The sequence below is a fragment of the Centrocercus urophasianus genome, unplaced genomic scaffold (genome assembly GCF_019232065.1).
Source record: "Centrocercus urophasianus isolate 14NV4802_14NV808 unplaced genomic scaffold, USGS_Curo_1.0 seq_15, whole genome shotgun sequence".
In the NCBI taxonomy this organism is placed as follows: Eukaryota; Metazoa; Chordata; class Aves; order Galliformes; family Phasianidae; genus Centrocercus; species Centrocercus urophasianus.
This window is the reverse complement of record NW_024884697.1, coordinates 47,326,347-47,462,530: the sequence shown is the minus strand read 5'-3', so window position 1 is coordinate 47,462,530 and position 136,184 is coordinate 47,326,347. Positions and strand designations below refer to the sequence as shown.

The 136,184-nt window shown below is 48.5% G+C and overlaps 11 protein-coding genes across 20 annotated transcripts in view; 6 read left to right on the top strand and 5 right to left on the bottom strand.

Moving 5' to 3' along the window:
- Positions 1–8,318, top strand: part of ACO2 (aconitase 2) — a 20,679-nt gene extending 12,361 nt beyond the window's left edge. Inside the window, exons 7-18 of the mRNA XM_042816357.1 lie at positions 182–286; positions 523–614; positions 870–975; positions 2,246–2,403; positions 3,157–3,230; positions 3,923–4,034; positions 4,229–4,351; positions 4,543–4,698; positions 5,807–5,998; positions 6,869–7,001; positions 7,292–7,413; positions 7,819–8,318. Coding sequence (XP_042672291.1) covers positions 182–286; positions 523–614; positions 870–975; positions 2,246–2,403; positions 3,157–3,230; positions 3,923–4,034; positions 4,229–4,351; positions 4,543–4,698; positions 5,807–5,998; positions 6,869–7,001; positions 7,292–7,413; positions 7,819–7,962 — 1,517 coding nt within the window. The 3' untranslated portion in view covers positions 7,963–8,318. The remainder of the gene's footprint in view (positions 1–181; positions 287–522; positions 615–869; positions 976–2,245; positions 2,404–3,156; positions 3,231–3,922; positions 4,035–4,228; positions 4,352–4,542; positions 4,699–5,806; positions 5,999–6,868; positions 7,002–7,291; positions 7,414–7,818) is intronic.
- Positions 8,319–9,329: 1,011 nt separating this feature from the next.
- Positions 9,330–15,816, bottom strand: POLR3H (RNA polymerase III subunit H). 4 transcript variants are annotated; one of them, XM_042816280.1, is made up of 7 exons: positions 15,759–15,816; positions 15,371–15,489; positions 14,197–14,293; positions 12,651–12,737; positions 11,651–11,714; positions 10,866–11,073; positions 9,330–10,200 (listed from the first exon to the last, which is right to left on the bottom strand). In XM_042816280.1, exons 2-7 carry the CDS (start codon positions 15,479–15,481, stop codon positions 10,147–10,149), a joined length of 621 nt encoding a protein of 206 aa, XP_042672214.1. In that variant the 5' UTR covers positions 15,482–15,489; positions 15,759–15,816; the 3' UTR covers positions 9,330–10,146. The 4 variants fall into 4 exon arrangements, with proteins under 4 accessions (XP_042672214.1, XP_042672216.1, XP_042672215.1 ...); XM_042816282.1 differs by lacking the exon at positions 15,759–15,816 and adding an exon at positions 15,690–15,756; XM_042816281.1 differs by lacking the exon at positions 15,759–15,816 and adding an exon at positions 15,630–15,712.
- A 4,531-nt stretch (positions 15,817–20,347) lies between these two features.
- Positions 20,348–23,195, top strand: CSDC2 (cold shock domain containing C2). The gene is given in 5 exon segments (XM_042816153.1): positions 20,348–20,404; positions 20,407–20,490; positions 22,310–22,557; positions 22,642–22,764; positions 22,991–23,195. Coding segments are annotated over 5 exon segments (675 nt in total). The 3' UTR covers positions 23,154–23,195.
- A 1,423-nt stretch (positions 23,196–24,618) lies between these two features.
- Positions 24,619–30,266, bottom strand: PMM1 (phosphomannomutase 1). The gene is made up of 8 exons (XM_042815772.1): positions 30,138–30,266; positions 29,926–30,043; positions 29,417–29,493; positions 29,090–29,181; positions 28,532–28,631; positions 28,220–28,295; positions 26,610–26,725; positions 24,619–26,400 (listed from the first exon to the last, which is right to left on the bottom strand). Exons 1-8 carry the CDS (start codon positions 30,264–30,266, stop codon positions 26,278–26,280), a joined length of 831 nt encoding a protein of 276 aa, XP_042671706.1. The 3' UTR covers positions 24,619–26,277.
- A 3,716-nt stretch (positions 30,267–33,982) lies between these two features.
- Positions 33,983–44,244, bottom strand: DESI1 (desumoylating isopeptidase 1). Its single transcript, XM_042815945.1, has 6 exons — positions 44,042–44,244; positions 37,744–37,765; positions 37,160–37,229; positions 36,448–36,557; positions 35,566–35,688; positions 33,983–34,427 (listed from the first exon to the last, which is right to left on the bottom strand). The coding sequence occupies exons 1-6, from the start codon at positions 44,130–44,132 to the stop codon at positions 34,334–34,336; spliced, it is 510 nt and encodes a 169-aa protein (XP_042671879.1). The 5' UTR covers positions 44,133–44,244; the 3' UTR covers positions 33,983–34,333.
- A 274-nt stretch (positions 44,245–44,518) lies between these two features.
- On the top strand, positions 44,519–57,761 carry XRCC6 (X-ray repair cross complementing 6). Its single transcript, XM_042816321.1, has 12 exons — positions 44,519–44,695; positions 44,792–44,907; positions 45,058–45,196; positions 47,740–47,994; positions 50,153–50,336; positions 51,690–51,876; positions 53,098–53,266; positions 53,838–53,999; positions 54,255–54,384; positions 55,594–55,694; positions 56,612–56,725; positions 57,286–57,761. Exons 1-12 carry the CDS (start codon positions 44,605–44,607, stop codon positions 57,480–57,482), a joined length of 1,845 nt encoding a protein of 614 aa, XP_042672255.1. The 5' UTR covers positions 44,519–44,604; the 3' UTR covers positions 57,483–57,761.
- A 2,344-nt stretch (positions 57,762–60,105) lies between these two features.
- Positions 60,106–62,775, bottom strand: SNU13 (small nuclear ribonucleoprotein 13). The gene is made up of 3 exons (XM_042815841.1): positions 62,693–62,775; positions 61,997–62,117; positions 60,106–61,049 (listed from the first exon to the last, which is right to left on the bottom strand). Exons 1-3 carry the CDS (start codon positions 62,693–62,695, stop codon positions 60,787–60,789), a joined length of 387 nt encoding a protein of 128 aa, XP_042671775.1. The 5' UTR covers positions 62,696–62,775; the 3' UTR covers positions 60,106–60,786.
- A 97-nt stretch (positions 62,776–62,872) lies between these two features.
- MEI1 (meiotic double-stranded break formation protein 1) lies at positions 62,873–99,661 on the top strand. 4 transcript variants are annotated; one of them, XM_042815619.1, is made up of 31 exons: positions 62,873–62,989; positions 63,139–63,262; positions 65,542–65,592; positions 67,118–67,191; positions 67,827–67,932; positions 68,634–68,837; positions 70,014–70,141; positions 70,681–70,795; positions 71,570–71,686; positions 72,253–72,352; positions 74,798–74,932; positions 75,476–75,590; positions 77,120–77,214; positions 77,536–77,677; positions 78,329–78,440; positions 79,483–79,543; positions 80,740–80,837; positions 81,573–81,747; positions 81,853–82,000; positions 82,557–82,829; positions 85,754–85,919; positions 87,686–87,790; positions 89,956–90,066; positions 91,123–91,304; positions 93,430–93,511; positions 93,941–94,143; positions 94,852–94,933; positions 96,750–96,856; positions 97,685–97,816; positions 98,139–98,248; positions 99,458–99,661. In XM_042815619.1, exons 1-31 carry the CDS (start codon positions 62,873–62,875, stop codon positions 99,492–99,494), a joined length of 3,807 nt encoding a protein of 1,268 aa, XP_042671553.1. In that variant the 3' UTR covers positions 99,495–99,661. The 4 variants fall into 4 exon arrangements, with proteins under 4 accessions (XP_042671553.1, XP_042671551.1, XP_042671554.1 ...); XM_042815617.1 differs by having other exon boundaries at positions 77,117–77,214; XM_042815620.1 differs by lacking the exon at positions 99,458–99,661 and adding an exon at positions 98,899–98,978 and having other exon boundaries at positions 77,117–77,214.
- On the top strand, positions 98,908–104,471 carry CCDC134 (coiled-coil domain containing 134). 4 transcript variants are annotated; one of them, XM_042815621.1, is made up of 8 exons: positions 98,908–99,008; positions 100,190–100,379; positions 102,039–102,156; positions 102,752–102,873; positions 103,050–103,134; positions 103,321–103,502; positions 103,646–103,717; positions 104,089–104,471. In XM_042815621.1, exons 1-8 carry the CDS (start codon positions 98,908–98,910, stop codon positions 104,212–104,214), a joined length of 996 nt encoding a protein of 331 aa, XP_042671555.1. In that variant the 3' UTR covers positions 104,215–104,471. The 4 variants fall into 4 exon arrangements, with proteins under 4 accessions (XP_042671555.1, XP_042671556.1, XP_042671557.1 ...); XM_042815622.1 differs by lacking the exons at positions 98,908–99,008; positions 100,190–100,379 and adding an exon at positions 100,443–100,506; XM_042815623.1 differs by lacking the exons at positions 98,908–99,008; positions 100,190–100,379 and adding an exon at positions 100,764–100,867.
- Positions 104,472–104,793: 322 nt separating this feature from the next.
- SREBF2 (sterol regulatory element binding transcription factor 2) lies at positions 104,794–123,630 on the top strand. Its single transcript, XM_042815697.1, has 19 exons — positions 104,794–104,916; positions 105,878–106,252; positions 106,339–106,520; positions 107,914–108,054; positions 110,009–110,230; positions 111,000–111,114; positions 111,285–111,466; positions 112,345–112,537; positions 113,031–113,212; positions 114,331–114,604; positions 115,904–116,073; positions 116,209–116,377; positions 116,889–117,009; positions 118,299–118,408; positions 119,261–119,393; positions 119,668–119,836; positions 120,555–120,740; positions 121,068–121,179; positions 122,248–123,630. Exons 1-19 carry the CDS (start codon positions 104,835–104,837, stop codon positions 122,466–122,468), a joined length of 3,339 nt encoding a protein of 1,112 aa, XP_042671631.1. The 5' UTR covers positions 104,794–104,834; the 3' UTR covers positions 122,469–123,630.
- Positions 123,631–123,727: 97 nt separating this feature from the next.
- SHISA8 (shisa family member 8) lies at positions 123,728–129,366 on the bottom strand. The gene is given in 5 exon segments (XM_042815698.1): positions 123,728–124,079; positions 124,081–124,127; positions 124,707–124,853; positions 124,997–125,121; positions 128,837–129,366. Coding segments are annotated over 5 exon segments (1,080 nt in total). The 3' UTR covers positions 123,728–123,848.
- Between the last annotated feature and the right edge of the window lie 6,818 nt (positions 129,367–136,184).

Below are 136,184 nucleotides of genomic sequence, written 5' to 3'. Positions count from 1 at the left end.
GGACTGAACCAGCCATTATGTAGACAGTGCATCCTGTCTGCGGTGGAGTTACGTTTTTATGCCTAATGAACCTGATCTCTCTTGGCTTTGCTATCTTTTCTGTGGTTTGACCTTTGAGGAATTGGATGGTCTTGGACTTGGATCATTGACCTCATGATCTTTTCTCCCGTTCTTCTTCTAGGAATGGCAACAATCTGTAATATGGGAGCTGAAATTGGAGCTACCACCTCAGTCTTCCCTTACAACGCACGGATGAAGAAATACCTGGGCAAGACTGGGCGAGCTGGTAAGAGCTTGAGGGTTGAAGTGGGTAGAAGTGTGGAGAGAAGGTGAATTCTGGGAGCAGCATCTTCCTGCAGTTTTGTCTGCTGTTAACTTCTGACCTGGCATGTAAAAGAATGGGGTCTATAGATGAAGTGCCTGGGGAGATATCTTGCAGACCCTGTGTTCAGTTGTTCCAGTCGTCTTCTTTTCCCTTGTATTTGTTGCACTTATTCAGATCTCCCTTCTTTCTTATTCCAGACATAGCTGCACTGGCAGATGAGTTCCAGCAATACTTGGTGCCAGATGCTGGTTGTCAGTACGACCAGGTGATAGAAATCAACCTCAGTGAGGTAAGGCTTTCTTCCTGCTTGCCATCATGGATGTGATGTGACTGTTTGTGTGAATGAGGACTGTACTGGGAGTTGGGTGCAACACCCCTGGCTATCCTAGAATGACACTCAGGTCTGCTCCACTGACAACTCAGTAGTTTGTATAGGTGAATCCTAAGCAGCTTCTGCATGAAGCTATGGAAGGAATTTATTTGCTGCTGACTGAGGTTTTTTCTTGGCTACTGTAATTTCTGACTTTGTCACTATTTCTTAAAGCTGAAGCCACATATCAATGGACCTTTCACACCAGACCTGGCGCACCCTGTGTCAGATGTTGGTACTGTGGCAGAAAAGGAGGGCTGGCCTGTTGATATCAGAGTTGGTGGGTAGTATTCGTTCTTTTGTCTACATCTGTGTGGCATGAATGTTGCTGTTTTGAAATAAGTGGTTCATCGTGCAGCTCGAGGTCCAGTCCCTTAATTACTGCTCCTTTGATTTTGGGTCAGTGTCATTTCTTCATAGGTATATGAACTTTCTGGGAAGTGTAGTCTCTTCTCATCCTGTACGTGTGGCCTAGATCTGGGATGGCTGGAGAGATTTTAATCTCAAGAAGCAGGCAAGTTCTTCCCCTTGTTGGGAACTTTGAAATACTTGGGTAGACAGTAGTGTTACTTGTTGAATAACACTTCTGGTCAAATTCATGCAATAGGGTTTGAACAAAGATCTGTCAGGAGCAGGATTGTGAGTTCTCCCTGCAGATGGCTGTTGAGCTCTCAGGACCTGGGAAAGTTAATACTTGTCCTAAAGAGCAGGCTTGGATACCTGCACGTTTGTAGGACTGTAGCCCATTGGCTGGCTTCTCTTGGGTTGTTCCAGGTGGGAATGAAAGGAATGCAGATACATTGTAAAGGCCACACTGCAGGTGGGAAACTTGTTATTCACTGCTGTTACAAATAACTTGAAGTGAAGAGTTACTCTTTATTGGTTAGCACTAGAGTGCTGTCATGCAGCGCAGTGTGTCCTCCTGTGGTGTTTGTACCCTAACAAAGGATGCTTTATCCAAGGACTACAGAATGTCTGTACCAAAACTGAATGGTACCTCAGGGTCTAGCCAAGAAAACAGGTGAGCTTGTTGGGTGTGTAAATTTCTCAGAAGGAAAAAATATGTCAGTGGGTTCTTTGGCTAGCAAAAAAAAAAAGTGTATGCTGAGACAGCTGGAAAACTTGAAATTCAGTTTGAATAGTGAGGCACCCACTTCTTTAATTATTTCTTCAGTTCCTTTTCATCTTGATTTGTAGCCCTTTTTGTATCTCTGGATGAATACATGAGTACTTCTCTGTAGTAATCTGCAAAGTGCAAGTAGGTGCCACTCTGTTCGTGTAAAACAATAACTAGACTAGTGGCCAGGTAGTGTGTTCTGACACAGCATCTCCACGACCTGACAAAAGGATTGCTTGTGACCACAGGATCTTGCTGGGAGGTTTGGCAGTGTTAGCACCTGAAATTGTCTCAGATTCCTTGTTGGTGGAATAGGTTGTCCCTTGTTTTCTGCTGAGAGGTGATCAGGGAGGAGCATTCTGGAACCATGGCTGCAGTAACCACCTTCCTGTCTCTCAACCACCTTCCTGTCTCTCTCTGTCAAACCCCATAGGCCTGATTGGCAGCTGCACCAACTCCAGCTATGAGGATATGGGACGCTCTGCAGCAGTGGCAAAGCAGGCACTGGCACACGGGTTGAAGTGCAAATCAAAGTTCACAATCACACCAGGCTCAGAGCAGATCCGTGCCACCATTGAAAGGGATGGTTATGTGAGTATGACCACTCTGTACACTTCCAAACAATACATGCTCAGCTTTTCCAGACAATGCTCAGGACTCTGCAGTGGCTAATGGAAGCCTCTGAAACTTTGTCTTTGCTTATCACTAGAGGTACAGTTACTAATCTAGTAACCAGCCTTGTGCTGCTATGCCCCCAGGTCCTGACGTTACCCAGACAGTGTTTTTACTGGATATGTTGATCTTTTTTCTCATTTAAGAACAGTTTGGCATGGGGAGAAAAATATAACAATTTGTTAATTGGTTCTTATAGTTAGTAAATGTTGGATGCTGTCACAGCTTGGGAACCAAATACATGAGTCCTTACATGGGCTTCTTCAAAAGCTGCCCTCTTGATTGAATCCTGTTCTGAATGCACTGAGTAGGCACATTCTTGCCTGCACTTTTACCTAATCAACCCTTATGCTGACAGGAATTGTGCAGAAAATTAATCAGACCAGCTGCTGTTCTCAGTCAAATATCTGAATAGCTGAATTGTTCCATTTAAAATAGGTAGAATTGGAAACTTGATGGTAAAATCTTCCTTTGCTTTTCTGAGTGTTAACTTAGAGTTTACTGGGATCAAACCCCACACATTGATAAAAGAGTCTCAAAACCTGGGGGTGAAACAAGGAGAGAAATGTTCTTTGGTAAGTGCTTTGTGAGTGTCCTCTTTTTTCTGAAAGAGCAACACTAGAAATGTATTCTGGGCTTCTTTCTAGTAATGAAATTGTTGTCTGTCCCCAGGCACAAATCCTGCGAGATGTTGGAGGTCTGATTCTTGCCAATGCCTGTGGGCCATGCATCGGCCAGTGGGACAGGTAAAGGGAAAGTGGGACCTCTCTCTAGTTTTGTATTTTGAAGCTCTTGGAGTGCTCTGTGAAGCCAAATTTGATTGTAAATTCCACACACTAGGAATTAAACACACCCTAGCCATTGGATGCAGCTGTGTGATGTGCTGTGGAGGTGGAGAAATGAAAGACTGCGGATTTAAGCTGAGCCTTTAGACGAATGAAGCTGCAAAAAGACCACATGTGTGGCCACATCTTTAGGTTTCTGGTAGCAGATAAAAAAGGAGAGAGAGATTAGTCATCTTTGAGAAGATGGGCTGGAGTTTGTTTGGTTCTTTTAAAATAGGATAAGCTACTGGTCTGGCTTCAATCATTGGAGTGGCAGGGAGGAAAATTCCTGATAAGACCAATGGGAGACACATGCTTTGTCCTTGCTAATGGTGAGGTGTCCAAAGGTACATACTCTAGTAGATAATTGTTCAGACAGTTCAACAGTGCACAACATGGTCTATGAAAACTACTCTGAGAATCAGTGTCTGACTTGGCTTTTCACTGTTCTTGGTTTTGAGTCTGTACTTAAGGGAGGAAAACATGTCTGGGCACTAATTAACATTTCCCAAAGTCAGTGACTGATACCAAAGTCAAGACGGGATTTTAACAGCAAGACATCTAGAAGTTATATTCCTTTTGGATCTGAGGAATGTGTTTCCTTCTTTTTACAGGAAGGACATAAAGAAGGGAGAGAAAAACACAATAGTTACATCTTACAACCGGAATTTCACAGGTCGCAATGATGCCAACCCAGAGACTCACGCGTTTGTGACCTCCCCAGAGGTAAGAGACAGCCACAGGCAGCCCGTGGGATAGTTCAGTGTCTTGGGAGCTCATTCTGCCCCCTTAAGAAGGAGACACAGTGTAGTTTGGTGTGTAGTTATAAAAGCTTTCTGACTGCTACCTTTTAGGCATAGGATTTTCAAGTGAAGAGATGAGAGGAAGACTATGTGTTTAAATTGTCATTTTTCTTTCAGATTGTCACAGCCCTGTCCATTGCTGGCACTCTGAAATTTAACCCTGAGACAGATTTCCTGACAGGAGCAGATGGGAAGAAGTTTAAACTAGAAGCACCTGATGCAGATGAGCTGCCTAGGCTGGTAACTGCTTGGTCTGGGGAGGGAAGCCCTGTCACTGTTTGTTCTTTATGTATAGTAGGGGAGCTTCCCTCTTTGCATTGCCCTCTTCTTAATGTTAAGGCTTAGTTGGTGCAGTTGCCATTATTGTCTTGTTCTCCCCAAGTGATGTTAGGATTGGCTGAGACTGATGTTTTTCCTTTTGTTTTTGGAAGGATTTTGACCCAGGCCAGGACACATATCAGTACCCTCCCAAGGACGGCAGTGGGCAACATGTGGATGTGAGCCCCACCAGCCAGCGCCTCCAGCTTCTTGAGCCCTTTGATAAGTGGGATGGCAAGGATCTAGAAGACATGCTGATCCTCATCAAGGTCAGGAGCAAAGAGGAGAACACCAGCTATGGCAGGGCTGCTGAGCAGGGATTTGTACATCAGTTACTACAGAAGCTTTTGGTGTGCCTTGAGTGTCTGAGATTCTTCCCTTACAGTTGCATTATTATGGGAAGTGAAACAAGGGTCTTCCTTCTCTTGGAAGGATTGATGTTGATGTTTCCTTCCAATACTACATGTAATGTAACTAAGAGACTTTTCTGCTTGGGGCCAGTTAGCTAATATTGTGAAAAACGTGATCCCATCCATGCCATGCAGTCTGGAGAATTTTTCCCAGTTATAACCATTCATCAGCATCTCTATAACCTGACAGTTTTTAGAGGTATTTTCTCTGAAACTAGGTTCTTAGAATCTTGTCATCCATCAGTAGTTGTGTTGTTTTACAGAAAGAGAAGCTCTTATTTTGTAATAATTAAACATTACATTTCAGTCTACTAAGGAAGACAAGAGTTTCTCCTCCCTCTCTGTGGTGAGTTCACAAAGTAAGAGTTTCAGTTAGCACAGTGTTAGGTGCAGAAATACAGCCCCTTAGGAATTGTCCTTCAGGAGCATTGTTGGTTCTCAGTAGCAGAGCTTCAGGTATTCCCAAGAGCCATGGTTCAATGCTGAGCTGGTGCTTGTTTGACACATACAATTCCTTTGGAAACACTGTGGGACTACCAGTAGGAAAGCTGTTCTCTCTGTTGGGAATTCTGTTGCAACAGGCTGAGAAGGCCTTATACAGACTGGAAACTCAGAGGGGAACACTTGGTGTCTTGCTGAGCTTTTCCAGCAGAGAGTCTGAGCTGTAACAGGAAGAGCTTAATTGTTTTTGCTATTTGAACACGCTGCTGAGGGAAGTGAGAACATGGCACAAGATGTTGTGGCTAACCTCATTTTTATACATTTTCCCCTTTGGGATGGAGATCTTGTATCTATTCAAAGCATGCAAAAGGACCACTGCATTCTGCCTTAGTGCGCCTTGATTGTATAACAGATGCAATTGTCTTGGGTTTGTGCTTCTAAAAAGAGATGTGAAGATTCTTCAGAATAAAAAGTGTGAGGAAGCATCAGTAATCCTAATACATCCATCTCTTCTACTACCCCTTAGGTCAAAGGGAAATGCACCACTGATCATATTTCTGCTGCTGGACCGTGGCTCAAATTCCGTGGCCATTTGGACAACATCTCCAACAACCTGCTCATCGGCGCTATCAACATTGAAAATGGCAAAGCCAACTCTGTGAGGAATGCACTGACACAGGAGTTTGGGCCTGTCCCAGACACAGCCCGTTACTATAAGGTGGGATTTCGTCTTGATGCATCTGTTTTAAGAGGATGTTTGCACTGTGTGTTCTGCCAACAGCAAGGACCTCGCCCTACTGCTCAAGTAACAGCAGTTGTGAATTGACTCAGTGTTCAAGATTTTTCTTGGGACTTTTTCTGATTGTGGCAGTTCTTGTAGGAGGTTCTTTCCCTGCCTCCTGCTGTGAGGCTGAGGGAGGAGGATCTTGTGATCCAGAAACCCTAGATGAAGGGGAGGATGAAAGGGGAAGAACGCTTCTAGGCACTTGCAATATACAGATGTTTGTGTCACCTGTAAAAAGTTGTGACTGCAACTAAATCCCACCTTCCTGTCTAAGCAGATGGACCTCAGTTATATGTAAAGCTAAAGAATTAACCCCTGACTAATCTAACAGTGAAATAAATATCTTGACCCCTTTGTTCTTTAAAACTTGGATTGGATCTTCAAGAAATGGCCTTTCACTCTCTGAACGGCTTGGCAGTGATCTCAAGTGGGATCCTCTGGTAGACTGAAGTTCAAGCTGGAAGTATGACTTACAAAAAAGTAGAGCAGGGATCACTGCCAGTGTGAGTGCTGCCACAGCACAAGACTGTAAAGAAACGTGGCGACAAGGATTTGCTCCGGATCCCAAAAGCAATCCTCTTCAGTCCATGTTAGCCAAGGACAGCAATGCCTAACTGCTCTGAAGCTCTTAAATCCTCTATTTCTGTCCTTCCTTAGAACCAAAGAGAGCCTTCTGGTAGAATGTATTATAGCACTGCAATGTTAGTAGTGTTGCACTGAAATTAGATGTTTTGGTGATGTACTTATTGTAAATTCCTCATTTGAGTGGGTGCAGAATTCTTAAATCTTTTTCTTGTATCACAGAAAATGGGTGTCAAATGGGCAGTTATTGGGGATGAAAACTACGGTGAGGGATCAAGCCGAGAGCACGCAGCCTTGGAGCCACGTCACTTAGGGGGCAGGGTCATCATCACCAAGAGCTTTGCCAGGATCCACGGTAAGCTGCACTTCCCCTGTCATGTATGTAAACAGGATGTTTGCTTTGGGTAGAAGAGATGTTTACCGTGCCTTAGGGCTCAATGCCTATGGAAAGGAACTCTTATCTGCTGACAAATTGCATGGTCTCATGTCAGGAATGCTGTTATGTATCTAGTTAGATAAGGCACAAACAGTGGATATGCTCATTTTTTCCTGGGTTAGTAATTACTGTTGAACTCCTACTTGGAGAAGCACTGAGCAGCCACTGATCTCCTGCCGTGAGTTGATTGAGTGGTTTGTTCTCTGCAGAAACCAACCTGAAGAAGCAAGGTCTGCTGCCTCTTACTTTTGCGGATCCAGCAGACTACAACAAGATTCATCCTGTGGACAAGCTGAGCATCGTGGGGCTGGCAGACTTTGCTCCTGGAAAGGTACCTGCTTATCCTGTCATTGCTCTTGGGGTCAGGGATGAGCCACTAGTGGAGAACTGTGGAGCTGGGTGCTAGGGCCTGAGGCAGCACAGGCAGCAATGGCCCCGCAACCTTCCAGTCAGAGGGAGTGCTGCACTCCAGCAGTGGGGCCTAGAGAGCTGGGGGGCATCAGATCACATTACCCTGACCTGTTATGAGAAACCCTCTAAGGTATTTTCAGTTCAGGCTTGTTGCCTTAGGCAGGAGAGCTCCCTAGAAGGAACTCCAGCCACACTTCTGTGTGCTGGTCAAGACCACCACTGTTTTGAGCTCCTTAGAAACATGCAGGGATTTTCCTGTGAGAAGCCTGAGCTAACCGACTCTTAGAAAAAGAAGGGGGAAAATAAGAACCGTCTTTTCCTTTAGCCTCTGAAATGCATCATCAAGCACCCCAATGGGAGCCAAGAAACAATCATGTTGAACCACACCTTCAACGAGTCGCAGATTGAGTGGTTCCAGGCTGGCAGTGCCCTGAACAGAATGAAGGAGCTGCAGCAGAAATCAAGCTAAGTGCACACAATGCCCCCAGTGCACTGGACTCGATTCAGCTCGGCATTTTCATGAAAGTGCAATTCCATGCCTACTGTTGGAATAAACGTCTGATCAAATGTAACCATAGCTTCCTTTTTGTTACGGCACTTCCTCTTCATTGACACTATGAAAAGGGAGTGCAGCTAGGCTTACTTTTGTCTTTTAAATTCCCCACTCCCTTTTTCTATTTTGGCTCAATTTCAGTTGTCCCACAGTTATTTATATTTGGAAATAACCAGCTAAAGTGGGTTTGTCTGTCAGTTGGTTGTTTTTTTTTGCCCATTCACTTTACTGATGGCTAAAGACTTAAAGTGGAAATAAAGACTGTGACCATCTCTTCTGCTTTGTGTTATTGTATTCATAATCCTGCTCTTCAGCCCCTCTCCCCTCACTGTTTCTGAGAGGGTGGGAAAGAACTTGGAGAAACGCAACCTGCCTGGTTGTTATGCAAAGACCACGTTTTGGTTTGGTTTTTACACTGTGATCAGAACAAACTTGTAAGAACTAAATCACGGGTGCATTTACTGGCATCGTGCAGTAATTTCCTCTGACACAGCTCACCCTCTCCACAGCAAGTGATGCTGAGGATGATTTCATGAGAACGCTCCATGAAGCAGTGAAGCTACTCTGGTGCACTGCTGGGAGCTCTGAGCTGGTGAAATGTGAGCTGAGCACAGCAGCTACCTGGGATGCTTCCTCTGGAGCAACCAGTGTGGAAGACTCTTTGGCTGCTGAGGTTCTAACCTGCATCGTCTGAATTCTGACCTCTTAAAAACTGACAGGGATTTTTCCTCATGTCTATAGCAGGCTGCATGTCTGAGTACTGCTGCTGCCCAGCCAGCATTCAGTAAGCTGCCTGACTGAGCAGATGGACCTCAGTTACTATGCGAACCTACACAATTCTAGGCTCCCTTTTAATTAGAGCAATGCACCAGGAATAACAGTTCAGAATTAAGGGGCTGTAACTACACTGCAGGGAGGGTGCTGGTGACTCAGGCTTTGTTTTCACAGTTGGAGGTTAGCAGCTCCACTATCCCAGGGAATTACAGCCCCTTCCTGCCAAACGAGGCAGCCTTTGTAATTATGTGCAACATCACTCTCTTGGCATTGTGCCCTGCATAGATTTTACTTGCTTTTTGTTCCCCTCTTTCCTTTCATTGCTGTCAGAGAGGGTGATGGCAATTGTTTGCTATTGGCTGTTAGAGCAGAGCAAAGCGTTAGTCTCGACACTCAACACTGTCTGCCTTGAAATACAAGTAGCTAGACTGCAGGAGGCAGGTTTTTTTCTTCCTGTGAGGCAGGAAGCTCATCATTTCTCCAGAAATTGTACAGGAAGGCAGGCTGTGTGGCTTTTACTGTTTATTCCAATTCTAGCATTAACACGCTCCCACAAACATAATTAACTTGCTCAAACACAGGTCCATTTCAGTTCTTAATTATGTATTTTCAGTCAAGCTCCAGCAAAGTTCAGCTCATTCTCAATAAATACAGCCCACCTAGTGCAGTATTTTTGTTCAGCACAATCAGCTGCCCTTCCTTTTCCACGGCCGTCATCTTCACAGAGCCCATTCCTTGCGAGTAAACAACTTTCGTTCCAGTTCTCTTTGGCTGTTCTCATCCACTCATTAAGTTTCCCTTCTCAGCAGAATGCTACCACTGCTTCCCTTGCCCTCCCAGCTGAAGGATTTTCCAGATCTCCGTACCACACCTCTCAGCTCCAGTTTTTTGCTGTTTCTTCTCCAGTTCCCCTCAAAACAGTAGGTTTCTGCCCCTCTTAAATCAAGCTGTCAGGCCAAGGAAACAATACATCTAGACAGGCATTCTCTCCCACTTTCACGCGCTTGAAGTCAACTCCCTTCTTAATTCAGGCGAGTGAAGACCTCCCCAGTTTTCCCTCTAGGGCAGGAGACAAAAGCTCCAGCTGGGTTTGTTGCTGCTGGGCTCAAGGCTTTTTGTCCCTGTAAATTCATTTCTACAGATCAGTGAAGACATTTCTTGAAAGCAACTGTCTTGATCTGGCAGGTTGGAAGCTGAAGGGGAAACAGAGAATGGCAGGTCTAATTTCTCATTCAGCTTCAAAAGAAGCAGTGAGCACCAGCAGGATCCCGTAATCCCCCAAACATCCACTGGAAAGACTCTCTGCGGAGCTGGCACTGATTGCAGCTAGCTGTTTGTCCACCATGACAGGAGTCCCAGGCCTGGTTCACTGATAGATCCCTGCTCACACAGAAAAGAGAGCGTGTGATTGTAAAATGCATAGAGAACATGGGAGTAAATGCTAAAAAAATACATAAAATCCCTTCCCCTTGTGTTACAGATGAGGCATTCCCTTTTTCCTACTGGATCCCAGCCCAAACTTCTTCAGATCTTGTCAGCACTACACCAAACCCTCAATACTTGAAAAATCAGCCACTTGCCCACCCCATTCCTGACTGTGCCGACTGCCCCAACCTTCTCCTGCTGTGAGAAAACTGCTCGTATTGGTTTGGATCCATCTTTCTATGGCACTGTACTCAGGGAGGTCTTGTGCCAAAACACGGCATGGGAAAGACCGCTGTGCTGCTGCACAAATCTTGGTGTGCTCTTCCCAGCTCTGTATTTCTTGTATGCTCATTCCTATCTGCAGGTCTTGCATCTCCAGTCTATTCTCATTCAGCCTGCCAGATGGGAACTCCACCAGCCACAAATGTGTTCTAGCAAAAATACAGCAAACACAGAGCAACCACAAGAACTATCTCATTCTTCCCCTTTTGCTCTCCTTTGATTTTGTGACTGTCTTTGTTTCAGCTTAAAGCAACCAATTCCTTGGGAAAGGGATGCTACTTTAAGAACAAAATTAACCACAGGCTTTGCAAGACTGTAGGAATTATGCACATGGTTACCACAAGAGTGTAGGGTGCTTCTTTCTTCTGGACTTCTTCTGTGGCATTTGAAGTGGAGGCCTCTGCAGAGCTTGGACCTGTTGGTGATGTGTCAACAAAAGTTTCGTCCACAACTCGGAAGCGGATCTCCTCCCCGATGTCCATGTAGAGGTCGTGGGCCCCTTCTTCTGTCTCATATTCCCAAACCCACACCTGCTCCGCTTCATCGCTGGCCACACCAAGGGCTAAGGAAGGAAACAGCATGTCACCTGGCAGATCACTTTCTTACAGTTCTAAGAACCCTCCTGATTCAAAGCCTTTTCACAATCATCTCTCAGACTCCAACATGCTGTCCTACATCACTGTCTGCACATTCCAGCCCCTTGGCCTTGTTTCTGATTTTCCTACTTCCAGGTGTATGCTGTTACTCCCCCCCCCACCTCCAAAACAAAGCAACCCCTCAGGCTCCCACAAGTAAGGACATTAGACACACCGTGTATCTACACATGTAGCAAACCCCGCATTCTGTCTCCAGCAGCACCGAAGTCTAGAGGCAGGGATTAATGGTGTGGCTGTTTGAGGGACATTGCTATTCATTTTCATCAGCTGGCACAATGATCCTGCAAAACCTAATAAGCGTGAGGCCTGCCTAGCTGTGATAACAGTCTGTGGGACTTGCCCGACACAACAGCTTAGCTTCTGCCACTGAGCACCTTCATTGTTGCAGCAGTAAATGCCTGCAGGGCCAGCACTGCACAATCTTTTGAAATGAAGTACTAAAGTTATCAAAGGTGATCAAAGGATACAACTTTGCTGGCTGCTGCAGGGATTCTGGTGGGATGACAATATCATCAAAGAATCCAATAGAAACTGCGGAGAAAAGAATTTGATTAAGACTGAAACCATTCTTCACAAATGATGTACCGCAGCAATTCCTAAAGTGCAATTCTGGATTCATTTTCCTTCCTCTTTCAGGAAGGACGTCCGAGATTATGCAGGAATTATTCTTTGAGTCACAATGCTCCGTTTCAGTTGGCAGCAAAGCAAACACCCAGCTGAAGTACATACAGCAACAGAGGGCACACTCTTTGTGGCCACAGGGAAAGGAAAAGGCTGCTTGGAGCAGGACTGGAAGTGTCGGCGTTCCAATAAATGAGTCAGATGCTACAGAGGTCTGCGACAGGAAAAAGCTTAGAAATCACAGACCTAAATGTACACTGCTCTCTATTTAACATGTTAGACCAATCCCCACCCAATAGATTCCATGATGTTGAGTTTTATGAGCCTAAATTCAGCAACAAATATATCCCTGGGATCCCCAGGAGCTCGCCTGCATGGCATACTCCTACAATACCAGAAGGCAACCCATAAGCTATGTACTTCATGAAGTACGTGGCTGATCATCTTTCTTATGAAAGATGTTTCCCTGCCCTGGCTTCAGATACAGGAATTAATCGCAAATATTCAAGAAACTACATTAATATATATCAGACCAACAGAATCTGATACTACCACCTTAAAAGAAATCATCAGAAGTTCTGTCAATTGAAGCGAGAAAATAAATTCAGTCTAACTCCAGATGGGCTTGCCTATTCTTCTTGGGCATGCACATGAGTGACAAAGGGAAAGGGGAGCGCAGACAAAACCATGAAGTGCAGGGGAAGCTGCCAGGCTCAAGCTACCAATCAGTCTCAGGCTGGAGCAGGGCTGGAGGCAGTAGCCTTCAAGCATGACAGTGCCTGAAACCACAGCATCCCCAAGTGCACTGCAGCTCTCGTGTCCCTAATGTTAGGAGATGCAGTTTACCATGAACGCCATCCTGACTGCAGCTTTTAATCTCTCCAACCAGAATCTCGTCCAGGAAGGGATGGAAGACCACGTAGCGGAAATGCACTTGAAAGAAAGCACATCCTTAAGGTTATGTCCGTGTGAGTGAACCATACTCCTTCCACAGGGTGGCAGCCACTAAAACAAAATCCCACATCCGATATGCCCTCTAAAATGTTGCATCCTGCATGCTTTACAGCTTCCTTACGAGTACTGGTGAGCTCAAGAAAACAGGAATCAGTTACGATTCCCGTTTTATATGAATTATAGCAGCAGCTGATCAGCACTTTCAGTTACAAAAACAAGCATTCCTTGGAGACCAAGAATGTCAGCTGAAACGTTGTTTTCCTGCCATATTTCTGCTCCATTTATCTTTGACAGCAATGATTTATTTTCTTCAAATGAAATTATACGGTAAACAATATTATCAAAGTAAGATACTCTGCCATAATCTTATTTAACCCAAATGAAAAAATCTAGCTATGTTGCTAACTAAGATTTTGCATTTATAATTATAAGGAAGCCATACTAAGACAACCCCAGCAAGATAACACGTAAAAGCTGTTTAACATAATTTTAACTGTCCATTCCCAGTGCTGCTCTTCCATATAAACCAAGCACCAAATTGGAGAGGAAGTAATAAATCCTGCTGCCTGCTAGCAAGTGCTATCCCAGCTTCTGAAAGCAGGAGGTTTCTCTGCAAACTCAGAGAACATATTCTCTTGTTTCAGTTCAAGGAGGTTCGAATTTAAGGAAGCAAATGGAGACTAAAGCAAGCAGCAAAGCCTGCCATCCTCCTCAGTATTAGAAAAGCTTTTATTTGTAGGGAATAAGCTCTATCGGCATTAAAAATTATGTCTGGGATGCCACATGTAGTCATCCAGTTCCCTTCTAACAGGGTTACTTCATTTGCTCAAGCATTTACGTATTTACTTACAGCTTTTGCTCAGATTTGCCAAAGCTCAAAAGTAACGAATCATTTCTTATTTCCTCCCCCCCAAAAAGTCAACTAAAATCCTAAAATGTATGCTGAACCAGATCTGTCTAAGTCTCAAAGACAGATGCTGCAAAGCTTCCAGCTAAGAAAACAGCATCAACTGTTGTGCAAATGTTATATTTAGAAACGTTTCAACATTCCAGGCAGGCAAAATTAGCTTCAAAAAGAAAAAAAATAATACTAATGGACAAACGCAGAACAATTAGTATAAATTATCTTCTATTTGGAGATTTCTGAGCTTTCTAAGTTAAATTAACCCCTTCCTTATCCAAGACCTATGGCTGTAATTGTAGGGCAGAGATGGACTGCTGGAGAAGGAACATGGGACTGCCTACTTAAAAATGTATTTCTAACCACAAAAGTGCAATACAAAGGGACTTCTACCATGATCCTCTCTCTCTTCTAAAGGGAACAGTGAAGGCTGCTAACTTCAGCAAGTCCTTTTAAACTTAATTTATCTAACAATGGGAACTTAATTGTCACTTGCAGACCACTAACCTTCTGCAACTGCCGTAACTCAGAACATACCTTTGGTATGCGACGCACCATCCCCAGGGAATATGTATGAATCTTCCAGTTTTGTAATATCATACAGACAGATGCAGAGACCAACGTTGTATACAACCTGCTCAAATTAAAAAGCAACAAAAAAAAAAGGCTGTAAAACAATTACCAGGTTAACTCCCTTGAAATTTATACAAAGTGCACAGCTTTTAGAAAGAAGGCAGCAGAAGGTGGCAAGATGGGAGAGAAGCTGCTTGCGTGCACTCCTCCAGCACTAAGCACACTGCATTTCAGAGGAAGCCTTGTCTTCTTCAAGTGCTACGAGAGTTTGTGTTCTTACTGGCACCAGAAGGAACATTGCTATAAACAGAAATCATTGGGATAATTGTCAATAATGAAAAATTTGACTTGCCACAATAGTAAAGTTGTGAAAGAACATCTATCAATTCAGCAGACCCACATCTCGTACAAAGGCCAAATGCACTTCCTGCCAGCATCCTCAGAAGTTTCTAAGCTTGTCTTTGTCTGAAATTATAATAGCTGTGGGCAGAGATAAGGAGAACTCCCAGTTTCCCTGCCACTTCACAGCCTACAAAATTTATGGCACCTACCCCTCGTCAGTGGATACAAGATTGTTGTTTTCTTTTCCTAACCTGCCTGTGTAATCTGCTTCCTCGATCACTTTGGGCTGCTCTCTGGAGCCCTCTTCACATTGCCAAGCTGCACTCTGAGCTCTGCACCCTCTGAAAGCTGTGTGCCCATCAGCCTCACGGGCTGCACAGGGACGGTGTGATACAACACTTTCATATACCCCACACTAAAGGGGAAGACTGTGCTACCATACTGTACTCAGCACAAAGCAAGGCAGGTATCACCACTTTCATTTCTCTTTCAGTATTTTTGTTGTATTTACACTGGCCTGGTTTGCATGTGTTTTTTTCAGATGGCACTTTGTACTGCCGCCCCACACAGAAGATGGCAATGACTCTCCCTCCTTCCATGCCCCTCAGCACCTTCTCTACAGCATGAACACAGGACCCCTATGGGATGGTACACAGCTCCCTCTTTTTTTTTTTTTTTCTCTTTGTTTGGGGTTGGCCTTCATATCTAAGCTGTTCTGATGCATGTATCATGCACAAACACAGAAACGCTCTGTTATATGATGATGCTATGACGCTTACTCCACTCTATACATTACCTTATTGGCCAATTTCTTGTTTAGCTCCTCAGCAATGGACTCATTCAGTTTCCTCTCAAACTGCCAGGGAGGAATCCTCACCGTGTCAGTCATCTCCACCAGGACAAACATGGCGAGCTCTGGGGAGACAGGGAGAGAGCACAGCAGCGCCGAGCCGCTTTAGTAACAAGCATTCAGCCCGGGCCTTGCCCGAAGCGCGGAGGGGCAGCACTCTGCGCCTTGTGAGGGGCAAAGTAAGGGGACGAGTGGGGTTAGAGACCAGTTAGGCAGCGCTCGGCCTCCCCACGAGCCCACAGCCACGCCAGAGCAGGCCCCTGACCTGTGAGCCCGGAGCAGACAGCAGCAGGCCCACAGAGACAGCAAAAACCCCGCACCGCCTCAAACCCACCTGACACACCGAACGCCGCCGCGCGCTGCCCGTCCTCACGGCGACTTCCGGTATAGGAGCCAATCGCCTTCGGGGGGCGGGGAGACGGATTCTGATTGACGTGTGTCCGGACCTACCGCACAGCTCTGTGCTGTGCGGAGGCCCCGCCCCTGGCTCCGCCTTCAGGCCCGCCTCAGGTGGGGGCGGCCATTTTGTCTTCCTGTGGGGGAGGTGGGCGCTGTGTATTACTGAGGCGCTCCGTTCAGTGGAGGGCTCAGTTTCTTTAAATAAAACGTGAATCCGTGAAAAATTTTCCGCAGCTGCCCGTCTCGTGATAGGGGTTGTGGAAAACGAGAGGTTGTGCCCGTGCCCGGGACGTGCCCCAAGACATGGAAGGAGCTGCGGGGTGCTCAAAAGAGGACTGAGGAAAACCCACGTGTCTGCGGCTGACAGGCATAACTGTGCTGTCAGCACCGCGGCTTTGATGCCGACACGACGGGTGTCACCCCCCGCACCCTGTGGCAGTGTGTAGCAGGCGGTAATGAGTGCTCGGGATGAGAAATAAGTTAAACGTTGAGCTGTCTTGGAGCGGGAAGGGGAAAATGAGGCCACAAATACCGCATCTCAGCCTCATTAACAAGAGATCTGTGGTGGCTGAGGAGTTTCTGATCTGTCTGAAATTATTCCTGCTCCACCAGGGTGTCTTTTTTTGTGATGATTAAATGGCCATTCTGCACATGTTTAGTGTGTTGGCATAGCAGGTGATGGAGGATCCAGTTTTCCTTCCCAGGTCCCTGGGAGGAGTAGTGTTAGTGTCAGCAATGAGCTCTGCATGCACTGCTGTTGAGACACCTCACCCCAAATCCACCTCAGCCTACTTCAGGAGCTGTACAGAGAGTCTTTCTCTTCTCCATGGCAGTGGCTGTGCTAATCAGGGTAAACAGCACAGTTCTGCTGGCATGCTCACTGCATCCCTCGCTGTTCTGTCCTGGCCCCATGCAGGTTGGATGATGCTGGGACTGACCTTTAGCTGCAGGTTTTGCAGGTCACTGTAGCTGCCTTTTCAGAAGGTGCTGTAGTTCTTCAGCACGTCCCTCTTCTGACAGCAGGGGAAGAAATAGCCTTGGTATCACACCAGAAGTTAGGTCATGTGTTGATACTAGCAAGGTGATCACTCTGGATGTGTATGTACACTCTTTTGTACATAAGAGCTGGAAGGTTAAGTAGGGGCAATACAAGGTGCATACCTGGAATAATACAGGAGACTGGGTGAACAAGTGGATTAGGATGGTCACACCACATTTGCATTTCTTGCCTGCCCTTGAGCTAACATTTTTCATGCTTCCAACAATCACGACCCAATGGGGGGCTGCTGGGTGTCCAAAACAAAACAAACACATCTCCTTCAACCTGTTGCGCAGCCCTGAGCCCCAGCTATGTGACTAGGAGGTCTGCAAGGCATTTTCTCCTTCTGGCCCATGTCTAATGGATGGTTCCTTGATGTTCTATGAAGTGCAATGGCAGTCAGATGAGCTGCACTGCCTTGAGATACCAGGCTACCAGCCCCACTAGCAGTTCATCAGCTTCTACCAGAAATGTCACATTCTGCCAGAAATGCTTTCCTGCAGATAACCCCTCCAACTCCAGCATGGTGCACACCTGGAGCTTCAGGGAGGTGATGGCTGTTGCACTGCTGCTGACTGGGTTTTCTCTGTGGAAGAATTCTATATTTCCATCAGCATTGGTCATAAGCGTTGTCTCTGATGTAAAAATATAAAGCCAAATCTTGCCTTGTAAAATGTTGCTGTCTCAACCCTGCTGTAGATAGCACCCAGCAGCACACTGTATTTCACACTGCAGCTAAAGTAGTCTGATGTTGGAAACTGTGGGAACAGCCCCATCTTGCTGAGCACTTTCTTTTTGTCCCTATAATACTGACATGTGAAATAGCCACAGATTCACAGAGGCCGTGCACACATTTTTGTAACCATGATGTCTCCAGAGTCTCTCAGTAGTGTTGAGAGCATTGAGGTTTTGCCAGCATATGGGGACATGGTTCTCTGCTGCTGTTTTCCTGCTGCTTAGAGAAAACCCTAGGCATGTCTCATCCTCACAACTGCAGAAAACTTGAAAACGCAATCTGAAGTTACGTGGAGGCTCAGGAAAATGAAAGAAACTCCCAAATTGTTTTGCTTATGATCTCCTCTGCCTCCACATTCCCAGGGCTTTTGGGGAAAACTGGCTCAGGGATGTTGTAGGCGGAGGTGAGGGATGATTTGCATCTAGGTTGCTGAGCCCTGCTTTGATTGACTCCAAAGGATTTACGTATCTTCTCACGTACAAAGTCCTCCACGCTCCTGTCTTTGCTTCTGTCTCCACAGGCATCTCTAGCACCCCCTCTCCCACTCTGATCAAAGCTTCTCCTCTTCTCCTTTTATCATTGCTACGCTTTGGACTCCCTGCCTTCTCCACTGCAACACATGCCCAGAGCTGTCTGCCTGTCTAATGCACCTCAAGTTCCCTTCAGAGCCCCCACTGACTATACAGGAGAGTCAGCCTGATGCTCTGTCTTGTTTACCACTTGCAGCTGGGCACACGGCTGACCCTGGTGAGGATGAACAGCTATTGATGATGTTCAATGTACAACAATTCAATGGACACCTGGGGAAGTAGAGGGTGTGCCCATGCTGCACATTCCCAGCATTCCTCCAGTTCTTCGCCCTCCTGGGCTGCCAGGGGTGAGCTGTCACCAGGAGAGGATGGGCTGGCTCAAGAGAGACTTGGACCAGAGACTGGAACAGGTGGCTGCGTTTCTCCTCTGCTTCTTTTGCAAGCTTCTGAAGGGTTGTTTGGGTGGATGAGCCTTGTGGCATCTGTAGGTGGCAAATGGGACTCGTGTTTGTTGCGGAAAACTTGAAAAGCCACAACTAGAGGGAGATAGGCACTGACAGAACCTCAAACATGCCAGCCTGGTCCATTCCCCTGCTGCAAAATGAGGCCAGTATCACCCAACTCCCCAGTGGATGCATGCCTGTTATGTTTTAAAAAATCTCCTGTGATGGAGACTGGTGCTTACCCAGGCAAAACACTGGAGTAATTAGCTATCTGTTCTGTTAGAAAGTGTTTCCTAATATCTAGCATCAGTCTTGCTCCTTGCAAGCCCCATTGCTCCTCACTCCAACAGACACAATAAACAGTTGATTCCTGTCCTCATTGCAGCAAGTGCTCCTATCACACCATGACCCCAGGAGAGGAACTCTGGGGGCGATTCATTATGTTGCCTCTCCCCACAGAGATAACTCTCAAGCACGGTCCTATTGGCACAGGGCAGAAGAAAAAGAAAGGATCTTTTGGGATGGGGACCTGCCATATGGCAACTCCAGGGAGGTGATGCTCAAAAAGCAGAATTCCCCCCCTGACCATACATGCCATACAGGGAGAAGAAGCAGGACCTGCGCCAGCACGGGATGCGGCATCACCATGTGAGGAATCATGTTGGGCTCGTGTCCCTCTCTTTGCTGCCCAAGCCCGAGCCCCTGATTGTGCCATGGAGTGACTGTGCACTGCGGGGTGCCAGGGGGCTGCAGGCAGCAGGAGCTGGGGAGAGCTGCAGGAACACCAGCAGGGTTTGGGAAGATGTGGGGAGAAGCTGGAACCCCTCGCTGGGTACACGTGTCCCCCACCACATTGTCCCCGCAGCCTGCAAGGCTGCCTCGTGCCGTGTCAGGCCGTGCCACCGACGTGGCCATGCGTCACGGTGCTCGAGCAGAACGATGCAGCCCCTACACACCCCCCCCCCCCCCCCCTTCGGAACGGCGATGACCAGCCTGATCCCTCCCACCTGCCTGCTCCCCCTGGCCTGGCCCTGACGTCAGGGAAGGCGTGCGGATGCGTGTGTGCAGGCTGCACATCATACACACATCAGGCACCGCACAGACATCGGGAGGCAGCCGGCAGCCGGCAGCGGAAAAGCCCCCGGAGCCGGGCTACATGCGAGAGCTCTGCTCCTCGCCGGGCAGCAAAGGAGCGCTTCCCCGTCCCCACCGTGCGCTGATGCTCTGCGATCCGCAGCTCCAGGGAGCCCCTCATTGCTAAGGAGGTAAGGGCAGGCACGACGGCCGTCGGCTATTGTAGCCAAAGGTTCAGCTTCATGCACGGTGTTTGCTTACAGGGCTGCTTTTTATTTTGGGAGAAGTGTGAGGGTGAAGTGTGGCATCCCTCCTGTTTTCCTCTCCTGATTCCCCAGCAGCTCCCAGACAATGCCTCCTCCGGGGCAGGCAGTGCTGCATGGCCACTGTTGCTGGGGGCACATCATGCTGCCAAACCGGGCTCAGCTGGCACCAGCTCTCCATCACCGACAGCAGGAGAAAGCGGCGGGTGAAAACCTGTCCTGGTAGAGGTGGGGGCTTGAATGGACGTTTCTTTGGGGCTGGCTGTGCTATTCATTCCTGCAGACAGTAAGTTAGATCACAAAGGAGAGAGAAAGGATGAAAGGATGTGGATGGGGACATTTGCGTGAGGTCTTTGAGCCGACAATACTCTGATTTAAAATCACAGCCAACCACAACCGGGCAAATCCCCCAAACCCGGTTGTCGGGCAGCGATGCTTTATGCATATATACTCCAAAGGTAAACCAAGCCTCCATGATGGCTTCTGCTCTGGCTTCCTTTGGCTTGTGGCAGCTCTCCCCACGGCCTCCCTGAGAATCCGGCAGTACCGACGGAGGGAGCTTTTTATAATCAATCCATAAAGGTGACATTCATATTTTAGCGCTAACGAGGCTGTATCGTAGGCGAGACGATCTCAGCAAAGATGCTTGGAGTTGTGAGTGTGATTGGCTTAGATGGGGAGGAGAAGCTTTAAGTGTGTGTTCCCAATGAAAGCTGGCTTATCTTTTGTATAGCGATTCATTTCAGCCAAGGGGTTTTTAGCATGCAGGATACGTGGAGGAAATTGTTCCACTCTTCTTTAGCTCTTAATGGCATGATCTAGTAACCAAAAAAAAAGAGGGAGGGGGGCTATGGGGCTTTCATTAGCATTGGACAGAGACGGCATTTAGAAAACCTGAGAGACGCCGGGGCTGCAAGGACAGAGGACGGCTGAACGTTTGCTTCCCGGCTGCCCCCTCCTGTTACAACAGCCCCTTTCTGGGTCCAAAAGATGAAACCCACAATTTCACACCCAGCTCCCGGGCCACGCTCCGATTCCCAAAGGGATGGCGCAGGGTTGCAGCCCCCTGGACTGGTGGGAGGCCCAGAACCCCAGGGCTGGGTGAAGGCAAAAGGATCCCAGTGGGGGGAAGGAACACAAAGAGGAGCTGTGTGGGAGGGCCGGGGGGCTGAGGGAGATGACACCAATTAAATATGGATTGCGGGTGACGCGTGAGGGCTTCGTGCTGCTGCTGCTGCTAACGACCGGGGAGTGACAGCGGCTGGAGCTTCTGGGCCACTGCCTCACTGTGGGGCTGTGGAGTTAAACCGGGTCACAGCAGCACCCACCCGAGGGTATGTGTTTATGAGGAGTGGGGCAGACAGCGACTTGTTTGATGAGCTGCATCGTGACGAGCGAGGCTCTTGGATCTGCAGATAAAAGCCGACGTGTCTCCTGCCTGTCTATCCTAATTGGTGCGGGGTTGGTGCACGCGCCCGCTGGCAGCTCTGCACGGAGGCCTTCTCTCAAAGAAACAGGGAGGCGAAACCGTGGCTGTGCCGAGGCAGCGAGTTCTCTGGTCCCCAGCCTGCAGCAGCCTTAGCTGCCCTGGATTTCATCCCCACAGTGTGGCTGAGTGCGGGGTGGGCGCAGGGAGGACATACCCACAGCTCCCCTCTGTGGTTTTCCCCTTCCCTTTGTTTGCTGCGGGGACTCAGAAGAGGTGGGAATCAGTGTCCCAAGGGATGTGGGCCCTGTGGGCCCCTTCTCTGATGTCAGTCTTGCCTCTAAGCATTCTCCTGTCTTGCTGCTTCTGTTTCTATGTGGGATCGTGGTGCTGAGACGGCCATGGGCGGTGGGTGATGAGAATGGGCGTGCTCCTTCCCCACCGTGCTGTCTGCTCCAGAAACCTTTTCCCATGTCCTTGGTGCTTGCTAATTTCGGAGCAGAGGTGACCCCTTTCTTCACGTTCCCCGAGGGCCCTCACCTCTCAGTGTGAGTCGGAAAGCAAATTAAAGGCTCTCTGGGTTTCCTGGCATGCAATCCCAAATACACCACATGGGTGTGGGGGGCTAAGGGAGGTGCATCGTGTTAGATGCAGCCACCGAGGGGGAAAGAAATCCACAGGGTGTGGGGTTTCTGAGCAACTCCAGAGCCAGGAGGCTTAAAAACACACAAAACCCTAAAAATGTCACCAATTAGGACAGCCTGCCCATGCCTGTGCCAGCTCCTGCTCTTTGGCATGTGACACCTAGCTCCATCCTCCCGCCAATCATCCTGCAGCTGAACGTTGGGGTTTTTCTGCTTTTGGGGGCCAAAACACATGGGCTTTAATTCAGGGCTCAAACAGTGTGATGCTGACCAAGAACCTGAGGTCGATGGCCTCAGCTGACCTGTAACTACTCCCCTGTTCTCCCTGCAGCTTGCTGAAGCAGACCCCTGCCTGCTGCTCCCCACACCCAGCCCCGAGACGGAGCACCCCGCCGACCCCACCATGTCATCAGAGCCCGGCGCCCCGCCGGCCGTGCCGCCTCTGCACTCTCCCAAGTCCCCGGTCTGGCCCACCTTCCCCTTCCAGCGTGAGGGCAGCCGTGTCTGGGAACGGGGCAACCTCCTACTGCGGGACCTGCCCAGCCCACTGCCCACTAAGAGGACCAGGACCTACTCTGCGTAAGTACCCAGCAGTCCGCAGGGGATTCTGGAAATGTCTCTCTGGCTGCATGTTCAGACTTCTCCATCCCTTTCCTCCTGCAGGACGGCACGTGCTTCTGCCGGGCCCATCTACAAGGGTGTCTGCAAGCAGTTCTCCCGCTCACAGGGCCATGGGTTCATCACTCCAGAGAACGGCACAGAAGACATTTTTGTCCATGTGTCTGAGTAAGTCCACACAGTGCTGGGTATATGGGGGATAGCCGGTGACCCGGGGCTGGGGTGATGCTGTGTCCGTGGGTGATGGTGCATCCATAGCTGATACTCTTATCTCCATATATCTAAGATCCCACTGCAGGTGGGTTTCTCCCATGTGCTGGGTGCCTTCCTTGGTGCTGGGGGGCTCCATCTCTCAGCCCCACGGCCCCATCGCCTCCCCTCTCCTCTCCCACAGCATCGAGGGGGAGTACGTCCCGGTAGAGGGGGATGAGGTGACGTACAAGGTCTGCCCCATCCCTCCCAAGAACCAGAAGTTCCAAGCAGTGGAGGTGGTGCTCACCAACCTGGCGCCCCATACGAAGCATGAGACGTGGTCTGGGCAGATCATCGGCTCCTAGGTGCCTGGGGGGCCTGATGGCCGCTCGCGGGGAGCTTGGGGAAGGCTGGGCTGGCGAAGAGGCTGGGGCCACTCCTCAGCACGCAGGTGTTCACGTTCGGTGTCTTTTCTAAGGTTACAGTTTCCTTTTTGTGTGTGTTTGTACCTGTCTTTGAGGGGGATGGGGAAAGCGGTGTCCTCCCCACTGACTCCCCAGCTCCTGGGGTAGCACTGAGTCCCACATCCTTGAGCCCAAGGGGAGCGGGAGGACTGATCCTGCCCCCATCCCACTGCAGCCTGGGGCTTGTGGGGGGCTTGTCCCCGCCTCCCCAGCCCTGCTCTGGCCAGATGGGCAAATCACTGTGCCGGGAGGGGACAGCTCAGCCCCTTCTGCCCCCACCACCCCAGCCCCCCTGGAACCCCGTCCTGTGCGTGCCTGTGTGTGTGTGTCCGTAGGTCACCGTGGGGCTGAAGGGTTTGGTGATCTCCCTCTGCTCATGTTCCACACCGACACCTCCCGCCCCCTCGGTGTAGACAGGGTCTCGTATATAAAGCACAAATTAGTTCTCAGTCCTCTCTGCCATAGCTTGGCTAGGTGGGCTCCTGCGGCCTTGGGAACGGGAAGGGGAACCTGGGAGTTGTGAGATGTGGACGTAGGGATGGCCCCATGCCATGCCCCAGGCAGTTAGCCTGGCCAAGACAAACTGTTGGATTTTTCTTTTTTCTTTTCTATTTTTTGGGGAAATAAACTAAAATCCTAGGATTGTTGGTGTTTTTACAACTCTGGTGTGGTTCCTGCCTGTCTGACCTTGTGTCAACCTTTGTAACATTGGCAATAAACCATTAAAAGTGACTTTCCCACGAGCCCTGCCCATCCTGCCTTTTTGTGTGTAAGTGCACCCTGCAGGGGACCCAGGAAACCCAAGGCTTGCCTCAGACACTCACCAATGCTGTGCACTGCACCTCAACTTCAGCAGAACTGCTAGAGAGGTTCCAGAGGAGGACCAGAAAGATGCTCAGAGGGCTGGAGCACCTCTCCTATGAAGACAGGCTGAAGGAGCTGGGCTTGTTTAGCTTGGAGAAGGCTGCAGGGAGACCTCACTGCAGCCTTCCAGTACTTAAACAGAGCTTATACAAAGGATAAAGTTTTTACACAATCTAATAGTGACAGGATGGAGGGAATGGCTTTAAAGTAAAAGACAGGAGATTTAGGTCAGATGTTAGGAAGAAATACATTATTCAGAAGGCAGTGAGGCAGTGGCACAGCTGCCCAGAGAGCTGTGGGTGCCCCATCCCTGGGGGCTCAAGGCCAGGTTGGATGGGGCCCTGGACAGCCTGAGCTGGTGGGTGACAGCCCTGTCCATGCTAAGGGGTGGGACTGGGTGGGCTTTGAGGTCCCTTCTGACCCAATCATTCTGTGATTCTGATTCCCTGGTCCTGCAGGGCCTGCACCCAACACTTGAGGGCAGAGCAGAGCTTGCACACACTGACAACTGCACACTGTGGCTTTAATAGGATTTGTATACATATATATTTATATATTTATTTCTTTAAATTTATTTCTAATCTAACAGTTGGAACCAGTCAGACAGGAGCTGCCCATCTCGCACAGATACAGCACCATATGGTCCCCACCACATCCACTCACTCACACACCCATGGGAAGAAACCCGTGGCCGTGCTTTGGGGCAAAGGGAAGCCTCTCTGCCTCTGAGATACTCCAGAGAACCCAGCCAGACTGCAGCCAGAGCTACGGCAGGACAGGTTGTCCCCTCATTCACAGCACAGGCAGCCCTACAGACAGCACAGGGAGCAAACAGATCACCTCAGCCCCCAGGGCCACCACGGTGCCTTGCAGCCTCACGGCCAAAAAAATACAGAAATCCTGCTGACTTGGAATAGACTCACAGGAAAAATAAACCACAGCCTGATCCTCAGTGAAAGAGGAGAACCACAAAACACAAGGTTCCTCCATGAGGGTTGAAGTGGAGGGTCAAAATGGCAGCCCGTGAAGAGGGCACTCCGCATTCAGGCTTCTCCAACATGTCCCCCTCTCCCACAGAGATTTTATCTGGGTAGAGAGGTATATGTGCATTTGTTGGAGATTTCTGGATGCCAAGCCACTGCACTCATGCAAATTGGACACGTTACAGACTGATGTGTTTAAGAGGTACCGTCACACGGAGAAGAAAGCACCCACCAGAGCTGGTCACACACCACTGTAGCGTGAGCAGGGCCAGGCAGCGGGACCAAAGTCCTCTCAGGGACTGTGAAAAGCTGCCCCAGGCACTGAAGCACCAGCTTCTGCTTTGGTCCCGTGATTAAAGGGTGGCAGCCTTTGGGAAACTTCTCTCTGAGCCCCAGCTCCAAGGTGGGGCCACAGAGACGGGCAATGACAGTGCGAGGACAGCAGGAGGAAGCAGGATGTACCAGGAGAGCCGAGCACTGGGAAGGAAAGCGACTTAGTCTGCTGTGAATGCCTTGGGTAAGGCTTTCTAGTAACATATCTGTGACACGTGATGGACACACGGATGGCAAGACTGAGCACTGGTAAAGTCTGCCAAGACAGGCTGCGGGGTCTCCTCCTTGGAGACCTCCAAATGCCATACACCCGGATGTAGGCCTGGGCACCCTGCTCCAGGTGTAGGGTTGGGCCAGATGGACCCAAAGGTGCCTCAGCCATGCTGCAATTGCGTGCAGGCTTCTGGGAAGCGCCCTGGCAAAGGGGGAGGGGAACATGAGAGGCAAATTCCCTTGTGCAGAGGTGTTGGAAGCGCAACACAGCTAAACAGAGAAGGGAGCAAGGGAAGGATGGACAGACATGCACATGGACAGACGTGGTTAAATTTGGCCCTGGCATTTGGATCCTGAAGGCAGGAATGTATTGCTGCCCACCGAGGCCCCAGCCGGCAAGAGAGAAGTTCTGCTGGAGGAAGGACTGCCTGGTCCCACAGACCTCAGCTGTGACAAATTGGGAGTGCCAAAGGGCTGACCAACAGCCCCCTTCTGCACACCCCCTGGACTCACACAACAGCTCCTGACCAGCACCGGCAAGTGTTTTTCAGTCTACCCTGAGCAGATTCCTCAAACGAAGGTGCTTTTCCTTGTGGGGGAGAGAAGGGAGAAGGGCTGCAGGGCCCTCACAGTCAGCACTCATTTGCTCTCTCTGGAAAGAAGATTTCACGGCATCGCTGGACCGTGTCCTGGGGGGACTGGACGCTGTGTCCCACCGTTCGGGGGTCGTCGTAGATTTCATAATCATTCCCTCCCTGCAGGGGAGCAGAGAACAGGGAAAGCATTAGCAGAGTCTCCTTGGAGAATCTGCATCCTGCAAGGAGCCTCCATTTGCTGCTGCAAACACGCGGAGAGCATCCCCCACTTGCACACCACTAAAGGGTTGTGGTAGCCGCTGGAGCACCACGGGCACCACCGAGTGAGGAGAAAGCAGCCATGTGAGGGGTGAGCAGGTTGTACTCACAGGGGTGGTCTCGTTTCCAAAGAAGTGGATGGTGTCAAACCTCTCATCGTCCAGCACGTTGAGGCAGTAGCGCTTGTCCCAGCCCTCCGGGAAGACGTCAAAGCTGATCATGCCACCTGCCAGCAGAATGGTGAGTGTTAGCAGAGCGGCCTTGAGGTGGTGGGATGTCCCCCTGCCCCAGACTTGGGGGTCAACCTGGAGCCCTCCCCATACAGCTGTGCCCAGTGGCTCTCTGGCATGTGATATTAGGAGGTCGCAGATGCTGTTTCTATGACAACAGGCTGAATGAAATCAGCAGGGCTGGGTGACAATAGCAGGACTCCATGCCACACGTGCAAGCAGGCAGCAGCAGGCTGCAGGGGGAGCTGGTAGGGAAGCACCAGACATCCGTGTGCTGCTAAGATTTGGAGCTACACCTTGCAGATAGTATCAGTGTGTGCTGTGTCGGGGCAGCAGGGGACAAAGCACATGTTGTCAGCTACTGGCACTGAGAACTCTCCCAGGCTCCTGCATGGACGTCACACTCTCCTGCTTTGGAAATAACTGAAATAAAATGCTGCACTGCATTATATTCTCCCCTTTCATGAGAGCTGGGCAGTGAGAAGAGCTCCTGGTGCCAGCTGGGAGGGGCAGGAAGCGAGTCAGAGTATGGAGAAGCAAGATACCAAGGACACCAAGCACTGCCCCTTGCCAGGGCACAGCACGGGGCTGCAGTGAGGTCTCCCATTGCTTCCCACCTTCCACAGCCTGGGATGAGGCTCTCACAGCCAGCTTGTCCCACCAGCCTCATTTCCATGTGTCCTTGCCCCTTTGCCCTCTGCCCAGATTTCCACCTTCTTATGTTACACAAAGCTCTGCAGAATGTCTCTTTTTGGCTTCAGCCCTGTCCCTTAGATAACCTCATTTCTCCCCCAGTGCTGGCCAGGTTCCCAGGATAGCTGAAGCCTCTCCTTAGCTCCCTGCCTTGTCTGTAAAGCACCTCTAGCCCCAGAAGCAGCCCTACAAAAGCTCATGACACACAGTGCCAGCTCTTCTTCCAAGGAGAAGGATGTTTCCCTAGCTGCCAGCCCTCCAAACAAAACTCTGAGCTGAGAACACGAGGCCCCTTCCTCTCACACCACTGCATTCCTGGAGGAGCCCTGCAGAGGACTGAATGTGCCCAGAGCTCTGCTGGCAGCCCTGCTGCTGTGCTTGAGCCAGAGCAGAGCTGCTGCACAGGGGTGGGCTTAGCAGAGCTATGAGGAATAAGGCACTGGTAGCGTCATGGGACAGAAAGCAGTCGGCTTGGCTGATGCTCAGAGGAAAAACCTACGGCACAGTTTATTCCTGGAATCATAGTCTCACTAAGGTTGGAAAAGACCTCTAAGATCATCTAATCCAACCGCTGAGCCATCACCACCTTGCCACTGACTTGCTGCAAATGCAAGCATGTTCCTCCCATGGCAGCTCTCCAGGAATTGCAGCTTGCTGAGCAGTCTCTGGGGTCTTACCAGAGAGCACAGCCTCTGGGATCCTGGATCCTCACAGGGATCAGCCTCATTCCCATTCTCCATCACACGATTTTAAGGGGAATGCAATGAAGAGGCCATGGCAAAACTCCCTCTGCTCACCTCGAGAGAAACGCAGTCCTTTGCCAGCAAACTCCCTCTGCAAGGCTGCCACAAACTTCTCCCGGATCCGCTCTTTCTATGGAGGAGAAAGGAAAAGGGTTTGAATCACAGACTCATTAAGATTGGAAAGGACATCTAAGGTCATCAAGTCCAACCATCAACCCATCACGTCCCGGAACCTCCAAGCTAAGACGCATAGCTTGGAGCTGGTCTCCTATCTCCTTGGGAAGTGGGGGAAGCAGACAAGACTCGAGATCTGTGACAGAGCGAGACCTGCAAAGGGAACAGTGAGCCCAAACCCAACCCAAGCACCTTATCAAGCTCTGAGAATTCGATCCGCTCCTCCAGTGTGCAGCTCCTCCCAATGGGGGAGATGTTCAGCATCCCATTGCGAAACTCAATGAAGGTTCCTCTGCGTGTGGGCAAGAGCACAAGGTTACTGGGGCCTTTACAAGGACAGGGAGAGAAAAACAGCCCTTCTGAGGTCAGTGCAACCACAGCTGATCTCAGACAGCAGTCTGGCCAAACGTGCCCTCAAAACCAAGGGCTGGGCCCAGAGCTGTCTGGGCTGTTTGACTGCTGCTTGGTTGCTCAACTCAGTGAGGTTCCAGCTCCTGAGTGCCTTTGTGGATTCAGGCCTGTGGGATTTCTCAAAGCTTCTGTGGACAGCCCATGCTGTCACACAGAGCAGAGCTCAGCACTGCCCCTCCGCTCCCTGTGAGGAGCTGCAGCCGCCATCATGCCTCCCCTCAACTCCTCTGCTCTTCACTGAGCAAACCAGCTCAGCTGCTCCTCATATGCCTTGCCCTCCAGACCCTTCTCCATTTGTAACCCTCCTCTAGACACCTCTAACAGCTTTATGTCCTTTACCGTTTCTTGGGCAGCTTCAGCAGGGCCATATAGTTGAGGCAGAAGTTGATGAGGTCCTGCAGCAGCTCCTCTCCCAGGTGGTCCTGAATGGCCTAGGGGAAGACAGGGGTTGAGGAGAAAGCAGTGAAGGGACCGTGGAGCAGCAATCCTCATAGAATCACAGTCGGTTGGGTTGGAGGGGACCTCAAAGCCCACTCAGTCCCACCCCGTGCCGTGGACAGGGCTGCCCCCCACCAGCTCAGGCTGCCCTGGGCCCCATCCAACCTGGCTGGGAACACCTCCAGGGATGGGGCACGCTGGGGCCACCTGCACCCAGTGCTGACCCACCTGCTTGGCCACAAGCCGCCCATTCTTGTACTGCACGGTGCCATTCTCGGCGAAGACGTAGTCAAACTTATCGACGACTGAAAGGAAGGAGGCGAAAGACCGCTCGGGTCATCAGCGAGGACAAGAGGTGCAATGGGGACACCCGGCAGGCCGCACGTCTCCCTGCCCGCGGGCCGCTATCTGCAGCGGGCAGGTGGGCGGCTGACGCAGACGGGCAGCGACCCGACGGTGTCACCGCCCCGGACAAGATAAGCGCACGGAACGTCATGCGCTCTGCCACGTGCACCCATCGCTCCATCCCCGCCGCGGTGCTCGGCGGCGCGGGGATGGGTTACCTAACGCAGCCCCCGTGCAAACACAGCGCCGCTGACTCAGCCCTCCGAGCTAACGAGGCGGAAGGGAGACCTTAGGACTCGCCGTGCACCGGGCACGGATCTCGGGAAGGAAAACGGGGCGGGGGACTGCCCTCCCGGCGCCGCGTCTCCCCGCGCCCCGTTCGCGCCGCGCACCTTCGTCGCCCTCTCCCAGCTGCTCGGCGATCTTGGAGTAGTCGGAGCCCCCAACCACGCCGATCTGCACCCTGCCGCGCAGCTCCTGCAGGAAGCGGTCCACCTCCGGTTCGATTTTCTGCGGGAGCGGGAGGACGGATGAGAGGGGCCGAGCCCGGCACGCAGCCCCCCGCTTCTCCTTCCTCCTGCCCCCCTCCGCCCGGCCGCGCTACCTGCCGAGCCGGCGTCAGCGTCCCGTCCACGTCGAAGAGGCACAGCACCCGGCCCCGCGCAGCCGCCATCCCGCAGTCTCTGCCGGAGCGCAGGGGCGGCCCGGGGGCGGGACTGCGCCGCGGCGCCATCGTGCGGCCGCCGCTCCGGGAGGTGCCCGGCAGCCGCGGGCAGGTGGCAGGTGGGGGCGCAGCGCCGGGACCCGGCACCACTCCGCGTGTCGGGAGCAGCCCTGCCGCCTCGGGGCACCTCGTCAGGTGGGGCTTCTAGTCAGGAAGAGCGGTGCTGCATTGGAAAGGGCTGCTCACTGAGGTGGTGCAGTCACCGTCCCTGCAGGTGTTCCAGAACCGTGTGCATGTGGCACTCAGGGACGTGGTCAGTGGGCAGGGTGGGGATGGGCTGGTGGTTGGACTTGAAGATCCTAGGCATCTTTTTCAGTTTTAACGATTCTGTGATTCTCAGCCCAACAGAGGTGTGATGAGCCCCTTGTCCAACAAACCCCTTCTGTCTGACCTCCATCCAGCTCATCCCAAGCTGCACCAGCCCTCAGAGAAAGGTTCTGGGGCTGTTGTCTGTGCTTAACTGACTATGAGCCAGCAGAGTGCCCAGGTGGCCAACGGCATCCTGGCCTGTATCAGCAATAGTGCAGCCAGCAGGAGCAGGGAGGTCACCATCCCTCTGTACTCAGCTCTGGTGAGGCTGCACGTCAAGTGCTGTGCTCAGTTCTGAGCCCCTCACTACCAGAAAGACATGGAGGTCCTGGAGTGTGTCCAGAGGAGGGCAGCAGAGCTGTGAGGAGTCTGGAGCACGAGTCTGATGGGGAGCAGCTGAGGGAACTGGGGTTGTTGAGTCTGGAGGAGGCTCATTGCACTCCATGACAACCAGAAAGGAGGTTGTAGTGAAGTGAGGCTGGCCTCTTCTCCCAGGTAACAGTGATAGGGTGAGAGGGAACGGCTTCAGTTTGTGCCAGGGGATGCTCACATTGGATATTAGAAAAAAAATCTGTAAGAGAGGTGCTGTGCTGGGACAGGCTGCCCAGAGAGGTGGCAGGATCACCATGCCTGCAGGTGCTTAAGAGTAGCAGTAGCCACACTGAGGGATGTGGTCTAGAGCAGTCACAGGCAGGGGCTAAGAACTGGACTCAACAACCTTAGCGATCTTTCCAACCCTAATGATTCTGTGGCCTCAATAACATACTGCAGTGCTGGCAGAAGTTCCCCAAACTTCACTAAGAACACTGCCCACCAGCAGCCCACACCCAGGGCAGCAGGCACTGCTCCTTTCCCAAGCAGAACGTGGCACAAGTTACTGGGATCATTTCTGAGCTTACAACTTCCAGGCAGAAACAGCATGAGGTAGATTAAGCAGATTCCTACCTGGGGTGGCTGTGCAGAAAGATGCATACAAACAGGATTACTTTTTTTAATTGTAATAGAAGAAAAAAAAAAAAAAAAAAAAAAAAAAAAAATCAAAACATCACTTTCTGTCTAAAGATGTAATTCATGAACATTTCTTAAATGACATGGAGGGAACCCCAGAGATACACAACAGATCAGGAAGCACAAGCAAAGGATTCTGCTCCCGTTCAGGAGTGCAGCTGCCCTACCCCTTTGTCAATGAGCTGGCTGAGGTTTGCCACCTCTATACACTTACATGTCTCATTCTAGTTTATATTCCTATGAGTACATAGGGCTGGGAGGAATGGCTTGTGCAAGTTACACTTAAACATCTTTGGAGAAAATGGGTTTCCTAAGAGGCCTACAGGGTACAAGGGTCTTGTTACCCAGTAAGATCAAATAAACAGGACCTCTTCCTACAGATCCTTTACACAAAACAGAGTAGTTCCGGAGACAAAGAGGCCATCTGGGAGCACCATCACTGCTGCAAACAGAGTATGTCTGAAAAGTGTAACCCATGATACGTTCTGAAATAGGCAGGCAAGCAGAAACTGGGCTTAGGACCTCTGAAGTGGACAGACTTGTCATGAAACAGAATGCATAGAGATCAAGGTGCCTGCACACCCTCTGCTGAACAGCTGTACCAGCAGATTGCTGTACCTGGATGGACAGTTTGCTGAAAGAAACAGCCACAGCTGTGCTGCTGGTGGGTACCAAGATAGCATACCCAGATGTTGTGCTGCATTGTATCAGCTTTGGTATACCTGATTGTCTGGGGAAGCTCCATGATGTCTAATGTGTTTCTGCATTTTGTGGTACAGTCATGTCTGCAGGAAGAGGCCAATTCCTCTTCACAAAATAGGCATCAAGAGAGTTCAGAGGTGATACACAGACAGCAGAAAAACTAAGCTATGGCTTCTATGGCTTAGCAGAAAGCAAACCTGAAAAATTGTTCCCCAGACCACCAGAAGGTGCTGTATGGTAAATGATTTACTACAGAATGCTTTCTGCAAACAGTAGATTTTGTTGGGGAGAGTCTGAAAGCTCTTGCATCTATACTAACTGCTACAGCCCTCTCCTAGTCCAGTCCAAATGAAACACTCCAGGAGAAGCTGATGGCACAAGCAGGGACTGAAAGATAAAACAAACAATCACCACCAAAAACCATTCTGTGGTGCAAAGGCCATCTGCACTGAGAGCAGTCACAGGTAACTGCAAAAGGGACAGACAGGAACTGATTTCCACCCATGTAGTGATTCCACAAGGTGCTGAGCAACAGTGCATTGGGCAGAGTGAGAGAACTGCATTTTCCTCCATTCCATCCCCACAAAAATATTAAGTGTTAGTCTGCTCTGACTAACAGCATGAGAAACACACTGATTAGTATTATTCTGAGAGAAAGAGCTCAGCAGGGGAAGGACACCTCCACCAGGTATGTGATTCCCAGCACAGGAAATTGGAGATGCGGCAGCTGTTGTCACAACAAAGCACTGCACACAGGACTACACATTTGCACAGACTTTTTTCCAGCAGTATCTGAGATGTGCAGTACCCATTTGCAGGGCAGTGTTCTGGGGTTTTTCTGATGTTGTTGTGTACCTTCCTAAGCATACTTGCTACAGAATTGTTCAGGAAATTAGTGTATATACATGCACAATAAGAAATCAGTGGGCCTGTTCTTTTCTTCCTGTGATCTTTTTCTGCTGCGAATAACTATAAGGCTGTAAGAATCTTAAATTAGAAGATGCAGCACTGACACAACCTAATGTCGATCTAAGGACAGGACTGCTTCTCCACATATCACAATCAACTCAATTGTTCCACAGGAAAGCTTAATTTTACTCTTCCTTGCTTTCTTTAAACGCAGGGGGATGTACCGCCTGCTTTTCCTCATGCAGCCCTCTGTGATGTAGTTGGCTGCTTTAGGAAGAACAGCAGCGTCAGAAACAGCTGGAAGCCTTACCATGTCTGCAGCAAAAGACTGAAGACAGAGCTGAGCTACATCATGTTACCAAGAGACTGCCGTGCTGTAACTCTCGCTTATTAGAAAAAACAGCTCCTGTGCAAAGGCGAACAGTTAACAAGGTTCTACCCATCACTTCCATCACTCACACAAGATTTTGTTCTTTCAGCTGCTGTCTCTCATAACACTTGGATCTCATGAGTATTTTTCAGATGCAGCCTCCCTCCAACACGCATACTGGAAGTTTCAGCCTTGAAAGTGACACTGCCTGGTTCAGCTGGGCCACCTTTCTCACTGCTGTGCCACTGCAAATACTCCTATCAAACGAGTTCAGCTTTTCCCCTGAGCAAATAACACAACGTTAATGAAATATGCACAAGACGAGTACTGGGACACCTTCATTTCCTCAGCTACAAGGATCTCCCTTGCTAGGGACTGGAGCAAATACCCCCGTAATATTGACAGGGACAAGAGAAAGACACACGAGTATGCAAGGGATGGCTAGGACACCCCCTTTACTTCAAAATGCATAATGGGCTTGAATGCTCATGGAATGAATTCCCACTTCCCAGCAGAGGAATTAGTTAGAAAGTACCAGCCTAACTTCAGGCAAGACAGCCGTTATAAATTAGCATAATACTATTAGAAATTATGGCAATCTTTTTGGTAGCCTTGTCTTGCATGCACCCTGATAAATCCTCTCCCTAAGAAATTTTAAAACTGGTCTTGTGATTTCCATAGAGTTAATTCAGATGGGAAATTATAAAATAGAAATCTGGAAGATTCGTGCTTAAAAAGGAAGAGGCCTGGTGAGGCTGGGCACAGCAGGGCACTCCTGTTAGCTCTGTCCATTATCCCTGTTAAAGGTATTTCCTCCAGGTGGTTGCAACTGGGTGGTGCTCAGGAAGGGCCGTAAAGCTTGTCCAAAAGGTCTGAAAAGGCAAAGAAACAAGTATTTGAAATAGTTTACTTGAACATTTCCCGTCCCCTCCCTTCCCACCCCCCTCCCCCCATTTACAACTCCAGTCTGTTCATCAGCTTTCTCCTACAATGTTGGTTTGATTCTAGACTCTTTTCACTACAAAAAAAAAAAAAATAGAATTTAACCTATTAAACAGAATTTACTGTTCCATAACTAAACAAAGCCAGATTTACGATTCTTAAAAGTAGTTCTGAGTCCTAACATGCCCACAATGATATTGTGGTAATAGCATGTCTGAAACTGGCTTCAGTAACTCACACTGCTTAAGCTTGTGATTGAAATCTGTATTATGCAACTGCAGTTCTCCATTAAGTATCACATCAATATTAAAGACTCTGCTAGAAGAACAGATCTAGTCCCTTTATAAAGACAGTGGTTCAACACACAGAATTTCTGTTGCAATCTGTAGTTTGCCTTTAGGTATGACTCACTCTGCTATAGACTATATGACAGATCTGAGGAAATAAGAGCCCAGAGTGGAAGATGTGTCTCCCAAATAATGCAGTATACCACTTACAAGACCTAAATAACGAAGCCCAAATCATCCCACTGGGATCCTTGCTTGCTCAGAGCACCACAGAAATGGTTGAACTGACCTACCTTTATTTCCTCTCCCCCCATTCTTCTTCATCACTCATTTCTAGTTCTAAAACTGCAGCTTTAACTTTAAAATTACATCTCCCCTTCTTCTTTGCAGGCAAAACTAACATCACCATGCACTTATGGTGCTTAGAGTATTACAAGTGATCTCTGAGAGGTACTGATTTCCCAAAGACAGACAAAGACAAGAAAAAAGATACACAAAAAACCCACCAAGAAACAAAAAACATATTGGCATCACTTTCTGAATGATCCTTTAACCTTCTTGTCACATTCACTAATTATTTTATGAAGATCTTTCAAGTTGAAGACCAAAGAACAGCTTTCCTTCCCCCCTTCTCAGTAATACCAGTGCCAGTCAGTACCTGTTGTAATCTCCCCCTGCTTCTCACAGAGAGACAGCACAAACTGGTACTGCTGCCTCTGTCAAATATTGAAGCATTAGCATGAAGCAATATGCTACAGAGAGAAGCAGAATGCATACTCACGTGGCAAGAACTTCAGATGGAAGGTCAGTGATGTAGGAAGGGATTTTTCTTCCTGTCAGGAACTGTGCCACTTCATTACTGAAGGTGTTGCAGTTACGTTCAAAGAAGTGGTAAGACTCACTCCTGTGCCACAGGAAAGGGATTGAAATAAGAGACTCAGCAATACATCTATCAAGCACTAAGACATAGATTGCTACTGAGGAGCATCTCCTTACATTAGCACTTTCCTCCTCTCCCCAACAAAGGGCTCTAAGGCAAATAGGTAAAACACAGCAGGTGAACTGATGTCTAATTTAACTGAATCAGGGTGGAAAATGACATCTCTCTGCATCACTGATTCTATACTATGGTTTTTTGAAGGTTAAGTGAAGTCAGGCTTCTTCATGTAAAATCACAGAAGGAATAAAGAGAAATCACAGGAACTGTTGGCTCTGAAATTCAGCCAGAATACTAAAGGCCACCATTTTCTGTTGTGAGAAGTAGATGTGATGTTTTAGCAGTCAAGACTTTGCTTTTACTCAGCTGAAAGTTGGCTTTACTACACCTCACCCATGATTCACAAGGCATTATTTTCTGAGATCTTTCATACAGTGCCTTCATTTTCCCTGGTGATCACCTCAAAGAGATTTCAAGCATTATTCCATTTAAAAAAAAGAAGTGAGAAAGACTTCCTGGCAGAATGCTTTCCCAGCCTAGCTCATGGCTGGCTGGCACACCACAGGGTTGTCTAGCTCTGCATCAGTTCCAGCCTCATCTCTGGAGACTACTAAGTAATAGAACAAGCAGACAAAGCTTATTCATAATACTTTCTTCATTTCTGCACCCCTCTCCTTAGAAGCCTTTTCTTGGTACTCAGATCATGCAGTACTAGCTGCTACTTACCGGAACATAGACTCCCCCAAGGAAGAAAGATATTCCAGAAAGATTTCTTCTGTAACTTCAGTGTTCCCCAAGTCAATAACTGAGTCTGGGGGGCCAAGAAGCGTCCCTCCCTGTAGGAATTAACACCCAGAAGACTATTCAGATCATCACACCAAATTATTTTTCGCTCCACTGAATTGAGCCTTCATGGCTTGTATAGGCACACAAGAAGAAACTTCTAGTGAGTTTATCAAGGAAAGGGCCCTACTGGCCTTCCATTTTCCACTCAGAGACTGAGAGGCAATGTACTGCACTCTAAGCTCTGACAAAATTCTGCTTTAAAAGAATCATGCATCAGTTTTGTGTCTCCAAGAACAGAAAAAGGTCTGTTGAAGCATCACGGATTTTTTTCTTTAACCTTGAAAAGGATGCTTTGAGTTGCCAAGCCTTCATGCAAAGACCATGCATATAAAAATCAGAGTATCACTGACAAAGTAGCAGCAGAAAGAGTTTGTCTATCCAGGGCACCATCAGTGGAAGTAACCCTCTAGCCTGTATTTGGCTGCGCTTGAACCCACTGCCCAGTTCCTTTCCTCAGATGGACAGGGCAACCACAGGAAGCAGCCATATCGGGCTGAACTCGGAGTTCTCTTCACTTTCTGCTTTTCTAAAGGACACGAGCAAATCTAATAATGAAATTCTATCACAAAGTTCACAGAAAAGTCTCACTTACAGGTGCACAGCTGGAGATTCCCCCAGCACCGTAGTAGAACTCATCCTTATGGACTATTATGGAGGTGTGCCTGCCACAGAGAACAGAAACAGGTAAGATAAAGGAGATACCCCACCTAGCACATAAAAATCAGTAGTAAATTCATGTGGTCAAGCACATCATGAAGTAAATAACCTAAAAAGACAATGTGCTTCTGTGACTAGGAACTGTACCTGCTGGGACATGAATAGAATGAAAGCAATAATTACCAAGCCTACTGTAACACATAGGTGGTTGGGAAAGGAGAGGCATAGCTAGGTGCCCAAGCACAACACAAAGACAGGAACTTCCACACCAGCACAAGATATCCAGCAGCCTTTCTGCTAAAGGGTTGAGGGTAAAGTTGCAGAGATAGTAGCTCTGTCTCTTCCTTTGATTCTTTGATTCTAAAACTATATTTAATCTTACTGGCAGTCTGTATTCAGAAACAGAAAGTGCATTGGTCCCTCTTCACCAAAGTGCTCTTAAGATCCAAAGCATATATGATCTCATACTGATAATGCTTCCTACACCACACATTATGCAATTCAAATCTAGTCACTTACCAGATGCCATCCAGCTGTTTCCCTGCATGCAGAAAAAAAGAAGATAGTTATTAGTAATGTATTTTCCAGCTTTCAGCCTTTCTGTCAGTCACAAGGGATCTTTACCTATCATTCCACTATGTCAGCAACCCTGAAGATAGGATTTTCACCCTAAAGTCGCTTCTAAAGCAACAGGATGCCCTTCTTTCAAATAAACTCCTTTGTCAACACAATGCTCGACTTTTTTTTCCTCCTGCACACAGATCTGTCAGTGCTCAGTGCTCCTCTCCTGTCAATGCTCAGCTTTCTTGGGCTTTTGTCTGAAGAGAAACTGAACCTTCTCAGAAGAACTCAGAGTTCTGCTCTGATGCCAGAATTGCAATTACAAAAAAGTTACAAAATTAAACTGTGTGTTTCGTAGAACACAGCAGCAGTAAAGATATGCTTCAGTCACAATGATACCATGTTCCTGTCTTAGAAAAAATCCCTTCTGAAATGCTTTAGTTCCCCGACACATCTTTTCCAAGTGGGAAATGCAAACCTCTCCCCATTCAGGGTAGGAGCTCAAGATGTAACCACTCTTCAAAGAGTTAGCAGCCGCTACTGCTCCTGCCTCAATCACTTCACCTATCAGAACCCAAGGGCTTGGTCCCTGGTACAGTTACCCCTTCATAAATCTGCATGCAGCAACAGCATGCTATGTTGGTGATCCACTTTTAAGTGGCAGAATGTGATGTGATCATCTACAGATGCTTACACGCACAAGGAACAAAAATATTGTGGGGCTGAGGTTTGATGATGGGAGCGTGAGGATACCACAGTCTTTGCAGCAGTAACTATGCCATCCCCTGGCTTTAACTCAGGATTTGGCTGCACCCCTCATTGCACTGTCTACTTTGCTTGTCTCTACAACGACACCACCACTTGCTGCAATTGCATTCCCACAGCTTACGTTGCTGAGAAGCGCACTGTGGCACTTTCAGAAGTCTGGAGTCAGATGCTTAGAATAACAATCAACTATTCCACTGCCAGGCACAGTAGCAGCAGTGAGATGCATTGTTCCAGTTCCCTGTCTTGCAGAAAGCCATTCCCTGCCTGTCCCTACTCAGATCAGTGGCCACAGGAGGCAGAGGCACTCGCCTGCTCCTCTGTCACATCTGCTGTGGTCTGCAAATCCCAGCAACGAGCACTTCTACCAGCTGCAGTTCTTCCTCTCAAGTAATAAGCAAGAAAATCTTTATTACCATCAGAACTGGGCAAAACAGAGGAAGGAAACAGAAGGTAGTCCTCCAGGAGTTTCAAGAAAGGGATGCTTGTGCATCCAAGTAAGAAAAAGTCACTGCTGTAATCTTCTCACTTATCTTTGGAGCAAAACAGATACAGAAATAGGTACCTGTTTCAGATGAGGGTCACATGAGAGAGGAGGCAGGGAAAAGGCTGCTGGGACGACAAAGACATCAATCAAAGTGAGCATACCCACTTCTAAAGTAGGTGGGCTCATCTGTCACTGCCATGCATCACAGCCAGGCAGCAAGCATGTTTCACCATTAACCTGCTGCAGAGAAACGTGGGCACAGAGCCGGCTTAAGGCCAAAAGACAGCAGCAGCAATGAGAAAAGTGGGGCAGTGTGTTGCAACACCTCAGTAGGATGTACTGCTTCTTTAGCATCCCACCCAGCTAAGCTGCATTCTCCAGCCTTTGTCCCACACCATCTCCATAACAGCTTTCGTCTTGCTCTCTGGAGCTGCCAGAAAGAAGTGATACCACCACCAGTTCATCAGTAATGTCATCTGCATAGGGTACACAGCACAGCTCTGCATTCAGCATCTGTCCTAGGACAGGCCCTACTGCAGCCTGTGTAGCTCACATTCTGTTAATAAATAATTACACAATTGTTCACAATAAATCACTGTTTTCCACTAAAACTTTGATCTTCACCCTCCAGGGCAGAGAAGCAAGCTGTTTCAAAGGCAGCACAAACCAGTACTGTATCTGTGCTTTTGTATGCTAGATGGAAAAGACTTCATATTTACTTTCAAGCACAAACACACACACACTTCCAGCAAACAATAACAAAAGGCTTTCTACAGAGCTGGCAGTTTGCACTGGGATTCTGCGTGTAGGTGGAAGTCCTGGCAGATTCTGCACATGGTGCTGCCTGCAGCCACATGGAAAAGGGAGCATCAGACCCAGAGATACTCAGAATTGAACTGCACGAGGCCCTGGGAAATCTGTTCTCCCCACATGCACCCTGGACATGACCTCTAGAGATCCCTTTTCATCAGCATGGATTTCTGACCGTGCAAAGAGAAACAAACAGGATTCAGGGAATGAACTTTGCACCAGGCTGTAATGCGCTGCTAGAGGCTCCTCTCTGGAGCTTACACACCAAATCCATGGTTGACAACAGGCAGCAGCTGCCAGGACAATAGCAGAACAGCTCTTGGCAGCTCTGCCCGAGGGTGTTATGTGAGGTCAGCCCGTGCCAAGGACTGGTTTAATGCTCTGAATGGACCTGCTGTCTTCCAGTTTGTGTGCAGCTCCTGTAAGACACTAACCAGGCTGGCACAGTGGAGAACACATGCCGGATGTGCAATGCTGCATCCATGGCAGCTGTGCAATCTGTTGCAGAGAACACAATCCCTTTCTGCCACCAGTGGACTGTGCTTGGCCAGACAGATCACTCGTGAACACCACACAAATCTCTCCAATGACAACACAGCAGGGCAGTCCCACACTTGAGAAACCTGCTGTTACTAACCATGTCTGCACCTCCCAGAGACCAAGGACTGTCAGCGTGCTGCTGCAGCTTTCCGTGCTGCACTGCTGGCTGTGGTCACCTTAACTGCAAACCAAGAGACAGAGGAATCAAAGGCCATCAACTTCTTGAGGGACTCCCTCTCATCATTGGGATTCTTGCTGAATGACATTTGTCTGTTGCATCATCCAAGAGGTTCTACACAGACCTCCATGAATACCATTATCCTCCTCCCGAAGCTTTGCCTCTGCTGGTGATCTTACTGTACCCTCTTCCCTCAAGCCCAGCCCTTGTACAGACCAGGTAACAGCTCTCAATCACTCCCACTCCTAAGAAATGGAAGCAAAGCAATCAGGACAGCCTGTATAATGAGTTATGCCTTGCATGCATATACAACATACATCGCTCACAGCCTCTGCAGGTTCAACACACACCTACTGCCCAGCCAGGTAAAAAATATGCATATAACTGCAAGCTGCTTAGGGAGATCCAATATTTCAGGGGACCTCTACCTGTTAAGCAGGAAAAGGTGTTGCAAATTTAGATGTAGGCACTCAATCACACAGCAATCAGTGTACATGGTCAAGTTACCAGGTATCAGCTCTCCAGCAGTCTGTGTGTAAGCTCAGCCAGCAGTAAATGTGAAGAAACTCAGTTTGATTTCATCTGCTGCCATTACTTTGGAAGTCACATTACTTTGCTCTGGTTGCAGATCAAGAACATGGGTGTGAAAGTTGCTGTGCTATAGCTGTGTTAGGATAAGAGCTCATTAGGCTTTAGAAACCTGATCAATACATGAACTCAAGCCTTCCTTGCTCAGGCGCTTTTACAGATCTTTTCTGAAGAACATGTCAATTATACAAAGAGCTGCTTGCTTAAGCATTCCAAATTGTCTGAATGAGACAAAGTATCACTTGGCGACTAAACACATTTGTGTTGTTTTATTTTTTATTTTTTTTTTTCCTTTTCCTAACACAGGTTTCTTATTTAAGCCCCATAAATACGAGAAAAACACAACATAAAATTCATTAAACAATTTCAAGGCTCCTCCCCGCCCCTCCCCAGCTTAGTTACAGGAATGGGGAGAACGAAGTAGTCAGACTTAGTTTTTGTGCTACTGACTTAGGAGATGGCACTCGTGAGGATAAAAGGGCATTATGAAAGAACACAAGCCTGAATAATTTTAGAATACAATCAAGTCAGATTACTTCCATGCTTGGGTTTATCTGTAAGGCCAAGCAAGAGGAAGATTAGACGCCTGCCAACCTATTTTACTGGCAGAGTTGATTTGTCAGCGTGGCCCATGTGACGTAGCATATTCCTGTGCATTTTAAACATCAAGTGAATGCAGAGTCTGCATATTAATCCCACTTATTAGACCTGAAGAGTTGAGACACCAAGGAATTATATAGAGATGGGTTCTTAGCTTATCTAACTTAGAGATTATTATGCATCCTTCAGCATAAGCATACTAGTTCCCAAGCTGTGAAGAAACAATGTGCCTGAAAGCCCAGTATTTAACACTCCTATGCCTGTAGACCCCAGAAGACAGAAAATTAGCAAATTGTTTTCCTACCAAGGCAGAACTATCTGGTCAGAAACTATTTGTAGCAGAACACTGCTTTGCATAGCACTGAGATTTCTTAAGCCACGCCATTGATTCCTGCCCTTTTAAAATGAAAAATAATTCTAATTAAATCAAACACTCTCTTCTAAGTGATACCAAACAGAAGAAAAAGACTAACAGACATGGAGGAGTCTGCATCACTTCCCTTCTTCTTGAGAGAGCAAGAAGTAGGGTAGACTGCAGGAAGGAAATGCACTTGATTTTCAATAAAGCCTAGCAAGTGTTCTGGAACAAAGCTGAAATGGAAGTCCAGTCACATTCAAATTAACATTAAATTATTACCAGATCACGTAGACGGACAGACAAACACAGTCTCAGACTGAATGAAGGAGAAGAACAGTACTTGCAAAGGAAGTAGAGCAACAGCACACAGAATGTGCCAGATGCGATATCAAAGCCGAGTGAATCCAGTGTTGGGTCATTTACACCTCAAAACAGAAACATTCATCAAAAAGCTATAGGAAATGTACAGAAAAACAGCAGGAACAAAAGGAGTCTGAGTAAAAATGAATAAACTTGCCAAGAAGTGAAGATGTGCCCAGAAGGCACAACCAAGTCACCCAAAGCATGTGATGAGCAACACTGTCTGGTTCTACTATTCAGGTTCATTCAGCCACAATGCAGAAAACTGATCCTGAATGAGTCAAGATAACTTTTAACAAAGAGAGCTGATCCTGGAATGCTGCACCAACATAACACATACTAATAGTAAATCCTATTAGCACAGCTGAAGACATGGTGTGGTGACGCTCTCACAACAGCTAGCCTCACGAGGAGCAATTAACTCACCTGAGTATGACTATTTCAATACTCATGGCAATGTTACAGAACTAGAAGCAAAAACACTGCTTCAAACTTCACATTCTTGGAAAGAACACCATGAGGAGAAATGACAAGTGTTTAGCACCAGGTCATCCAATAAACTCTTTTTGATTTCTGTGTCCTCCCAACATGATGACAGGGGAGGTTTAGGAGGCATTCAAGGCCAGGCTGGATGTGGCTCTGGGCGGCGTGGTCCGCTGGATGGCAGCCCTGCACATAGCAGGGGATTTGAAACTAGATGATCACTGTGGTCCTTTACAACCCAGGTCGTTCTGCGATTCTATGACGCACAGTTTATGAATGTCACTGATAGGTGAAAAAAAGAAGGAAAGTAGCTATTGGATCATCTGAAAGTTAAAGTAGCAGCAGTTTTTATTGTTAAGTAAAGCAAAAAATAGTAGTTGGGTGCATGAGACAAACCCATCATTCTCTCATTGGGAAAATAATCTGGAAGCTTGCTGCGCCTGTGTGGAGACAGTTAAATTGAAAGGGAGGCAAACAAAAACAGCCAACAGAACAAGCTACTGTTTGTGTCATAGAAAACCCAGTCACCGGATCCACGTAACCCCAAGGACCATGCACTCTGCCTTGTCACTGTGAGCAGGCAGGCCGTGCTGGCCCTGTTCCACTGGCAGGCCTTAAGTTCCTGGAGGAGCAGCACACAATACATTGCACCGATGAGAGACACGGGCAGGTTTTTAAGCTTTTCTTTTCATGACTTGACTCCTACATGTTTAGCATCAAGGCATCTCGAGCACAAAGTTACAAACTTAAAGCTGCTTGGACAGCATAAAAAACACCAGTGATAAAGTCATGCACTGTTAGCTTTCACGGGGAAATCAGAAAGCTACCAGACCCTGAAGACAGGTGAGGAGAGCTACAAAGCCATCACAACTCGATTTACAGGAAGGTTTCACACAATGACACTGGCAACCGATTTCTGCACAAGTCTATACCCGGACCAACACTCTGAAACGAGACCGGTCAGTATTAGTTCAAGCAATCGAACCACGGGCCAGACAATGAAGACACGGGCCTGGATGCAGGCGCAGCCGTTCCACCGACCCAGGTCCCGCAGCCCCGCCCCGCTCAGGCCCCGTTCGGTGCTTACCCAGCATGAGGGGGCTGAGGCGGCGGGCCATGCCCTTGGACAGGTCGTACACGTACAGCTTCACAGGGTGCAGCGCCGGCGGCTCCTCCATGGGGACGCGCGGCCACCCGCCGGGAGGCGGAGAGGAAGGGACAGAGGCGCGGCACTGAACGCCACTCCGGGTCGGCGGTACAAACGGAGAAAGCAACGTCACCTCTGCGCGTGCGCCTCCTCACTGCCCCATTTATGCGGCGCCGCGGTTCGGAGGGGCGGGGACGGAGACGAGAGGGCGGGACTTTAGGAACGTCAATCGGTCATTGGCTGAGGCTTGCCTCTTCTTCCGGGGCAGGCGCCGGAGCGGGCGGGGAGCTCCCGCCGTGTTTTCCTTCCCGCAACCAATCCTCGTCGAGATGAAGGCGTGGCTACCCGTGGGGGGGCGGGGTGAGGCGCCCTTCGCACCTCGTCATTGGCCAGAGTGGCGGAGGGAAGCGGGGATTTCAGATGAGTGACGGTCCGCGGCAAGCGGCGCGTGGCGACGGAGGTTGAGGAAGCTTTGAGCAGCGGTTCCTTCGGCGGCCGTGGCCATGGCCGACTGGGTGTCCTATTATCGTGGCGACGGGCCGGACGAGGAGGAGGACGGCGAGCAGCAGGAGGAGGAGGGGCAGGAGGCTGTCGGTAAGATACCTTCCCCTCGGCCGAGGGCAGCTCGGGGCTGTGGTCCCTCAGTGGATGCCCGGCCGTTGACGCAGCTGCCTTTTCCCCTCAACGTAGCGGACCACAGGTTCTCCGGGCGGGACAGCTTGATTTTCTTGGTCGATGCCTCCAAGGCCATGTTCGAACCCTACGAGGATGAGGAGGCAGCCACTCCCTTTGACATGACCATGCAGGTGAGGAACGCAGGGTGGTTGTGGCTCCGAGAGCGGTCTGCCTTCAGCACGCAGGCTGCTCGTAGGAACTGCTGATTGCCAAAGGCAGCATTTTGTACTGTTACTGCCACTCGTTTTCTTCACGTTTTGACCCCTGTGCTTTCTTTTCAGTGCATCCGGAATGTGTACACCAGCAAAATTATTAGTAGTGACAAGGATCTGTTGAGTGTTGTGTTCTATGGCACGGAGAACAACAAGAACTCTGCAGACTTCAAGCACGTCTATGTCCTTCAGGAGCTGGACAATCCAGGTAGAGGAGTAAAGGGTATGAAGATTTGCGTGAGGACATCTGTGTAGTGTTGCTAGTGACTGGCCTCTCTGAAAACAGCTGTCAAGTAAATGGAAAAGCTCTTGTTTCTGAGATGTGTTTTGAGAGGATGGGAAGCTGCACTGAGGAGAGTGACCTGGGGATGTTAGCTGACAGCCATCTGAACGTGAACCAGCAGTGTGCCCAGGTGGCCAAGAAGGCCAACGGCATCTCAGCTTGTATCAGCAATAGCACAGCCGGCAGGAGCAGGGAGGTGACTGTATCTCTGTACTCAGCTCTGGTGAGGCTGCACCTCAAGTGCTGTGTTCAGTTCTAGGCCCCTCACTACCAGAAAGACATGGAGGCCCTGGAGTGTGTCCAGAGAAGGGCAGCAGAGCTGTGAGGGGTCTGGAGAACAAGTCTGATGGGGAGCAGCTGAGGGAACTGGGGTTGTTGAGTCTGGAGGAGGCTCATTGCTCTCTATGACAACCAGAAAGGAGGTTGTAGTGAAGTGAGGCTGGCTTCTTCTTCCAGGTAACAGTGATAGGGTGAGAGGCAATGATCGTTCAAGTTGTCTATGAGGAAAAATCTGCTCTGAAAGAGCAGTGTTACAGTGGCACAGGCTGCCTGGGGAGGTGGTGAAGTCACTGTCCTTGGAGGTGTTCCAGAACTGTGAGGCTGTGGCACTGAGGACATGGTCAGTGGACATGGTGGGGATGGGCTTATGGATGGACTAGAGGATCTAGTGTTTTAAAACTTTAATGATTAAATGATTGAGTAATGTAGAGGAATTTTAAAAACATTGTGGGAGCTTAGCCTTTTCTGTTATACCTGGTTCTGATTCCCTTTCTATGTCTGTTTTGTTTTTTTTAATCTATTTTACTGTGGTCATCCTCTTGCTGTCTCTTAAAGAGGATCTCAGCAGAACTCTTGAAGACCCATCATGTGCTGGCCACACTTCAGAATAAGGCTCAGACTTGATAAGGCACCACAAATTACAACTAATGGAGAATATCAGAATCACAGAATGGCTGAGGTTAGAAGAGACCTCTGGAAGCCAACTTTATGGTGGGAAGCCCCTACCTTCAATCAGGGTCAGTTAGAACAGGTTGTATAATTCGTTAACTGGGTGTTCTTTCTCTTATTTTCATAACAAATTCTTGATATTTGCTCTTCCATTTTGTTAGGATTACACAGAATGTGCTTGTTAACAGGAGTGCCAGTTGATAAATTGGAGAAGATACCAGGGGGAGTGCAACAAAGACAAAGAGCTACAAATTCTGTGACAGCTGAGAGTCTTGTAGGGGAACTCTGTCAACTGGCTTTTAATAGCTGTCTGTATCTCTGGGGAGGTTTCATTTCATTTTCTTAATTAGGAGTTGCAAGCCAGTGTTCTTGCTCTCATTCTTTAGTAAGCCTGGGTTTCCTTGCAAGAACTGTGCCTTGTCCTGGTTTTGGAACTAATTGCAAGTGGGACTGACAAGACTGTCCTAGGTTCTTCTTCCTTCTTTGGCAGTATCTCAGGCTTCTCACTCATCCTTTTTCCTTCTCTTTCCCTGCTTGCCCTTTTTCTCTGCAATAGAGGTAGTAGCTTTGTCCTGCTTATAAAGATAGCTAATTTGAAAGGGAGATGTTGTGGAAAAGGAAATGTATTTGCTGTCATTGGAGAGATGTGTGCTCTGGAGAAGGGAGACATCATAGTTAGTTATTATGTAGTTATTATGAAAATTAATACTATTAATTAAAGGAAAGTTGAGCATGAAAATAGCAAATGCACAAACGACATTTTTGGGCGTGATTTCAAGATTGCTGTTGAATTTGAGTGAAGGATGAAGGATGCTGCTCTGCAGATTGCAGCAGCTGAAAAGTGAAAGCTTATCCTCTTTTGTAGAGTTGTAGAAGAAGGCAGGAGAATTACTTTCAGAGAAAAGTGGGTGGGAGAAGGAGTCATAGTTGGGCTGGAGTGATCCATAGGGGTTTCAAAAGGCCATTGGCACCTGCTCTGAACATTGCTGAAGCCCTCGTGGTTATCTGTGGGCTGAATCCAACGTCTGGAGTGATACTGCAGGCATGCAGTGCAAGGGAGCAGGAGAAATTCTCTCTCTCCCCAACCTGCCATGGAGATGCAGGATGTATTTCAGCCTTGTTGCTTTTTTGCTGGCGGCACAGCGTTCTGCCATTCCTCTGCAGTGGGTGCAACTGCTGTGTTCCCTGATGAGAACTTATTCTTTCAATGCAGAGGGTGCATGATACTTTGATTCTTGCATGTTTCCTGCAACAGAAGTGCCCCACATTTATGCTGGGGCACTTTGCATTCTCTTGGCCTTTGCAGGTGCTTTCAACTGATAACCAGCTTACAGTGTTGAAAATTAACACAGGGTATCTCAAACAGTTTTCTCAGACAGGCGGTAGAAAGGCACCACTGTAGAGCTGCAAAGGATGTTAATCAGATAACAGCTGCAGGAAACTCTCAGTGCTTCTTTAGAAGAGTTTGCAATACTTCTTTCAGAATTTCTGATGTTTGCAAATGCTATTATTTCCCATAGGTGCAAAGCGTATTCTAGAGCTGGACCAATACAGGGGAGATGAAGGACGAGTACTTTTCCATGAGTCCTTTGGCCACAATGCTGACTATTCACTGGGTGAAGCACTCTGGGCCTGCTCTAATCTCTTCAGCGATGTCCGAGTCAGACTGAGCCACAAAAGGATCATGCTTTTCACCAACGAGGATAACCCTCATGCCAATGATAGTGCTAAGGCCAAGCTGGCCAGGACCAGAGCTGGTGATCTGAGAGACACAGGTCAGTATTCTCCCCTTTAACTTAAGTTCTAATTACAGGCAGAATAGAAATGATGTGACTTTGCAGCAGGTATTAACTGCATTGCAAGGTTGTGCTGGAAAAAAAAAATTGTAAAGCATCAAAACTAAGGAAACTTTCTGATGCTTTCTATGAGGGCTGACTTCAAAAATAATGCCTTCTATTATGTTGGCCCACTATGTCAGAGGTGGATGTTGGTGCTGTGGTCTTAGAGGTTGAAGCTTCCCACAAATATTCTGTGGCATCTTGTTGCTGTGTGAGAGCAGAGGGGCAGTCTGACAAAATGGTGTGTGACATGGAGGTGCACGTGAAGAAAAGATGTGTCATTGAATTCCTCCATGTGGAAAAAAAGGCACCCATTGACATTTATCAACACTTGCAGAATGTTTATGGGGACCAAAGAGTGCATGTGAGCACAGTGTGGCAGTGGGTGGTGCGTTTTAGCAGTTGTGACAGCGACATGAAGGACAAGGCATGTTCCACACAGCCATGCACAGCTGTCACAGCACAAAATGAAGAGTGCCTCGATCATCTCACCCCTGTGAATCGTCAGATTACATCCGGGGAACTGTGGGCAGATCTGAGTATCAGCTTCAATGCATTGGAAACGGTGTTGCCAATGATGTTGGCAAAATCTGTGCCAGCTGGGTCCCATGAATGCTGACACAGGAGCAGAAGGAACATCATATGCAAGTATATCAAGGCCTGTTGAACCAATAGAGGCTGAACAGTTTCCTGTATTGCATCATTACTGGTGATGAGATGTGGTGTCACCACTACAAGCTGGAGTCAAAAAAGGCAGTCCATGGAGCAGCAACTTGTGGATTCACATAGAGGAAAAGGCTTAAGATATAGTCTTTAGCAGGTAAACTGTTGTGTGGTCTTTTGGGATGGGAAACTGGTGGTTCTTATGTATTTCTGGGAACTTGGACAATCAACTCTGATTGCTGCATCGTGTTGCTGACTAAGCTGAAAGCTCAAACTTCCAGAGTCAGACCAGAGGAGAAGACAGCCTTTCTCTTGCAACACAGTAATGCCAGGTCCCCTGGCAGTTTGAGGGCTGTGAAGCACATTTCAGTCTTGGCTTCAATACGAGTCAGTCTTGACTGAACTGTGCTACTACACCCACTGATTAGTCCAGATTTGGCACCTTCTGACTTCCATCTGTTCAGGCTGATGAAAGGTGGACTGTGTGGGCAACATTTTACTAGCAACAACCATCGTAGCAGCTGTGAAACAGTGGATTGTGCTGATGCAGATTTTTACGTGTGTGCATGCAGGCTCTTGTTCATTGCTGACAAAAATGCATAGTTTATGGTGGTGACTGTTGAAAAATAGTGTTTTATAGCTGAGAATTTGCTCTGTCAAATAGTGTAATTGTACTCTTTGTATCTGTTGTAACTTGCATGGAAATAAATGAGGCTTTACTTTTGGAGCAACCTTTGGAAACCAGGTTGGATGACTGGTTCCCAACTATGAACACTTATTTTCTAAGGCTGCTCTATTTTCACATCATAAATCAGAATTGGAGAAGTCCATGGGAAACAAACTGTACTTTATTTCATTGTTCCACCATTTTCCAGGTAGGGAATAATAACACTAGGAAGGGAAATAACAGCACCAAGTCAGTGCAAAAGGAAGATTGCTTTAATGATTGCACTTTGAATTAGCTGTAGAGCAACAGCCTGAGCTCGGAGACTGCAGAGCAAATGTTTCATTAGTTCAGCTGTGCAGCTGAGATACCCATTGTTTTTGGAATTTAGCATATGTTCTAGATGTAGAAACTGTAAGCATCCTTGATTCATTAGACCTTAACATTGGGAAAAGGGAATTGCTGCAGTTGTTTCTTCTCTCTCTGCCTGAAGTAGGGATATGTTTTATAGGAGCTGGTCAGAGCTGTTTCGTGCACAGTTGCCCAGATTCTCAATTAGGGAGGGAACATTTTCCATGCTGCATTACTTTGACTGAAGCTGAAGAAAGTCTTTTGCTTCTTTCCCTGGAAACTTCCCCATCTGGTGCAGATGGGGCAATTTGGAGCTTACTTTTGGTCAGACAAAGAGAACTGAGGAACATGCCAATGTAAAAACAAACAAACAAACAGCTTATGTGATCCTCCTCCTGTCTTTTGCTTTGTTTCTAGGTATTATCCTGGACTTGATGCACTTGAAGAAGCTCGGAGGGTTCGATATCTCTTTGTTCTACAGGGACATCATCAACGTAGCAGAGGATGAGGACCTTGGGATCCAGCCTGATGAGTCAGGGAAACTGGAGCATCTCATGAAGAAAGTACGAGCAAAGGAGACAAGGAAACGAGCTTTAGTCAGGTGTGTGCCTAGCTATTGTATGTCATTCAACAGAGGCCACTGATGTTATTTTTAGACTGCAGCTCACCACCTTCTTCTGGAATCATTGGCATCAGTGCTTAAATTTTTCAGTATTAATTCCTCACTTTGAGTTGGTGTTTCTTCTTAGCTTCCAAGGATATTTGGCCTTGGTGGATGACAAATTGAGAGTGAAGGTAGGCCTCTTTTTTTGCACTGTGTGAATCTCCTGTGTTAACCTTGGTCAGAAATTATCATCGTGAAAAATGACGCCGTTGCCAAAGTAAAACACTTGCGAAGAAGTCTGCAATGTATGGTATAAAATGTTCAGTTCATAGTGCAACCTGATTGAAATGAGGCTATGCTTACTCGTGTTAACTTAGGAAAAGTTGATCTCAGTGTGACTGGTAGGTATTTGTCCTATTATTTAACGGATTCATGTGGCCAGTATGTCTATGCACTTGGTATGGTTTCACACAGCCTTGATATTTCTGATCTCCTACTGAAAGATTAGAAGTGCTTACAGAGAGATTAAAGGGATCTTGACAAAGCGGATAGAAAGTATTTTTGGAACCACCCACTTCATAACAGTTGTTTTTTACCAATTGAATTCTGAACAGGTTGATGTGGGTTCACAGTAAATGAATGACCTTTGCAGCCTCATGTTTTTTAGAATATATGAAAAAAAGATCCAACTTAAGCTGTTGTCACTGGCATTGTCCTGTTTGCAACTTTATTTTCCTCTTCTGAGAACGTTCTGCAAGTTTTCTAATACCTGAGGAGGAAGAATCCTGTGCCAGTGATATCTTTGAGATGACAGCAAATAACATTCACTATAATCCACTATTCTGCACTCAGAACTTGAAGACTGCCTCCAATTTTAAACCTTTTCTTGTGAATTTTTCTCGAAGTTTGGATTTTTTATCATGGTATTGTTTGTCTTGATGGTGTTCTTTTGGGGAATTTTACTCTCTGCTGGAGCAGTTGTGTGAAATTAGAGGTCACGTTGTGTTAAGCAAAAGTGAGATAGATGCCCAACCATAAACTTGTGCTGTGCTCTACCTGGGTGTAGCTGCCCTTCCAAGTGAAAAATGTGGAAGAAATATGTTAAATTAACTGTGCTTAAATAGTCTTTATGACCAGAAATGATATAATTCCAAGAATGTTTATATGTGAGTGAAATGATGAAGCAAGTAATAACATGTTTCAGTTACGCCTATGATTTTTAGGAGGGGAAGAGAAAGGAGATTGGAGAAAATAAGTTATATGGGAAGATGATTTTTTTTTTTTTTTTTTTTTTTGGCAAAAGTGATCCTTCAGAAGTCTCAAGTCTGCATTCTGCTTCTTTTTACACAGGTTAAATCTGTATTTGAACAAAGATCTGTCTTTCTCTGTTGGTGTTTACAACCTTATTCAAAGAGCTTACAAGCCATATCCAGTGAAACTTTATCGGGAAACGAATGAACCTGTTAAAACAAAAACAAGGGTGTTTAATGGAAAAACGGGCAGCTTGCTTCTGCCTAGTGATACAAAAAGGGCTCAGGTAATGTACTGGTTGTGTGCCTTCTCACTCTGTGATTTTGGGGTGGTGGCGGTGGGGAGGAGCTCAGCCTTTTACTGCTTTTGTTTATCTTTCACTTTCGGGATGAGATAGGGGAGTATTTACATCTGTGTGCTCTTTGGGTTAGTGCAGTCTTTGGTAAGTTGTGCAGAGAGAGAGTGGGGTGTTTCTCTGGTGTGATACTCAAGGGAAAGCAGAGCTGCTGGTGGTAGCGTGTTCAGGAGCACAGGTGATTTCTTTGTGTAAGGCAGAATTGGTTGTCAGAGCCTAACCTTGTACTGCACAGCTGGTAGTATCTCTTGAGTCATTAGGAACACATTTTGACCACTTTATTAAACATGCAAATGTTTAGTAAAATCACAGAGGGGTTGCTCTTTACCACAGTAGCTTTATTCTTTGGTTTTTTTTATTCTTTGCTTTGTCTTCCTGCTTGATAGTTTGTCTGATGTAGATTGAATGCTTTTTCCTCTCTGCTCGGGCACAGCCTTACTTCAAAATAGAATAGTCAGTTGCTAAATGTATTGGCACAAGTACACTTTGTTTCCTTCCATGCAAAAGCCTCATGAAATTGTACTCTAAGATTGACTGTTATTTTTATTTATACTGAACAGTAATTTTTTGAAATAAAATACAGTTGAGCAGAGAGCTGTGCTGTAAGACCTCACATGTCTAACTTCTGGAGGTTGACTATAATATGTTTTCATTTTAATGATGCATGAATGATGCTTCAAAAGCATTGCTTTTTGGTCTCTGTTTCTGCCAGGAATGAGTAGCTGATGTTCATCTGCTAAAGCAAGTTTAGAGCCATGGTTTGGACAGGATCTCTGGAAGTATCTGCTCCAACAGTGCAGAGCAAAACTCACAGAACTGCATCAGGTCATTCAGGGCTTGTTTGGGCCAGCTCTGAGTAACTGCAAGGATGAGATGTGACAGTCTCTCTGTGCCAGGGCTCAACCACTGCCTTAGGAAATTGCATTTTCCTAATATTCAGTCCAAATTTCCCCTGGGACAGTGGTTGCAGACTATGACCAGCAATTTTAAGTGTGCCCTGATGAGGAGAATTCGCCCTGTCTTGCCTATAACCACCTTTCCGCCTTTCGTAGTGGAAGACAGCAACTGCCTCCCCTTCTTTACCTGCCTCATCCAGCTTTTCTTCTGCTGGCATCAGTACTACCTGTTCTTCTCTGTCTCCTTCTAATTTAGACATATGGAAATCGCCAGATTGTGATGGAGAAAGAGGAAACTGAAGAAGTGAAACGGTTTGATTCTCCGGGCTTGTTTCTGATTGGCTTCAAACCACTTTCGATGCTAAAACAGCACCACCATATCAGGCCCTCCCAGTTCATGTATCCTGAAGAGTCCCTAGTAACTGGTAAGCAAAGGTAGCAAGAGAAGATTCACACCTTGCATTAGGGTAACCACCTGTCCCATAAATTATTGGGGTGGTGACCACTGAGTGTAAAATCTTTGTCTAACTTAAGAACATGCTAATATTAAAATGTATAGAAATAAGCGTTACTGCCCCTCTCAGTTGCAGTTAATTTTTGTTTTCTTCAGCAGAGGAGAGCTGACTGGGCAGGGAAGAATATTGCAGTCTGAATTATTAATTTGTTGCTTTTGGAAAAGGTCCTACAGTGTGCTGCTATTCCTGTGTCCCACCATACCAGAGAGATGCTTTGGAGATACGTGTTTCCAGTTTTCAACCTTACTTCATTTCTCAAGCGTTAGTGATTTTAGTTCTTTGCCCAGAACTCACACAGTTCTGGTCAGGAAAGATAATAGCATTGTAGAGTTTTCCACCTTCTAATAGTTGTTTTTTTAACATCTGAAATAGTGCGAGTATTGCAAAGAAGTCACAGCATCAAATCTGTAATGTCTGGGGTTACATTCTAGAACAAAGGAGCAAATCTGTCAATCTGACCAGTGCAGTCTTTACTTTGCAGGCAGTACAACTCTGTTTAATGCCTTATTGATGAAATGCTTGGAGAAGGAGGTGATGGCACTGTGCAGATACATCGCCCGCCGGAATACTCCCCCTCGCTTTGTGGCCCTGGTTCCTCAGGAGGAAGAGGTGGATGAGCAGAAAGTGCAGATAGCTCCTCCAGGTATGAGAAGAGATGTTGCCTTTCCCTGCTTTGTTGGGTGCAGTCAGCATCACATTTGCTATGTTCAAGTACTTTGAACCTTTGTACCTTGTAGGTACTGGGAGGTATTATTGATTGCTGCTGCTTAGGCAAAATAGCAAGCTGGTCTGGGGAGTCATCAGACCTATCTGATAATCTTGCTTTTTCCCCTAAATTCTGATTTTGAGGCCGTGGTTCTGCGTAACTATTCTCTTGCTCTCTCTCTGTCCTGTGTAGGTTTCCACATCATTTTCCTACCATATGCAGACGATAAACGGAACGTTGATTTTACAGAAAAGGTACCAGCCAATCGAGAACAGGTGGACAAAATGAAGGAGATCGTTCAAAAACTCCGCTTCAAATACAGGTACATGCAGATCAACAGTGTGTGGGATGCACGTGGGGAAGAAAGCTCAACACTATTGCTTTCTCCACTGCACACATTTTTCAGACATATTGTCCACAAGATGAGATTTTGATGCATGCATTGACTAAATAGCTTTCATTGGGATGTTGCTTCTTAGCTACTAATTTAATAGGCTCTGGCATTCTTCAGCAGGTCTACAGTAAATGTTCTAGGAAGCCATAGTTATAAATACATTGATTGGAAAACAGTCAAGTGCTTAATGATCCATACTTGGCGACCAAGCTGAGTGCCGTAAAGGTTGTGGTTGCAATAGATGTAAGACTTTGAAGTGGTCTTTAGCTTTGATCTGGATTCTGTTCCATGATGTGGTCAGGCATCATTGTGTGAGTATTTTTGTTCTTTTTAAATATTAGGGATGTGTCAATTATAAGTTTAGGTAACTCATCAAGCCTTGCTCCTCCATTTCACATTGCAGTGTCCTGCATATTGGAGCTACATGTACTTTTTTACTCAAGGGCTTTTGATATACCTTGTCTCCCAAACACAAATGTGTCCCTTACCTCACAGTGTCATTGCTGCAGGCACACACATAAAATGCATTCAGTGAGGAAACTTTCAAGAGTCAATGATTTGCACAAGCGAATTGCTTCCCTCTGCATTAGCCTTGTGCAAATTTATTTCTCTATCATTCTGAAATGACCAGGCATCATGTGCTTTATGTAGCATGTTCTGGAATTTTTCATAGTATTGCTCTTGTTCTCTGGGTTGTTGTAATTTGTTGCAGATGTCACATTTTAATGGTCCAATCTATTGCAGATCAGGCCTGGATCTTTCAAATGAGTGTGTGCTAGAGAGAATAGCTGGGCCTTTTTTGTCATAACCAGGATAAATTTCAGGAGGGGGACTTTTATGGGACACTAAAATAAGTGGGACATAAAAAATCGTATATAAAAAGCACGGTAGTGCAGAATGCCAGTCTCTCTGTTTATCTCACATGGCTTTCTAAGTCTCCCACAGCTACCTAACACATTTGGTACATGACAGGATGGTGACTCAGCAGGTAAACTGAAAAGAGGATAAGTGATTCTTCTGGTGAGGTGGATTGATTTGTGGGAAAGAGGGAAGTTTGATTTTGAAATAGGCTGGTGGCAGATCTTATGTCTTAGCTTCCTGGCAGCACGCACTGAAAATCTGACGGATTCTTGACAGGACTGACAGCTTTGAGAACCCAGTTTTGCAGCAGCACTTCAGGAATCTGGAGGCGTTGGCGCTGGATATGCTGGAACCAGAACAAGCTGAGGATCTTACAAGTGAGAATTACTGGTAGATGTGGGGGGAGGTGGGTTTGAGGACTCCTGACTTTGTCTATTCTAAGTCAGAGTTTTGGTGCTACAAAACCAAATGCCTTTTAAAAGAATGTTTTAGTGGTGTCGTTTTCCAAGATGCAGAATTGTGGATGTTTCCGTAACGAAATGCAGAAACCTTTGTTTCTTATGCTGCTGGCAAAAAGGAGAAAGGAAAAATTTTCACTTTACACTCCAAAATTGAAATTTAATTCCCCTCCCTTTCCCCCACCTTTTTTTTTCTTTTTTGACGACAAACATTTTCTCTGCAATTCCTGTCTTCTAGAGTCTAATAGTATTCCAGGCAGAGCTTACAGAATTATTCTGCCAGGAGGCAGTGTTGCCACCTGGTGGCTGTGACAATTTCTCAGAACATCCATCAAAGGCCACAAACCTACTCCTGAGGGAAAGGTTTTATTTGGTTTGGTTTTAAATTTTGTTCTAATCTAATCTAGGAATAGTGTTAGAGAAGCTACTTGTTTCATATGAAGTGATATCTAACAAATGATCTGGGACCCTCTGCTAGATATTGTACAAATACATGACAGAAACAAGTTCTGCCTCAAACTGTAACCTTAGGTAATAAACTGTTGCATTTTAAACGTCTGAGATTAGACCTAGCTCACAGTGCCACCAACGAGGAGATCTTCTCTGTCACTCCTACCATCCCCGTGTATATATTTAACAGTTCAGGGATATGTGTGTATGTATAACACAAATCCTTGATGTTATCAAGAGCTGTGAATTTCTCATTTGTGATTATCGTAACAAAGCTCTTTGCATTCTGCATGCTTGCAAGATGCTGGCATGGTAGCTTTTACAGAAGCAAAGTTGTATCAGGCAATTTGCTTTTCTTGAGGGGACAAATCTTTCTCTTTTGCCAGTGCCAAAGACTGAAGAGATGAGCCGCAGGCTGGGCAACCTGGTGGAGGAGTTCAAGCAGCTGGTTTATCCTCCTGACTACAACCCTGAAGGGAAAGCTGCAAAGCGAAAACAAGGCAAGTAATGACAGTGCAGATGCACAGCACGGTGTCTGTGGTATTTTCAGTTGAGGCTTCTGCATTTTCGTTTTTCAGTGATTCACAGGGAGCAGAGAATACTGTGGTATCAAGCTGGAGAACTGCTAGAATGAGAAACTGCCTAGTGAAAACCCAGAGTGGTATAAAAGGAATTAATGCCTTCAGTCTGTATGTTGGGTGAGGAAGCAGACATTTATGCATGGACAATTTTGCAAGTCCAAAATGACCATTTTGGGGGATAAGTAATGCTCAGGTCTAACTGTGATTTGGGAATGTGCAAAATTGTGCATAAAGCAGGAGTGTCAGCTGAATTCCCTATGTGAACACAGAGTTTTGTACTTGAGTTTGAGATCACTGCTATAAGTGAAATACTGTATAGTTTACATATTGACACCTACTGTAGAAAAAACACTGAGTATGTAGATGGCCATTAAAATATCATTCTAATGGCTGTTAACTTGGTATGTATAAGAAATGCTGATGTCTTTCAATTGTGAAAATTTTAAAAAATCTTGGTGGTTTAAAATTTCTCTTTCCAGCTGGTGATGGTCAAGCAGAAAAGAGGCCCAAGACAGAAATCTCAGAAGATTCCCTGAGGAGTTACGTGCAGAATGGCACTCTGGGCAAGCTCACTGTCTCTGCTCTGAAGGATACATGCAGGCATTACAGGCTGAGGAGCGGGGGGAAGAAGCAGGAGCTCATAGATGCACTGACTGAATACTTCAGTGGGCGCTAAGCAGGAATGGAAGGCCATGGTTGACTTCCACTTGCTTAAAGTTGCGGTTGTTGTACTTGACTTCTGAGTTTGCTTAATCTTGCCACAGAGGAGGAGGCCAATGGTTGCTGAATCTAGCACTGGAGAAACTTCTGGCTTGTAGTTTCTAAGCATTTCTGCAAACTCAGATACTGTTCACAGTAGCAGAATTAAATGTCCTGCTAACTCAGGTTGCACACAGATCACGGTTGTGCCTTTCTGGTTTCTTAATAAAGTTATTTTGGACTTTTTTCTTTGCAACACCAACTGTACCATCTTTTCATCACAAAGACAGCAAAATTCACTTAAATAAGAAAGCAAATAATTTGTGTGACACCACATGAACACATGCAGCAGATCAAGTCTGTCTGCCAACAGAGCATGTAACCACAGTGGTTTACTTTGCTGCCAGCATCAGTGCTTGTAATCAAATTGTGTTCTTTTTCTCCCATCAGTGTTAAAAGATTACTAGCAGATCACAAAAGAGAGAACCATTACTAGTGATCAGGAGCCAATCCTTTGGGCAGAACAGCAGTACTTCATAGAGCTGCTCAGCCAGGTCTTCATTTTTTAAATGGTAAAGAAGAAAAAAGTCATGTGTTCTGTGGAAAACTGCAAGCACTTATCCAAGCTAAATTACTGAGATGGTATAGTGCTTTTCCGCCTCTGTAGTAAGTGTGAGTCAGAGTATTATACAAGTTCCTGTGCCAAAACCTGTGCCCAAAAGTAGCAGACTGTGGAGAGTAGCCCTTGTTTGTTACTCAGAGTGTTTTTAAAATCATACTGATGAAGCTGCATGTGGGGTTGTACATCTTGTTCTTTAAACTTTCACCCTTGGGATGTCCCACCTGCATTGCAGCGCAAGATGAGTTAAAATGATAACTTTGTGGCTAGTTGTTTAGCTGACCTGTAACTTAGCACTGAACGCAGCCGTGGAATACATGAGTTATTTTGGTCTGCATGGTGTTTGCATTCAGCAGATTCCTGTTTGGCACACTCCATTAGGAAACTTATTGAAGAGTTAAGTTGTAAATTAAGGTCATGGCTGTGCTGTGAGTGCAGAATATGTATTGGGAGCCAGCTGAAAGCAGCCTGAGAACTGCGACCACTCTAGCTGTACCACTACACTGCCCACTTCCACCCGCAGTGCTTCAAAAGAGCAGCTAACATACTGAGCCCTGCAGACTGAAACTCATGTCTTACTTTCAATCTGCTTACATTATGATAGGTATTAAAAATGTCTAAGCAATAAATTCCTTTTTGCCCCTAGGTGGAGAAGTTACTGTAAATGCTTGTCTTAGCAAGGCCTGAATTGAGTGCAATATAATAATGAGACTACCTTAATTTTGTGAGTTTTCCTATCCTGGATGCCCTTGTTAACTTCTGTCTTGGCTTGCTAACCCCCAGGCACATTATGTTCCAGGCTTTAGATAATTACGTTTCTTCTAGGTTATTACACCTCCCTTTCTTCTTTTTAAGGCAGGCTATTGCATTAAACATAAGTTTACCAGGGTTGGCGTTGGAAGGCTTCAAAGCAGAAAATTAGCTTTATTTACTCTGGAATCCTTTATTTCTGTTTCGTATGTGCGTTGTGTTACATTAGCTGTCTTGGCACGGTACAGATAGGGCAAGCTGTGGTTTTAAATGACTAGCTCAGTGATCAGAACTGGTAGATGGAACAGCAGGCTTTCCAAAATTTGTACAAACAATAGGGCTCTGAGATCTTTGTATACACGACAGTAATATTCTTGCTAAGATGAATTTATCAGCCCTTTACAAAAAGATACAATAAGTCTTGTGTGAGCTGCTTTCATCTGCTTGAGATGTACTTAACAAAAGGTATGCAGTTGGTACCACTGTGAGAATGTTAACACAACTTATTTTCCCTTCTGTTGCTGCTGCTGACCTATTGGTCTTTCCACTCTAGTTTTCCTTTCTGCCTCAGAAAGGTGGGAGGCACAGCTGAGCTGGGCAGCCACACAAGGAGACAAAATGCTGGGGATAAGCTTCCAGCTGTTAAGTCCAGGCATCCTGCAAAAGACAAATTTGGTATGATCCACTCCAACGCAGAGGTTTACATTTCTGCTCAAAACAGAAATGGAATTTATAACACAACATGCACTGAACTACAGCTAGCTCCATAAAACTACCCCAGATCCAGAATGCTGGTGGAGCATTCATGCTTTTCAAGATCATGAAATTATGTATCGCCTTCTTGAGTCACGGGTTGTTTTATCTGAGAAATCACTTTGTCCACTGTTGTCCTGGCCATGACTTAAAGGGCTGATCTTCAGGCACGTAACTATAGTGCAGCAGCTTCTCTAAAAGCGTGAGATCATTTTTACAGTCATTGGCCAGATGTGCAGTACTTATCAGACACAGCGAGCTGCTCTCTATCCAAGAGTGAGTTTTATATTTAAATGTCTTAAGAAGCCCAAACTTTGCAGATCACTGTTGCAATCCATGCAAAGAAAACGGAGGGAATATTCATCTACTACACAACGATGGCCTTAAGGCAATCTCTGAGCAGTTCAGCTTCACAAGTAGGAACACTTCAGTTAGCAAGTGCTTTCCCGAGGGAATGACAATTCTGGACGTTCCTGTGTTTAGATTTGTCAGTAATTTTATTTTCTTTAAAAAAAAATCAGCATTTAAAAATAAGTGAAATTAGAGATTTCCCCTTGCGCACTGCCATACAATTTCAGCTCCCCATAACCTCTTAGAGAAGTCTCCTGCCTGATCTGAAGGGAGGGTTGTGCTATGTGTACTGATCCTGGCTCTACCAGCTGCTACACAGTAGCCACAGTCCTACGCTTGGTCTTTGCTGCTTCACTTCAAAGCAACAACTCCCGCAGCCCAAATACACGTGATGTGCTGCAGAACCAACACACCTTATTCCCCCATAGAGTAAACCATTCTGAAACAGAGAGATACACCTGTTAGAGGCTGAAGTATTAGGAAGCTAGTGGGTAGGTTACAAAAGTCCTGAGCAGACAGACGTGGAGATAGGCAGGGATTTTTTTTCTTTTAAACGTCAAGCAGTAAATACAGTTGTACTATCACTTTTCAAGAAGTAATACAAGAATGGGTGTTGGAGTGGAATAATAGAAAAAGGGAGGGGAGAAGAGGCAGAGACACTTTAAGAATTAAGCCACTATTAAACAAAAACGTGATTTTTTAAATGGAACACTGATATCAAAACTATAACGTCATCAACTAAAGCTAGACATGAATCCCCCCTGACTTCACCATTACCCATTCCACACACACTCAAACTCCTAGGTGCTCAGACCAACAGTCTCTCTATAGCTTGCTGTACAGACTGGATCTGAGGCTTTAGCTGCGATCCCTCCTTGATAGTGATGGAGCAGGCGATGACAGGCCGGGAAACCCCACACGCCCGGCCCAAGGCCTGCTTGGAGCGCACGAACACATAAGGAACGTTCTTGTCCTCGCAGAGAAGAGGGAGGTGCAGGATGATCTCCAAGGGTTCAGCATCGGCAGCCATCACAATGAACTCTGCTATTCCTCGGTTCAGTGTTTTGGTGGCTGTAAAAAGAAACTAAAACTAAGTCCAGGTTCCGTGAAACACATCGCATGAACAACATTAAGAGATGCTGAAGTCAGCATGAACAAGAAGGCAGGCCAAAGAAAACTGTTAGCTACAGGGCCATGTAATAGCACAGCTCCGAGTCCAGAATGAACAATTTGCAGTCAGTAGCGCACCCATGAGAGGAAGAAGGCTGACTCTTGAGTGCCAACAGCAGGTCCCAAGGAGGGACTATTCATAGGGTCACATCTAGGCTACTGCACCCAGCTCCACACCTTGAGAGATTCACAAAGGAGTGAGGCCAGCACAGGGCTAGCAGCTGGAGCACTCCGCAGATGAGACCAAGGGAGCTGGATCTGTGCAGACTGGAGAAAAACCAGCCAAGGTGGGTATGGAGGAGAATAACTGCTGCCTTGTGCCACTCCAAGGAGACTGCAGAAAGGATGGAGCCAGGCTATCCCCATGAGCACACAGTATAAAGGACAAGTCGCAGACTGTGACTGTTGCCTTGAGGAAATTCTGGGAACACGAGGGGAAAAAAATTCTGGCACGAAAGCAGTTTAAGCCACAGGAGACACTGTGGAATTTCCACACTTAAGAATTTTTTTTTTTCCTCAAATAAAGCTTAACCAGATGAAGCCCTGAGTAGCCTTGATCCAGCTGTGAAAGGTGCCATTCTCTGACTGCGCTACAGAGCTCCCCTCAAACCCCAGTTATCTTATGATTTTAAGCTGGCAAGACACCTGGTCATCCCAGTGCCGCATCACAAATGATCACAGCACATGTACCAGGAACACACTCCAAGCAGCTAGGAGGAGGAAAGAGGGGGACACTCGTGACAGCCAGAGCTATGAAAAATAATATTCACGGCTCACAGCTGGAGAAAAAACTATAATCTCCAGCCACAGCTTCCCACAGCATTCCCAGCACGCCTTGCTTGTCCCACCTTCATTGGCTCCTTTGCGTAGCTGCTTGTAGTTGCAGGACTGTTGCACGAGGTCCAGCAGCGTCTTGGTGAGCTGCGCGTCAGCCAGTGGATAAGCTTTGGGGTTCACCTCTGCCTCACTCTAGAAACAGGAGAAAGGAAAAGATGGGAGAGCAGTACATCAGGGGCAAAGAAGTTTGTTCCGAGGGACATTAGAAACGCAGCAAGTCCACCACGTGTAGTGCATCACATGTGGTTGAAAAAGAGCTCCAGGATCACCCAGTCCAACCTTCAGCCCACCCCCATCATGCCCAATGACCACGTCCCTCAGTGCCACATCCACACGGTTCTGGAACACCTCCCTGGTCGGTGACCCCCACCACCTCTCTGGGCAGCCTGTGCCACTGCAGCACCGCTCCTTCTGAAAAATGCTTCCTGATACCCAACCCGAATGTCCCCTGGCGCAACTTGAGGCAATCACCTCTCATCCTACAGCTACTACCCAGAAGAGGAGGCTGCCCGCCCGTCGCCACAACCTCTTTCAGGCACCTATGCATACGTATACCACGTATATCAGCCCACAACCCGCCCCTGGATGCCCCTCGGCGCAGCCCCACGCAGCGCGGCCCCCACGTGCTCCCCGCCCGCCCGCCTCCTGCCTGGGCATGGAAGCGGACCCTTCCCCGGACATCCCGCATCTCCCCCGGCCGCTCTCACCATGGCGGCGGTGGCGGCGGCGCGGTGCAGCTCTCAGCGCAGCGCGAGAACACCCGGGGCCCAACGCTCCTGCGCGCAGCGGGCCGCACGCCGCCGGAACTGAGGGCACGGCGGAGGGAAGAGGCGGGCCGGGCTTCACCGAGGGCCCTGCCCACCGCGCTCCCTAGCGGCCGTGGGGCGATGTCGGCGGGCTGCGAGCGGCTGCGCGACCGGCACGGCCCGCGGTGGACCCTGCCGTTCCGGCCGCCGCTTTGCCTCGCGTGCGCCGTGGAGACCTTGGGCGATGGCGGAGCCTCGGTGGGGCTTCCCCTTCCGTCTAAGCCTCGGTACCCCCAGCAGCCCGCTCCCGCCTTGAGGCAGGGACTCGGAGCACGCGGGGTGACGCTTTTTCTGCCGCCATAAGCGTTGGGGCGGGCCTGGCGCTAACGGTTGTCTTCCACCCGCAGCTGGTGCGGAAGAAGCACGCGCTGTCCCGTTTGCGCGATGCCCTGGCGTGGCAGGCGCTGCCGGTCGTCCAGCTGCTGGCTCCAGACGAGAGGGGCTGCCTCTGTCTGATAGGAACGCTCTTCGGTAAGAGCTCCCACGCGGCCTAACGCAGCACCAAGGAGTGCCCTTTGCGTAGGCTTGGGTTGGAAGGGACCTCAAATCCCAGCCCGGCTCAGGCTGCCCGGGGCCCCATCCAACCTATCATTGAATCTCCAGGGATGGGGCACCCACAGCTCTCTGGGCAGCTGTGCCAGCCCATCTCTGCCTTCTGAGTGACAATTTTACCTGACGTTTAGTCTACATTTCTCCGCTTTTAATTGAAAACTGTTCCACCTTGTCTTATAGCTATCCACCCATGTGAAAAATCAGTGCCCCGTCTGCTTGTAAGCTTCTTTGAAGTACTGGAAGGCCGCAATGAGGTCTCCCTGCAGCCTTCTCTTCTCCATACTGAACGAGCCCATCTCCCTCAGCCTGTCTTCATAGGAAAGGTGCTCCAGCCCTCTGTGCATCTTTATGACCTCCTCTGGCCCCACTCCAACAGCCCCACATCTTTCTTATGCAGAGGTGCCAGGTGTAGATGTGATACTCCAAGTGGGGCCTTACAAAGGCAGAGCAGAGGGGGACAATCACCTCATTCATCTTGCTGGCCACCCTTCTTTTGGTGCAGCCCAGGATACTGCTGGCCTTAGGAGCACGCTGCTGGTTCATGTCCAGCTTTTCGTCTATCAGGATTCCCAGATCCTTCTCCACAGAGCTGCTCTCAATGAGTTATTCTCCCAGTCTGTAAACATATCTGGGATTTCTCTGATGCAGGCTTCTCCACATTCAACTCCCCCCAAAAATGGCAGTAGACCACTGAAATACCCAATTCCATACTTCCGCCAATGTTCTCCTTAACATGTTGCTATTCCCCATGGAAAAGGGTCTGTCATTGCAAATAGAATAGGGCAATTAATTTCCCTCTTCCCCAGGGAGCAGACCTGGCATGCTAATAAAGCTCCCACAGCTTTCCTAAGCGTCTTGACAGATCTTTAAAGTCTTTACAGGGAACTGAGTGCTCTGGCTTATGACTCTTCCCAGAACACCCTCTGTTCTGGTCTCATGCCTCAGTGCTTTCTCATCTTGTGGCACTACATGAAGATCCACACAGAAATGGAAGCGTGAACTTAAAAAGGGTGTTACAGAAGTTAATATCAAATGGTACAGTATTTCTTTCCCCCACTGTCATTTTATATTTGTTGAAATCCCTCTAGCTGTAGGATTACAACACCTGTTTCTTCCTGGTGGGTCAGCCTCCCAGCAGAACACAGCGTTCAGAGAGATGCCAGAAAGTGGCTTCAGTCCCTTAGATCTCGAACATCCCTCACTGTTTCTGTTTGCACAGCAATGCTGTGGGCAAGGTCTTTGAAATATCTAAAATCCTGTCAGAGGAGAAATGATAGTGTAAATGAGGGAACGGTCAGACAGGAAGAGAAAGGTGGAGGGTATGAATGCAAATGCTTTCAAGGAGCAATTATACTGTGTTCCTTGAAGTCCACAGTCTCATTTGCACATCACAGATATGTGCTTTGTGCGAGGTGACTTACAAGCCCCTTCCCTTGCCACAACACTGAATAATTCAAGCTGCGTTTCCCAGCTGGTTTCCCAGCACAAACTGTGCTTTGCGCATTGGAAACAGCTTTATTAGAATGTTGTGCAGGTTTCATTCTCTCGGTCACACAAATTTTTATTGAGCGCTGTCTGCACACAATCCTATACAGATGTGGAGGGAGTAGTGCTTACGTCCAGTTCACTCCTACACTGTAGGATCCTAAACCAAATACCCCAGAAGACAGAGGTGTACTTGCATTTCAGTGCTCTGTTTTTAAATAATCAGTCTGTGTGCCTCTCTGGAAAGGTACACAGTTAAATTTTCAGGGGACAGCTTTGCTGTAATTGATTGGCATTTTCAGTACTGTAGAGGGAGAAAACTTGGTGAGTAAGAATAAGGGTAAAATAAGAAGGACATCTCATAGCTGGGCTTTGATTCCTGTCATTCTGTAGTGTTGTAATTCAGACGTATGATGATGGACCATGCAATGGTGTTTGCAGTTTCATGTTTACCTACATAGGTGGAGCCACTGACTTCAACTACAAAGCACATAAAAAATTCTGAGAGAACAGTACACCTCGTGCCCCTTTTTCCTGGTTATGAGGGCGCCTTTTGCAGAATTCAGCCTCTTCTGACAGTCAGATTGGCCTCTTGTGAAGCAGGGGGAAACTGGTCCTGAAATAATGTGCAGCTATTTTTACAAGAAGGCTTTACAGCACCAATGATCACAGGCAAAAATGAGTTCTGCAATTGATTGTGCTTTATCTTTCAGGGATGTGTCATGCAGTAGAAGACAGCGATGCGCAGGACCAGTTTGGAGAAGGTGAGGTGCAGGTGCTGTGTGCCAGTCAGTGGCGGTCTGTGAGAGGCATCCATCTTGTCTGATAGCTCAGCTTCAGCACAGCTTGAATTGAGGAGAGCTTCTATTTTCTATCAGTTGCAAAAGTGATAAGCAGACCATTCCAGTATTTTGTGGTGCATCCATGTGAAGTATGTGTGCATTTAAACGTTAGCATTTCTCCCTTGGGTTCTGTGTGTGCCATCAGAAGGGTAGCACTTGTAAATAAAGCCCCATCTTTGAACCTGACCAAATGGAAATCTTCACATTGGCTTCACTGAGCTTTGGAACCTAGTGCTTTCTCCTCAGGACAAACAGTATTTGGGACGTAGCTGTACAGCTTCTAGATTCCTCTCTCTTAGCAGTCCTTCATTTGTAATCTGGAAACGCCTGCAGGGCTGAGAAGAGATGTCTGCAGTCCTATTAACCTTGGGCGTCTCTGCTGAGTCTTGTGATATTCACAGAGCAGCAATTTCCTCCTGTCCAGCCATGAGAGATGAAAGGAGATGTAACCAGCTCCTTTCAGGGAGGTATCAGTTTTCAGACACGTGCTTGAAAAGCGTTGCAAAGGTGAGAGATCTTTCTGTCAGGATGTGGTTCTGCTGATAGATGGATGATTTCAAACAGAGGAATTTTAACTTGATGATACCTAATTATTGAATGTTCTTAGAAATAGAACAGTTCTTAGGAATTCTGAGAGTTCCAGGCAGGAAAGGGCCATTAAAGCACCTATGTATCATCTGCCTCAAGATACCCCTCTGCTCAGAAAGTTGGCCCTTCTTCTAAAGTAGGTCTCCTAGATAAACTCACAGTATTGCCCTGGATATACCAAGAAGTGGTACATCTAGAAGTCTCTGTGGTTTTTTTTGTTTGTTTGTTTGTTTGTTTTTTTAATGCTTTCTTAGAATAAGAGTAAAAAGAATGTATTAGAGTACCGTGTGCCCTGTTTGAAATGAGTCATGCCATGACAAGAAGATATAGCCAAACTAGCTTTATGAAATTGTATGGAGTGATATTCTGTACTGTGCCTCAGTTAAGAGTCACAAAGATAAGTAGGGCCTCAATTTATGGAAAGGTGTAGTGGATACCTACATGTGTATGTCTGGTGGACTGTAATGTTACCTTCTCTGCAAGGCTGTTTTTAAAGGCCAGTTTTCATACTTTAGGATGCCTGCTCTATTCAAGTATCAGATTTTTTCATGGTTTCAAATTTGGGCTTTGTTTCCTTCCTTCCTTATGTTTACTTGATGTCCTGATAGACCCTTTATCATTTCTATGCATGGGTTGTGGTGCTGCTAGAACAGGATTGCTGCTGTAATGTTGCTGCAGAGAGCCTCAGCTGGGCTATCAGAACTAATAGCACTGGGGCTTTGCTGTTACCCTGTACTCTCAGCAGCCCCACGTTCATTTAATGGCTAAGCTCTTTGCTCACTGGCCTGCTAAAGCCCTGTGGAGGATGGATTGTGAGTGCTCTTCAATGTGAATTACTGATCCCATTTCTTCTGCCTAGTTCTTGTGCAGCTTATAGTGGAGCTGAAGTCAGAGCAGTACTTGCGCTGCATTCTGGACGAAAGCCAAAAAGAGGTCAGTGAAGATGAATTCTCTGCCCTTCCCTTCAGTTCTTCAGAAGTTGAAGAGATGAAAATGAGAGGCCCTGCGAGACTGCGGCTACTGCTTTGGGATGCAGCTTCTACTGTAGTGGGACGTCCTAATGCCAGTTCCCCTGCTGTGATTTTGGCATTGGTGTCTTCTCTGGAGTTTTCCTATTGCTCTCATGGCACGCTGTAGCTATATGGCTTCATAATGCTTTAATGGAACTGTGTGCCTTCCTCAGATTCTTCTTTTCCTCCTTTCCTGCGTCAGTGAAATGAGGAGCTTTCACAGCACTCTGCTGTCTTCATTCCTAAGTTTGTGGTGGTCCTGTGGGGTGCAAAAAATTGAGAAATAGCAAAAGCAGGGAGAAATTCAGCTGGTTCGTCTGCTCTTACAGGAGCTGGAAGAGAAAGGGGCAACAAGAAAGAGATTTCTTGGATAAATTAAAGAAGCACTGTTGTATTTTGGGGATTTTAGGTATGTTCAGAGTTTTCCTCTGATTTATCCTAAATGATGAAAAGGACCTGATTTAGGTGAAGATCCTGTTTTGGAGAGAGCATATTGGTTTTTGTGTCTTTCTAACTGTGTACTGTGTGAAACATTTCCTTCCTCTGTCTCCTCTACAGCTGTGCAAAGCAACTACCAGGAGAGGCAGCCTGCCCACATTCACTCTCTTGGGCAAGCTAGCAGATGCTGTCCCAGGCTTTGCTGACATACTGGTGGTGGAGCACAGTGAGTAGCCTTCACGCTCCACTGAAGGGTTGTAGTCACAGCTCTAACACACATAAGCATGCACGCACTGTCTTTCCACTCCTGTGTGCATTTACAAAGGTTGCACAAGAATCTTGTCCCTGAAGATGAAGTGGCACGCAGACCTCCTGGGTTGCTGGTCAGTACCTCAGTAGTAGGCTTGGTGTTGTGCTCTTAGCCATCCTGACAAAAACAGCCTCTGAGAATTGTGTTTGTAGGCATGCCTTGTGAGCGATACATGTTTTGTTTTCCTCTCCTTGGTTCAGCTTCTGGGGTCTGGTGAGCATACTTAGCTCTTTGTAGAGGTGGTGGTGGTGGAAATGCATATGGTGAACAGTTTTCTCCTTGGGCCATTTTTTACTGTACCTCTGCTCAGAGACTCTTAGAAGCATTCCCAATGTTCATGAATGTTTGACTGGATCAGAGGGAGAAACACTGGTGAGATAGCACAACATCCATTGGTATTTGTTAATCTATGCACACCAGCCTGTGCAGTGGGCTTGTGCCAGTTGTACTGGTTTTGACTGAGAGACGAGATAGTGAGTGGCTGTGTGGTGCTTGGCTGCCTACTGGATTTAAATCACAGCACAGGTTTTTGAGGGAAATAGGCTGATGCTTTAAAAAAGTCAGCTTACAATCAGCTCATTGATATGAATGTTTGCCATTTCTGTTCCTCACACTAGGTAATTTAGTGGATCATCTGCTGGTGGGCTTGATGTACCCAAATGAAGGTGTCAAGGCTGCTGTCTGTTACTTGTATGGCAAGTTGTACTCCTCTCCTGTTGGCACAGAAAAGCTCTCAGCACACTTTGAAGAAAGGCTGTGTGGCCTCTTCTTGAATACTTTTGGCCATGCGCAGACAAAGGAGCTGCAGGTTAATTGCTTAGGTAAGGCACTACTGAGAGAAACTGCAAAGTGCAAGGGAAGGTTTAGAGCAAAGCAGAAATCCTTGGATGGTTTAAGATACCCTGATATAGGTCGGGCTTTAGAGGAGCTGTTTTTATGCTCATTTGAACCAATTGATCCTTTCTGTTACTAGACAGCAGTGAAGTAACCCAGACCTGCTGTTGTGCTCCCCCAGCCTCTGTTGTCCCTAAAGCCTATGGTTGCCTAGCACTGATTAATCTTCAGAGTTTCCTCAGGGTTTGCCCTGTGATTTGACTTGTCTGAATATGATGCTATCAGACTCAAACTGCCTGAATGCAAGCACACTGCACAGACAGGTGGGTTTTGTATAGAACCAGAACAGAATAACATTTGGAAGGGTCAGTTTTGTGCATTTATTCTTCATATTGCACTTACCAGCTGTTGGTAGAGAGCACAATTTCAGCCTTCCTGGCACTGTTTGGTTGCAAACAATCCAAGGATTTCCTTTTCCTTGTAGGATGCAAGCAGGAATTGGCTTGGTCCTCAGATCTACTCAGCTGCTAGGAAAGAATGATGATTTCTTTGAAAATTGATCTCACGCCTTATCCCTTGTGAATTTGTGCCGATGCGTGCAGATGATTTGCACCACTATCTGTAGCAGTGCTCTATACTTTTATACTGAAGGGTTTTGTTTGTTTGTTTTTCTATGTATGGATGTCCTTTAACGAAATGCAGCCATTTCAGCAAGAGCCTGTGAAAGCAGGAAGGGAAGATAAATGCCACGGCTCTAGGAAGTATTCCAGGGAAAATATCTAGTTAACTGTTTGGTCCTTGGCTTTAGCATGGTGAAAAATGCAAATTAAGAGCTCTCTAAAGAAACAGTTTAAGGGGAAAGTACTGGAGCGCAGAAGACAAGTAGAAGGCTCGAGGGGTCATTTACTACTGCACATACAGATCTCTCAGGAATGGGGAGCAATCAGACCTGGCAAAAAGAACCAGTAACGAGGGGTTGCCAGATGCATAGCTCATGGCACTTTCTGTTTATGTAAGTCAGAAGAAGCTTGCTCTACTTGAAGTTAGGGTCTTTGCTCAGAGGGCTGGAAAGAGAAGGAAACTGACAAGTCTTTGGCTGTGAGTACTTCTGAATTAATCCCATGTCCACTTTGTGATGCTCACTTTTGCTCCCCTTTTTGCAGGTTTGCTGAAGGAGCTGCTGAAATCTGACCGTTTTGTATCCATTCTTATGAATAATTCAAAACCAGAAGAATCTGACAACTCTGATTTGTTAGAAGGGGAAAATCCACTTCCACTCATTCTCAAAAAGGTGATTGATGAAGTAGTCTTACAGCATGCAACCTATGACTTTTTAACACATTGTCCCTTGTTCTGATGTGAGCTGTTAGTAGATGTAGGAGTTTGATAGCCTGTATTGAATTTTTATTTGAGGCATTTGGGTGCTGTCGCCCCAACGCTGACCAGCAATAGAGACTGCAGTGGAAAATGTGGGCACTACCATAGGTCTCCTTATTGTTCATTCCTGTATCCTAGAGTTTTCCTTGTGGCCTCAGCTGGTTTTACTCACTGACGCTTAAGTTCTGATACAGCTCTGGCAGTGCTAACATGACTAAATATTGAGGTGGAGCTATTCCTATTCATAATACTATTTATTGTGGTTCTCACACTGTATTTTTGAGTGTGTTTAATCCAGTATTTTATCTTGCTTTGCCAAGTTTAACCAATGAAATGTGTGTTAAAAGAGAGACCTTCATTTATGTTTGAACTTTTTAAATTTAGAGGAAACTGTTTCTCCTCATACGTGCACAGTTGACTTCCTCTCTCCTTTTTGCTTTTGTTTCACGACAGCTTTTGTTGACCAGAGATGAGATGTTACAGGCAGCAAGCTCTCACTGTATGGCTGCAGTGCTGGTTCACTCTCCCAGCAGATACGCTCCTGCCTTTATCCATGCTGATGTCCCAGGTGAAGAAGTGCAATAACATTGTATTGTCCATCTCCCTGGCTTTTTGTTCTAAGAATCAGTCTGGCTCCATGCAATCCCCGGATGACACAATCTATGCAATGACCTTTTAGTATCAGTAGAAATGTCTAATGTGATTTTAGAAACAGTAGTGAAAAATGAGTTTTCAATTGAAAGTATAGAAGTAGTTGTCAACTGGCAAAATGGGATTTCCTCAGCAAGAATTTGGTCGAGGAACCTCTTGAAGCATAGGTGCAAAGTCTAACCTGGCTGGGTTTCCATCTTATCTTACTAAATATTGTGAATTTTCATAGAATTTGATCTGGTAGATCTGGCTTCGGAATATAGCTTTAGGAGATGGTTTGTTGTTCACTCTATTCCCAGAAGACAGAAGTGCTTTGATTTTGCAAATTCTTTGTGAGATGTGAAAGTTCTTAGGAAAAAAAAGATCACCACATCTGTGTTAAAGCTTGCTTTGTGACTTCATTTACGCCAGGGGCTAGAGCCACAATTCAGCTCCTGCCTGTTAAGTTTGTGCTGGGAAGAAGCCTGCCTGGGGGACTCTGCTCTCCAATCACCGTGGTTTGAAGGCTAGCATGCCTCTGAGTATTCACTCCATCCTCCATTCCTTCCATTTCATAATACATCCATTCTCCCTCTGGCTGTCAGTATGATTCCTGCTTTCTTCCTCCTTCCTCTGCTCTGTTCTAGGAGCAGCTTTGCCACGCTGTGAGCCTCTTACCGGGGCGACCTTATTTGTATGTGTGTTTTCACAGAATTCCTTTTTGAGTGCCTCATGTGCAGCAGTGAAATTCTCATCTGGTCAGTGTATTGCTCGCTGCTTCTCCTCACCGAAGAGCGCCTTTTCTTCTCCAAGTGTCACACAGTGTATGGTGAGTCATCGGCCTTTCTGACAGTGACCGCCAGTAATATTGCTGGCATTTGTTGTGCCTCTAGCTGAATTTCAGTGCTTTACACACAATCACAGTGTCTAGTCAGGATGGATGAAGGACTGAAAATGAGTACCTATCGGATGCGTTTGTGATGTCTACCGCGGCTTGAGTTTACAGTGTTGCTGTCCTAATGAGTTTCTGATGAGCATGCATCCACTGTAATAACCAGTTGTCGTGACTGTTACTATAACCTGACTGCTAGTAATAGCCAGTTATCAGGAGTTACTGCTAGGTATCTCTGTGGAGGTGTCAAAGGTGGTTTTAGGAAGAAAGGCCAAATTACTTCTCTTTTCTGGACTTCCTTTCAGCAGTGGGAGCTGATGCCCGTTATCAGGGAGCTGAGCGAAAATGATGGCTTGGGCAGTTGTTTCAGACAGTGGCTCAGAGGAATGATTGTTCAAATCTTCCTTCCTTTCAAATATTTGTTTTTCTCCCATCCTGGAATTTGGGGAGTTGGGGGGGGGGGGATTAAAATCCTCCTCTGTAACTTCTCTTGAATATTGCAGGCATAGAATCTCTGGTGAGAAGTCTCCAGGATGTCCTGCAGTTGAACAATATGGAGTTACACAAGCAAGGGCTCCTGCTCTTCACTGAAATAGTGAAACGGTAAGGGATTGCCCCTGTCAGGCTCACAGATGCAGAATTTGATGCCTAAAAATGGAAACTGTTGTGTTTTTGAGTTCTTTTTCCTAGGCCAAATGTCTGCATTTCTTGAGCCCTTGTGTTTAGTCCTGTGAAGAAGGGCCTGATAGCTGTTTCCAAATCTCCCAGCTTGCCTTCTTTGTGCACATTTCCACCAATACATCTGCCTCTCCCTGCTTCCTTGGCAGTCTGGGGAGTGAATTCTCCTTTCATCTGTAGGCATAAAAGGAGGCAAAGCCTAGGAAAGTCCAGGTATATGTGAGCCAGCTGGCTCCTGCTAAGTGACAAAACAGAGCATGTACATTCCATGGCTTCTAGTCCTCTGTCTTCATCTGAGCTAAATTCAAACAGCAAAAACAAATTCCAAGCCGAACTATTAATGCGTTCTGTCAGTTTCTCCCCTTGTTTTCTGCTAAGGAATAACATACTCTGGCTTGTTTTTCTTCTCTGCTTCCTGTTCCTGCCTGTATGATCTTGTTCATGTCGTGTTGTGCTAGTGACAGAATCTTGTTTTTGCCACTTAGGTCCCCCAAGAGAGCCCTAGAGCTGAATTTTGGAAATGTCAGTCAATTTTTGTAGCAAGTGCTAGGATAAAAAGGAGAAAGAACAGTGTGATGAGGCCAGTGTGGGATCTGTCAGAAAGAGAAACCAAAATGTGGGAAACACTAATTACAGCATTTACACTTGTAAAACAAAGAGAATGTTCTATGAAATTACTCTCATTTTCTAGCACACACGTCCTGTTTCTCAGAGGCTTACATTTAAAATGCCATTTTATTTTAAACTGTATCATATGGAGAAAATGGTCTCATGCTGGAACATCTCTTGGTTTTCCTTGCAGCTGGGTTCTCTTACTCTGTAATTGACCCCCACGCTCTGATGTTATCCAGACAAGATGTACTGCCTCTGTTGGCACTGTCAAAAGTGTCAGGAATGGTGGGTAGCTCTCTGTGGAGTGCTTTTCTCTCCCAGCACAACCAGAGTGGCGCGCAGAGTTTGGGATCCAAGGACATGGGGCTGCAGGAAGGTGCAGGAGTTCTGTATTTAATGCATTTGTTTCCCTGGCCCTGCAGACATCACAGTACACCATATTGCAAGTGGGTTTGTGCCTCTTGGGTGAGTCAGCAGTACTCCTCCATCCCTTCTTCTCTGCATGAGTCAGTGAAGACTTTTTTTCCTGATGTGTTTTACTTCAAAGGGTCAGTGATTAAAGGAAGGAAATAGAAAGGATTAATAAAAATAGAGTATAAGTAGAAACAACTTGAAGTTCAGCACATATGGCTTGGGCCAGAGGCTGGTCCTGGTGCCTGTGTTCCCTGGCCTTATCCCAGCCTTGCCCACCTCTCTGCCCTTTCTTGCAGCAGAATGTGAAGTGACTGCCAAGCTGGATTTGCTTCCACTGAGTGGCTGAAGAGTGGCTCTGCCTCTGTTCACTTTTTGCCTGCAGCTGAGCTACTAATTTAATTTCTACTGCAGTTGATTCTTCTCTCCCATTTGTGCATGGGAGCACGTGCTCCTGGCTTGCCTTAGTCTTGTCATGTCTATGAAAATGGAGTAACGGGGAATACTCTGGCTTCCAAGCCTGGCTGCTATCATGCTCTGCTTCTTTTCTTGCTTTGCTTTTGGAGATACTTTCTGGCAGACCATTAATGCCTCTTTTCCACATGTAGCTGCTTACCTTCTCCTCTCTTTCACGAGCGTACCTGACTTTCCAGGAGTCAGATGAGTCATTTATACACCTCTGCCCAGTAATGGGATTAATGGCTTGTCATCCCTCCGTGCTCTCATGCTGAGTGCTCAAAGTCATTGGGTCACAAAGTGATCAGATGACCAAAATGGTCACTATCAAGAAAAAATGTAGAAACAATTGAATTATGGTTGTTTCTGTTTTTTCCTGTTTACTTCTCAAGTTCTTGAAAGTCCCCGTCCCAGCAGCATCCAGCAGTAGAATCACTGCAGGACTGTTAGAGAAGCTATTCTCTTGGCATTGTTCTTCTTCTAGTATGGTAGTGTTTGCTTGTTTACTCAGAAATATGAATTGTTAGATGAACCTACAAATGCCAGAGCAGATGGCCTCAGCATAAAGTCCTATACAGGGACTGTGTTTTGCAGAGCCTCTTTTTTCATGTGTTTTTCATGTCAGTATGTGCAGGCACAGTACAAAGTCATCCAGACTGTAGGTTCTTTTCATCATGGTAGGACTCCAGACCTGCTGAAGTTCACTCTTTGTAGCAAACCCTCCACCTACTCAAGTTTGAGACTGCATCCTTGTGAGCAGCTGGCTCTGAATACTAAAAATCATGGCTGGAGCCACATGGCTCTTCACTCCGTTTGGGCAAATAAGGAGAGGACAATACAGTTACTTAACCTGACAATATTCTCCTTGCTTACTCTGTTTCCTCTTTGCAGGCAACCGGTGGAGATTAAATTATTCACGAACCGAGGTATATGTATAGATGCCATTGATGTTTTGATGAAGACAGTGGACTGCCCAGTGCTGGAGGTGGTAGTGGAGGCTGTGAAAGCTGTGGCAGCTTTTCTGAGGTAGGCAGGAAAGTATTTACAGGCTTTTCTTCAGATAGATCTGAAGAAATGTTGGTCTCTGCAGCTCCCCTGTGTCTGTGTGGGTGAGTGTGCTCTGCAGTGGGAATTCTGGCTGAGATAGGCATGGGTACAGCAGAGCTGGCTTCCCACCTACCTGCCAGGGCTGCCAGGGTGATGAAGCTGTGGTAGGCAGCAAGCTGCTGCAGCAAGGACCTAGCATCTCCATCAGGCTTGTTCTGCAGCTGCTATGACTTTGGCACACTGTGCCCCTTCCAGACAGATAAGAGCAAGTATTAGACTGTGCACAGTTATACTGTGCTTGATTGTAGTGGGAATCTGTGATGCTGAATGCAGTGAGGGTGTGTTTGGGCTCATGTCTGAGAAGGCACTATTCAGACCTCCTGACTTTTGTGTGCTGTACTGGAGAGAGATGGCAGTGGCATATTGCTTTCCAAAGAGGAGTTAATTCTGCTGGTGTTGCCTTCCCATGCAGAATGTCCCCAGCTGAGAACATGTTCATTGTCTTTCTTTCTGCTTGTTCAGGAAGGATCATCTGAGCTCCCCTCCAGTCCCATATGAAAATCTGCAGAAACTGCTGGAGGCAGTGCTGAAGCGATGTGTCGACCTTTCCCCACCACACAGTAGCAACCAGCATGAAGTAAGTCAAGAGATACTGTGCACTTTGCTAGTACCAAGCAGGACAGGACGATCCTCCTAGCACAGCTTGTGGAAGTTGCATGTTTTTTCCATCTCCTTACCTGTGACTGTTGTAGTCTCTGGTGTTTCTTTTGATCCTCATGGCTTGAGATGGTAACAATCTTTATCTATGAAAATGGGTGCTGGTGAGTGCTTTTTCTAAATCAGTGAAAATATATGGGGCACCATTTTAGTATACTGCTCTCTTTATATGTTCAGTGCTGCAAGGTAATTTGAACCTCTCCTTCTTTAGGCCCCTGCCTTGTAGGCTGTGTTAGTCAATCTATTTTTTGGCAATGAACATCTCTTACTGTGCCTTCAGACCAAGACAGTCACGTTGTATGCACAGTGATTCCTCAGCGAGGGAATTGGTAGCTGCTGCTTGAACTGCAAATTCTTTACTGTTCCTGGAATATGCAGTTAATGTGATGTGCTGCTGGGACCTGTGCATCTGTCAGGAGAGCTCTCATAACTGATGGCCAGTGACATGACAAGGGCTGAATCTTCTTGCTCTGTGCTTGGGGCCACTTAAGTTTAGATTGCATGTCTGAAGTGGCAAGAACATCTTGTGGGGGTACCAGAACTCCAAATGCTTGTTGAATTGTCCTTAGGTCCAAATTGTTTCTTATCTAATGCCTGTCTTCTCTGCCTGGAGAAAACAGGAGAGCTTTCTGCCCCTTGGTAGATGTTGGTCAGTCTGTTTGTGCACACAGAGCTTTGTGTCCCTTTCAGGATAAAAAGCTTTACAGAAAGAAAATTAGGCAAGGCAGTAGCGACATCCAGCCTGTGTTTAGTGAATGTAAAAGGGAAATGATTGTAGCTGTGATTAGGTGTTACAGTATCAAATGGGAACTATAAGGAGCTCTGAACTGTCAGGCTCCAATGCATTGCTGTGTTCTCCTCTGGTAGTATTTAGAGAAGACCACCACAGCCTGTTAAGGTTTAGAGGCAGATTTTGAGTTCCAAGTGGTTTGTTCACAGTTTGGGCAGATGACAAATTCTGACCTGGAACTTGGCTTCTGGCTGAACTCAGTAGGACACACTGTGTTAGAACAAAGGCCAGTATGTGCATAATTTTTTACAAATCTGAGCCTAAGGAGTGATTTCTGAGCAGGGAGTGGAACTGTTCAGTGTTGTGTGAAGAGTAAATGGAAGGAACAAAATTAAAAAAAAGACAACACCCAAGTTTTCCCAGAAGGGTTTGAAGCTGAGTGGCTTAAAACTCAGATTAGACCGAACCATGGCAATACAGGCTATACTGCCCAAGGGATAGAACTGGTGGATTTATAATTCTGTTTTCCATAGAAAGAGCTGTGTAAATCTTTTAACTCTGCCTTCCCTAGGGAGAGCGCAATAATAAAAAAGCATCCATGCAAAAGGAGTGATTGAAGTATGTTGTTCCTCCTACTGCTGGTATCAAAGAGGAAATCAGTTTTTCTTTTTTCTGACAACAGTGAATACAACATTTTGAAGACTTTTGTCCTTTAGCAGGGTGATCTCCTGTTATCGATGTCCCAGAGCAGAGTTTCTTGGAAATATGGACAGCTATTATTCAACACTCTGGAAAGTTTCAGAAATGCTTGCAGGTGAGGACAAGGAAGGAATAAGGATAGGTATCATGTGCATGTCTATCCATCTATCCTTGTGACGGAGTTCCTTTGTCAAACCCCACCACTGAAATTCTCAGGTGGGTTCAATGCATGGCACTTGTCAGTTAAACAATAGGAGAAATGTTTAGTGACAGTGAAAATTTTGTCACACCTGTTTGTGTCCCCTAAGAAATGTGATTCAGACCTATGAGGTTCTCTCATGTCTTCAGTCACTGAAGAACTCCTTGGAAATAAGACAAAACTGTTGGTGATGTATGAGTGTTTCTTTCTCCTCTGGTACCTGCTATGTGTTTGTAGGTTAGCAGTGGAATTACAGAGTGACCCCATGGCCCAGGAGAATGCTTTCACTGCTCCCTGCTCAGAGAGCAAGGAGACGCTGAACAACTTTTCTGAGTTCCTGTTGAGGATCTGTGACAGTCTCTGCATCCCCATGGTCATGGTAGAATTTCTTTTGGAATTGTTCTGTTCCTTGGGTACCTGGAAGGTGCCCTCAAGCACCAACAGTAGGTGGCATAGGTCTTTTTGGGAAGAGAGCTTGTAGAGTAAACCTAGAATAGCAGAGGCATTTGCCACCTCTCCAGAGCTGACTTTGGTATTTATTATACAGTTCATGCAAATGGGAGTATGTAGTCTCAGAGGGTGGAGAAATTCATAGTGCTGTTTCTTGCTCATTGAATTTGGGTAAAAATTAATGGACTGTGGTAAAATTGCTCAGTGACCTTCAGCAAAGGTGAGCTGAGTTGTTCTGCTCTGAACATTTTAGTGCTGGACTTAAATGCTTGTGTTTGCCACTGCCCAATAAAACTTTAAAGCACAGGAATTAAGCACTACTGAAGTCAGCTGCATTTCAGTGTATGTCTTGTGTTGCATGCTGTGCCAGAGTTAGCCCTCAGATCTGCAAGAGCAGTTATGTCCAGAGTTGTAGGGGCAGTAATGTTAGTTGCTGCCAGGCATTTTGGTGGAAGAATTGTTCCTCCATTTGTTTGGACTTACTAATCTTAACTTTCTGGGGAGGCAGGAGACAGGAGGCAAGCTGCAGCTTTCAGCGTGTATTGTGTATCGCTCATCTGTTCCTTTCTTCCTTCTGCAGAACTACCTGGAAACATCTGTCAGCTCCTCAGTGATGGAGGTTTTCATCTCGGCACTTAATACCCTCTTTGCAGTGGTGCCAAACATGCGAGATAAGTTCTCCAAAAAGCTGGGTATGGGGATGGAATCATGCTCTCTGTGCTGTTAACTGATGGAACTTCCTGCAGCAGCATGTTGCAGAGGCAGGGAGCTTAACCAGAGTGTTTGTGGAGGATTATGTGACATGATTGTAGGAGTAAGAATGGAGTGCACAGTCATGATCAGTAGGATGAGAGAGTTATTTGGCCTAGCAATAGTGATTGGATAGATTTTATTTTTGATAATTAAATTGTATCAGCTTCATCTTTTCCCCTGGAACATTCAGAACTGGCTGTTCCTGTGGATAGAGATTATGCTGGAATTGTTGGTGGGCATTCATTGTGTGGAATTCTTATTCACTCTGTGTATTTCTTGCTGTTTGTGCATCAGAGAGATGATGCAGATTTCCTCTCTTCTGAACATATAGATCTTCCTTTCTCTTTCTGAGAAGACAAACAAAACTCAGAGTCGTTTCCAAACCAAACTTGAAATAGTTTACTGTGGGAGAACCTATCGGGGAAGCCTAAAATGTATTCTTACTGAGATGGCCTGCTCTATTTGCTAGATTTGTGTGGAGATGATTAGGGGGCGTGTATAATCAATAGATATCAAGATGTTATAATCACAATATAATTGTATAATCAATAGATATCAAGATGTTATAATCACAATATAGTTGTATAATCAGTAGATATCAAGATGTTATAATCACAATATAATCAAGAGAGTTAGGCAAAGTAGACAACGATAACAAAAAGAAGATAAGTGGAAGAGCTTATCCTTCGGCTGGGCTCACCACAAAACACCAAGAGAGGGGATCTCCAGAAGAGATCCTTCCCCACTGGCAGCCAGCTCTTCAATAGGTCTAGGAGGAGTGCAGCCTGGCTCCACCCCTTCCGGCAGCACAGGTGAATTGCCTTCAGCTGTGCTCCTCTGGCTGACTCATGGCTCGCCTCAGGTGATCAATCAGAGGTTCAGGCTGTGACTCAGCAGTTCCCATACAGGGCCAATCTTCTGTTTTGCCTTGTGGTACATATTCTGTGCTCCTTTGATGTTTGTGTCTTGCTTTCTCTATAGCATCCTCCTGCTTCATCCGACTGACACTGGAGCTGAAAGCCAGATTTTGCTCTATACAAAGGTATTGTTGTATGTGTATTGTGAGCAAGTCAAAAAGACAGAAAAGCAGATCATGCCTTATTTAATGCACCTGAATTAAACAAGGGAGACTGAAAGACTCAAGAGCAAAATATAAACACTTAACTGTCTGTGGAAAAGTTGGATGTGTGAGAAGGGAGAAGGAATTAGGAAGGGCAAGAGTAAATTTTCACAGCTTTGTGAGAATCCTGAGTTCCACTGTAAGCTGTGCATACAGAGATAAAGCAGCCTGACTTTTAAATAGTGAAGTTGGTGGGTGTTTTGTAATGAAGTAACAGTAGTACGAGTTCCATCTGAACCCTGGCTTCCAATACATGTATTACCACTACTTTTGTTCCCTGTGCCATCATATTATGTAAGAAAGGGAAGGGAGGAGGAAGACTTCAGCAGGAGGCATTGCAAAGAATGTTCTGTAGCAGAGGTTGTGATTTCTAGGTTGAGGAGGACTGAGGGAAACTTCCTTTTGGTCTACAGAGATGTTTTACCTCCTCTTTCCTGTGACTGCATCTAATTAAAAGAGTAAACAAAATACACAGCACCCTCATCCAGGTTACCAGCTTGAGGATACTTGTGCGTGTGTGGGGTGATCTAGGTTTCTAAATGCAATAATGTACAATACAAGTTGATGCTGTGCTACACGGCAAAGTTGTTTGATTACGTGCTGTTGGAATAACTGGACAAAAAGAAATACCTAGAAGTAGAACTGTTCTCACCCCTTTAGTCTTGGTATTCTTCCTTGTTCATCCCTGTAAACACCATTGTGTCAAAAAGGTTTGCAGTGGTAAACTGGAATCAGTTATGTGGAGTGGAATCGATTATTAGGAGCCACCCTCATACAGCCTTCTTTGCACAGTTCAGGGCCCTGCACTTTCAAGACTTCCTGTGAATATAGGATTTGAGGTTTGTGAGAGTATCCCACTGTATTCATGTCATCCCAAGGCATCTAAAATTACTGTTGTCATCATTACTTGCACCTGCCATGTCTGAGAGCTGACTGTTCTCTGGGAACTCTTGATTTTCCTGGAAGCCTGGGTTGGCTTCTGGAGTCCAGTAGTGACAGAGCAGGTGCTTGAATATGATGAGTGAGTAAACCAAAGTCCTGGCAGACAGTTTGTGACACTGGAAGTGTAAAGAGGGTGTTTCTAGCCTTCTTACCGTATTTTCTGCTCTTCTTTACAGTAATCCTGCCTTGAATCAGGCCTGCTCCAGCTTCCTCTGCAACTTATGCCTGAGCCTTTACTCTGCCACAGAGAGGGAGAGAACTTCTTCTCAAGAAGGCAAGTTTGGGGTTTAGTGGCCAGCCTCTATTTAGGCAAATTTAAAAAAAAATAAAAAAGGAGAGAGAGAAAGAAAAGATGAAGGAAGGGATGGGACACAGGAACATGTATCAGTTCTGTTTAGAGATTTCTTTCTAGCTTTTTAAGAATGAATCAATTGAGATAAAAGCCAGAGAATGGTTTTAGAAGAGTTTGACTTTACTTGAATAGATGTGTGCCTATGGTTTTGTTTACATGGTGACATTTATTAGCACAACTGTGCATGGATTAATTACAATAATACTAGTTGCCACAGAGTCACCCTTATCTGGGAATTCAAGTCCTTTTTTCCCTCTGACATACTCTATTTTTCCTGTCTGTACTGCAGCTTTGCATTGTAGGTAAATCCCAGATAAGTGATGAAAGTTTTCATATCACGAAGTCTACTTTTCTACTGGCAGTGGTTGGTCACTGTACTGTCAGCATCAGAAAGAGTTGAGAACCTCAAACAGAAGTTTCTTTTCATCCCTGGGGCTAGCTCTAATATATCAGATCTTATGCCTGTATTCACACCAAGTCATGGAGATACACTTGCTGTTTCATGTACTGTTTGCAGGCTGTGAGGTACTAAGTTGGCTTTGTTATTTCTTATATCAGGAGCTTCACTAATTTAACATGCTTGAGTTATAGGCAGATAGGTGCTTCAGTCCCCCCTGTTCGTCTTCCCCTGTCTGCTCATAATAGTTTTATTTCTAGAGCAAGAGATATCTGAGCTCCTGCAGAAGAGTCTGCCTCAATTAAACTACACAGTTGCAGAAAGCCTTCTCCTCCTGGCTGAAAACCCTGAACCTCTCTCCTTGGATCAGTCTCTTTGCAACCACCAACACTGCTTCATACTCCTCTTATACTTTGCCTACACCCTTGGAGACAGGTGAGCCAAGAGCATACAAGGTAAGTGACTATGTGGCCATCACACATATGTATCAGTGGGTAAGGCATGTCTGATTTGTTTCTGCTCCAATCTCCTTGAATGCAGGTTTGTCCCAGAAACTGAATTGTTTTTAGCCATAAGAAATTTTCTCCTGCTAGCACAGGACCATCGAGACTGGCCCCCTCCATACGTACTCAGAGCTGTGCTTTACCTTCTTGCTGTCTGTCAGGACAAAGGCAAAGCCCTGGACTCGGTAAAAGATTTCTTTCTGAACACTTGAACCCTTTTTGTTAAAGGTTTTCTCAGCTCTCGTCAACCCTCTTGTAGAAAGTAATTTGATGCAGTCAGTGATGAATGAGAGAGGAGTGTATGATGCATATACACTCTAGAAAGTTAGCTGTGAAAAGCCACTAGGGGATATAGATTTGATTGAATAAACTTGTGTCTGCGTGGGAAGCGTAAATGTGTTGGATAGGCTGTGAACTCACATACAGAATATTATGAATTTCATAGCTCCAGTCTCCTGAACACATCCACAGCCTCTGCAGCAGGCTTTCTAATGTTCCCATATGGACCTTTGCTGCTGCACAGCTTTGAGCACTGCATAAAGCCTACAAGTTTCTTAGCCTTTGTGATGCAAATGGGCTTCACAAAATGATGTTTAACTGATGTATTTGATTGTCTGGTTAAAAGGCAATGTGATTGTTTTTCACAGTAAAATCTCACTGCTTTGGCTTTTGGATATTCACTATTTGGCAGTTATTTTGTTGTCTCCCCACCTCCCCCTTTCTCTCCCACACATTTACCAGAGGTCACTGTGTACTGTAAAGAGGATCCTGGATAATCTCCCAGATCTGAGCTTGGTCTACATTCATTGTCCTCTGCTGCTGAAATTCTTCCTGCACTACCCTGAACTTATGGGCAGATTTGGGCACCAGGTCCTGCAGCTCTGGTTTTCTTGGGAAGACTGCAATCATGTGGAGACTGAAGAAGCTGCTTTTGGCACGTCTGATCAGCTGAACAATGCTAACCCTTTACTTTCCATTCTGAAGAGCAATTCCAGCATTTTATTTATTTTACTGGTATGTGACTCACAAGGACCGACTGTTATCCTGGCTGTCACTTAGGGGGACCAATTAGGGCTTTTTGGTTATTAAAGCACTTAATGCTGCTGTTCTGAGGCCAAAGATTCTGCTAGAAGGGCCCTTGAGTTTATACACAGGCTTCCACCTTGCATCAAGCCTGATAACAGCAAATGGGATTGTGAGAATGTGCTACCCCTTTCTCTGTCATCCATTCACTGTGATAGAAAGGGAATTTTGAGAATTGGCTAGGAAGGGATCTGAAAGGTGCTGCTGATGTCTACCATGCAAGGAAATCATGGGCTTTTCCCTTTCTCTGTCCAGACACATAGCTGGATAGTCTAGATTCTTTTGGGGCAGCCTTTTAAGAACTTGCTTTGCTAATTTAGAAGCAGTGGTATTCTACTAATAGATGAGAGGGATATGAGGAACAAAGAATTTTCAAAAGCAGCAGATCTTGAGGGCTTGGATTTCTGTTTGCTCGGGTTTTTAACGGGAGAGCCTTGTCAGAGCTTTTTGCACTGCTCGGAGTTTTCAAGACTGCAAGTAGCACACTGCATTGCTCTTAAAAGTTAAAATACAAAACTCAGAGGTCTTTGCTCACTTGCACCTCTCCCACCTGCCCTGTCACCCCTGCATTGGTGGCCGCTTGTCCCATGACTGCCTACCCAGCTGCATAAGTAAATCCTTGTTACTTCCACACAAGAACACAAGATTTACATTTATGCCAAAAGCTAACAGCTGTGATGTTTCTTCTCCAGCCTGTTACAGTAGGAATTTTTTAGATTCTACATATGTTTGATGTATCATCGAGAATAGAAACCAATGTCAGCAAACAGGCGTTTGCTGACAATCCATGTTTGAAGCCAGGTTTGGTTCTGAGTGGGCACCCTTGTGTTACAAGCTGGCATGTGTTTGTTCTAACCTTAGATACTGTAAAGTAAATTTTAATATCCAGATTATGGAAATGACTGACAGAAGGGCTTTTCCATCAGGCAGTTCTTTAACAGTTAGGGAGATATTACAGAGTAGGTAACAGAATCCAAGCTTTTATAGTATTGCCAGAGCCATAGTAAAAGTGATCCATGAGTTGACAAATCAGTGCAAATTAACAAAAAGTGTCCCTAGAGACTTGTCTATCCCATTACCTTTGGCAATAGCTCTGGAACCCATCACTCCACAAACTAAAAATATACATCGCAGGTCTATCACTACACAAAAGGGAAATGATGGCTCCTTCTCTGAATCATGCAGCATTCCTACTTTCCCCTTTCCTGTCCTGCCATGTACTTGTGCAGAAACACATTAATTTAACTCTGTCCCAGTCTTTAAAGTGAGTTGTAATAAATCACAGGCTTTGACAGTCTACCTCTAAGCTGGGGAAGAGCATAATCAATCTGAATTTAGATGGCCTAATAAAAGAGTGCAATGTCCTGAAATAAATATACTGTCAGAAATAAACAAAACTTATGAGGTGAATAACCTCAGCTTGAGAATCCACTAGTGAAATGGAAAGGCCTCTGCATGGTGGGGTGAAACAAAAAGGAATGCCCTTCCAAGGATGATTTATTTGCTTTCTGCTTTTATTAAAAGTCTGGATTATATAGAACAGATGGTTGGTGGCCTTGAGATCCTGAGTTGGGAGGAAAATGTTAACACAGTGAAGCATTTACCAGTGCCAGGAAGGCTGTGGCCCTCGGTTAGCACTATTCTGTGCTGTGTGTGTTCACCTGGGGATGAATGTGGTGTGACCACACACTGGCCCACTTGTCTTCTCCATGCTCCAGATCTGAGCTGATTTCTTGGAGAGTAGTTACAGAATACTGATATTAGATTGCATTCTTGAAAGTTATATGGAGTAGGTATATGTAAGTGAAGTATGTTGTGCAGACAACTCTCAGGCCTTTATTCCTGAATATCTCAGATGTGGCAGGAATTAGGCAAATGAAAGGCTTTTTTTGTCTGGCAGAAGCAGCCTGTTCTTACCTTAACTGCTTTTCTTGAAGTACGGGTTCCCAAAGATAGCAGGAAAAGGCTTAGGGCAGGCTCTAGGGTTGGTAACATTGCTCAGACCAGTTTTTGTTTCTGCTTACCTCATTCTGCTGTACCATTTGCAATGCAGTAGCCAGGACTACTGGGAGAGGAATGGCAGTGCTGATGTAATTTATGTTGACTATCTCATTATGTCAGCACTATGGGGCATTTTCTGCCTTGTCTTTATGGAGCTGCATCTATACATGCTCTGCAGGTAAATTTAATATTAAACACCTTAGCAACAAACAAATGCCCAGATTAAGGCTACTGGCTGTGGGATTTAGCTCAGAGACTCCAGACAGAGCTCTTTATTCAGGAAGGCTTGTGGGCTGAATGCTGTATACATTACTCTTCCATTTTCAGTGACTGAGTGATTGCTTGTCTGGTTTATGTACATTTCATGCAGTTTAGCTGTTGTGTTGCTGTTGTAGATAGTAGGCTGCCAACCTCAGTCTTCTGAAAATGACTAATTATGAACTGACTCACAAGCTTGATTTTAGGCAAGCATCTTAATATGCGGCCTGATTTTTCAAAACAACAAGGAGAGCAGAAGTGCCAGAGGCTCTGTGTTCTTGGAAACAGGGTCTTGGCTTTGTGAAATCATTTTTCTAAAGCCCTGACCTTAAAAAATGTTTCCTCTACCCTTTTGTGCTGGACTGGGGCGTTCCATAGCCAAGTAGATTCTTTAAACAGGATATTAGTCAGTGCTGCCTATCAGAAGAGAGTCCTCCTATTTTATCCAGTACTCCATTTAATCAGGACATAGTCAATCTGAACAGTGCTTTATTAGAATGTTTCCCAAGACACCAGATTAGCATAATGGTATTAAATAGAGGTGATTTTTCCCTAATCAGGGCAGAAAGATAATGTGTGTGTTTCTTTCCTCCCAGGACCTGGTCTGCTCAAGTTCTGTGGAGGTGTCTCAGAAGGTGTTGATGGCTCTAAGGACCTTTCTGGAAAAAAATGAGGATGTATTTGTCTGTGACCTCCTCCGGAATCAGTTCCTACAGATTCTGCAGCAGCTACTTGTAGAGAGTAGCTCGGCCTCCTTACAAGGTGACTCCCCTCTTTGACTTGGGTCTTGTGTTGTCAGCTAACCAGGGAGGTGGCTGGCATCATACAGTCTGGGATGAAGTGTTTTTGAGCTGCTGACATAGCTTTGGTACTTATCTACGTGAGGAAACATACAGACAGAACTTTACTTATTTAATTTTCTTATCCAGAGATTCTTGTTTTGAAGTGTCTTTTTCAGATTTAAGTTTGTTCTTTTATTGAGGTATGATTGTTAAACTGAGGCAAGTTTATGCTGCCCTAGGTATTCACGTGGAGAGCTGTGCTGGTAAGTTTTTCTGAAAGACAGAATCCTTTCTGCCTCCTTTGTGCAAGACAGCTGGGTGTGCCTGAATTCAGATGGTTTCCAAGGCACAGAGGCTGGGCACAGACATCATTTGAATCATTCATGATATTGATCCCCAAACAGGATCTGTGATATTATCAGACTTTACAATTCTGTTAATTCTTTCAAACTTTTAGCAGGGTTATGATTGGAGGAAGTCTCTGTTTTCCTTACCAGCCCTGGCGGTGGAGTAGGGACTGTTAACCTATCAGTAAAGGTGCTGTGAAAGCTGCCTGTGAGCCTGAAATGAAGAAGGGAGCAGAGCTGGAATATCTTCAGCTCTTCAAGGATAGGAGTCCAAATCAGCTTTTGGCTGTCCTTAAAGGGGGGCACTAACACTACTAACTGCTCTGTCGGGGGGTTTCTATTGCCCAAAGTCGGTATGAAAGCATGAAAGGGGCAGTTGTTTTGCCCTAGCTTGAGGGAAGTCTGGTAGGCTGGAGTAGAGGGGATGTTAAAAGTAGGAGCATGATAGTATAGAATGCTTTGAAATGTGCATAAAGAAGGCAATGTTGGCATCTGCTAGAGCTATCTTTTTTGGAATTGTGCACATCATGAATTAATTAGCAATTAATTACTGGCAGCCTCATGCGGAAAGGCAAATTTCATCAAGAACATAGTAATGTTTAAGATACCTGTAAATATTCTGTCATCAAAACTGAAAACTCCTAAGTCTTTGTGGAGCTGTTTTCTGGAAATGAGTGTTGCTTGCTGTAGGGATGGCTCTGTTCAGTACAAAATCCTTACCTGTTAGCAGTGCTGTAGAGGATAATAAGCTAGAATCACCAGCTTCTTACCCTAGAGTTACGAGGGAGGGATGTGTTTGCTCTGGGAAGCTGGTGGTCTGAAGAGCCTCATTCTTGCATACAGACCTGCCACGTAGGCCTCTAACATCTCATGCCTCTGTTCTGCCCGCTGGCAGTTTTCCAGCCTCACAAAATCCAGAACAGGTGTTGCACAGCCAAGTATTCTGAGCTTCTGGCCTGCTGTCGAGGTATAGGCTGCTGGTGATGGTCAAGTAGATGGGAAGAGGGTTGTCTGGAATGGGCTGGTGATTCTGGCTCATTAAATATACGAATTTGAATGTGTAATGACCATATCTCTTAAGTAGTTTATTAAGGGTGTAAATAATGACCCTAGCCTCCTTCTTTCCACCTTTTTTTCCAGTTATTCCTAGAGTGGTACTGGCAGGATCCAGCATGTAATTCAGACCAACCCACAGTTCTAGAAAGGGGGCCTGGTCCAAAGGAACTGTAGAGATGAGAATGAGGTTGGGAGAATGTAGGTGTGTTTCAGTGTGGAGAAGGGGAATATTTGCTCCTTAACTCACTCTCCTCCCTGAGCAACAAAGTTAACAATTCTTGACACACTTAGAGGTAGAATGTTAAAGTTCACTGACAAACTGAACTGTCAGTATCCTTCATAGCTAACAGGAACCTGCCCATTTTGCTGAGCCTCCTATTCCTGGTGCAGCTGCGGAGCAAGGGCATGAGGGAGCTGGACAGCACAGACTTCAAGCTGCTTCACCAAGGTGAGCTTGTGTGTATCCGTCTTCTCCCAGGGACTTTGATCTGTTTCAGTAGTTAATACATGAGATGATTAGGGGCTGGCTCTTGGTCTTTCGAGAAGTGCATTACACTTACTGTTGTTTTAAGATACTTTCATAGCCAAAGTGTTGCAAAGAGCTCTTGTTGCCAGTTTAGGCAACAAAATACATTTTTTCTGCCTCTTGCAGAGGCAGATGTCTTTTGCAGTACATTTTTTGTTTGAAAACCTCAGAAGGTGGTTGAAATATTCTTTGTGGCCATGACTTGATTTCAGAGCCTGTGACTGTTGTTGATGTGATATGTGATGTGCTGATGTGCTCTGTGTGTTGTCCTCCATCCATGCTTGGTGTTGTGGTTTAGCCCAGCTGGCATCTGAAAACCGTACAGCTCACACCCCCTCCAAGTGGGATGAGGGAGATACTGGAAACAAAATAGAACTGGAAACAAAAATGGATTGAGATAAAAACTATTTACTGAAACAGAAGAGGAAAGTGGAAACAAATATGCAATGATAACAATATATATATACCCTCAATGCAATTACTTGCCACCTGCCAGCTGACACCATGCTACCAGCACAAAGTCTCACCACCCACCCGAGTGAAATACAAACAGCCCCTGTGCAGTGACTGCCCTACAACTCCCTACAGCCTTACAGGTTTTCACGTGATGTTACTTGGTATGGAAGAACCCTGTGCCTAATTCAGGCAAGCTGTCATGGCTCTGCTGTTTGGCTGAAACCAGGACACTTGCTAGCACAGCACTGAGATCCTGGCCCCAGGGGTGTCCTGTGAACCAGCCAGCAGGGACCAACAGCCTAGTGTAGCCAGAGTTCCTCTGGGCTGTGAATCCAAATTATGTTGGTCCCAGCCATTGGCAGGACTTGCCTGCTCCACCCCTGAGATGTAGAAGAGAGGAGTGTGTTTGTTTATTCCACGTATCCTGACCTGCTCTTGTCTGCTGATTGTTAGTAGATGACTACTTCTCTCTTGCCTGGCAACTGGAGATTCGTGCAGGCCATCGATGAAGGATACTAGAAGAGTGTTCAGCTGATCATTCTCTCACCTCTTTCTGCTCTGTCAAATTGATTTCTACAGAAGACTTTGAAGGGTTATCACTTTGAATTAGAAATGTTCCATGTCTCAAGGCTGCCTGTGTTGTCCTTGTAAGGAAGCAGTGTTTCTCAGACATTCATTAGCTAAGGGAACTGGGACTGTGAAAGAATCATGTCTTTTTTATACCGGCTCTTCTTAGCCTCTGTAATTTCAGAGCATGGCTTAGCTGCTCTCAGAAGTCACGAGCTCCTTCTGCTTTTTCTTTCTGTTCTGTTTGTTTTGTTTTCCTACACAACTCTCTCTCTGCCCCAGCCACCCCTTCATTCCCTGTTTTACTCCTCAGCCTATGTTCTTGAAGGAAGAGTGCTCTTCTCTGATGAGGCCTACATAAAACCAGCCTGTAGATGGAAGGGGTGTAGGGAGGCATGTCAATCTGTTTTGTTTTTTTTTGCTTGTTTGTTTTTGAGAACTGCTTACTTAGAATTTAAGCTTTCCAAAAGATCTCCTATGATAGTGCTGCTGAGCTCTGCATTCCTGCATTTCCCTCACAAATTCTTGCTGAACACTGTTCCTAAATATTTGGTGCTTCCAGCAGGCACGGTGTGTTTATTACTTCTGTGAGCGGTATGTCAGGTGAAGAAGCAGAGCTCTTCCTACCATCCTCTGGTCTGGTTATTGGTCACCATGTGAAATGGATGTGTGGCTTTTTATGGTCTATCCAGTATTAGGATCAAATTTGCTCAATGGAATTGGGTAACTTATCTAATAGTCTGTAGTTCTTGGATTCATTACTGCCCACTGTGGTGTATGCCCTTTAATATTCCCTTCTCTGTTGTTTTTGTTGTTTGTTTGTTTTGTTTTGTTTTTGTTCCCCCTCCCCCCACACACACACCTATTATCATCCTCCAGTACACTGTCTGGTCTAAAGCAGACTCTCTAGGGCTTGTTGCTTTGTCTGTACCATGCTCTGTTTAATTTTGCTTCAGGTTGTGTTGCTCTTGTCTGAATTCACTCCCAACTGACCGACTTCTTGCTTGTGCTGAGGTGCTGCATTATGTTGGTGTCTGTGTTAACGCATGTTCTTTTGTTTCCAGTCAGTAACCTCTGTGGGAAATGCAGGCCGAAAGACATAGACCTCCTGCAGCCATCCTTGAATTTTCTGTACTGTAGCCTTCATCAGACAACACCTTGTAGTCAACAGAGAGGTGAGGCAAGATTGTATTGATCGGTAAGCTAATCTCTGCAGGGTTGTGGCTTGGCCATCAGGCATTGTGTTCTAACTGTCTCAGCAGGAAAGGTGGATTTTTCCCCTTTCTGATGCAGAGTTACGGTTAACAAACAACACTTTGTGTTTGGGATGATTTTTTTCTTTTTAGATGGAGGGTTTGGCTTTTTTTTTTTTTTTTGTTGCCTTCTGATGATTCAGGAGTTGGCTGCTGAGAGGCAGAACTGCTGTATTTTTTTTCTTCATAACACACAGCAGTGGGGCTTTGGTGCCTTGTTGAATTGTCCTGGTAATTGCCATGGTTCAAAAAATTAAACAATAATAGAGGCAGCAATAACCAACCTCCTCGCTGTGTTGGCTGAAGGCTGGTCATTTTAGTAGCAGCCTGAGAGGTCCCTCATGCTGTGGGAGATGAATACTGTTGTAGCTGGACAGCCTTAGCTTGACCAGCCATGGCAGCTAGGGCTGCTTCACAGCAGCAGGGGTGTGCTCTGCAATTCTCTTCTGCTTGTCAAGCTGATTTAACCTGTGACATCCCATCAGCCTCCTTGATTCATAGTGCAGCAGCCCAGATGCCTCTGTGTAGCCAGTTTCTCTGCTTCCACTGCTGTAACCACTCCCACTGGGTACATATCACCATCCAGGAGTCAGTGTAGAAGTAGAGCACTGGCCACTTCTCTTGTTCAGCAATATCTTAAACCAGCTGGATGTCCTTCACTTCTGCAAATTGTCTCAATTTCCTGTGCAGGAGGGAAGATTTAGATTAGATGTCAGGGGGAAGTTTTTCACTGAGAGTGTGGTGAGGTGCTTGAACAGATATCCCACAGAGGTGGATAAATTGTGGATGCCCCATCCCTGCAGGTGTCCAAAGCCAGCTTGAATGGGGCCCTGGGCGGGCTGATTTAGTATGAGATCTAGTGGCTGGCAGCCCTGCCTGTGGCAGGGAGGTTGGAATTGAATGATCCTTGAAGTCCCTTTACAACCAAAGTCATTCTATAATTCTATGATTATGATTCATTCTGTTTCTCCTGTACAGCAGTGGCAGTGCTGCTCTCCAATGTGTCCTTGCTCGAGCTCCTCCAGAAGGTTTTAGAGTGCACCTGGATGTGGTCTTTTCCTTCTGAACCTACTTACCTGTCTTCTGAGGATGCCTTGCTAAGCTCAGGATGGCTGCTGGCTGCTTCCCTCTTAATTTATCAGCATCGTTACAACACTGAGGTTAGAGCCATTCTAGTGTTCAGATCCATGGACTTGTGAAAATTTGAAAAAATAATTCTTTCTTAGCAGGGGAAAGTGGTTTGTTTTGGCCTGGAATCTGCTTGTCCTTGTTGCTTTTTTATTATTGCCTATTGCCAAGTTATTCTTTACTGCATTTCTCCAGCTGGACTGGAAGCTAGCATGTTACTGAAGAGTGAGACACAAATCATTGCAATTAGAGATGGGCAGAAATGCTGGGATTTGGGGGGAGTGGGGAGGAAAACACCATACCCAGCCCTCCAGGTCCAAACCACTTTCTTCTTCAGGATAGAGCAAAAAATCTTTATCAAGAGAAAACTAGGGGTGGAGGAACAGCTCCCATGGTCAGTTTTTTTTTTGTTTTTTTTTTTTTGGTAGTAAAATGATCAATAATCACAGTCCAAACCTCTTACTGTCAAATAAGTACTTAATGTTAGCAAACTCATATGAATTTAGGCAGCTGTCATTGAATTTGACGCTTTGCAGTCCAACAAGAGAGCTGGGCTGGAGCTGTCAGCTGCTGTTGGAACTACAAGTTAGAGGGAATGGAGAGCTTTTTGATGTGCACACAAGGCAACAACACTTCCTTCTGAAGTATCTACCCAGGCCTGTCTTCCCTCTCCTGAGGTGGAGTTAAATAGCATGTCATGAGTTCTGAACTCCACTTCTGTGCTTATGCCTAGTAGGGTATATTCTTTGGTGCATCTGCTCATGGATGATGAAGTCACATTAAGGGCATGTTTGCATAAGCACAAGTAGGCAAAGATTGTTTTTTTTAATATTGAGGGAAGACTTTGGAAAAGACCAAGCTAGGTCAAGTCTGTACCTGTTACTTGATGGCTGTGCTGCCTCTGGTTAAGTGTCACCCTGGACTTGTAGGGACCATCAGCTGCGTGAGTGTATGAGAAGATCTTCCTGTCTCTGTTTTATTAACTGCTGAGTGCAATTTACATTCTCAGTTCTCAGGTCAGGGTTGTGTCTGAATGGTCAGTTATGCCAGCCCCAAAGTGATTTTGTTCAGGTGACTAGTATTGAGTTTCACCTTCTGGGATTGACTCTCAGCTCATATTGATCCTTGAAGTGCAATCATTTAGTGGCTTATAAACTTCTTTGATTTCATCAATACCTTACTGGCTCGATATGCTATGATCTGCAATCCAGAATCCTCCTTGAACCAGAAACATGCAAAGAAATTACATATACAGATGGCAGATTGAAGTGGTTCAAGGATGTTTGAGTGTTTCTAATCTTCAGAACTTCTGAGCTTCAGTGTTTCTAATCCGCTGAGAGGAAGAAAAGAGGATAGAAAGAGTCACTTTGCTGCTTCCTGCTGCTCAGCGTTGCTGAAGCTTACAACAGAGCTACTTGGGTGCCTCTGTAGAGAGACCTTGTGATTGCGAACATGACCAGGCTGTATTTCTGAGCCTGAAATTCATGGCTTCAAAAATGTGAGTTGCCCACATTCACCTCAGGTGTGCATTAATAATGGGGACTTGCCTGGCCGCAGCAAGTTTGTATCTTAGCTGTGTTACTGGTCGTGACTTTAGCAGAAGCCTGTGGATAAACATGGGTCATAGGTGGTATGCTACTAAAGGCTTTGGATTGCCAGTGCTTGGACAAGTAGCAAGAGCCACTCTGCTACAGCAGGTACTCCTAGCTCTTGTACTGAACATTCCTCTTTTCACAAAGGCAGCTGGAAAGAATCAGTTCTGTGATCCTGATGCCCGTGCTCCCACACCACATCTCTGCTTGCTGAACGGAGCAAGTTTGAACCCCTCTGGGCCTCTGTGATCGTTCCTACCATCACTGCTTGGATGGCTGCTTTGTGGGGGTAACAGGATATTGCAGACTTCCCTCTCAAGCCCACCTTTCCTATATCTCCTTGTTCCCAAGTTCCCAACTCCTCTGCCTCCTTTATGTATGTCTTCATGTCTCATCTGTAAGGAGGTTCTTAGCCTTAGGCACTCTGTGGGCTTCCCATACTGAGCAGGCAGGACCACAGAGCCGTGTTGTCACTGCTGGCTTATGGTTGCTTGGCTCAGTGGCTGAAGTACAGCCAAGTTTGGTGATGGCTGTTGCTATTTTTCTTCATTTCATTCTCTTGCAGGTTCACCAGACACTTTCTCTAGACCTAAGACAAGTCCTGAATGCAATCATCTTCAGGAATAAGAAGCCAGTCCTGCTGTTAGGTATTTTGTTTCTGTTACGGGGGCTTAACTGGAAGCAGCTGCTTATACAGTGTTGCAGGCAAGAAGGGAGATCTGGTGATTGTGGGATGGGAAGGTACAGGTGTTGGTAATCTGGAAGCTTTGAGACTAGATAACTGTGAGAAGGGGCAAATGGAGTCTGGAGTTCTGCTGTCCATTTGGACAACTCTGGCCTGGCTGACAGTGACATGTGGAACTGAGTGTGAACTGGCACAGTGTCATGTGTGGTGGAGGTGAACAAGGGAACTTGCTGCCATTCCTGCCTGCTGTTGTGAGCAGGTGCTGGGCAATTCCACTGGGCCCACAAGTCCAAATTTTCTCTCCTCACCTCTCCCATGCTATTGCACAGGCACCAACATAGAGGGCAGGGGAGGGGAAAGCACTGACCCATCATTGTGGCTTCCTGTCTAGTGAGCATCGTGCAGTTCCTAAGAGCCATTCTGCGACAGAACTTCTCCTCCCTGCTGGTGACTGTTGTCCAAAACACAGCCCAAGGTACTACACAGTCACAGCCATCATCACTGGAAGATGCTGCCTTGCACCCCCTCACCACGCAGCAGGTCTTCTCCCTTGTTGTCAGTCTGCAGAACCTTTTGGTGCATGTCTACTTGCAGGTATATAAAACACCAATTTTGGAACAACACACAAACTAACCCGAGGAGAAATCACCCTATTGCAGAATGAAAGGGGTCTGCCTTTTCTTTCCTTCTGCCTGCATTTTCCACCCTTATAGAAATGTGATGAGAAGGAGGGAAAATGCTCTTGCTGCAGTATGCAAGGCATGATGCAGTGTGAAAGAACGTAAATGAAGCTATGTAGAACTCCCTGCTGCTGAACTGGAGAGCTTAAATTTTGTGTGCTGATGACAATCTCTGTTACCCATCTCCTGCTCTGTGGGGGCTCCACACCCATAGGGACAGAGGTGGGAAAAATATATCAAATCTCAGCCCCTCCTCTACAGCCTGGCAAGGTACTTTGGGGGAAGAGTACATCAACTTACATTTAGTCACTCAAGTGATGTTGGGCTCCAGGGGATGGTACATCGGTTTACATTTAACTCTCTTAAGCAACATTGGACTCCTATCTTTATTTTCTGGAGACAGTTACTTAATTTTTTCATCTCAGAATAAGTACTCGTGCCTTTGTCTGGCTCCTTGACATGACATATAATTTGCAGTACGTTACATCCTGTGAAGGAGGTGAAGGCTGTTATTTTCCTATGCTGCATGCTCTTCAGAGCCTGCCACTTTATGAATTTTCCTCTTGCAGTAGCTGTTGACTGCTTGTTTTTTCTTGTTTTTTCTCCCCTCTTGGGACTTCAGAAAGACTTGCTGCTTTCTCAAGCTGTGGTTGCCTGCCTGGAAACATTACTGGAATACCTGTATGTGAGGAACCAGGATGTTGGTAAAGTCTTCTCGTCCTTCCTTCTACTGGGTTTCCCTCTTGCAGTGATTTTGGGCTCTTTGATCTCCATCCTGTAATGCCTTGGAGCATATGCCTAATGCATTTATGCCCAACAAGAAAAATTATTTGTGTGATCAAAGTTAATCATGTGCTTTGTGGGATGAAATCACAGTGCCTGGTTCCCCTTAGGAGTCAGCCTTCACTTGGACTGTGAATACCAAGATGTTCTACAGAAGAAAATAGTCACTACCACCCCATGCCTTAATATGATAAGAATGAAAGATTTAGGAAATGAGGCAGTATAGGAGTAGTTAGTCTTTCACTTCCAAGCCAATTTAGCAAACATTTAGACCATAAATATAGAGGAGGGAGGATCTGAATATGATGTGTCTTCCACACAGAGATGTTGGCAACAGTTTGTCCCTAAGGGATGTGAAGGGAGAAGAGAGTAGTAAACAGCCTCAGAGAATGGAAGCTGGAAATTCTATATTTCCAGGGGCAAATACAGACCTTGGTTTCAGGAGTCCACGTCAGACCAAATGTATACCATATCAACAGTATAACATGTGACAGCGTGGTACGGCTGGGGGAAGAGAAGGCCCTTCTGCTCATTGTCAGCCTCCTGTCACAAAGTAGAGATGCTGGCTGTGTTCATTAAACAGAAAGTTAGTTCTCTGTACTCTGATCTGTTCAAATCAGTCATGTAAACACAGAGAAAGAGGGGAATGGAGTGAATGAGCATGAGACAAAAAAGACATCGTTGGGAGAGAGAAAGCTGTTGAATGAAAATATAATAGTGCAGATGAATGACAGCCAGTAGCTGAAGGGAGTCTACTAAGAGGCTTGTTATGAGGGCATTACACTGATTTGGGATTAAGATAACAAAATGTTTCAGCTGAACCCTTCACTTGGCTGCCTAAATTCTTACTGTGGTGCAGTTCACAACATTGACAACAAGAATCTTCTTATTCTCCCCCAGCACTTTACTTGATTTTTTTTTTCTTTTGGTGTTGCTTTACCATGGACAAGATTGTTGTAGTGGCAACAGGGAGATTATGTGACTGCCAGTGGAAAAGGAATCTTTCTAAAGCAAAGGGCTCAAACCAATTGGTGAACTGTCAAGGTATAGCAATTATATCAGCTGACCTGTTGTAATTGTCCATCACATGCTTTCAACCAGTACAAGGTAATACAACTTAACTTTAGAGCGCAGTGAGAGATTTTGTATTGTCACAGATGGCAACCTTGAGTCTAACCTCTGTTTATCATATACACTTCTAATTAAAAACGTTTTCTCTACTGATTGTTTCCATTGCTGCCATCAGCCTGGCTGGTCCCTGTAGTATGCTCTCTGATGCAGATCCAGGCTCAGTTTTTGCAGCTTATGTTATAGGTCTTCCTTCGTTACCCAAGGAGTATCCTGCTGCTAAATAAAACCCGCGTTCAGGAACCTTGTCCTCATATTGAAACCAGAGGGTATTATTTTTGAAACCTTGGGCTAAAGATATCCTCTTACTATTTTATGACATGAACCCCAGGAGAGGGTTTATCTTCCTGTACAAGCACAGAGGTGGACAAAATGTATTTTGTGTTTTAAAAAGCTGTCAAGCTTTACTCCTCACGACTAAACTCTTGCCCAAAGAGTGACAGATTTTAAAGCAAGTAAGTACAGAGCAAAAAACCCCCTTAGTGTTCCACAGCTTGGGGGTCTAGAAGTGAAAATACAAGGTCAGAGTTGAAGACTCCTTTTCCAGATCCAGCCTGTCACTTGACAGATTTTAAAGGTATCTTTCAGTGGCTTCTCCTTCTCTCCCAGCACTACATGTTGCTTCACAGCCCTGGCACCGATTCCTGCTCTTGACACTGCTCAATGGGAGCCAGAAGTCCATTCTGCAGCCAGAAATTCTGAGGCTCATGACTTTGGTGAGTGAGGGCAGGGTAGACTGTTCTGTTTTTTTCTTCTACGTTGGTACAGTGCATCTGAGTTGGTTACTGGAACTTAGTTCCTGCACTTACACAATCTTGGATACTGCTGTGGTTTTGTCCGTCACTGTATTTGTGTCCTATAATAATTGTACTTTGAAGTGAATTTCCTTTCCACACTGTGCAGAAAGTGACTGCTCTTAGTGAGCACATCCTGTTCTTCTGGTGTTTGTAGCATTGATTTAGCATCACCTAGGACCCCTGCAGAGGAGAGGGGAAGACTACAGAGAATGCGCAGCTGCAGTTGGGAGTGTGCTATGGCTCTTTGGAGGGCAGGGCTTTGCGTGGCATCACTGCTTCTCTCCCTGTCTTTGGCCTTACAGACCTAACTTCTAAGGTCAGGGAACTACTGCAGTGTATGACCCCAGTGTACCTGGGGCCTATGAGCAGGAGAGGAAGTGTGCTCCTACCCAGCAGAAACACCGATGATAAAGCCCTCCTAGCAGTACATGAGAGGAAGGGGTTATTTGTGTGAACTTTCTTTCTCCAAATAGATGATGTGTCTGTCAATCTTTGTTATTCTTGGTGTACTTTGAAAGGATACTTGGCTCATTTTGATTCTTGCCTGACCTAAACCAAAACAAGTTTCAAGCCAGAGCACCACCAATTTGCACTTGCACTGGTTCTGTTAGAAATGGTATAAAATCAGGCCTGTGATTAGCATGCTGCAGCATCCTTTAACACAGAAGAGTTCTTTTCAGGTGATGAATCGCTACTGGAGTCTGTGGGTCACTCACTGATTAATGCTTCTCATTTCCTTTGTTCAAGTTTCTGAAATATCAGAGCAGCAATATCATTTCTCAAAAAGAAATTGGCCAGATTCTCCAGGAAGTGGCAGAAGCCAACTTACTAGAGCTGCCAGAGGCCACATCTCAGGCTCTTCAGATGTTCCTCTGCCAGGTAAGAAAGCAGTGACTGCCTAGGAAAATGAGAAGGGAGTACCCTAAGGGGTTGCCCCTAGTCTTTGATGGGGAGTCATAAGCTTCCTCTGAGGCTATAGTGAGATGATGAGGAGTCCTGCAGCTGCTAGCTTGACCTTGAGTGGTGAAATGAGAACATGACTGATGCCAGCAGCTGCCTAAACTGTGTTGTCCGTATTGTCATGGGCCCCTTGATCAAAGTTTGGAGGTCTCATTGCTCTGGCTGGAGATGCAGGAGGAATGTGTGAAAGAACAAGAGTTTGCTGTTCATCTGGGAAACATTTCTTGTCCTGACTGCTCAGATTCAGAGCAGCCATTGTCAGGTGGAGCCAGTGCAGGCACAGACCATTCAGACTTTGCTGGAGCACCTTCCAGAACGGATGAGCACCTGTGCAAAACATCAGGACATTGTGTATCCTTTTGCTGGGCAAATGCCTTTGATAAGAAAAGTGAGGGGGGGAGCTGTATCAGAAGTAGAAGGCATACTTAATCTGCTGCTCCTGACCATATTCAGCCAAAGGGAAACAGTGCAAAAAGTTGGCTAACTTTGAGATGAAATACCTCAACATTCTCAAATTTGAGAAGACGTCCGGGAAATGAAGAGACGTTTGAGATGAAAGATGGCTGTCTGTGCTGGGATTGCATTAATCTGTAAGGCAGAGATGGTATAATGAAAGGGAGGCAGGCTGGGGCACCTGCTGACTTCAAAGCAGAAGCGATTCCCATACTGATTTCCCTGGGGGCTGAGCAGCCGCTTAACCTCTGTCTGTGAGCTAACTAGCACTGCTAAGCATGTGAAGTCTTGGCAACCCAAAGGTAACTCAAACACTTTTAAAGTACAGCAAGTGTTCAGAAACTGCTGAGTGGAGTTACTGAATCTCTTTTTGCTTCACATGAGCACTGGAGTCCCCTGCTGAGAACCGAATCCTTCTTCATGGATGGGAGGGGCAACTCCCAGATTTCTTTTGGGGAAAGAGGGAACCTGATGCCCGTGCTAAATTCAGTGTTGTTTGTTTCTGAAACTGCCTTCCGGTCTTCATCATGCCGTGTTGCATCAAATAGGTAGCAGATATGGAACGGTCCCCAGCAATGATTTCCTGTTGGGTGGGGGACTTCCTCCCTCGTGTCTGCGGGGTGACACTGTCCTCCGCCATGGGCAGCATCTGTGGCAGGTGAGGTGTGCATTATCTGTGAGCAGTGGCTTGTCCTCGTGCCTAGTCCTTGTGTGACACTGCCTCTCTGCAGTTGGAAGCTGGGGGTGGAAGTTCTCACGGTCAAGACCGTGTAAGCCACATCAAGTTCCTCTTTGCTGGTCTGTGTAGGGGTGAGGGAGGGTGGACGAGAGTCTTGTTACGTTGCTTGAGTAGTTTGGATACCTCTGTTTTATTGAGAAAAAGCTTTCTTCAGGTTCACCCACATGAACATTCCCCATGGGTTGGTGAGATTCCATGGTTTGGGAGAGAGGTAGTTTAGTACGATGATACTTATGGGTCTCTTCCAACTCGGGATATTCTATGATTCTACCTCCTGTCAGCACTGTGTCAAATGTGGGAATTCCAGTGTCATGCTGGAGTTTCAGCTGTGCTTTCCCTTTGGTTTCCACTCATGCCATCGATGACAGATGTGTGGGCAGTGTGGCGATAGCCCTGCCACAGTGAAGACTGAAATGAGAAGACAGGGTACACGCAACAGAGTGAGAGAACAGAATGGAGACAGCATCCTGCCATTTATTCCCTGCAAGTTGTAGAGAGGAAGTGGACAAAGGAAGTTAGTTTGTTGTTAAATTTTTGTTGAATATCATTCATAAAGCAGAGTTTCTTAAGCAGTTCCTCTTTTTGTGTTCTGTTTGGGATGCCACTTAGCTGACACTCTGCAGATAGTAAACTGCAGCACTGCTGGATGGCACGTGGTGGGTGAAGTGCTCTCGTCTTCCTTGCTGTGGGATGAGGCCATCCTGAGCTGTGTCTCACTGGGAAGGGGAGAATCAGAGAATTGAGTTGGAAGGGACCTTCAAAGGCCACCTGGTCCAACTCCTCTGCAATGAACAGGGATACCTACAACTCGATCAGGGTGCTCAGAGCCCTTCCAGCCTGACCTTGAATGTCCCCAGGGATGGGGCCCCATACACCATCTCTCTAGGCAACCTGTGCCAGTGCTTCACCAGCCTGATTGTAAACAACTTCTTACATCCCTTCTAAACCTCCCTTCCTATCATTTGAAACCATTTCCTCTTGTCTTATCCTAGCAGACTCTGCTAAAGAGTCTGTCCCCTTCTTTCTTATAGCCCCCTTTAGATACTGAAAGGCTGCTCTAAGGTCTCCCCGGAGCCCCAGCTCTCGGTCTGTGTTCACAGGGAGGCGTTCCATCCCTCGGGTCATTTCTGTGTCCCTCCTCTGGACACACTCCAGCAGGTCCACGTGTGTCCTGCGCTGAGGACTCCCCATGTGGCCGCAGCACTCCGGGTGAGGTCTCTCAGTGCAGAACAAAGGGACAGGATCACCTCCTTCACAACGCCGATCGCACCGCTCCGGACGCAGCCCGAGGTACGGCGGCCGGTTGGGCGGGGCGGGAGCTCCAGGAAGTGACACGGCGGGGCGGGGCGGGAGGCGGTGGCGGCATGGCAGCGCGGCGCTTCTGAGCGCCGCTCCCGGCCCCGCTCCCGGCCCGCAGGTAGGGGGTCGGGGCAGTGCGGGCCGGGCGGGTCAATGCGGGGCGGGCGTGCGGCGGCTGCTCCGCGGGGCCGGGCCGGTGCCGAGCGTCGGAGGGGAGCCGCGGGCTGCTGCCGTAAGCTGCCCCGCACGTTGGCCGCTTCCCGGAGGACCGTGGCACCCTCCGTGCGCGCGAGAGAGGGGCAGCCCGGAGCGCTCAGCCCCGATCGAGCGCTGCTTGGAAGAGGAACTCCATCTCCCTGAGCCCGCAGCCGTGCAGAGCCACCGGGTGCTGCCGAGCCCTCCGCAGGCGGCTCTGTCGCTGGCGGAGATCGCAAAGCTGTGCCGGTGTTGTCCCCGCAATAGGAGTCTGAGTTCGGCGGGTGAGGGACTCGGAGGCGAGCAGATGTGGCCGTGCCATCACTGTTCCGCGCGAGCATTCCCTGCTGAGCCTCGCGGAGGAATGCCGCGGGAGCAGTCTGGTACCCCGCTTAACTTCTGAAGCTTTCGGTTCGGGCTGTGACATGAGATTGAGCCACGTATGCTTGGCGGTGTGCGGATGGACTCCCGGTGGTGCAGCGGCCCGTCGTTTCCCCGTTCTGTGCTTCTGCACTGAGGAGGGGAAGCGGGGCTGTGCCGTGCCGGTCTCTGAGATGCTCGGTTCGGATGCAGCTCCCTCGGGAGAATCTATAAAGTAATTAAAAAACACGTTAATGGGAACCGCTAACTGTCTGTAGTGCAGCGTCTGTCGTGCTTTCGAGAAGCGTATCTAAATTAAGAGAATGGGAGACAGCGAGGCAGACGGGTGGGCTCTGTGTGCAGCAAGCAGCTGGTTGGGGCTGCTGGGGATCACAGGGGAACTCCTTCCCATCTGCTGCACAGGACAGGCCCTGGCAGCCTGGTGCTTGCTTTTGCAAAGAGGGGAGCAGCTCTGCAGCGTTTCTCTTCACCCAAAGTGAGCTTGAAGGCACGAGGAAGGGCTCTTGGGGAGTGTGGAGGAACATCTGCATAGAGGGTTTTGCATCCCTGTGCTTAGCTTAGCTTAGCTTAGAGAAGGAGGGTCATTGTTTGGGTCATGACCTCATGCTAGAGTCACAGGCAGTGTTCAGGTTGCTTAAATTAGGGAAGATTCAGGCAAATCTTTCCCAATTCTGTGATGTAGTCTGGGCTGGAGTGTGCATATGGTGTGTGAGCTGATGGGGCTCTGGTGGTGCAGGAGCAGAGCATGTTGCTTTTGGCACAGGAAGCACTGGAGGGGGCTGCTCAGTAGTGATGGAGTTCCCATCCCTGGGGGTATTCAGGGAATGTGTGGATATGGCACTAATGGATGTGGTTTATTGGTAGGACTTGGTCAGTCAGGTTAATTATTCAACTTGGTGATCCCAGCACGGTGCCTTGGTGCTGTGTGTGAGCAGGGGATGGCAGTGGGTGTGCAGCGAGGACACAGGAACCTTGTCTCTGACACAACAATGGCTGTTTTGGGTCTGGTGGGCTGGCAGGACTCCTGTGGGGAACATCTCTGCATTGTCACTGGTTTTGTCGGTTTTGTTCCAGGCTGTGGCCTCCAAAATGGATTTCCTCTGGATCTGCCTCATCCTTTTGGCAGTGGTGCTGCCTGAAGGCAGCCTGGCAGACCTGGAGAAGCAGAGGATGGGCTCTGGATTGGAGATCTGTATCCTTTCCCGTAGTGCCATGCCTCTGTCACGCTCACACCTGAGGAGACTGTGGAACACTTGCATGTGAGGAGATGGCTCAAGGGGGATGGAGGAGAGAGGAGAGAAGGGCCCTAAGGCTATGCTTATTGCTAACGACATGGGAACAAAGTGTCACATGGCTGCTGGGCATGACTTTGAGCAACTGATGTTGCTTTGATCCTGCCTGGAGCAGGGCTGACACTGCATACCTCCAGGGCCCCATATTGCCACCTGCTAGTTCTTGGGCTATATGAAATAGCAACCCCTGCTCAAATGTTGCCCCAGCATCAACCAGCACTGTTGAGCACTTTCCTCGTCTCCCTTTTATAGGAGTTGTTAATGAGATGTCAGGGCTGGTTCTGAGGCAAGTTTTTCAGGTGGTGTCTGATGTTCTCCTCATGCAGTGCTGTTTCTTTCTGCTCCTGTGTGCTGGGTGTTAGCAAGCGCCCCATTCGAGTATCTGGAATCCAATCTCTTGGCCTCGATATCCCACTCCCAGAACTCGGCTAAGTCTTTTTGGGAGCAGGCTGTGAGCATGCCCAGAGCCCCACAGTGCCCTTGACATCACTCCAGATAAGAAACTGTTCGAGGTGAAGCGCAAGGACCAGATGAATGCCCTGAAGAACCTCATAGAGCTCAATGACATTAACCAACAGTATAAAATCATTGACATCATGCTCAAAGGACTCTTCAAAGTGAGTGTGGAGTGGGCTCGGTGCCATGGGGCAGGGGTGGGTTTGGGGCACCTGTACAGTGATGCTGGGGAGGGCAGGCAGCAGAAGTAGGGCTCACAGATGAGCAGAAAGGGGAACAGAGGGACACAGCGAGGCACCTCATGGGATGAGAGGGCAGTGACTGAGAGCTCTTGCAGGTGCTGGAAGACTCCCGGGCTGTACTCATAGCAGCAGATGTGCCACCGGATGGGCCTTTCCCCCAGGATGAGAAGCTGAAGGATGGTGAGTGCTCCATATCACTTAACCCCCCTGGGCTAGGATCTTGAAGCCTGCATCCTCTCTCCCACTCCTGTCTTTGGGGGTTGTCCCATGTCCATCCTTGGTATCCCATGTCTGGTGATGCCCTAAAGCTGGCATTTTGGGGTCCGTGGGGTGTCCTGCTGATGGGGCTGTTCCTCTCTTCCTCAGCGTACTCCCATGTGGTGGAGAACACAGCCTTCTTTGGGGACGTTGTGCTGCGCTTCCCCAAGATTGTGCACCACTACTTTGACCGCAACTCCAACTGGAACAACCTGATCCGCTGGGGCATCGGCTTCTGCAACCTGACGGGCGTCTTTGAGCAGGGGCCCCACTCCCAGCTCCTGGGGCTGGTACGGCCCTGAGGTCACTTTTGGGGGTCTGCAGGGGGCAGAGGGCAAGCAGAGGAGTAGGGGCTGGTGGGGACTGAGGTTTCTGAGGGGTGGGAGGAGGTGGTGATTACAGTCTCCTACAGGGACTTTGCTTTGCTCCACAGATGGCTCAGGAGCTGGGCATCAGTGAGAAGTCCCCCAATTACCGCAATCCCTTCAAAGCTGACCACTCTGAGGTAGGGTGGCCGAGCCACATAATCCCCCTCTTCTGTGACTCCACTGGGTTTTGGTTTTGGTTGGGTTTTGAAGAGTTTTTATTGTTGGGTTTTTACTGTTTTTTCTTTGATGGGTTTTGGAGGGTTTTTGTTGGGTTCTGGTTGGGTTATTACTGGGTTTTTACTGGGCTTTGAAAAGTTTTTGCTGTGTTCTGGTTGGGCTTTGGAGGGTTTTTGTTGTATTATGATTGGTTTTTTGTTGGGCTTTGGAGAGTTTTTGTTGGGTTCTGGTGGGTTTGTGCTCCACAGGAGACGCCAAGCTCTGGCTCCACTCTCCCTCACATCACTGAATTTGTCATTTCCTTCGTGCTTCCATCTCCTGCCCACCCCAGTTCTTCCCCAGCGCTGACACCTTCCAGAAGGCGCTGCGCGAGGAGGAGAAGCGGCGCCGGAAGGAGGAGAAGCGCAAGGAGATCCGCAAGGGCCCGCGCATCTCTCGCTCGCAGTCTGAGCTGTAGGCCCGGGTGGGCCGGGACCTGCATCGATGCAGCTGCTCCCACCCATGGCTGGGCTGGGGATGCCCTGCCAGCCGCTTCTGTGAGTTTCAGGGTGGATTTTTGTTTTTCAGTCGATGCGGCCCAATGGTCCCACGGCCCCAAAGTGGGGCTATCCCTGAGCAACGGGCGCTGGGGCACCACTCGTCAGATGGGTGCAAAGCCATGTGCTGGGGACGGGGCATGCGTTGTTTTTCTGGAATAAATCGGAACGGTTGTTATTTTTTTTACGACGAGGCTTCTTGCTCGCTGCCATGGAGAAGGCGGTGGGCAGGGCCGTGGGCGCGGCGCGGGGCTCACGCTCGTGGGCTAGGCCATGCCCCCTCATGAATATGTAGCGCGTGAGGCAGGGGGCGTGGTCTCGCATGCTAATCGCAGCTGCTGATCGCCGACGCGCCATCACGCCATGCGGCGCTGCGCGCTCCTATTGGCTGCCGCCGACCTGGTCCCAATGACAGCGCGCGGGGGGGCGGGGCCAGGCAGGTGGGGGCGGGGTCGGGGCGGTGCAAGATGGCGCGGGGCCGGCGGCGCCGGGCTGCTTCCTCCGCTTAGAGCGGGCGGGGAGCGGAACGGGGCCGTGCGACATGGAGAGCGGCGAGCTGGGCGCCGAGGGCATGGAGACCCTGACTGAGCTGGGCGACGAGCTGACGCTGGGCGACATCGACGGTGAGCGCGGGGCCGGGCGGGAGCGCGGGGCTCGGTGCTGTGCCACGCGTGGGCTACGTGGGGGTGCGGGGAAGCCCCCTCAGCGCGTGTTGGCGGGTTTGAGTCATGCGCGTGACGTCACGGGGAGCAGCGTGACGTCAGAGGGCGGCGGGGGGCGAAGCAGTAATTAGTGCCGATCCTAACGAGTGGCCCCGGGGAGGGCCCTGTATCCAAGCATGGAGTGCGTTGGAGCACATCCAACGCGTTATGTCCGCCCCTTACCTGCGTGGGGCCACCTGCTCGCAAAATGGCAGTGTCATCGAGTGGGAAAGTGCCGTGTTGTGTGTCCTGGGTGCGGCGTGGGGTGGTGTGGGGAGAGCCCTACTGCCACTCCTTCACCATAAACCCCGGTGCTGCTTCCATACCTGTGTACAGCCCCTGCGGTATCTGTGCAATGTGGGGTCTTGTGTGTCGGATGTTGGGATGGGATCGGGGAGCTCAGATGGTCATCGGGGGGCAGTCAGGAGGAAGCTTTGGCTGTGGGATCTCCTTAGGCATACCCATGCATTTCTCAGCTCGAGTTCTGCAAGTTCTGTTTTCTTGAGTGTGTTTCCCCTATTTCCCTGTATACCTGAAATTACCCGTAGTCAGGGTGAGTCACCATCCGCGTGTCACGGTGGGGCTCTGTGGGCAGAGGATGGGTGGTGTGAGGCAGCCCTAGGTGGGAGGACGGCTCTTACTGAAGTCATGGGGCTGCTCATCCTCCTCCTCCGAGCGTGAAGCTGGGATGGGGATTGGACAAATGGCAATGGGCTGAAAATATTGGATCTCGAACTCTGGGAGTGTTTCAGCGCGGAGTTACTGGCTACCTCTGGGACTTCTGAAGCTGCCGCTTCCTCCTGTGCCCACTGCTGGCCTCTGAGTCCTGACCCTGTGTCCCATGGAAACAACCAGCCGCAAATGTTCCCTTTCCTTCTTGCAGAGATGCTGCAGTTCGTCAGCAACCAGGCAGGGGACTTCCCAGACCTGTTTTCGGACCCTCTGTGTGGCACCTTCCAGGGTGGCGGCGGCGGTGGTGGCGGTGGCACAGGCGGTGGGGCCCTGGATGCTACGCGGTCCTATGGTCAGGCCCAGCAGCCCTTCCCTCCGCCCGCCGCCTCCCCGCAGCTGCAGAGCATCCCGGTGAAGGTGCCACCAGCCCCACAACGCCCAGCCCCGCTGCTCCAGCCCCGGCCCCAGCTCCAGCCCCAGCTCCAGCAGCAGACGGTGATGATCACCCCCACCTTCAGCTCTGCGCCCCAGACCAGGATCATCCAGCAGCCCGTCCTATACCAGAACACGGCCACGAGCTTCCAAGGTAGTGTTGGGGTTGGTTGTATCCATAGCAGAAAGTTTAGAAGGCCTCATCACGGTGCAGTCCCTGACGTCTCTCCTTGTTTGCAGTTCTCCAGCCCCAGGTGCAGAGCCTGGTGACGTCCCCCCAGGTGCAGCCAGTCACCATCCAGCAGCAGGTGCAGGCGGTGCCGGCCCCACGTGTGCTGACACAGGCTGCTGGTGGCACCATCCAGGCACTGGCACCCGCCACAGTTCAGACAGTGGCAGCACCACAGGTCCAGCAGGTGCCGGTAAGTAGAAGTGAAAGAGCCTGGCCCATCCACCTGGCTCTCACCTTTAGTAGATATTGATAAGTGTTAGATAAGTGTTTCTTCACTAGGGAACACTCCCTGTGAAAAAATTGTTTTGGTTCAACTGTATCAGGAATAATTGTATCAGGAATGATGTGGTGAGCAGGACTAAGGAAGTAGTCCTGCCCCTGTACTCTGCACTGGTGAAGCCTCACCTTGAGTACTGTGTTCAGTTTTGGGCACCTCAGTACAGAAAGGACGTTGAGGTGCTGGAGCAGGTTCAAAGAAGGGCAACAGGGCTTGTGGAGGACTTGGAGAATATGTCCTGTGAGGAGAGACTGAAGGATCCGGGGCTGTTTAGTCTGGGGAAAAGGAGGCTGAGGGGAGGAGACCTTATTGCTCTCTTCCAGTATCTGGAAGGTGCTTACAGGAAGAGTAGGGTTGGTCTTTTCTCAGTGGTGACAGGTGACACGATGAGGGGAAATGGCCTCAAGTTGTGCCAGGGTAAGGTTAGGTTAGATATCAGGAAAAGCTTCTTTACAGAAAGGGTTGTGAAGCGCTGGAATAGGCTCCCCGCGGAGGTGGTTGAGTCACCATCCCTGGATGTGTTTAAAAACCGTTCAGATGTGGTGCTCAGGGACATGATTTAGTGGAGGGTTGTTAGAGTTAGGGTAGCATGGTTAGGTCGTGGTTGGACTCGGTGATCTTTAAGGTCTTTTCCAACCTGAATGATTCTGTGATTCTATGATTCTGTGATTCTGTTTGGGCCCTCTGTAGTGTTCTCTGTATTTGAGAGTCAGTGAAGTACTTGAAAGAGCAACAGCCAGATGTGTCACAGCTAAATAACTGTTCTGACATCCTCCCAATTAAATCAGAGGAAGGAACCGCTGCTGGCACTGGGAGGTGCTGTGGCATAGAATCATTAAGGGTGGAAAAGATCACTAGTATCCAACCGCCAGCCCATCCCCACCATGCCCACTGACCACGTCCCTCAGTGCCACATCCACACAATTCTGGAACACCTCCAGGAATGGCGACTGCACCACCTCCCTGGGCAGCCTGTGCCACTGCTGCACTGCTCTTTCGGAGAAGAAGTTTTTCCTAGCATCCACCTCAAACCTCCCCTGGCACAACTTGAGGCTATTCCCTCTCATCCAGTTGCTGTTACCCCCACACATGTGTTGTACCCTGAGGGCTCCCCCAGCTGACACAGGAAACTTGCTACAGGCAAGGGCAGAGGAGTCCTTTCATCAGCTCCTTGGTGTTTTTCGGCACTGGCTTACTACTGGTCTCTGATGTCAGCACCAGTGGGTTGTCACTGCCTCTGACCACTGAGAGGAACAGAGCAGTGCATGCCCACTCATCTCCTCACCTCTGGCTGTTCCCCGTGCAGGTTCTGGTCCAGCCTCAGATCATCAAGACAGATTCCCTCGTGCTGACCACGCTGAAGGCAGATGGCAATCCTGTTATGGCTGCAGTGCAGAACCCAGCGCTCACTGCACTCACCACTCCTATCCAGACCACAGCTCTGCAGGTACCACTGTTAATACTCTTCTTCCTCCCCTCAATGACGTTATTTCCTAATACAAGAAGGTTTGGTGTTCGGAGTTCTCCAATGGTGTGGATGGGAGGGGTTCCAAATGCTACTCTAAACATGTCCAATGTGAGTAATGTGCCCCTTCTGCCAAGGCTGAGAGCACAGACTGTGCATTTTTGGCAGCCTCCCATGGCCAGTAAACACAGAGCAAGGGGCACGTTCCTGTTTACCTTTTTCTAGCATTACTAGGAGAGGAGTGTGACTGAAGAATTCCGTGTGGTTTTTAACCTCCGTGAAAGACGCTTAAAGCCAACTGACTCAGGATGGCTGTGGATCTTTCTTTTCCTTTCTCCCTCTGTAGAATCCAATGGCAAAATGTTGAATGTAAAAACTAATTAAACTACTCCTCAAAGGGCACGTGCTGCAAGGGGTTAGGGTCATCATTCAAGATGGCAGCAGTGCTTCAGGGCCATGACTTATCAGCTTGGAGATGCTTTGTGCCCCAAAGAGGCTTTTATCACAGCCTTGTGCATTCTGCAAAGGTCCTTCTGTTCGAATATTTACTGCTGGAGATAAGCTTGCAAGCCTGGACTTAACTTCTGTCTGCAAAGCATGCTGGGGTTTCTATGCCCTTGGTAGCAGCCAGACCAAAATTTTCAGTTTACTTGCTGTTAGGTCTCACTTGGTCATGGAGATGAGGCTCATGTGATTGTGACTGGCAAATACACAACCCACAGAGCATTCTGAATGCACTGAAATATGCTGGAAATTAACTGAGGAGAGATGGAAGACTTAAATTTACTTATTTGTCAGCTTCCAGCTTTAAGTGAACCTACATTAATTTCTGTAATGCCAATTAGAAAACTATTTCAGAATTGAAGTCGATTCTTAGTTTGCTTGGGGCTGAATTACTGTTGCCTGCATCAGTCTGACTTTAATGTAAATAACTCTTCCATACCAACTTCTCTGATTCTGGGTGTGCTTCAGAGACCAGCTGTACCCTTCCCAATCTTACATTTCTGGTTGGAGCAGTCCAAATGATTTCCTTTGGTCTGACTGTCCTAGAATCCCCTCTGTGCAACCATTCTGGTGGGATTCACTATATTTTCTCCTGTAGTACGTGCTGCTTTGGCTGGGAGGAGATGGTCTGTTTATATATAAACCATAGAATCATTAAGGTTGGAAAAGACCTGTAGAATCACCTCATCCAACTGTCAGCCCATCCCCACCGTCCCTCAGTGCCACATCCAAACGATTCTGGAACACCTCCAGGGACGGTGACTGCATCACCTCCATTACATCTCATCCTATTATTGTTACCTGGGAAAAGATGCCAACCCACCTTGCTACAACCTCCTTTCACATTGTTGTAGAGAGTGACAGAAGTCCAAGCTCTTCACATCAGTGTGTATCACCCTGCCTTAATACCTCATCTGAATGCATTTTGTAGCTTAATGTAGTTAGGGATCTATTTTTTTCCCCTATGCAGTCTAATTCAAATTAACTTCAAGCTAGAGTTTGTCTTTCCACAGTCAGAACCCCTCTAATGTTATAGGTTCAGAAGTAGCATTGCCTGTTGTTGATCCAGTGACTTTCTTCATGCATTTGGAGATGTGGGGACTCTAATAGCAGGAAGGAGGTTTGGTCCATGTCTCTATTTGAATTGTGGATGATCAGAGCATGGTATTGGTGAAAGGGTGTTGGGGTGATGATACTCTTGGAGAAAAGAGCTCCTTTTACTGTGGGAGGCAGTGTGGATGTTTTTTCCTATGCTACTGTTCCCATACTTGTGCCAGCTAAGGAACATGGAAAAACGGTGTACCTCTTCCTTTTTTGAGCTTTGTGGACTTTTCTTGATTCTGCTTTTGTTTACTCCGTTTGCTCTTGGCATCATAATCTTGTCTATATTGGCTGATTGCTGGTGGTACTTTGCTGCGTGTGGTCTTTGTAGACCCTTGTTGGGAGCAATGGAACCATTCTGACCACAATGCCAGTGATGATGGGACAAGAAAAGGTGCCTATCAAACAAGTTCCTGGAGGTGTCAAGCAACCAGACCCACCAAAAGAAGGAGAAAGGAGAACAACTCACAACATCATTGAAAAGCGTTACCGATCCTCTATAAATGACAAGATCATTGAGCTGAAGGACCTCATCATGGGGACAGATGCCAAGGTAAAAAAAAATGTGCAATGAGAGCAAGTGTGGTGTCAGGAATACTTGTGTCCTCAGGTGCTCATTGCTTTATTAAATGGGGCAGATGGGTACAGACTGCTGTTAGGAGTATGCGCATGCATATTGCAATAAGATAAAATTCAAAACAGTGTCTTCTTGCACAGAGCTTTCCAATTTGATTCCAGTAAATATTGAGATGTATTGAAGCCACCTTGGACCATGTTTGACCTGTGCTGTTTGCTGTACGTCATGCTGGCAGCCTGTGCTGGAAGCATGTATTTTCATGGGGATGGAGGAGGGACTGAGCAGTGGAGAGAACTGCTTATATCAATTGAATGGTGAACCCTGGTTAACTGACAGCAGCTTGCTCCATCATCCTGGAAAAGAGACATTCATTTCATTTCAAAACTATGATACTTTGATACTATGATACTTTCAAAAGACTATTTCTGACTGAAGTCAAGACGTGAACTCTTGTGATTGGGATGTTAATCAGTTTTCATTGTACTGCTTTTGTAAAAACGTTGAGAAATCTCAGATACAAGGACTCAAGCTCTGTTGTCCAGTCCTTATGTGTCTTTCAAAGTGGGATACTTTGGCCCAGAACATGTCCTACTATTCATTTCCTTTTGCTAATGCCAGGTGGCCCTCTACTCCCTTCTATTTGTATCCCTTTTGTGATACATAGGGTTGTGGTACCCCTATGAGCAAGGGCGACCCTGGAAGCACATAGTACAAACTGCTTTCTGTGTGTCTTAATTCCTTGCAGATGCACAAGTCTGGAGTTCTGAGAAAAGCCATTGATTACATCAAATACTTGCAGCAGGCCAACCATAAGCTGAGACAGGAGAACATGGTTCTGAAGCTGGCTAACCAGAAAAACAGTAAGTTGTGAGTGTGCAGGAAGGAGGTGGTCTGCATGAATGTAGGCTGCCTCTTTCAGTTCTTTGTCATTGGCAGAGGTAGATAGGTGCATGCTGCATGGGGGTGGCCTGTGTTCTGAGCAGGATGTAGGACTGAGGGATGTGTACATGATGTGTTCTGGTTCTTGCAGAACTGTTGAAAGGCATTGACCTAAGCAGTCTGGTTGACAACGACGCGGACCTGAAGATAGATGACTTCAACCAGAATGTTCTTCTGATGTCTCCTCCCGCCTCTGATTCGGGATCACAGGCTGGCTTCTCCCCCTATTCCATTGATTCAGAGCCAGGAAGTCCACTCCTTGATGATGCAAAGGTATTTCTGACTTGATTTGTCAGAGTTTATGTTGTCACACTTTTCAAGAATGGAGCTAGCAGGCGTCGGGCAAGCAGAGGTGTAGGGATCAGGCATATATTGTAAGGATGAGGAAGCTGCATGGGAGTGCTTTATTTACTTATTTTGAAGGATTAAGGCTACTTCCTGAGCTGTATTATTTGAGCCATGCCTTAGCTGCTGGAACTGTGCTTAGACTTCAGCACCAGTAGGTTCTCTATGGACTCATTGCCCACAGAGGTGGTGCATGCCCCGTCCCTGGAGACATCCAAGATCAGGCTGGAGGGGCTCTGAGCACTTTGACTGAGCTCTGGGTGTCCCTGGTCAGTGCAGAGGAGTTGGACCAGATGGCCTTTAAGGGTCCCTTCCAACTCAAACAATTCTATGATTCTCATGGTGAATGTTCATGACCCAAATTGCCCATGGCTTTCAAGAGATAGATATGTCCTATGAATAAAGCAGAAGAACATGGAAAAGGATGGCGATCTCAGCTGTGGGTAGCAAGACTGTAAGTAACTGCAGTTACAGCAATCTGTTGACTTCCTTTAGCTGATGGGTTTGGAAGAAATTAATCCTCTTGGAGGCCCTCAGAGAAGAAGTTAGTCATGGCATAAAGCAAGGTTTCAGTCAGTGGTAACTGATGTGACTGGGAGCAGGAGGAAGCTGAAGGCACTCGAGTACTTCAGCCTGACCTTATTAATTGAGGGAAAGCTCCACTGGAGTTCTTACTGATCTTGATCTTAAATTTTAAAACTTATTCCGTCTCTTTCCTTCTCTACTTCTACATTAGCATTTTCTGTTTTATGGAATGTTAAGCAGTCTTTGTGTTTTTTCTTCTCTCCACTCCAAATCCTTTGAAGGTTAAGGATGAACCTGACTCTCCTCCTGTGGCTCTTGGCATGGTGGACCGCTCCCGAATCCTCCTGTGTGCCCTGACATTCCTGTGCCTTTCCTTCAACCCTTTGACATCCCTTCTGGATGCCAGAGGGAACCCGGAGTCTGACAGCCTCACACGCCATGGCTCTGGCAGGAGCATGCTGACCATTGAGTCAGGTAAAGAGTTGGGGTGACGTGAGCTGGGATCCGTACTGTCAGTAGTTTAGAGGACGGCTCAACTAAAGATGAGCTCAGGGGATTCTGTAGGTGTGTTGTCACTTAGCCAGCTGGTCAACGTATTTTCTCACTGTTGCTTTGTACACCTAATTAAGACTGGAAAATGACCCTGAGGTATTGAATACCAATGGGTGTATCCAATAGCTTTCCTAGAACGTCTTGCATTAAGATTATTTTAGAAGTGCTGACTCAGGTTTTGTAAATCAGCCTTGTGAAAACAACTATTTCAGTTAGGTTGGGAATGTTGTGGCTTGGTGTTGATGAAGAGCTGTTGATGCAAGAGCTGTTTCCCAGTAAAATGCAGCCTTTGCAAAATGTGATATTACAAGTGGCAAACAGAGCCGTACATCCATGTCGGTCTGGGCTCGTTGTATTGCAGCGTTTTCAGTGTCAGGATCAACTTCTCCCTTTTCTTTCGGGGTGTCTGTTGCAGACGCGGGTGGATGGTTTGGCTGGATGATGCCCACACTGATCCTGTGGCTCGTGAACGGTGTGATCGTCCTCAGCGTGTTCGTGAAGCTCCTTGTGCACGGAGAGCCAGTGACCCGGCTGCACTCGAGGTCATCGGTCGCATTCTGGAGGCACCGCAAGCAGGCAGACCTGGATCTGGCACGGGTAGGGCTGCCTCCTTGCTTTGCATCACATGCGTCTCGTAGGAGGAGGTGTAGGAAAAGTGGCCTAACGAGATGGTGCCTTGGCAAGTGTGTGGTATTTCTGGATTGTATCCGGTCTGATTTGCACAGAAGTTGGTGGTGCTGGCTTGTCTTGAGCAGATTGCTGTCCTCCCTCAGCCTGAATTAGTGAGCTCTGTCCTTGTGCCTCGCTGTTGCATCTTGCAGCAATCCTTGGAAACACGGTGTTGGTTTGTGTCCCGGTCCTGGCCTCTCCTGCAGGCAAACAGTGCTCAAGGGTGTCTTTTTGTAACATGAGCTTGTCCTGATGGTAGCTCAGCGGAAGCTACCAGCTGGCTGCTATTATAGGTTTCATGGTGCCTGGGTGGTGGGATCTTTAGAATCACAGAATGGTTGGGCTGGAAGGGAACTCAAAGCCCACCCAGTCCCACCCCGTGCCGTGGGCAGGGCTGCCAGCCACCAGCTCAGGCTGCCCGGGGCCCCATCCAACCTGGCCTTGAGTCCCCAGGGATGGGGCACCCACAGCTCTCTGGGCAGCTGTGCCAGCACCTCACCACCCTCTGAATAAATAATTTCTCCCTAACCTGAATATCCCCTCTTTTAGTTTAAGGCCATCTCCACCTGTTCTGTCACTCTTACGCCATGTGAAAAGTAGATCTCCCTCATGTTTATAATCTCAAGTACTGGAAGGCTGCAATGAAGTCTCCCTGGAGTTTTCTCCTCTCCAAGCTAAACAAGTCTAACTGGAATGGGTGTTTGCTGCATCCCCTGTCCTCCAGCTCTTTTCCATTGTTGAAGCAGGATTTCAGTTCTGACATGGGCACCCCAAAGCTTCTGCCTTGTCTGAGAAGGCAGGAGCTGCCTTCAGCTGGTGCCAGTGTGTCTCCCAGCTGTTGCAGCCATTGCAGGACCAGGCCCCTGTGTCAAATGTGATGTGCTGGGCCAAATTCGTTCTGAGTATCCTAAATTGCTGACTTTCCTCAGCTGAAGCTCTTACACAGGTTACTCATTGCTTTGTCTTGCTCACATTGGCGAGGAGGTCCCAGAGCATCTCCCTGGTTGTGCTTTTTGTTGTGTAACCTTTTGCCACGATGTTTGCAGGGGGATTTTGCTGCGGCAGCATCAAACCTGCAGACCTGCTTGTCAGTCTTGGGCCGAGCGCTGCCGGCCTCCCGCCTGGACCTGGCCTGCAGCCTCTCCTGGAACGTCATCCGCTACAGCCTGCAGAAGCTGGCACTGGTGCGGTGGCTGCTGAAGAGGACCTCTCACCAGTGGCGGGCCAGAGAGGCCACTGCGGGCTCTGAGGACGAGGCCAAGACCAGCGCTCGGGATGCAGCTCTGGCCTACCACAAGCTCCATCAGCTCCACATCACAGGTAGGGCAGAGGCGGTAGAGCTTGAAAAGTGGGCCTGCAATATCCTAATGAGGTTCAGCAAGGCCAAGTGCAAGGTGCTGCACTTGGATCCATGCAGCTCCAGACATGAGTACACACTGGGAGAAGAACCCACTGGGAGCAGCCCTGTGGAGAGGGACTTAGGGAATTTCTGGTGAATGAAAGGCTTGATGTGAGCCAGCAGTGTGTGCTTGCAGCCCAGAAGACCAGAAGTATCCTGGGCTGCATCAAAAGAGGGGTGGCCTGCAGGGCAAGGGAGGGGATTGTTCCCAGCTCTGCCTTTGTGAGGCCCCACCCAGACTTGGGAACTCAGCTTAGGAAAGACACAGAACTGCTGGAAAGTGTCCGGAGGAGGTCATAAAGATACTCAGAGGGCTGGAGCGCCTCTCCTACAGAGACTAGCTGAGGGAGCTGGGCTTGTTCAGCCTGGAGAAGAGAAGGCTGCAAGGAGACCTCATTGCAGCCTTTCAGTGCTTGAGAGGAGTTCATAAGCAGGAGACTGACTTTTTATATAGGTTGTAATAGGACAAGGGGGAATGATTTTATACTAAAAGAGGGGTGATTTAGGTTAGATGTTAGAGAGAAATAATTTACGTAGAGAGCAGTGAGGTGCTGGCACAGGCTGCTTAGAGAGCTGTGGGTGCTCCATCCCTGGAGGTTCAAGGCCAGGCTGGATGGGGCCCTGGGCAGCCTGAGCTGGTAGGACTGGGTGGGCTCTGAGGTCCCTTCCAACCAACCGTTCTATGATTCCGTGATAAGAATGGCTGAAGCAATTGCAGTGTCCCCTTCCATGTCCATGAGTCTGCAGAGGTGGCTTAGAGGCTGTCTCAAGCAGCCTTTGATAGAATCCAGTCATTTTTCACTGCTGTTTCTTGTTTCTCTTCTGTCACTTTGGAATGCAATGTGAAAGCAGAGGCCAGGGTTAATTGTTGGAGAAAAATCAAATTTGTGAAGCTGTATGAAGCGCAGATGGCCAGTTGGTGTTGATCTGCTTTGAAAACCTCGGCATGTGCACGTGTACTGAGGAAGTGCTTGAATGTTCCTTGTGAACGGTTGTTTTTGCTGCCTTCCTGGCAAACTAATTTGCAATTTTAATAGGCTACAAGTACATCAGAAATCCAAGCTCAACTTCCTTCTGCTTAATTTTGTTGTGTGAATTGTGGTTACACCATCTTAGCTGGGGTTGTCTGCCTAGGACAGTTCCCTAGCAAGTCATGTTACTGCAGAGTAGCAGGTGCTGCCGTGTCTCAGGTTAACCCTTCTCCTCTCCTGTTGGTGCAGGTAAACTCCCCTCCAGCTCCGCTTACTCAGGTTTGCACATGGCCCTGTGTGCTGTCAATCTGGCTGAGTGTGCTGAAGAAAAGATCCCGCCCAGCACAATGGCTGAAATCCACCTGACGGCCGCAGTTGGCTTGAAGACCCGCTGTGGGGGCAAGCTGGGCTTCCTGGCGGTGAGTCACAGTGTTCTCTGCCACTGCAGCTCCAGGCAGGGCTCTGGGAAAGGCTGCAAGCTTTGTCAGTTCTGGAGTCTGTAGTTATGTTGTGTGGTGGTCTGACCTTTCCCTGGGTGCCTCTCCTTTCCCCAGAGCTACTTCCTAAGCCAGGCGCAGAGCCTGTGCAGCTCGGAGCGCAGCGCCATCCCTGACTCGCTGCGTTGGCTTTGCCACCCTCTGGGACAGAAGTTCTTTGTGGAGCGAAGCTGGACGGTGAAGTCTGCTGCCAAAGAGAGCCTGTACTGCACCCAAAGGAACCCTGGTGAGAGCTGCTTGTGCTCTGGGCATGGGGCTGCCTGCACGTTGTCCGGGCAGCCTCCACTTCTGTGCTTTCTGGCACCGAAGCTGGTGTCTTGGAGAGTGTTTTCCTGCATCCTCACCTTGAATGTGGTCTCACTGAGCAGTTGGAATGTGCCTCCAGGACTGCAGGAGCTGGCTCTGCCCTGCATATGTCGTCTGTTCCTGTGTGGGGTGGCCTGGGGGGTGATGGAGTATAGCCTCCCCAGAGCAGCATCCTTGCTGTTCTACTGGGTGGCTAAAGTATCTCAGGGATGTTTAGCCTTGGGCTGTAGCTGTATACAGCTGATAATAAGAACGGTGATTAAAAAGGCTCTGAAAACTCAGTCTTCAGAAGATTTTGCAGTAATTCCTCAGGAGTTTCCCTCTACTGCTCTTTCTCTCTTAAAATTCAGATTTTGTTGTCAGTATCAGGAGGGGACTGTTGCTGTAGGTAAGAAAAATGTGTTGGATTTGTTCTTTTCCTTTCTCTGTAGCGGATCCCATAGCACAAGTTCATCAGGCTTTTTGTGAGAACCTGCTGGAGAGAGCAGTGGATTCCCTTGTGAAGCCTCAGGCTAGAAAAGAGGTGGTGGGACAAGAGGAGGACGAACCTTGGTAAGTTCCAATGCTGAGGGTAGCTGTAAATTCTGAAGCAGAGCTGATGGTCACTGTGTGGTCCGAGGCAAATACACGGGTTAGTCTTTAACCAGGGCTTGGAATGGCCCCGTGGAGCTGACCACCACAGCCTGTCAGAAGGGTGAGCTTCACCTCTTCGTGTGACAACCTCTGAAGCCTCAGGTGCAGATCTGGCTGTTGTCAGATGTAGTGGGCATTTCTGGTGCCAGCTGGCATGGTACCCATCGATTCCTAAACCGGTTGGCACATTCTCTGCTGACAATGCAATGTTCAGGGACACTAAAATTAGCGTGCCATTATCACTGCAGTTGACCAAAGTGTGTGCAGGGTGAGAAGGCCTTGGCATGTTGCAGAGTGACCCAGCTGCCTTCCTGTGTTATGCGTTCTTGTAACCAAATGAAGCATCGCATGTACTGGCAGTGGAAATCCACATGTTGCACCATGCGTCCCAAAATAGTGCAGGTAAATGCCTGAGTGGGAAAGTTCCTTAGTGGTGTCTCCTGCCTGGTAAGACTGGCTTTCCTAATGCAGGGAGCTGTTTTTTCCCCCTCTAGGGGAAGGAGCTCTAAATCCTGCTCTGTAGCATGTCCGAGGAAATTAGATCATTGCCACACTGTCACTTGCATTCATATATATTTGCATATATGCAAATAGTCACTTGCAAAAACATTCTTCAGCTTCTTCTGGAGGCAGTGATTGAAAAGGAGCCTGTAATCAACTCATAACGTATGTCCATCAGCAGATTTAAAGCACTGGAGGGGATGCTGGCGGCTTCTGCTCGGTGTCTGTAGAACATGGGGTGCTGCCTAAGTGCTAACATGGATCATCTTTCGCTTGAAAAGTGTATTACACGAGTTAATCTGCTTCGTGATGTATGCGGAATGGTCCCTCCCTGGAGAGTGGTGCCACCTTTTGTGAAGGACTTGGGCACAGCCTGCTCCCCTGTGCCTTAGTTAGGGAGCAAAAACCCTGACAAAGGTCCACTTAAGTCCCAACATCTCTGTAGCTGCAGTGCAGGTCCTGGAAGGTGCACACAGGCAGATGTTGGTGGTGCTCCTCAAACTGGTCCATACACTCCCACTCTCTGGAGGTCTCTTCAGGTCTGACAGTGTTGTGATACCGGTAGAGCCTGAAGGTTCTGCCTCCACCCTCTTCCGTAATGGGTCAGCCTTGTTTAAAGACGTGTTACGACTGATCAGAAATGCCTCCAGGCCTTGGTGCCTCCTTCTTGATGGCACAGTGAAGCTCTGCCTTGCTTTTTGTTTCAGTGAGTTCTCCAACGCGATGGAATACCTGAAATTGCTCAACTCTTTCCTGGATTCAATGGGAAGTGGAGCACCACCCTTTGCCAGCAGTTCTATGCTGAAATCAGCCCTGGGTAAGTCTGACTAAGCTGAAACTCCACTAGCTGCAGGAAGTGGTGCTGCCACGTGTCTCCCCAGCTTTCAAGCTCCAGGCCTGGCTGAAATGCAGTCTGTGTTGGTGGAGGGATGTTTTGGCCATGGAGCAGCACTCCCTGATGCACACTGAGGGGAGGAGCGCAGTCTGTAAACGAGCAGTGGGGAATTCATCTCGCTTGGTGTTGGATGTAGATGGCGTCTGGCCATTCACTGGGATGCTGCTGATGCTCCTCAAAATGCATAGAGCAAACACAGTGGGGAAACTGAATATCCCTTTTCCTAGGGGATGCCTTTCGGTTGGAAGTGAAGTCTTGCATTTGAGTCAGTATTGCCATGAAACTTAAAAGACAGCTCTGGGCAGCAGGTTGTGTGTCCTTTGGCCATCGGTTGACTTTGGGGTGTTCTGGGTAGAATGCTGAATAACGGAGGAGCTGATGGATTGGGGTGGCGAGTGCAGAGCCTTGTCGGGATGGGTGTCACGGTGTTTCTAGACAAGCAGATAGAGTAAGTTCTGGCTGTAGCAAGGTGAGGTTGGCCTGTTCTCCCAGGTGACAGCAGTAGAATGAGAGAGAATGGCCTCGAGTTGTGACAGGGAAGGTTCGGGTTGGATATTAGGAAAAAATTCTTCTCAGAAAGAGCAGTGCTGCACTGGCACAGGGGGTAGTAGAGTCACCGTCCCTGGAGGTGTTCCAGAACCATGTGGATGTGGCACTGAGGACATCAGCAGTGGGCATACTGGGGATGGGCTGACGCTTGGACTGGGTGATCTTAGAGGTCTTTTCCAGCCTTTGTGGGTTCTGTGGTTCTAACCCTTGAGTCCATTCTTGTAGGCCCAGATGTGGTGTGCAGGTGGTGGTCGGCAGCAGTCGCTATGGCCATTGGTTGGCTCAGAGGGGATGACACAGCTGTGAGGTCACGTTTCAGCGAAGTGGAGCGCCTGCCAAAGTCCCTGGAGATGTCTGAGTGCGTAGTGCTGCTCCTAAACTCCTACTTTTCCTTCTTTAGGCTGCAGCCTGTGCTGCACAGCCATGGGTTCCCTATGTGCTGAGGGTGGGCTTCTAAGAAAGATGAAGGGACATTTTTTTTTTATAGGTTCATGTAGTGATAGGACATGGGGTAATGGCTTCAAACACAAAGAGGGCAGGTTTAGGTGAGAAATAAGGAAGAAATTCCTCCTTATGGAGTGGAGCAGGTGACACTAACGTAGTACTTGAAAGCAGGGCTCTTTCTCTTCCAGGAACGCCCTGGTGAAAGCCACCTTCCACCTGTGCAAAGCTATGCAGGCCTCACTGTCATCAAAGGCGGATGGGCAGCAGAGCTCGCTGGGTCACTGTGAGAGGGCCAGCAGCCACCTGTGGAACAGCCTCAACATGAGCAGTGGTGCCTCCAGCACTCCCCTCAGCAATGTAAGGGCTGCGTACTGCAGGTGGCTTGTGATCTGTCGTGGCCTGGTCGTGTCTGTTCTTTCCGTTCATCCCGAGTCTGATAGGAGTATGGGGGATGCTTTCACCCTTTGCTTCTGAAGGGCATTGGCATTTTTTTCTGTCCCTGCTGTACAGAGGAGCAGTGCTGCAGGTGCTGTTGTTTCCTTCCAGTACCTGCCACTTCTTCTCTGCTGTGTTTTGTTTTTTGTCCACTTTGGCCTACGGAAAACCTCCATCTCTGTCCAGCCAGGGGCAGCTGCTGCCACCGGTGAGAAGGGACCTCATTATGTCAGGGCCACTCCGTTTCAGGCAGCATCAGAACCCTCTCCTGCATAAGTGGGACGGTGCTGTGCTATTCCTGAGGATGTGTGTTGCTTGTTTCTCTTCTCTCCAGGATCACCTCAAGGTGGAGCTTCCCTGCACAGCGTATGGGGACAGCTCACGTCCCTGTCGCTCCTGGGTGGCAGCTGTAGTGCATTGTAGTTGCATTGCATGTGCTGGCAGTAACTGTGCAATGTTCCTGCAGTGCAGTACAGAGGCGCTTTCCATTCGACAGAGCAGGTACTCTCTGAAGGGCAGCTGGAACAGCAAGCGTTGCTAGGGGGCAGCAACAGATGGGGAAAAGGGATTTGGCGAGCTGTGCAGCTCTGCTGTGCTCCTCGCCTGGTGCTGAGCGGTGTCTGCTCTGTGGCTCCCGCAGGTGATCCAGCTGCTGGCCTGTGACCTGCTGCTGTCCCTCCGCACCAGCCTGTGGCAGAAGCAGGCGAGCAGCAGCCAGGCGCTGGGTGAGACCTACCACGCTTCACCCTCTGAGCTCACTGGCTTTCAGCGTGACCTCGGCAGCCTGCGCAAGCTGGCCCACAGTTTCAGGCCTGCATACCGCAAGGTGAGCTTTGGCCCTTGCTCCTGGCAGAGGAGTGGGGAAGGAAAGAGTGGAGCACCACCTGTGTCTGCTCTTCTATTTTCTGCCCTCTTTCTGGCGGTTCGGCCGTCTCCCTTTCCAGGTTACTCAGTTACATGTCAGAAGCAATTTGTGCTTTTTTTTTTTTTTCTCCCAACTTTTTCTGTCTTTCCTCCCTCTTGCCCTGACCTGCAAACTGCAGGCAGGTGGATGTGGGCTCTGCTTGTTGTCAGGGTGTCAGCACTGTGCTGCTGACACAGCTGAGGGCTGCCTCCAGCCTACCCCTAACCACCCACCCTGCTGTCCCTCCAGGTCTTTCTTCACGAAGCTACTGTGCGCCTGATGGCAGGGGCCAGCCCTACCCGCACCCACCAGCTGCTGGAACACAGTCTCAGGCGCCGCACAACCCAGAGCAGCAAGCAAGGTCAGCATGGGGAGCTGCATTTGGCTGTGGCTATTTGGTGCTGTGTAGAGCCAGCCAGGAGTTGGTATTGGGGCCCATCCTATTTAATATCTTTATTGATTATTTGGATGAGGGGGTCGAGTGCACCCTCAGTAAGTTTGTAGACAGCACTAACTTTGGAGGAAGTGTCAATCTGCCTGAGGGTAGGAAGGCCCTACAGAGGAACCTGGACAGGCTGGATCTCTGGGCTGAGCCAGTGGGATAAAGTTCAACAAGACCAAGTGCTGGGTCCTGCACTTCGGTCACCCCATGCAACTCTACAGGCTTGGGGCAGAGTAGATGGAAAGCTACATGGTGGAAAAGGATTTGCGGGTATTGGTTAATGCTCAGCTAAACACAAGCCGGCAGTGTACCCAGGTGGCCAAGAAGGCCAATGGCATCTTGGCTTGTATCAGCAACAGTGCAGCCAGTAGGAGCAGAGAAGTGACCGTCCCTCTGTACTTGGCACTGGTGCTGTGTTCAGTTCTGGGCCCCTCACTAAAAGAAGAACATGGAGGCCCTGGAGTTTGTCCAGAGTAGGGCAGCAGAGCTGTGAGGGGTCTGGAGCATGAGTCTTATGGGGAGCAGCTGAGGGAACTGGGGTTGTTCAGTCTGGAGAAGAGGAGCTCGGGGGAGACCTTGTCTCTCTTTAAAACAAGCTGAAGGGAGGTTGTGGTGAGGTGGAGGTCAGCCTCTACCCACAGGTAACAGCAATAGGACAAGAGGGAATGGCCTGAAGTTACACTAGGAGAGGTTCAGGCTGGACATTAGGAACAATTTTTTCTCCGAAAGGGCAGTGCTGCAGTGGCACAGGCTGTCCAGGGAGGTGATGGAGTCACCATCCCTGGCTGTATTCAAGAAAAGGGTAGATGTGGCACTGAGGACATGGTTTAGTGGGCAGTATTGGTGGTAGTTGGGTGGTTGGAGTAGATGATATTATTGGTCTTCTCCAGTGTTACTGATTCTGTAATCACCCCCATAGCTGGGACTCTGCAAAAGGAGTTCCCTGGGGTGAGCAGCTCCCGTAGCTCTTTTCTCTGCTGGTTGCAGGGGAGCTGGACACACTGCCAGGGCAGAGGGAAAGAGCCACTGCCATCCTGCTGGCCTGCCGCCACCTCCCACTCTCTTTCCTGTCCTCGCCCAGCCAGCGTGCCGTCCTGCTGGCCGAGGCTGCACGCACGCTGGAGAAGGTTGGGGACAAGCGCTCGTGCAACGACTGCCAACAGATGATTGTCAAGCTGAGTGGGGGCACAGCCATCGCCGCCTCCTAACACCTCACCAGCCTCCAGCCCGGACTTCCTCCATGTTGAAGAAGGAAGGGGGGGAAAAAATGCAAGGAAAAAGGAGAGGGAGGGAAAAAGGAAAAAAAAAAAAGAAAAAAAGAAAAAAAAAAATCAGTGCTGTAGGTTAGGGTCATGTGGGATCATGCTGGGGTGGGAGTGGGAGGGTTTGTTTTTTTTTTATCTTGCCCTAGGTGTGGCTTTATTGCCCCTGCACTTTTTGGGGGCACTATAGTAGGGACACCCTGTGGCTGTGCTGGGGTTGCCCATAGGGGCCTGGTGCTGATGCCCTCTGGACTGACCCTACTGGGATCATCAGCTGGGGCCAGTGGTGGGTTTCTGTACCGTTTTTATACCGCTGTTTTTTAATAGGAGTGTTTGTGGCTTTACCAAACAGGGACTGACACAGCAGCCCTCCTCTTCTCCATCTTCCTCCTCATTTCAGCAAGGTGAGGCTGTGGCCAGTCCCCACAGGTGGTGGGAGCAGAGGCTGCTGGCTGTGGTGCCTTCATGTCGGTGCAGGTGAAACTGTTAGAAATGGTTTATTTTATTCAGTTCCCAGTCCCAGAACTGAGCCTGTCCCCCAGCCCCTGTACCCCCGGGGCCTGGCAAGCAGTTCACATCCCTTGTCCTTTTGTACAGGATGTTGCTTTGGGGTCCCAACATGGGAGAAGTGCTGTCACCTCCATAACACCCCATGGTGCCCTCCCTCCCCCTTCACAGGGACACTCTCTGTCCCCACAGAGTCCAGCACAGGGCTCCTGGCTTATCTGTGCTCCTGCCAGGAGTTGCATCCTTGTCCACTTCCTATCTGCTTCCTTAACTAAAATACAGCAGCTCTGACCTGTTGCGATCTCCCAGTTATTTTCCATTGCCCCAGGGGTCAGTTTTGTACTTCAGTGAATGGGGAGGAGGATCTGGAGGCCCTCAGCCTTCTTCTTGTCACTTACATGAGGGGCTGAGGCCACCCAGTGCTTTTCCTTCTCTGGGGGCTCTTTGCCCCCTTTTTCTACTCTTCCCACCCTCTGTGCCCATCTATCCCTACAGTTTTTATATGTGTGTGTATATACTATAAATTTTGTTGGTTTTGGGTGGAAGGGAGCTGTTGTTGGCAGCCGACTTCCCTCACCCAATAAAGGTGGTGTCACCGCCATGCCCTGCTCCTCTTCTCTGTCCCCGTAGTGCAGCTACACGAGGCCGTACACTTCCATGTGTTTATTAACAAGGGGGAAGCTGGGTGGTGGGGAAGGGGGGACACGAGGCTGTGCAGCCAATCTGCTGCTTAAGTCCATTGCCCATCCATGGAGTGAGCTGAGAACAGCCACAACTCGTTGCCTGTCCCCTGGTGATGGCACCTTGCTGGTCCTGGTGTCAGACGGTGACCTCAGTCTTGCTGTTGGTGGCCAGGTGCCGGTGAGCCTGGCCGTACAGCGGTGCCGTGGGCCCAGGCCGGCGTAGGCCCCGGGGGAGGCCTCCCTCCCAGCCCCCTGGGAAGGCTGAGCCCCCTGGCGCTTTGGGGAGGCCCTTGGCCTTGGTGATCCCTGGTGGGGGGCAGCCCTCGGGCCCTTCGGTGGTTGGGAAGGGCAGAGTGCTGGGGGGGGGGCACCTCTGGCTCCCCAAAACGCATGTAGAAGTCTTCAGGAATGCTCTCTGCAGGGACAGGGACACTGGTGTCACCCCCGTGGGGCACCCCATCCCTTGGCAGGGGGAAATTGACTGAGAAATGGAGTTGGGGGGTGGGGAGGGGGGCATTGGGGGTCTTCTGGGTGCTGATTGGCTGGGAAGGGGGTGGATTCTAGCTGCTGATTGGTGAGGAGTGTAGAGAGAGATCTTGGGCATTGATTGGCTGAGCAGTGTGGAATGTCCATGGGGGATCCTGCTGACTGGTTGGGTGGTGCTGCAGGTCTGGGCAGGAATCTGTATGGTGATTGGCTGGGGAACACAGTGCATGCATGGAGAGGGATCCTGGACACCAATTAGCTGGGCAGCGGGTCCATGAGGGGGATGCTGGGCACCGATTGGCCAGGCAGTTGGTCTATGGAGGGTGGATCCTGGGTACTAACTATGATAGTGCCCATGGGGTGGATAATGGGCACTGATTGGCTAGCGATGGGTCCGCGGGGGAGAACCTGGACACTGATTGGTTGGGCAGTGCTGGGGGTCCATGGGAGGATGCTGTGCATTGCCCCCTCCCCGCCATGCCCCCGTGCCCTCCCACTCCACACTCACCTCCAGCTGTGAGTGTGCTGTACGCAGTGTAGTTGGGCGCTGGTGGGCTCAGGCTGCTGCCCAGCAGTGGGTGCTTGCTGTGGCCGTGAGGCCGCCCCAGTGAGGTGACACCAGTGCTGTCCACCGCGTTGTTCAGGGGCAACTTGTCTGGGGGCAGAGGTGAGGGCTCAGGGGAGTGCAGAGCCCTCTTAGATGCCTCTCCCTTTTCCCCCCATGGGCAGCAGCATGCCCAGCAGCAAGCTGGCACCTCAGAGAGGCTCTGAGAAGGGACTGGGAAGCCTATGCCTTACCTGTGCTGTTCCTTGGGGGTCCCCGGGGCAGCCCCTCGCCCAGCTGCACCTGCATGCTGCCCATCAGGCCATCGATGTGTTCGGAGGGACCGTGGCCCGGCTGCTTCAGCAGGTCGGTGAGCGTCCTGGGGAGGGGCACAGGAGCACAGGGCCATCAGGCGATGCCTACATCCCCCATCCCAGTCCAGGTGTCCCTATTGCCCCACGCTGCAAGCTCTGGGGAGAAGGGGCGGCCCCCTCACTGGAGCCATTTGGGAGCAGGGCCTAGGGAAATGATGAAGGAAGAGGGTCACCCCTCTGTAGCAAGGAGGCTGCGCCAGTGGCCTCTGGTGTTGCCATTCACTGCGTCCTCCCGGTAAGCGATAGCATTAAACATTAAGCACTGTTACGTAAGACACAGCACCCTGCCATTTACTGTTCAGGGCTGGGGATGCTGCAGCACCGCTGTAACACAGTGGCCATCCCACAGCAGGGCACACACCGGGATCATGCCTTCATCGCAGTGAAAGCCGATGGGCTGCGTTAAGCTGAAAGATGCCATCAGGTGGAGGAAGGTTGTCCTTCCACTCTCCTCAGCACTGGTGAGGCTGCACCTGGAGAGCTGTCTGCTGCAGATCTTCAATAGCCACCTGGGCACACTGCAGGGAGCAGACAGACCCAGAGCTCCCTGCCCACCTCAGCCCATCACCTGAGCCTCCATCAGCGCTGGGCTTTGCACTTGTAGAGGTGCCTCTACCCCATAAACCATCTCCTCCTAAAGATCCATCAGCCTTCTGCAGCCTAGCCCTCTCCCCATCAGAACTCCCAGTCTGTGGGGCTGTACCGGCATGGCCCAGCAGCCTGGGGCTGATGCCAGGCAGCGTGCAGGGCCGGCGGCTCGCGGGGCTGTGGCTGTCACTGCGGGAGCTGCTGTGCTGTCAGCTGCTGCCTCCCTTGCATGTCCCTAGGGCCCAGCACTCACCCAGGCTCGTTTCACCAGGAGGTCCGATGCGATTTGACCTATTTCTTTTTTTTTTTTTTTTCCTCGGGTCTATTTACCAAGCTCGAGCAGTCCTTTAGCTGCGACTTTTCCTCTCCAGATAAATCCATCAGTGCTCTTTTCCACAAACCTGCCCCTGGCCCCAACTGCCCAGACAATAACAGTGAGAGCAGCTCCGTTCCCATCCGCAAGTCTCAAGCACAAGAGGTGGCCCTGGAGGGCTTCCCATCGTGGTTTTGGAGGACACTGACCCTATTCTGAGGGTCTGGGGAGGCTCAAGTTGCATCGACTTAGTTCACCTAAAGGTCTGGGATGGCCTCAGAGTGCAGCTCGAGATGAAGACTGTAGGGCACATCAAATTCCTATCTGCAATATAGTACCAGTGAGCCCAGTGAGATCTCCATCCATCACTGTGGCCATGGGTGCTAGGTGGGCCCTAGGCAACCTGGATGCAGTGCACAACCCCACCTGGAAGATCTGGCCAATGGACACAACCTGCACCCCCAAAACCGTCCCACTGTGAGCTCCAGGAGTGAGCAGAGAGGAAAGTTCTGGGGGAGGGAGGAAGATGAGAACATGGTGACATCTCCCTTGAATGAGCTGGAATGCCACACTTGGTCCCTGAGCCACTGATGCAAAAAATAGAGGTGACAGCATGGGACCTCACCACTGGGCCTTGTTCGGGTATCCCTGGAGATGGAGGCTGGGTCCACACCAGGAATATCCAGCAGAGTTGGGGCCCCAGAAAGCACAGAGACCAGCCTGTTCCTTTTCTACAGAGCCCCCAGGCCCCTTTCCGTGGGCCTCCTGTAGGTCTCTATGAGGATGTCCTCATGTGGTAGACACGAGCAGATCCCCCTGCCCTGAAAGGATCCCAACATCGGCAGCCTCAAGAAAAACATGGGCAGGTGTTCCTGACTCACAGAGCCTTGGGCACGCCGAGCGAGCATGGGGACGGTGCCAAGTGCTAGCCGAGTAGGAAGGAGTGAGCCTGGCGGAGCCGCCATTCGGACCTGCAGAGGCACAGGGACATGGGGGAACCGCAGTGTTTTAGTGCCTGAACCTCTTTCTGGACCCAGCTGTGAGAGCCTGGAGAAGAAGCTGTGTTTGAGGTGGACCACACCGAGTGTGAGCAGCAGCAAGAGTGGAAGAACAGTGACAAAATGGATGGACGGGTGGATGAGCGAAAGGATGGATGGATGGGTGGAAGGATGGGTGGATGGGAACAGGAACCAGCGAGGCCGTGCAACAGGGAGCTGGCCCGAGGCCACGCTGCAGCTCCTGAGGAGCAAATGAGAAGCTGCAACCTGCGGCATCAGGCGGGACGCGAGATCGCAGTGCCCATGCGCGGCAAGAGGCAGGTGGAGATACGGTGCCCAAATGAGATATCTCACATCGGGACAGAGGAGATGGTGGCACCTGGCTGGGACCTTCAGCCACAGATGCACAAGACCCCAGTGCGTGCCAGGACAGAGGCAGGCTCCTGGATTTGTCCCTGAGAGGCACCCAAGGGAAGCTCGCCTCCTCCCGCTCCATATGGTGGTGTCCAAAAAAATCAGTAGCCTCGGGGAAAAAAGGATCTGCTGGGCAATGAGCCGCGTGTTCCCCATGCTGGAGCATGCTGGCAGGAACTGGAGTGCATCCTTGGAAGGGGGTGCACAGAACTGGGGAGACAGCAAATTCCACAGCACCTGGTGAAGCGAGAAGGGATGGGAATAGAGCCAGGACTAGGTGTCCCCAAGCAGATCCCCATGCAGGTCTCTCAGGTGGTGGATACAACCAGAGCATCATCTCAGTGAAATAAATTCCTTGCCATGCTAAATTCCCAAAATAAAAGCCCAGGAAGATGTGTTTATGTGTGTGCACACATGTGTGCTGGGGGAGGACGAAGAGGGCAGATCTGAGTCAGAGCCGCAGGGGCAGGGCTGTACCCGGGGGGGCTGTAGCTGCTGTCAGCTGCTGAGAAGTGTTAAACTCACTGAATGTGATCATCGGGGGAGAAAAGTGAAAGGGGGGGAAAAAAAAAGAGGAAAAAGAGGAAGAGAAACATCAACCTGAGTGGAGGAACATAATGCAAGGAGGGATCAAGGGGACTGCAGCCACTAGCCCTGCCTGTCCCTGTCCTCCCTGTCCCTGTGCCCATCCCTCCCCAGCAGCAAAACCACGATTTGGGGGCAGACACAGGACAAGAACCGTTTGCCTGGAGCAGGAGCTCAGATGAGAAGTGAGGGGCTGGCAACCCCATGGTATGCAGCTTGGGTCCCCTCCCTGGGACTGACATCCCACCAGGGTACAAGGAACACACGCAGGCAAAAAGCCACTTCCAACAACAAGCACTCTGCCCACATCATCAGCTGCTGGGGACAGAGGGACAGCACTGAGTCAGGGATGAAGGGGACAAGGGATGGAGGGGATAAGGGATGGAGTGGATGAGAGATGGAGCGAGTGGACAAGGAGTGGAGAGAGTGAAAGATGGAGAGGATGTGACATGCAGGAGACAAGGGAAGGAGGGGATGAAGGACAGAGGGGATGAAGGGTAGAGGGGACGAGATAGAGGGGATGAGGGACAGAAGGGATGAAAGACAGAAGGGATGAGGGATGGAATGGATGAAGGACGGATGGGATGACAGACAGAGGGGATGAGTGACAGGAAATAAGGGTCAGAGGGGTGGAGAGATGGGGAGGATGAGGGACAGAGGGAACGAGGGATGGAGAAGACGAGTGACACATAGCTGCCACCACCACCCCTCTGCATGCTAGGGTCTGGGGACTCTCTCATCCCCTTGGGGACGAAGTGACAGTGGGGCTCACCCTGTGCATGGGGCTGGGGGAAGTGGGAGGACCGAACGAGACCCCTTTACCTGGAGACCGTCATCTCAGTCTGGGGGCCTTGTGCCTTCTCCAGGCCCAGCTTGGTGAAGATGCCCACCAGCACCATGATGGCCACCACGCCGCAGATGATGTAGACGATCATGTTGGTCTTGTCACGGGTGGGGCCCTCGGGGCTCTCATCCACACGGGCAGGCGGCTGCCCCGTGTTCACCCAGTTGGGGGTGTCGTAGTTGGAGCAGCCGCTCTGATCCAGCCGCCTGGCCTTGAACTGGCAGCAGAAGCGGTACCCGCAGGTCCCACAGCAGTACTGGTAGATGCCGGCGTTGCAGTTGAATGGCGGGTCCCACTGCCCCATCACGTCGTAATACCCGCGGCAACGGTCCCCTCCTGGGGTGGGCTCAGTGGGCGCGGGGGCTGTGTCCTCCACCGCCGGTGCCCGGCTGCTGTTACCGCCGTCCCCAGTGCCGGGCTCGGCGCCCCAGCTCCTCTCTAGCAGCACCAGGCAGCAGATGCCCACCACGTAGCTCCGCTCCATCCGCCCGCGGCTCCGGGGGGCCATGGCCACCCCCAGAAGACCGAGCGCTGCTCCACTGGAGGACCCCCCCCACCCCGTTCCTCCGTGCACCGTGGCGAGGGTTACAGCTGCTTGCCTGCCCAGCGAGAGCCCTCCCGGAGCAGCCCCATGGCTGGGGGGAAGCCCCGAGGAGGGGATGCAAAAAGGGAGGAAAAAAAAAGGGGGAAAAATTAAGAAGTGGGGGGAAAAAGTGCACTTCCGTCTCTGTTCCCCCAGAAACGGCCAATGGGGTTCTGAGGTGCGGGATGCAGAGGTTCGGGGGTTCGGGAGTTCGGGGGTTCAGGGGTTCGGGGTTCGGGGCTCAGGGCTGGGGCAGAGCCCCCGGCCGGGGTGGGGATGCGGGCAGCGGTCCGGAGCGGCGAGAACCCTCGGTCGCCTCATCCCCGCCGCACTGCTGGCACCGAGAGAGGGAGGGAAGAAAGGGAGAAGAAAAAATAAGAGCGAAGAAGCGAAAAGCCCTCGGCACCGGGAAGGGAGGGAGGGAGGAGGGAGGCGGCAAGGCACGGCTCGGCGGGGAAACCGGAGAAGCTCCTGCAGCAGCGCTCCGCCGCTCGCCCGCCCGCCCCGCCGGGCGGCACCGAGCCGGCCCGCCCCGTCGGGTGGGGACCGCCCCGCGCCCCTCCCGCGCCGCGCAGCTCCGGAGCCCCCCGGGGGGACGAGGAGAGAGGGGCAGCGGGGAGAGCACCACCTCCGGGGAAGGGTGGAGCTGCTGTGCCGGCACCTGCCAGCATCCCCGTGGGGGCTGCGGCCCCAAATGACGGTGGTTGGGGCTCCATCTCATCCAAGGGGCGTCAATACGCAGAGCCATGGCACGGTGTTCTCGATGTCACCTCTTGGCCTTGGGCAAACGCTCGGGATGGCAGCCCCGTTCCCAGCCCCGCACACGCAGATGGGTGTTATTCCCCCGCCTGCGCTCAGCGCTGTGGCTGGGAATGGGCTGCGGGGAACCGCACCGCGCAATGCCCTATATACACTGCGGGAGCATATGTGCGTTTGCCATTAAAATGATAATTGCAAACATTCTGAAGTCGAGATGTACAAACTCCCCGCTTCCCAACGGCGTCGGGTTCAAACCCAAACAGTTTCTTGAGGGGTCGGGAGGGAATTTGTTCAAAGCGAGAGCTTTTTTAGAAAAAAAAAAAAAAAAGGAAAATAAATGCATACAGTGCGTGCTGCACAGGGAGTCAGCATTTAAACCTGGCTGCGTTTAAGGGGCGGGGGGTGGGGGGGGGGCACAGACCCCATATGTCCCTCTGGTGTTGACCCCACCCCAGGAGCTACCCCAGCATCCGTACACAGTTCCAGCACTGGGGATGCAAGAGAGCAGCAGAGCGATCCCATCCGCCCGAGCTCACTGGGCTCAGGTTGGAGCCATATGGCCAGGAACAGCGTGCGGTGTGCCGGCTCCGTGGCAGACCGGCAGAGCTCCGCGGGCACAGCGGCCATGCCAGGGCAGCGTGGGGAGATGCCTGCATGCAAGCCTGTCTGATTTGGTAGAATATTCCTACCTGGGCCCTACACAGCCACCTGGACAGGTTGTATTGCTGGGTTAAGGTCCATGGGATGAAGTTCAGCAAGACCGAGTGCTGGGTCCTGCACTTTGGTCACAACGACCCCAGGTTGCTAGAGACTTGGGGCAGAGTGTCTGGAAAGCTGTATGGAGGAAAAGAATCAGGGGGTATTGTTCGATACTTGGCTGACTATCAGCCAGCAGTGTGCCCAGGTGGCCAGGAAGGCCAAAGGCATCATGGCTTGTATCAGCAATAGTGCAGCCAGCAGGAGCAGGGAGGTGACCATCCCTCTTTACTCAGCTCTGGTGAGGCTGCACCTTGAGTGCTGTGTTCAGTTCTGGGCCCCTCACTACCAGAAGACATGGGGGCCAGGAGTGTGTCCAGAGAAGGGCAGCAAAGCTATGAGGGGTCTGGAGCACAAGTCTGATGGGGAGCCGCTGAGGGAACTGGGGTTGTTCAGTCTGGGAAAGAGTTCAGGGGAGACTTCATCACCCTCTAGAATGACCTGAAAGGAGATTGTGGTGAGGTGGGGGTTGGCCTCTTCTCCCAGTTAAAAGCAGTAGAATGAGAGCCTCGAGTTGCACCAAGGGAATTTCAGGTTGGATACTAGGAAAAAGTTTTCAGAAATAGCAGTGCTGCAGTGGCACAGGCTGCCCAGGGAGGTGGTGGAGTCACCATCCCTTGAGGTGTGGATGTGGACATGGTTAGTCAGCGCAGTGGGGATGGGCTGACATTTGGACTAGGTAATCTTAGAGATCTTTTCCTACCTTTTCCACCTCCAACTCTTGGCCAGCTGCTTTCTGGCCTTTGGTAACCCCATGTGGACCTGCAAGCCAGCTCTGCCCTGAAGCACTGCTTTGCTCCACAAGGTTTGGAGAATTAGCAACACCTGAGCAGCCCTTGCACCATCTTCCACATCAGAAGACATTTCCCGCTGCTTCTCCTCAGGGCACGATGCTGTGGCCCTGCTCCCTGCCCGCTTCCTGCCCTCCCAATGGGATGAACATCCCCACCAGGCTGTCACCGTGTCACGATGTCACCGGTTCACGGTGACGTCTTCCCACATCCCTGGAGTATCACTGCAGTTTTGGGGTCACTGATGTCAAATGCTGTTGTGCCTCGTTGCACCCATGCTGGCAACAAATGCAAACTCGGGGGCTCTCCCTGCACACTCAGACCCACCCCACCACATCCTTCTGGCCCAGTGTGTGTGGCAATCCTGCTCCCCCAAAATGTGTCACCCCTCTCCCACCACTGGGCTTTAATGAGATGTTAATTGGGGCTGATGTTGCCCAAGCGGGGCAGAGCTTTCCTGGCTCTGCGGGGTTGCTGCGGGTGTGTGTGCTCCCAGACAGGCCGGGGCTGCAGCAGCTTTATTCCCTCTTGACCCATTTAAAGCAAGCATCGGTGACTAAGGGAGCTGGCAGTGGGATAAAAATACCTCCCACTTGTTCCCTGCGAGGCCAGAGACGGAAATAGGGGTGCCGTCACCTCTCTGGGGACCGGTGGGGGTCACCCACTGTTTCACGATCCCAAAGGACTGATGCTATGTGTGCTGCATCCCACATCACACTGTGCTTCCCGCAGCACTGAGACTGCATGTGTGGGGTTTGAGCCCCACGTCCTGCAGAGCGGGTCCCCAGTGCAGCTGTCCCCGCAGGACCCCATGCATCCACCTGCACGGCCCTGCTGCTCGCTGGGTGGAATCCTGCAGCACCAGAGCTAGCGGCTGCACTGCCCAGAGTGGCAGCCCTCCTTCCTACATCTGCGATTCCAGCTCCGACTGTGTTTTCATCATTCTAATAATAAGCGCGAATATAGTAGGGATGAATCACGAGCTGCGGGTTTCGCCCCTCCTTCTCCCTAAATCCATCTTGGGGGAGCGGGATGGGGGAAAAGGAGGCTGGGGCACGGAGGAGACGCGGTGGGGACACAGCACCACGTCAGTGCCCCCTCCTGGTTGTGACCATAGCACCCGGGAGCCCTCCTTCTCCCCTCCCCTGCACAGCCCTATTGCGTCGAAGCACCATCCAAACCCCAGGGCACTCCCAGAGCATCCCCAGAGCACTGCTGGTCTGCAGCCAGCTGTCCCTATTCACACCCCAGGGAGTTTTGCACCTCTTCACCTTGAGTGCTCCGGGTCAACAGCACCCAAACCCCCGGTCACTGTGGGGTTTGCCTGATGGGAACCGCTCGCTTTGTTGCAGGGACCTTTAGCAAATGTTAATGCTTTCTTTTCGCTGGAAAGCTCTCTGGATGATCTGCCAGAACAGATTTCACACGCTTCTCCTAAAATTATGCCCTTTGCTTTCCCAGCACTTGGGAAGAAGCACAGCCAGTCATGCTAGCGGTATGCGGAGAATGGCTGCATGGGGCCACATGTTAGAGAGGCGAGGGCCGAGCCCACAGGTGGGCTTCCTGCAGCCCTCCCACCTGCACACAGCCCCTGCAGCCCACTGCATCCCCCTGCATCCCCAAAAATCTCCCTGCATCCTGACATCCCCAGCATCTCATCACATCCTCTCTATATTCCTTGCATCCCTGCAGCCTCTGTATCCCCCCTCGTCATCACATCCCCCTGCAGCCCACTGCATCCTCTCTATATCCCCTACATCCCTGCACCCCCACAACCTCACCACATCCTTGCTGTATACCCTGCATCCCTTTACATCTCCATATCTCCTCACATCCCCTTGCAACCTTACATCTCCAGCATTCCCTGTATCCCCCCACACTTCCCTGCATTGCCCCACATTCCCTATGTTCTCCTACACCCCCCTATATCCCCTGCATCTTACCACATCCCCCTACATCCCCCCACATATCCCCATGCCCATGGTTCCCCCCATCTGTGGCAATCCCACAGGGATCTCCAGTGAAGGACCCTCACCCCTGCAGGGATCTGCCCCCTGTCAAGGCTGGGGCTGATATCTGCCCCCCCTCCAGTGTGTGTTACAATCACCCCCACCTGTCGGTGGGGACACTCAGGGTTTACTCTTCCCCGTGTATTCATTTTGGAAAATGCAGCAGGGGGATGCAGCCCCGGCCCTGCCCTCCCCGCACTCAGCAGCGACTCATGAACACCACTATGGCTGTAGTTGGAGCTGATTATGTACATCTTAAGTGACTCATTGGGGAATTTTTATTATTTTATTTTTAATAACTGGCGGTGTCACTACGGGGCATGAAGTTTGCTTGGCTGAGTTTGTTTCAGCAGAGATAAATAATTGAGGAGTTGGAGAGCAAACAAGGAGCGCTCCTGGGGAGATGCCCTGGGTCATACCTCTCCTTGCCCACCCCACATGCCACTCCTGCCCTTCTGTGCCCACATCGCCTGCGGCCAGGATATGCCATTGCTGTGGCCTTCAGCATCACATCTGTCGGCACTGATGGTGGCAGTGACTTCACTGAAACCCTTTGGGGAGCAGGAAGGGAAAACTCCTGAAAAAATCCCATTCACTCATCCCTGACCGCAGGTGGCCCCTGCTTGTAAATAGGGCTGAGAGCATCAGGCTCAGCCACAGACCCAGGGTTTTTCCCCGGAGTCCCCCAGCCCCGCTCTCCCCCTCCCAGTGCCGCCGCTGCCATCGATCTGGGCCCAGAATAGCTGCTGCCAGCAGCCGGCCGACGCCGCAGCGCTGCTGGAAGGACATGGTCGGTGCCCCCCTCCTTGCCCTGTGGGCCCCATGGAGATGGAGGAGAAAGGGGAAATGGAGTGAGGAGGGTGGAAGACAGAGGAGCAGCAGACAGAAGAGGAGGGGCTGAGTGATGTGCTGCTGGCACTGGAGCTGGTGCCTTCAGAGGGGGCTGCTGGAACCAGCTCCACTTCCACTCCACGCCACTTCCATCCCACTTCCATTTCAACTTCCATTTCCATTCCACTTCCTTTCCACTTCCCTTTTGATTCCATTTCCATTTCCTCTCCATTTTTACTGAATTTTCCATTCCTATTTTCTTTCAATTTCCCATTCCCATCCAATTCCCATTACCTGTCCATTCCTATATCCATCCCCATACTTATTTCTATTTCCATTTCCATCCCCATCCCACTCCCATTTCCTCTCTAGTTCCCATTCCTGTTTCCACTGCATTCCTATTCCATCTAAATTCCCATTCCCGTTCCCATCCCATCCCCATCTCTATCCCCATCCCCATTCTCATCCCATCCCAACCCATCCCCATCACCATCTCCATTTCCCCATTCACTCCCACAGACCCACTGGGGCTGCAGCATCCCTTTTCCAACCCCCACTTCCCACCTCTGTGCCATGGGGCCCCATGGTAGCCCCTCCTCCTGCCCCAAGGAGCCCACCTCTGTGCACATTGCTCTCACCCAACCCAAGGTGGCTTTTCTTGGGGCCAGAGGGGGGATTTCCCCCTGGGGGTGCTACTTCAGGTGAGATGCCTGCAGCCCATCCGTGTCTCCCCAGGTGTCACTGGGGCAGGTGGTACCCCAAGGGGAGCTCCCGAAACCAACACAGGTATCGCTTTCAGCATCTCCCAGTGCACCCTTTCAGAAGATGTGTGGGACCAGAACGATACTGACACTAAGAGAAGGAAATGGAGGCTGATTGGAGTGGAGTGGCTTTTGGTGTGTGTTTCTGTGTTGGTATTTGTTTTTCAGTCTTTCCTTAAGTGCGAACACCATCTGGCTCCCAAACTCCGTCAGCGCTTCCATTCCTGAGGCAGCTTCGCTCTCCCTAATGACTGTCATTACGCAGTAGTAGTGACTATGGACTACAGATGCTGATGAGCAGCACTGGGAAGGCCATGTCCCAAGATAGTGCATGGAGCTGGGCAACATTCCCTCTTCAGCCACTTTGGGGAACAGCAAATAAGATGGGGGCCTTTTCCAGCTCAGAGGGTGGAGGGGCAATCCTTCTCTAACAGAGGTGTGGAGCTCTTTAGTTGGGAGTGGACAATGTGGTGTCCCACATGGATCTGCAGAGAAATGTGTTGCAGGATTGCAGTGCCCTTTGCTGCCAGGCAGCCCGAGGTGGCTCCACAAGTGTCCTCTGGGGATCCTGACTCACAAGAGTGAGGGGAGGATGAGGGAGAGCGATGTGAGAGTGGGCCTGAGTTGGTGCAGCTGCACCCAAAGGTGAATGAGCAGCAGACAAGTCCCCTCACAACCTGCCTGGGGTTTCCCCACTTTATGCCCCACTGGTGGCCATAGAATCAAAGAATCAAGACTGGAAAAGGCCTCTAAGATCACCCAGTGTTATCATCAGCCCATCTCCTCCATGCCCACTAACCACGTCTCTCAGTGCCACAGCCACACGGTTCTGGAAC

What these genes read in the sequence shown, in the direction of transcription:
- DESI1 (XM_042815945.1), bottom strand. Translation starts at nt 44,132, where the DNA reads ATGGAGGAGCCGCCGGCGCTGCACCCTGTGAAGCTGTACGTGTACGAC. An exon ending in AAACAGCTGGATGGCATCTG is followed by an intron (nt 37,230 to 37,743) that starts GTAAGTGACTAG and finishes TCTCTGTGGCAG; the next exon opens with GCACACCTCCATAATAGTCC. An exon ending in GAATCTCCAGCTGTGCACCT is followed by an intron (nt 36,558 to 37,159) that starts GTAAGTGAGACT and finishes TAATTCCTACAG; the next exon opens with GGAGGGACGCTTCTTGGCCC.
- XRCC6 (XM_042816321.1), top strand. Translation starts at nt 44,605, where the DNA reads ATGGCCGACTGGGTGTCCTATTATCGTGGCGACGGGCCGGACGAGGAG. An exon ending in GGAGGGGCAGGAGGCTGTCG is followed by an intron (nt 44,696 to 44,791) that starts GTAAGATACCTT and finishes CCCTCAACGTAG; the next exon opens with CGGACCACAGGTTCTCCGGG. An exon ending in AGGAAACGAGCTTTAGTCAG is followed by an intron (nt 50,337 to 51,689) that starts GTGTGTGCCTAG and finishes CTTTTTACACAG; the next exon opens with GTTAAATCTGTATTTGAACA.
- CCDC134 (XM_042815621.1), top strand. Translation starts at nt 98,908, where the DNA reads ATGGAACGGTCCCCAGCAATGATTTCCTGTTGGGTGGGGGACTTCCTC. An exon ending in GGGCTCTGGATTGGAGATCT is followed by an intron (nt 102,157 to 102,751) that starts GTATCCTTTCCC and finishes ACATCACTCCAG; the next exon opens with ATAAGAAACTGTTCGAGGTG. An exon ending in TGCTCAAAGGACTCTTCAAA is followed by an intron (nt 102,874 to 103,049) that starts GTGAGTGTGGAG and finishes GAGCTCTTGCAG; the next exon opens with GTGCTGGAAGACTCCCGGGC.
- POLR3H (XM_042816280.1), bottom strand. Translation starts at nt 15,481, where the DNA reads ATGTTTGTCCTGGTGGAGATGACTGACACGGTGAGGATTCCTCCCTGG. An exon ending in TGGTGCGTCGCATACCAAAG is followed by an intron (nt 12,738 to 14,196) that starts GTATGTTCTGAG and finishes CTTTCTTTCAAG; the next exon opens with TGCATTTCCGCTACGTGGTC. An exon ending in AAGCACCCTACACTCTTGTG is followed by an intron (nt 10,201 to 10,865) that starts GTAACCATGTGC and finishes CTGTGTGAGCAG; the next exon opens with GGATCTATCAGTGAACCAGG.
- SREBF2 (XM_042815697.1), top strand. Translation starts at nt 104,835, where the DNA reads ATGGAGAGCGGCGAGCTGGGCGCCGAGGGCATGGAGACCCTGACTGAG. An exon ending in AAGTCCCTGGAGATGTCTGA is followed by an intron (nt 119,394 to 119,667) that starts GTGCGTAGTGCT and finishes TTTCTCTTCCAG; the next exon opens with GAACGCCCTGGTGAAAGCCA. An exon ending in AACCCAGAGCAGCAAGCAAG is followed by an intron (nt 121,180 to 122,247) that starts GTCAGCATGGGG and finishes TGCTGGTTGCAG; the next exon opens with GGGAGCTGGACACACTGCCA.
- PMM1 (XM_042815772.1), bottom strand. Translation starts at nt 30,266, where the DNA reads ATGGCGCCGCGGCGCAGTCCCGCCCCCGGGCCGCCCCTGCGCTCCGGC. An exon ending in GCTGGGAGAGGGCGACGAAG is followed by an intron (nt 29,494 to 29,925) that starts GTGCGCGGCGCG and finishes CCTTCCTTTCAG; the next exon opens with TCGTCGATAAGTTTGACTAC. An exon ending in GGCGGCTTGTGGCCAAGCAG is followed by an intron (nt 29,182 to 29,416) that starts GTGGGTCAGCAC and finishes GTCTTCCCCTAG; the next exon opens with GCCATTCAGGACCACCTGGG.
- MEI1 (XM_042815616.1), top strand. Translation starts at nt 62,873, where the DNA reads ATGTCGGCGGGCTGCGAGCGGCTGCGCGACCGGCACGGCCCGCGGTGG. An exon ending in GAAGCCAGTCCTGCTGTTAG is followed by an intron (nt 93,512 to 93,940) that starts GTATTTTGTTTC and finishes CTTCCTGTCTAG; the next exon opens with TGAGCATCGTGCAGTTCCTA. An exon ending in TGGTGCATGTCTACTTGCAG is followed by an intron (nt 94,144 to 94,851) that starts GTATATAAAACA and finishes TTGGGACTTCAG; the next exon opens with AAAGACTTGCTGCTTTCTCA.
- SNU13 (XM_042815841.1), bottom strand. An exon ending in ACGCAAAGGAGCCAATGAAG is followed by an intron (nt 61,050 to 61,996) that starts GTGGGACAAGCA and finishes TTCTTTTTACAG; the next exon opens with CCACCAAAACACTGAACCGA.